The sequence below is a fragment of the Pelobates fuscus genome, chromosome 2 (assembly GCF_036172605.1).
Source record: "Pelobates fuscus isolate aPelFus1 chromosome 2, aPelFus1.pri, whole genome shotgun sequence".
Classification (NCBI taxonomy): Eukaryota; Metazoa; Chordata; class Amphibia; order Anura; family Pelobatidae; genus Pelobates; species Pelobates fuscus.
The window spans coordinates 396,183,953-396,328,131 of record NC_086318.1 but is presented as its reverse complement, the minus strand read 5'-3'; the positions used below and the strand labels follow the sequence as shown (position 1 = coordinate 396,328,131).

Genomic DNA, 144,179 nt, shown 5'->3' with positions numbered 1-144,179 from the left:
CCTCCCCCAAATTAATACACTGCCCCCCCATCCCCAATTTAATACACTGGGCACCTCCGTCTCCCAAATTAATAGACTGCCCCCACCCTAAAATTAATACACTTCCCACTCCCTCCCCCCATTTAATACACTGCCCCCTCCATCCCTCAAATTAATACACCGTGCCCCTTCCACAATTTATTACACTAAAAAGTAAGTCCCTCTTCCCCTACCTTAAGTTGAGTCGCCCATTCTCCAATTCCAGCCCTGCTCTTCTCTGCTCAAGCAGGCCAGGCGCTCCTCTGGCACTGTGGACAGGAGGGAAGGGAGAGTGGCTGGCCTGCGGGGGGAAGACAAGAATCAGACAGGAAATATGTTTCCTGTCTTGCAGCTGGTCGCAGCCACAACACAAAGTGGCCGCAAGGCAAATATATCCATTATGGGCAGCAAGTTTGACATGCTTGGTGTAGGGGTTTATAAAAACACCCCTCTCTGTCTCAGAGATTTTACCTTTTAGCTGAAGACAGCAAGAATAGTTAGTATAGAACTCACCTAAGATATTTTGCCTTGACATGGCAGGTGAGCTTACACTTAAATGGCCATTGAAGTGATACTACAAAACCTACATTTATTTAAATGTACATAGGGATTTGGGAGGGTGCGCAAGTAACTCGTCCTGTTTGATACTATGCAGCAGGGGAAGATGCTTTGTTTCATGGTATACAGTAGGGGGCGATGCTGTCCTGTTTGATCGCATGGAGCAGGGGAAGATGATTTGTTTCATGGTATACAGCAGGGGGCAATAATAACATGCAGTAGGGGAAGATGCTCATGGAATACAGCAGGGGGCAATGCTCTGCTGTTTGATGGTATGGTATGCAGGGGATACAATGCAAGCATATCCAGCATTTGGGATTTGTTTTCAGTTTATGGCTTATAGTTATATATAAATACCCTCAATTTAAAGAAAACAACCTGTAGGAAGACTCCCAAATGTTATTATTGGAATATTATACAAATAATTGATTTATGCCAGATAAATGGACCTTAAAGGATACACTAACTTGTATTCCTGACCCTATAGTGTTACAACCACTATCTAGCCCCCTTGGCCTCCCTAAAGATAGTAAAATCTTACTGTATTCAAGTCTGAAGCTGCTGCCTCTGCCTGTGAACTTACTCTGACCTCTGACATCATCAGAAGTGGTGGCCTGATCCAATCACAATGCATGCCCATAGGATTGGCTGAGACTGACAAGGAGGCAGATCAGGGGTAGAGCCAGCAGAATTCAGATACAGCCCTGGCCAATCAGCATCTCTTCATAGAGATGAATTGAATCAATGAATCTCTATGAGGAAAGTTAAGTGTCTGCATGCAGAGGGAGGAGATACTGAATGTTTGGATCCATTTTAGGCAGCCATGACCCAGGAAGGATTTCTAACCGCTATCTAGGAGTGGCCAGTGAAGTTATCACTAGGCTGTAATGTAAACACTGCATTTTCTCTGAAAAGACAGTGTTTACAGCAAAAAGCCTGAAGGTAATGATTCTACTCACCAGAACAAATTCAATAAGCTGTAGTTGTTCTGGTGACTATAGTGTCCCTTTAAAGTAATCAATCTGTGCTGTAACAATTCTGTCCTGGTGTGTCCTGAAAAAATATCTTTGTCAAATCTGTTTATAAGGTTATTGTCGCTTAATTGACTAATGTCCTGGAACTACATACTGCTTTTTATACCTACAAAATAAAGGGGGGTGGGAATCAACGTTGAAATACAAGTTAGTAGGGGTAACCAATGTATGTACAGCCTGTATACACAGTAGTGGGGGCAGAGAATATAAAGAACCACCCCTTCCAAGGGGAAGGAAGGGGTGGTTCTTTATATTCTCTGCCCCCACTACTGTGTATACAGGCTGTACATACATTGGTTACCCCTACTAACTTGCATTTCAATGTTTTCAAAACCCTTTTTGTTAGCCAATAATGGTATTGCTTATACAATTTATTTTATTCTCATGTAATAAATCATTTTAAACATTTCTCAGCTGGTTAGAGTAGCTGTAACATCATTGCCTTAGAACCAGAAAATTCAGGTTTAAAACCTGGTGAGAACACCTCACTAGTAAGTGTCCCTAGGCAAGAAATCTATCAATATACATATACATACACCTACCTCAAATCCTCATGGATTGAAAGATTGTTTTGAAGAGGGCCTTCTTTACCTCTAAATATCTCCTTTCTACTATTGTAATGCAATGCAGACTATGTTGGTGCTATAAGTAAATGCTAATAATAATGATGCCAGAACATAAAATAATGAGAGAACAAGCAGACCCCTGCCACACTAGGACATTCTACCAATCAGGAGTTGGGTTTTTTCATATAATTGAAAAGTCCCTGTCCAGCAGGATTGTGCAGCCTTACACACAAATGTAGCACAACTTTAACCAAGATGGACAGAAAATTCTAAAGTTAGCAAAATGTATTATTAACCTTAAAGTGACCAGGGGAAAGTTTTTGCAGAAGCAGAATAGGCCCCTGTATCACCAGAGCAAATTGCTCATCGAATGAAACATGACAAATTACACATCCACTGAAATCTTTACAGTTGCATCTATTCAGAACTAATATGACCTGCGATATTTGAAAAGATAGGATGGGGGTGTTTTTTGTCCCATTAACTGCTAGCAGTTTCAATTGCTGTTAGTAAAGGTTAAAAACGACAGATCTGCTTTTAACATTTAAAAACAAAGGTAGTTTAACCCCTTAAGGACCAAACTTCTGGAATAAAAGGGAATCATGACATGTCATGTGTCCTTAAGGGGTTAATGACAGATCAAATGAGCTACTGGCATTACCCTACTTAAGGTATATATATTACATTTTAAATTATAAAAATTACTCTGTCACAGCAAGGAAACAAAAAGTACTCAATATAAACATATAAAAAATGAACAGAGACTGAAGAGCTGCCAGAGGTCACAAGACATATTGTGAAGGGAATGAAAAATTATGGGGGGGGGGGGGGGGAGATAAACAATATGTGTTTATGTGGCTGGAACATTAGGCAATGCAGGCTGCACTGTAAGCTGTTTTTTTCTGTGTGTCTGTACATTATAGTACCATTTGCCCAGTGCTTATGCCATGGCATCAGAAAGATGTACAGCAATCTTACGGGTCTACCACATTCCAGTCAACTGCAAGTTATATTTTGCCATCTGGAGCCATGTATAGTCAGTGTGCACCATGCGGAGGACAGCATTAGGCAGTACCAGTGCCTGGAGAGCAGTTTGTGGTTGGCCACCACTATCCTTCGGAGCAGAAACAATTGTAAGTCTAATCTTGGATTCCGCACCACATGCTTAGAACATTTCACTAAATGAGTCAAGTAGAGGGTTTGGCACGGGAATAACAGACTGCTGTTAGGGAAAGCAACGCTATAGTTTAAAGAGCCTGGTTCAATATTTGTTCTACAAGTTTGTTTACATTGCAACAATGTATTTTATTCCATATTGTTTAGTCAAGATTTATTTACAGGCCTACACACCGAAAAAAGTGTAGCTTTAAATATTATGTACAATCATTTGTTTCTCGAACGTTTAGCGCATTCCTAATATCTGTCGGCTTTTCAGCTGATAATTTTTCTCCATTTCACTCAAAGCTTTTGCACGCATGTTGGCTGCCTGCAGTCTTTTTTTCAGTTCCGTACATTTCTCTTGTGGTAAACCATATTTGTCCATGTTGCGATTTTCTTTACTTTGGGTGCCAAAGTGAACCTTCTTACTGCGAGTTGAAGAGGAATCCAGATATCCATCTGCAACATAGGAGAAGGGTATGAGAGTTTTAACAACTCTTCAACTGACTCTTCAGTGTTATTGAAGAGAGGGACAGTATATCTAATACAGTAGTGTTTTTTTTTTGTTTTTTTACAGAAAACAATGTATTTCAAAACAGCTTTTATATAAAGCTGGAGGTGATAACCAACCCGCTTAGAATATTTTCTCTAACTTGTGCTAACAGCTACAAAACCAATCGATTTAGCAAACCAACGTGCATACGTGATCTTTAACATGGAATAGCTGCATAATGTAGCTCGGCCACAGCAAATTAATAAAAAGGTTTGTAACCATGTTAAAACTGATCAGTGGGATACATTAGCTTGCAGGTGTACAGATTTAAAATGACACACAGTATACCTATTGTTACACTTACAGCACAAAACTGTGTTCATAGAAAGACTACCAAACACAGCTTCAAGTAACTGATAAGGGAGACCTGCCAGTAACATGTACAACCTGCATTGTAGAATACAAAGCATGCAACATGTGGTGAGAGGCAGGGCTCACCACAACTTGCCTCTATCCTGGTGAAAGAGGCAGGGGCCTTTCTTTTTTTCTAATTATTAAGTTAGAGTATGGTCAAGCTTGGTTTCTAAACCAAAAACTGTAGGGAATTAAAAGCAAAACGTGGGTATAGCAGTATGTGAAAATATTTTCAAATCTGTTATGTTGGCAAAAGTCTTCATGTAAAGTCTTACTTTCCATTTTGTAACATGCTCCCACAAGGCAGATCTGCACCATTTGTGCAGCCGATTAGGCATGCCATTCTTTTAAGCTTTATATGTTTTGCATTATTATGATATGAACTGCTAAATAGTCAGTGTTCTCTACATGTAGGGGCTATTTAAAATCATGGCAATTAGCTGCTGGTTTAATTAAGAAAATAATTAGGTGCCCCTCCTGTGTAACCTGATTGATACAGTAGGTCAGTGTAGAAACACTGGTGTCCACTTAGCCTACCTGAGCGGTCAGGAAAGTCGTAATAATAATAATAACAATAATAAAATGAGAATTTCATCTTACACAAAACAACTTCAAAATAAAATATGGAAGAAGGGGAGCCTACATCTAGATGTATACTTTTTATTATTAACTAGCCATGAGATAAAAAATTAAAATAAACTTTATTTAAAACAGAAAAAGTAAAGTGCAATATTTAAAATATCAAGTTTTAAAGACTATAAATAATGTTCTTTGAGAACAACACTAATAATTATTCCAGTCATTTAACGGCTCCAGGGGCTTCCTTCTGGGTCTCATACCTATGCCACTGTCAAAAGCAGGTGGATACCACTGCTCTTTCATCACATTGAAATTCTTCATCAGGTTTTCTGCCCTAAAAGAAAAATGGACAAGAGGACATAATTTAAACATCACAGCAAAGTTAGGGGGACCAATCCCTTGTCAGCTCCTCATCTACATGATGAGGGGAAGAATAGAGACATTTTCTTGTACTGCTCCTTCTTGTAACCGTCATCCTGACTAAAGGATATGGGCTGTATCAGCAATTTAACATACACTCTGCACAGCTGGTAAGGAATGGCAAATGTTTACAGAGCTTTAAACTGTCATTGCAGGCATCCTCAGAGGCAGTGAGGGGAGCGTCCGTGGCACACAAACCAGGACTTAATTTCCACTTGTCATTTGTTAGTGTGCAAGTGGAAATTTTAAATCCATGTTCTATACTGCCATACAGAAAAACACAGAAATCTCAGTAGTTATAAGAATTGAATGAATAGTTGGGAATGTTTGTGTCAGGTTGTAGCAGTCTCATTGGCTAGTACTGCACCTATAAAAGGCTTGTTATAAATATTAGAACTTCCCTCACAGGCACTTGAATTGGATATTTGTTCAGGAAACCCATTTCAAAGACATTATTCCCCCCACCTTTAATGTAATGTAGGTTGGAAACAAACGAACACTACCTTGCCAGCTTGTCCTCCGCAAGTCTTTCACGCACACACAGCTCTCGCTCCCTCTCTAGGGGAAAGAAAGTCACAATGAATCATCAGTTGTGGAAAGATTAGCCCTGCCTATATTCTTTAAAGTGCCAACGGTCCTAACTCACGCTCTAGAAGTTCTTCCCGCTCTTTCAATGCCTTTTCTCTTGCTTGCAATTGCTGCTCTTTTAATCGAAGTTCTGAGTGGACAGGGTCTGGATGAACAGAGCACTCTGCTTCTGCAGATCTCCGGGCTCCTTTATCAGATATTTTATTCTGTTCTTCTGTTACCCACTCCGTTAATAGAGAATGCTGCAAAATGTCTTCTATTGAAGGTCTCAGGAAGTCCTAAGATGGAAAAAAAATTAAAAATCACATGGTTCTCCATTAATTGTTAATTAACTACAGTAATTTATTATTTAATTAATATTTCTCTCTGAGGGCTTATAATTTAAAGTCCTAGGCTACAAGGCAAGCTTTAAAAGTTACTTGCCTTTGCAAGCTATGGTATGCTCACCAGGGTCAAATTCTCATTTGCCAATGGCTACTGGAAAATGTGACAAAGATAGATTTATATATTAGGTTATTAAGTTGATTCACTAAAAAGTGAGATTTTTTCCAGTTCAGCTACTTTGTCCTTAAATTTGAAATTCATGACAGTTCTCACTTTTGTAAATAACCCTGTCTGTATTTATACTTGGGGAAATACAGAAACACCTGAATTTAGGATTATTCTCTAGGTAACAACAAAGGATCTAACCGATTAAACCCAACTGTTTAAGAAATGATATATACACACACTATCATGTGGGAAAGGAAAATGTTCAAGACACAAGGCAATAAAAGCAGGGAGGGGTCCTACCTTAAGATTTAACATTTTTGTAATTAATTTATTCAGTTCTTCTGAATAGCGATAAGGAATCCGTCGAAATTTCCCTTCTCGTATCTTTTCTGCCAGATCCCTCTGATTGTAAGCTGTAAATGGCGGCCTCAACATGAAAATAAAAACTACAGTTACAATCCATACTTGTGTCCGATCCCATCTTTAGGTAAAAGTCCTAGATCTTACTTACGAGAGAGCACACAGCTCATACAGAAGACATCCCAACGACCAGATATCAGACTTTTCATTATAGGACATTCTATTCATCTGCTCCTGCAAGATTGGAGTGAAAGACAACATCAGACAGTTCTAGGGGCGCCAATTTACAGAATGTGTGTAAAGTACAATAGGCACAATCCTGCTTAAGTGCAGTGATGTTCACACATGACACAGAATCCTAGACAACAGGAAATGATCGAAGAGAAAAGGCTTAATTTGTCACAAAAACTGTGGATTACACGTTTACAAGGATCAAAAGATTTAATCTATACATTGGACTTTGAGAAGTCCCAACCAATTGCATGAACAGATAAAGATACTTATCCAGAAATTGGTCCCCTCAGCAACTTAGAGTTCTGGAAAGTGTAGTTGTACACCCAGCTGCATCATCCCCAGGTGACAGGTTTTTGGATGACTGCATTACCTGGAAGCACTTTATCTACAGCTACATACTTGTTGCCTTTACCAATATGCTGACAGCATAATAATGATGATTAAAGAAATAAAGTATCCAAATTAGCAACACAAACATGAGCATAAACTTGGCCAGGAAGATCAAAAAAAATGAAAATACATTTTAAAAAAAGGGTAAACGTCTATGGCAAGGATTCAGGAAATGTATAATGAGTTCCAACCAATATTCTAAATTAAGCTAGCATACTTAACACTGGCTGAACCAAACATACTTTAATGAGGAAGCAATGGACAGAAAGAAAAATGAATACATATAAAAACACAATGGGTATGAACCAAAACCATGTTTAGTGGGTGGGGTTCCAGTCCCTTTAATAGGGCGTTTTAATTTCTCCAATGCACCAGAAGCTCAGTTGTACAAAAAGTTTTAAACTATAGCTGTATCCTTGCAGTTTAAAGCAATATGTGTGGCTGTACACTTTGAGCAACATGCATGGAGGGGTGTTCATGCACAGCACTACTAAGAAAAGCTAAGCAGGTTTAAAACTCCCATACATTCGAGGATTTTTTTGATACAGCCAGGTATACATTAAATTTGAAAGGTTGACTTAGCACTTTTTCAAATTTACAGGTCAGACTAAAGAGAACTTAACCATGGAGTACTTACAGGGGACATGTAATAAGGAGTTCCTACAAATGTTTTTGCAAAGCTGGTGTCATGATTTAATATTCTGGCCAAGCCAAAATCTCCAACTTTAACATTCTTTTTGGCATCAAGAAATATGTTGGCAGGTTTGAGATCGCGGTGTAGAACGATGTGACCTCCATCAGTTCTTCTGTGACAATCCTTCAGGGCTAAAGCAAGCTGAGCAAACACACGAAGAATAAAATCTTCCTCTAAATATTGCCTAAAAAAAAACAAAAACAGAATTAATCATATTTCATACCTTTTATGACGTAGCCATGCATGTAGTAGAACATTTGATTAACTCATACACAAGGTAACAGTATGCTTGACATTTTTTCTTAAATCAAATTTCTCAAGTTTTGCTACAAAAACAACGTCCCTCTACAAATTTGCAGTGTCCATCTTTGTATACATAAACTCATACAAATATGATCCCGCATTAGCAGGAGTTTAATGCTTCTTGTTCTGATGACACCCTCCTGCTAAGAGCTGTGCAGACCACAACTAGCTTCCGTTTAAGAAATTATGGAGGAAGGTGTGTCATCACCAAAATAGGGAGTGATAAGAGCAACAAAATTGTTCCACTTCGTGGTTTGCTCTCATAGAGAAATACTGGATGCACTTCCAAAGTCAGAAGACTTTGAATCTGTTTTAAAGGGAAACTCCAGTGCCAGAAAAACGATCCGTTTTTCTGGCACTGGAGGGACCCTCTCCCTCCCACCCCCCAATCCCCGGTTACTGAAGGGGTGAAAACCCCTTCAGTCGTCACTTACCTGGGACAGCGGCAATGTCCCTCGTCGCTGTCTCCGCATCCGCGATGCTCCTCCCAGTGATTGCGTCGGCCGGTGGGCGAGACTGATCTCGCCCGCCGGCGAGACCTAATGCGCATGCGCGGAAATGCCGCACATGCGCATTACGTCTCCCCATAGGAAAGCATTGAAAAATCATTTCAATGCTTTCCTATAGGGTTTTGAGCGACGCTGGAGGTCCTCACACAGCGTGAGGACGTCCAGCGACGCTCTAGCACAGGTTTCCTGTGCTAGAACCCAGGAAGTGACCTCTAGTGGCTGTCTAGTAGACAGCCACTAGAGGTGGAGTTAACCCTGCAATGTAATTATTGCAGTTTATAGAAAACTGCAATAATTACAGTTGCAGGGTTAAGAGTAGTGGGAGTTGGCACCCAGACCACTCCAATGAGCAGAAGTGGTCTGGGTGCCTAGAGTGTCCCTTTAAGCCCTGTGTCAGCAAGCAATTACCTTATCTTCTAGTCCAAAGCTCCTACTGGCAGTTGCTTAAGAGTAAAGTAAAGGCATGGGAAATGCAAAAAAAAGTACATTTCTTAAGAGCAGCTGGCCGAAGTGCTTGAGGGGTTACAGGCATGTTTGCTTATTTTATAAAAGAGCAGATTCAAGAGAAATCCTAAATTATATAAACCTCTAAATTATATAAATCCCCACTCTCAGTGTAGTGTGTCTAGAGGGAAGCCAATTGTATCTTTGCAGCAGGAATAATTGTACATCTAGGACTGCTATGACAAGAGTGTGCAGAAGAAACAAAATTGGCATTTCATGCTAGTGGGAAAGAGAGATTTTTAGGCACACAATGCATATACAGGAAAATCCATTTTCATAAAGCAAGTTTTGCCTTACTTAGGGACAACGCAAAAACATCAAGCGTTTCAGACAAAAGTACTGCTCATTTGATGCATACCTATCCTTTGTGCATTTTGCAATAAGGGTAGCCAGGTCCCCACCCTCACAATACTCCATCACAATATATAGAGTAGTGTTTGTTCGATCAATGATGCGGTCATAGTAGCGGACAATATTGGGGTGCTTCAGTTCCCTCAAAAGGTTTACTTCAGAAACTAGCATTTGCTTTTCAGCCTCTGTCATGGTTCCATAGTCTAGCTCCTTCCATACCAGCACCTGAAAGAGGATAAATAAAAATGAGGACATCCAGATTTCATTGCCCATTTTAGACATCCTAAAAACGGAAGAGGTCATTCTTAGCTCCCTTCTTGGACCCAGTAAAACATGCAAAGAAACTAGTCTAAATCAGTGGTGGCAGTCACATCCACAAGGCACTAGCAATCCCCATTTTTCAGTATCCCATTGTAATAGAATTGTGAAAGATCTGCCTTGACTACTGGCTTCAGATGGCATAAATTATTGCATAAAACAAAGCCTTAGGATTATGTATAACAGAATTTAGGAAAAGAAAGCATGTTCTGCATTTCATACAGAATCTGCTATGAGGTTTTACCTGGTCAAAATCACAAAGACAAATTGAGAAACGCAAAAACAAAGACATGAGTTAAGATCTCAATGGGAAGATTTAGGAGTATTTTTCTATATGGTATGCTGCCAGCCATTAGCTGTTGTAATCTAGGGAGGAGATACAGGTCTATTTAGCATTGGGAATAGAGGGACATTAGCAAGGGAATTGCAGGAACATGCAGACTTATTTGGACCTAAAATGTGCAGTTCTTATTTTCCTTTGTCACTTTTCTACAACTATCATGTTTGGCAGAAAAAAAACCTTGGTGTTAAAAGGTGGCCGAGCATGATGTGAATCAGGGCACAACAGTCAACTTGCTATGCTAAATGCTGGAAAATGTTGCATTATATGAATGACAGATTCCATGGATTCTAGTGCCTTTCTTCACATGGACAATATCAAGCTAGTTAATACCCAAACATTGTACAGGTTCCCTCAGAGTGCTTGTTATTTCATTTTAGTGTTAATAAGAACCAGCATGCCTCAGAAACCTAGAAGGTGTATACTTTATTTCCCTGGGTAAATAGCCTGAAGGCCTCAAATACCCACTTGATGTACACTTTATTTATAGGGATTAATAAATTGAAGACCTCAGATACCCACATGGTGTACACTTTATTTTACAGGGGGTAATATCATGATGGCCTCAGATATCCACATGGTGCTCACTTTATTTCACAGAGGGCAATAGAGCCTGAAGGTCTCAGATATCAACACAGTGTACACCAAGCAGGTCAAACTTACGGCATGTTCGGCCCACTTGCCCTGGGGCCACTTTGTGTTGTGGCTGCGACCAGCCGCAAGACAGGTCTGATTCTTGTCTTGTGGGAAAATACAACAGCATGTACTAAATTGGGGAGGGGGCAGTGTATTAGAGTGAGGGGAGGCAGAGTATTAAATTAGAGTGCGGAGAGGATGGTCGGTTTATTCAATTAGAGTGGAGGGGCAGTGTATTAAATTAAGGGGCAGTGTATTAGAATGGGAGGAGAAGGCAATGTACTGGATTTGGGGGCAATGTATTAAAACGGGGGGCTGAACACTCCCCATGGAAATGCGGATTAGCCAACAGCCTCCCAATGACCTCAACCAAAGTGAAGAACACACTCAGTGTACTTCAAAAATCAACAAGATAACGTAATGTGTTTTTTTTTTTACAGCTGTTCAACAGCATACATGCACCATTTCAGACCCATTACAAAACTTTTCTTAATATGTCGAGGTATTTGGACTGAAACATTGGTATATGCAAATGCACGTGTCCTTAAAATAAATTAGCTATTTTTTGGCAACTTTTTTTTTTATACTGTACTTTTCTAAATAAAGCTACATTCCATAAACTTGAACCTTGTTTATTTGGCCCGTGTTAGCCTTTGAGTTTGACATGCTTGGTGTACAGTGTGCACCACTTTATTTCCTATCGGGTAATAACCTGAAGGGCTCAGATACCCACATATTGTAATGGCTATAGGTTTTAGCCAAGGTGACAAGGTAAAAGGAATACCCACCGTGCTGTAGGGACTACAACTCCCATGATGCTCTAACCGCTCACAAAGCATTAAGGGGCACGTACCACTGCCACGGCATTGAGTCTACCTTTGTCCCCCTGCTGTTTACAGTGTCCAGGAAGCAGAGGCAAAGCTGTCACAGAACTACATCTCCCATGATGCTATCACAGCCTTACACCTGGCAAAGCATCACGGTAGTTGTAGTTCTAGCCATGTACCTTCTGACCAGCCTTGCCCTGGGGTTACCCGCACACTGCAGGCCCTCTCAGCATCGCCGTCTGGCCAAATGTACTGCCAGCAGACATCGCCAGCGGTAATAAAGCCCCGAGCCGCTCACCTTCCCGTCCGACCTCCTGCGGATCTTCTGGCATTTCCCATAGGAGCCCGAGCCAATGGTGAACAGCACCTCGTAATCCTCCACGCGGGACGGCATCTCGGCTTCCGATAACCGGGTCTGACAGCGGACACCGAGCCGCAAACTGTCACCTCACGGCGGACACCGAGCCGCAAACTGTCACCTCACGGCGGACACCGAGCCGCAAACTGTCACCTCACGGCGGACACCGAGCCGCAAACTGTCACCTCACGGCGCCTGCAGACCGTGCGTTTCAAACTCCGAGCTTCCTAACCACTCTGTCACCCGATTGGCTGCGTGCGCTCGGCTTCCCGCTAGCCGATTGGCTGTCTCCCTACAGGTCCGCGCTCTGTGATTGGCCGCTGAGATCTAAACAAGCTGTAGCCACGCGACAGTCCCAACCGCTGCCTCTACGTCACCGCCGGAGGAGGGAGGCGTGAGTCGGCTTGACTTGTTGCCAGGTAACGGATGCCGCGCCAGGAAAGCGCGGGCATTTGAAAGAGAGCGTGTGGCCAGCTGCTCAGTGACAACTGCCGCCAGGCCCAGGCGGCTCCTGCTCCATAGACAGCTGGCTGCCTATTATAGGCCCCTGGCTTACTGTATAACAGCACCTGTCCTAAAACACATAACAACAGACTATTCACCACAGTGAGGGTCTCCAATCAATTCAATATAAACATTAGCATGATTATTCACTAAAGTGACAATTCAAGGAGAATTTAAGGTGAAAATAGTTGAATTGGAAACATTCTCCAAGTCAGCTCTCAGTTTGGCTACTCTGGCCTTAGTTTGAAATAAACTGGATAACCCTGCTTATTTATCTAAATGTAAATGTACTCATTAGGCTCCATGTACAATAATTTTGTGTTTGCCAAAAAAAAAATTATAGCAGAGACTCCTAGAGGGCTATTAACTAAAGTGGGAATTGAAAGAGAATTTAAAAGTAGCCAAATTAAAAGCATCGCTGATTTAGAGGATTTTTTCATTTTGGCTTTTTTGACCTTAAATTTGAAATTTATTGTGAATTCTCACGTCACGTTAGTGAATATCCCTATATGCTTGGTTTTACTGTAAAAACTACAAAAAAAAACTAATTTCTTATAAATAATAATAATAAAAAAAAAACTTGGAATCATCAGGACCCCTGTTAAAGAACTATTTGGACCTTTCCTGTTATCTGTCCTCCACTATTTCTAGGGTTAGGGTTAGAAAAATAATTGAGTGACACTAAAGGATTTAAAACAGTTAGAATTCCAAATAAAATTAGGTTTGGAAAACCTATTTAGCTTCACTCATTTATTATTCTAGCCCTAGAAATAGTAGAAATAGTGGAAGGCAGATAACAGGAAAGGTCCAATTACTTTAGGCACCATCGGTGATTTGAAGTGGTTATGGTGCCTTGAGTCTGCATGTGCAGCATTTCAGGAAGAAACTTATGACATCCTTGAACTGTCCACAATCAGTGTAATAGAAGCACGAGCAGTGCACAGATTAGTCTCAGGAGTGATCTGCGCATGGACAGCAGTGAGTAGGGACAATGCACACACAGCAGACTGATACACTTAGTTTTGGCAGTGGCCTGCCCCTCACTGTTGCCTACCCAGCCACCCCAGGTCCATACTTCCCATTGGTGGGATGCAGTAGGAGTCTGGTGATATTGTCCATATCAGATTTGTGCAGAAAGCCATTTCCGCTGTGTCGAACAAATCAAATTACTGTGAATCTTCGTTTTAAATCGTTTCTCCAGGATTTACCTGTGGAGTCGAATATTGTACGAATATGCATTAGTTTGACACATTCGAAATGGTTTAGTGCACAAGTTTAGTCCACACGGATGGGGGTTTAAATTTAATTGATTTGGAAGTACATAGGTTGCCCTATGACAAGCACAAGGATCTTCATCTTCCCTTCGGGCGCCTTCCAGTAATAAGCCATAGAATGGCTTGTTTCATATAATGTAATCACTAATTAACCCAAAACCTAACTTTATAGCCGGCAAGGCATTGCTAGGGGGGCTGATACTGTCTGGATCTTCAAGTAGTCTCCGGAATAGCCACTGGTCTCATTTTAACACTGCTTAATTGTTAGCTCCAAGTCTCATGAAAAATCTACAGAAATTCTGAAGAATTCCAAAATTCCACCCAAAAAACAGCTAAATGAAACAAGGATACTAAGAGCGAGAAAATAGCTAATTTTGGGTTGGGATGTTACAATTTGTTTGTGTAGTTTAGTGATTAAAATGTTTTGTTGTTTCTGATTTATATTTATATTTAGTACACAAGAAGTCAATGATCCTGCTTCTCAGGCTGTTCCGATAAGAGTCTCTATTGTAGGCTTTGACATGTAAATTTACTGTGAAGGCAGTTATTCATTGCTAGCTAAATGTGAAATGTTAATACTATGGGTGTGGAAACAAAGTATACAGTCTGGCAGACCAGTCAAACTCTTGCTGTCTAGTAAAACTGGGATTAGGAGTGATTTCTTTCTGGTGCAATACGCCTTGGGAAAGCAGTCCTGAAAGATACTTTGTAAGGGGAACAATCACTCTTACGAAAATTACACCATTAAATAAAACATTGAAATCACTATAATTTCTGTTCATCGTTTTTTTCATGTGGGACACTATAGGCACCCAGCCCACTACATCTCATTGAAGTGGTCTGAGTGCAGTGTCCCATCACCATTGACCCTGAGCATGTAATTATTGCAGTTTATAATAAATGGCCAGTCCGGGCCTGCCCTTAATAATTATTTCAGTTTCTGATATATTCTGATGTGGTGTGTCTAGGTCTGCATGAACAAAGTGATTTAACTGCCAAATGGTAGAGAATTGAGCTGTTAGGCTGCACCTTATGATCTATACCCCAAAACCACTCAATTAAGCAAAATTTAGTTTGATGCATTTAGTTAGAAAAATAATACAAAGCCATCATCCACACAATGGCCATATTGCTTACAGACCAAATTAATCTGATCATTACTTTTATAGAGTTACACTTTAATACTCCCTCCATGCTCCCGCTCACCATGCCGCAAGTGGGGGTATGTCTGCTAAACAATGAAAAGTCTAGAGATTGGGAAACTATTGCTGCCTAGTCACTAGTTAGTCCCTCGTGCCCCTGCATGTTAGTATCAGGTAGCGGTTTTAATTTTAAGAACTGGGATGGACGCTTCACTCTTTATTCCCCATGCTTCCACTGTGGGGCTAATATAATAAAATAAAGTTGGAGGATATCTTGTCCCCATTGCCCTCAAATTGGTGCTCTAACTAAATACAGTGGGGGAGGGGACAAAGTGTCCCCCCTCTTTTCACCACCTGTGACCAGCAGGCATGGGCTCTAATTAAAATGAAGGGGGGGAGGGTAGATTTAGTGTCCTCCAAGCCCCCACCTCTAGTTTATTAATAGACCCCATACCCACAGATCACAGTCTGTGGGTATGGGCTCTATTAATACACTAGAGGAAACCTAATGTCCACCACAGCCTCCACCCATGGGCAACGGGTGGGGGCTCTAGTATTGATAATATGGAGACCGAGTGTCATCCCCAGTCCTTATCCATAAATGGGGGATGAGGGCTCTAATATTGCGTTTTCCTCCCAGCTCCCACCGAAGGGCGGCTGTGGGTGCTCTAATAAAACAATAAAAATACAAGAGGTGGAGTAGACAGGCTATTGCCATTCCCCCCCAAAAACTTTTCCCCTAAGCCCCTAGCCACCCCCACTCACCCTAATCAGCAGTGTAACTAAAATAGTAAGGGCCCTGATGCAATAATTTTTTTAAGGCCCTATCCCCTATCGCAAGCGTGGCTAAAAGGTAGATCCCCATCAGTTTTAAACCTCCCACAATGTTTTGACAGCTGGAGATCTACCTTTTCCCCCATTGTTGCAGGGATGAATTTAGCACTGAGCAGTGTTTGTGTCAGAATGTAAGCATGTTTTTCTATGAAGAATGCGCATGTCTGAATGTAGGCGTTTGTTTGTAGTGTTGGCATTTGAATGCAGTTATGTGTTTTTATGTACTATTGCCATTTGAAATAAGAGGCATACTTTTGCGTAGTGGTTGCTTTTGAATGCGGGTTATGTGGTGTTGACGTTTGAATGCAGATGTGTGTTTGTGTGTGGAGTTGGTGTTTGAATGCTAAGATGTGCCACACACACCGATACACATTCACACATATAAACACACACTGACACTGATGCAGATACACCCTGAAACACATGCAGATATCCAGACTAACAGATACACACACTGATACATATGCAGACAGTGGCATACCTACCAAGGTCGTATGGTGCGCCTCGTGATCGGGCCTGTCACTCCAGGGGACCCAATTGCAGCTGCGACCCCTGCGACAGTGGTCCGCCGGCATACGTTCAGGGCTGCGCTGCTACTCTCCTGCCGATGTATGTAGCATGGTCGAGCAGTCTGACAATCTGAGAGAGCATTTCCTGTCAGACAGGTAGCGTGGCGAGCAGGTACAGGAAGGTAGGGGGGAGTGACATGTGCAGCGGCTAGAGGGGTGAGAATGGGACACATGGAGTGGCTGGGGGGGAGGGTAAATAAGACACATGGAGGGACTTTGGGGGGGAAATGAGACACATACAGGGGCTTTGGGGGGAGGAAATGAGACATGGAGGGCTTGGGGGGAATGCTACACATTGTTGGGCTTTGGGGGGAGGAAATTATACACATGGAGGGGGTGGGAGGTGAATGAGACATATGTAGGGCTGAAGGGGAAAGGAATGAGACACATGGAGGGACGGAGGGGATGAAACACATGGGGGGCAGGGCAAACATAGGCCTGGTGGAGGTTATGGATAGGCTGCAGCAGATGTGTGCTTTTCCTCATTGCACTCAGCTTATTAAAACTGTTGGTGTGTACAGCCTAGAACCTTCTTAAATGTATAGGGGCAGCCATGACATCATGTTATACACTTGTAACCGCTGGCGGTTCCCTTATTTACCACTATAATGTCTTAAAGCATAGAACTTAGTAGGGCTAACCATACAGATATCTTAGCCATAATTTTATATAGTTAGTAAGAGATCCTCTATTTACATATATAAATAATTGAGAATACAATATAAAATAAGGATTGTCTTGGAAGCAATAGATTTTGTCTTTTAGATATTTATTATATAAAAATATAAATATAGACATATCAAATCCATTATAGAAGAGTTTATAAGATGAAATTAAATGCTTGCAAATATCATTAATAGGTTAACATACCCTTCTGAACATGTCATCATGTCAGCCTCTCAGTCATTTTAAGATGGAGCAGCGTCTGTCTCCAAGTCTCTCCTCTGTGTGTTAACATTTAAAATTACACCTATTTATACCTTAAGTGTCGTCATTTTAGAGTCACCATAGTTCATATATGAAAAAGTAACTTGTCTACTTTAAATCAATTTAGGACCTCCCTTGATTTGGCAAACATACAAGGCCATACCTAAAGGGTGCATACGTCATGGAAATTTTCCTGACTTAGTTCAAGATGGCATCTTAAAGTCTGAATAGCTTATCTGTTGTTTATACTAAGACGTAAGTGCACAGTCGTGGGAGATTCCCGGATTTGGGGAAGTTCCATTAACTTGGGGTTACCACAGTATATTGTGTACTGAAAGAGTCGTAGTATAGCCTTGAAGCTTGTTTATGCATTATTGTAATTCGTCTGGGACAAAATGGCGCAAACATATTATGCACTGAGGTTATTGCTTAAAGAAACATCTATGAAAAACAATATGTTCCATTTCTAACACCGTGTCAATTTGCAATATCTCTTAAAGACAAAGTACACAATTTAAGAAATAACTTGTAATATTTGCATTTGCCCATAACACCCTCTCCATTAAACTGTGGGCATTGTAGACAATTTCTTCCTTAAATTAGTGAACCAAAGTTCTCCAACAGTCTAGGTTTTTTTTGTGCTCCCAGCATCTTTGATCATTGTTGTAACAGTAAAACATTCGTAGTGTGATCTTTGCCTGTAAAGGTGGTTGATTAAAATGAGCAAAGCTTTTGTCTAGGAAAGAATTGAAAAGAACACCAAGTTCCAGAGTAAGATATTCTTGGATGGATCCAGATACGAATTGTAATCCAATGTTAAAAGTAGTAATTGTATTTGTAATCCAAAGTCTGTAAAGGCCTGTAGAAGTTTACATTCCTTAGATACATTGCTGGAGGTTGTGTTTGTAGAATACCCGGGTATTTGTTGTAGAGTATAGGTTGTAGGGTCCAGCTTCCCAATATTTGGCTAGAATTGGTTGCAGATATTGAATCAGCATCATCTGTTATCACCGTGGTGATGGCGTTGGTATTTGTCTTTGTCTTTTGTCTTTGCTTTTTATTTAGTTTTTTTCCATGAAATATTTTTACACCATTTATGATGTGTATAGATTGGATACTCTCCGATATTCTTTTATGGAATAAATTAATTGACAGCATTTCCAAGACATTGTCTTAAGTGACATGGATCCCATTATAGTAAATGTTATGTTGATACAGCAATCGAAGTGGATTCTCAAGAACACCTATTTTTGCTGTATTGGAAGCTTTGTAACATCTCAGTGATAGACATCTCAATGACATCAGGTGCTGTTGTACTAAAAATGTTAACAGGTAAAATCTGTGGAAAAATCTTTACATTTGTTATACTTTGTATAATAATGATAGATGAAATAGTAACATAGTTAATCTTTCTAGTGTTTTGTATTAAAGATAAAAACCCTTGTATATGATTTAGATATATAAGGATAATTTGAAGCAGCAAAGTATTTACCGCCTTTGTTCACAATGGTATGTAAAATTACATTCTCTTTAAATGATTAAAAATACTATTTTATTCAAAATCTCTCAATATATTTAGAATAGTTGCTAATTGGAAATATGACATTATTCATCTTTCTTTGTCCTGTTAGGGAGAAGATAACTTATTCCCTAAGTTACGGTTAGATAATATAATAACTTCAGTTATTAGTGGCTTAAAATACCAGAAACACCCAAAAATTGAATTAAAAAACTTTTTTTTTTTTTTTACCAAGATCTGACAGCCATTGTGGAAAGTTACGTTCGTGAGATTGGATGCTTAACAATGTGAATCTTAATTGTTTAAGTATATTTTTCAGTGGCTGTTGGGTGTAACTTAAGATGATTTGGATTTTTTATTATTTCTAAAAGTGAGTTAAGAAAGCACTCAGATACAATATTGAAGGTATTTATATTATAACTCTACCTTTGTATAGGTGGCGTTATGTACCTTTAACCATCACAAACCAAATAACATTTTCTTGGTATTTGAAAAAACGATAAAATAATTGATTACGTGTATTTTAATATTTATACAAGTGGTATGGATGTTGAATTTATATCTTTGACATCTTTTCACCAGTTTGCAATAGGTGACCTAAATGATCAATTTCCAAAATCATCATGTATATCACCTGGACGGGTTAATCCATAATACTCTTTGACTTTCCATTGACTGGCCTTAGCTTTGGCAGACTGAATATGTTTATTATTGTAAATATAGGTTTGTGATAAATTAAGTAAAGTTTCTGCCTGTCTTTCAGTTAAATTTTAACTGTTGAAGTACTTCACTTATATTAATTATACCACTCTGCAAACTTAAACGAATATCGAGTAGTTTCTGATTTAATAAGAACAGTTCACATTTTCTTCTAAAGTTTTTGCATTAAAACTTTAACTAATAACGTTAAACGTTATTGCAGTTGTTATTGTAATCATATTATCTTTAACTATCATGATTGCACTATTCATCTGGGTAATCAGCTGTTATACTCTTACATGTATGTCTAATATATTTGTTTGTAGGCCAGACTGCAGCTGCATATGGCATTTTAGCAATAATCTTCAATTGCGTTTCAGATATTCACAAAGTCTATCCACCTTTGTAATTAACACATTATGTGTTTATTTTATACCATTAATTATAGTATCTGTATTATATTACACATTGTCACTGACACATTTCTGATACAGGGAAAACATAGCATGATTGCTTTAGTAATTATAATTTTTTCTGTCCATGCACCACATTCCTGGAAGTCCAGAATATAGCGAAAATCCTTTGTCGTTTGATTCTATGGAGCCATTTAACGTTTTGATTGGTATAGTTATACCAAAAGAGCAAGGAGTACATCGGTAGATCACATCTGCAACAGAACCATTACAGATTCCTTGTTGTATCAATGTATCCGTGTTTTTGTTTACAGGAGTTCCTTGCTTTGCAGGTATGTACATAATATGTAGAGTTTAAGAAAACTGCAAATCGTGCTTTAGTACAAGTGTCCCATGATGTCAGGTTTCTGAAAGATTTTGCTGGCCTTTTATTTTCCATTCTCTTGGCAGGGCATCTGCTCTTAGTAGGCCTGTGTTGTTATTATTTATTAATTGCATCAAGGTTTCTTTCGTTAATTGATATGTTTCTGCCGAATTCAAATTCATATGCCACCAAATGTCATAATAAAGTTCATTGTTGCAGAATATTGTTCCAGGATGGTTTTTCACTCCAGTAGGAAATCTATATTCCTCTTCTTCTGCCCCTTCATATTAACCACTTTTTCTGAGTTGTCGGCAACAATCTGCGTCTTGTACTGTGAGGCGCTTTGATAGTCAATTAGGCTTTCTCAGTACCATGTTCCATCTTGAGAAACAGCTGGGTGTTGACAATTATCAGCCTTCATTTCTTTTTCCGGTCATCTTCTGTCTGGATAATAGCAATGTCCAGAATTAGCATAGCACTTCTTTTTTTAGCAAAAGAAGACTGTTTGATAAACTATATGGCAAAGTATTTTCTTAATCACCTTCATAGGTGCATCCAAAGTCTTTCACAAGCATCTGTCTCGTCTTTTTCTGTTTTCAGCATGCTTTGCCATCATCGTTGAGTCCATTATCAAAAATCTTAGAAAATATGTGTCCATACGCAACTATGTGAGTATTACCAACAATCAAACTATCTGACCCCTGATCAATCGGGCTTTCGCCAGAATCACTCCACTACAACTGCCCTCTTAAAAGTTTGCAATGACATCCAAACTGGCATGGAACAAGGAGACCTAACTGGAGCTATTTTCCTTGATTTTGCTAAGGCCTTTGACACAGTAGACCACGACATTCTACTGCACAAACTCAAAAACTCAGGTATTGGTCATCATTCGCTAAACTGGTTTCGATCGTATGTATCGGAACGCTCGCAATATGTGTCCATTTCTGACAGCGACTCCCTCCCTCTCCCAGTCACGTGTGGTGTTCCCCAAGGTTCCATTCTCGGCCCCCTACTATTTTCATTATTTATAAATGATCTGCCTAATGTCTGCAAATCCTCAAATGTACACATGTACGCAGATGACACTGTAATCTATGCGAGCAATTCCGATCTACCGCAGCTTGAGGCTGTGCTCCAAGACCAGTTTACAGAGGTAGAAAAGTGGATCGCAAAAAACTGTTCCTGAACACTGACAAAACTGTCACAATGATCTTTGGAACAGTACCTAAATTACACAAATTACACAATTCTCACCTATCCATCAAAACAATTTCAAATGGCACACTGACCGCAGTCCACTCTTTCAAATACTTGGGTATGATGTTAGACCCCAATCTATCTTTTGGCCTGCACATAGAAAAGCTTGCATCTAAACTTTATCCAAAACTAGGTGCCCTGTACAGAAACAAATCATGCCTAAGCCCTTCAGTAAAGGAAAAGATTGTACAGCAAATGCTGATGCCAATCATTGATTATGGGGATGTAGTATATGCATCTGCATCGCAATCCCACATTAATAAACTCAACACATTGTATAACTCGTTCTGCTGATTTGTGCTACAATGTAATTACAGGACCCACCATTATGACATGCTAAAAGAACTAAACTGGCTGTCACTGGAGTCCAGACGCACCCTTCATCTTTCCAGCCTTGTGTTTAAGAGTTTTTCTGGGAAACTCCCACCCTACCTGAACGCAATGCTTTCCCCGGCTGTTCCCACTTCCTACAACCTCCGATCCAGTACCAACACTTTACTTAGTCTACCTCAATATAAAAAGAAAGCAACCCGATCCTCCTTCTCCTACAGAGCACCGCATTTGTGGAACGACCTCCCGCACAAATTAAAATCTTCCCTAAGCTTAAAGTCCTTTAAGAGATCCTTCTCTACATACCTCAAAACAGAATGTACCTGTCATGGTTGATTATATATTTCCTACCTGTTCTATGTTAAATGTTGTATATATTGTATATTAATTTTGTATTTTATTGTACACTAACTGTAACAATGCAATGATTTGTGGACCCAGGACATACTTGAAAACGAGAGAAATCTCAATGTATCTTTCCTGGTAAAATATTTTATAAATAATAATTATTAGGATTTGAAATAGTCCAATCACATCTTTCTCATGTATAATCGGTTTTCGGAATGATCTCAATAGGTTCCTTGTGAAATACCAGTGTATTCATTTCACTGTGCGCTGTGTCTCTCCTTTTCAGATGGTTCTTGGAGGTAGTCCTCACGATCAAAGAACTTGTATAGTGTGCAGTCCAATTCAGTTCAGGTGCTTCCTGCTTGTTAACATAATCCCAATGCAGTTTTAAAACGACAGCTAGGGTTGATGTTATGATAATGCTGCAGATTGTAAGAAGGAGACACCATAACCAATTTTCTAGCATCCTTTTGCTTCCATCTTTGCATTTCTTTCTTACTGTATAAGATAATTCAGGTTCAGTCTCTGTTTTCTCCAGAGTCTTTCTTATAATGATGTTGATGATTCATTTTTCATACATTCCATGTTAACTGTGAATGTATCACGCCTGTCTGTTCATCCTTCTCCTTCACATTTGCAGGTTCAGATGTCAGATCATGATTCAGTCTCTTATGTGGCTATGATTCTGGTGGCTGTGTTCTGGTGGCATTTCTGTCGTCCTCTGTTTGTTATTTTTGTCATCTTTAACAGCATCCATTGTATCAGTCAGTGGTTCTGTGAACGTCCTGGAAGTATTTAGCAGGTTGTAAATTTTAAAACTTACTATTCTCTGTTGGCTCTGATTGTTCTCTGTAGTAAAAGTTCTCTGAGTCACCCTCCCCAGGACAAGCTGGCCAACAGTAAGAAAAAATTGGTGGTGCATGGTGAGGTGGGCTGGAAAAAAAATTCCCTAAATTTCTTTAATAGAACCAAAAGTTCTAAGCTCTCCCTGGTGCAGAAATATGTTTGTCAGTAAAAAACATGTAACATTTCATATGGTGTCTCACCATTTGTATCATCAGGTATGTTGTGAATGCTCATCTGTACCATAGGAATAAATAGATACCACTGTGTGGGGCAAGCAACTAGTAACTTGGTTAATAATCATTTAACCTCAGCATTTTCCCAGACCACAACCCCACTACTTTGGGGGTGGTTGGGGCACAGAAATCCCAAAGTAACCCAAATGTGGTTGCCCAGTTTTAGGTTTCCTTTGCAGTAACTGCAGCTGCAGGACCACCATCCAAATGGATGGTCCTGGGATTATCAAATGCATACTAAGGAAGTGAGACTAGAAAACGTGGCATCAGAGGTTGCACTTCGCACAGGATATATCCAAGTAAACCTGGTACATGCATCAACACATACAAAAACATATTTATAACCATGAGATGTTGGCAAACTTCCAATGTATAGTAATTCAAAAAGTACGTTAGATATTAATATTTCAATAAACAGTACATCAGTAATGTGACAATAAGCAAATGCTTATGATTACTAAACACATGAATTACAGTATTTCCCATATTGGACCACCAATATTCCTTTTCAGGAGTCAGAAGTACATTACCTCTCTCTATAAGAGCTTGTCCTAGCCATGAAAAAGCTTTTAGGGCAAGTCTATATTTCCTCTATAGGAAGAACAACCAACATATTACCTTCAATGGTTATTATGTAATTAACCCCTCTAAACAATAGAAGTATTTATGTGGATACCAGGTGGATAAGGTCTGGATATCCTTGCAAGCGTAAACTCTGCATCATGACTGAGAGATAGGGTATGCTTTTGTGATCCAGTGACCACAGACACATTGCATCAAAGTGCCTGTTAACGGCCAACTATATGAGGAGAGGGCCCATGCTTTGTTATAAGCATGTCCATACACGTATTACAATGCCAGGCTTTCAATTTGTTACCACAAAGCAAAATGCAGTTGTGGATATAAACACACGACGTATCGTAAGAAAAACTGTTTGAACACCAGACTGAGATTCGAGATCAGTGAACAGTGGACCAAAATAGATAAATGAAATCTTATCAATTAATATACTTTCTTTAAATTACTTTATCCTCTGTATTAACTATGAAATATTAAAGTTAAAACAATAAAATTTAAAAGCCAACTTTTAGTGTGGATAGGAATTACAAGGCCGTTCATAATGTGAGATAAAGAACAGCTTTTTTAAAATCCAAATAGTCTGTGAACACAAAATGACCTTGTGCTGAAAACTCACTTGCAGGGGAAAAGAAAAACAAAACCTTTTTTCTTTTCTTTAGTAAATTAATTAATTAATTAAACGTAGTTAGAACCTCCCTCAAAGTCCCTTCATGGTCGCCAATTGTAACCGCTGGCGGTTCCCTTATTTACCACTATAATGTCTTAAAGCATAGAACTTAGTAGGGCTAACCATACAGATATCTTAGCCATAATTTTATATAGTTAGTAAGAGATCCTCTATTTACATATATAAATAATTGAGAATACAATATAAAATAAGGATTGTCTTGGAAGCAATAGATTTTGTCTTTTAGATATTTATTATATAAAAATATAAATATAGACATATTAAATCCATTATAGAAGCGTTTATAAGATGAAATTAAATGCTTGCAAATATCATTAATAGGTTAACATACCCTTCTGAACATGTCATCATGTCAGCATCTCAGTCATTTTAAGATGGAGCAGCGTCTGTCTCCAAGTCTCTCCTCTGTGTGTTAACATTTAAAAGTACACCTATTTATACCTTAAGTGTCGTCATTTTAGAGTCACCATAGTTCATATATGAAAAAGTAACTTGTCTACTTTAAATCAATTTAGGACCTCCCTTGATTTGGCAAACATACAAGGCCATACCTAAAGGGTGCATACGTCATGGAAATTTTCCTGACTTAGTTCAAGATAGCATCTTAAAGTCTGAATAGCTTATCTGTTGTTTATACTAAGACGTAAGTGCACAGCCGTGGGAGATTCCCGGATTTGGGGAAGTTCCATTAACTTGGGGTTACCACAGTATATTGTGTACTGAAAGAGTCGTAGTATAGCCTTGAAGCTTGTTTATGCATTATTGTAATTCGTCTGGGACAAAATGGCGCAAACATATTATGCACTGAGGTTATTGCTTAAAGAAACATCTATGAAAAACAATATGTTCCATTTCTAACACTGTGTCAATTTGCAATATCTCTTAAAGACAAAGTACACAGTTTAAGAAATACAACATTTCATTCTAAAACTTGTAATATTTGCATTTGCCCATAACACACTTCTGCATTAGGGATCGGCATTCCACTCCCAGAGAAAAGATGTTAAAATAAAGGGTGACCTGCTGTATGGTAGGAGTGGTGGAAGAGGGGCAATGCAGGCTGAATCAGTGACCCCCAGCCTAAGCCCATGTGACAAGCTGATAATGGCAGCTTACCTGGCGGTAAAGTCGATTACATACTAACCTTGCAGCCTGCTCGGCTTACTCTTTCAGGACACTCCTCTGTTATTTGTTTTTGTACGTGTGAGAGGAGATGTATGTGAGATGCTGTGTATGTGGATAAGAGATAAAACTGTATGTGTCAGTATTATGCACATGAAGAACAATGAGTCAATGTCTTTGTGCGTTGTTGTGTTAGGGAGATTGAATGATTGTGTGTGCATTTTATTTATTTGAACATTATTTGCCAGTAGTATAGAACTATGATTAGAGAGGCATAGGTAACGACTGGTCCCCGTGTGCTTCATGCCCTTTAAATTTTAGGTCAGGCCCCCATTCCCTAGAGCACGAGAGTAGTTTTATATAGTGGTCATGGCACCCCTGCTCACCCCAAAATAGTATTATCCAATTTCACAAGAGCTTTGAGAAAACAATATTTATTTTCAGGCTGTGCAAGACTACTTATCCATTTAATACATGACCAATTTCTACTGTCACCAGCAATACCCACTATTAGTACACCCCAATGGCAGTTCTCTCCCACCTGCAGTATTTTGAAGGTGTATAGTTGGTATATTTGATGTCTGGGGGTGGGGGGCGTGTAGATAATATTAACCAATGTGTGGGAAGTGGGAATCCTTGATACCTGACATAGTATTGCAGTAAGCGTATGGAGAATTCATTTTCTTGTGACAGTAGTACTTTTATTTCGTTGAGCATCTTGATGTCAGAACACCAAATATATTTAGGGCTGAAAACTAACATCTACATCCAAAGATGAAGAGATGGACATTGGGAACACATAACAGTAGTTGTCCCTGAAAGCTTTGTTAGCAACAAGGTTTGTTTCAGGATTCTTTATCTATCAATGGATATTCTGCCTGACTTCTTTAGAGTTCTGTGTTAATACAGCGACATGATAACTTTGTGAGGTTGACATGTGGAAAATATCCTCTCCAGGCTGGGTGATATCAAAAGAAGGACCCAGGCATTGTCTGGAACCATTTTTGGTTCATTTCGTTCACATTTGTTATTTTTTTTTTTAATTCCTGGTCATTCTAAATTCATAAATGAGCTATTTGGACAGAAATGAAAAATTTGGAGCCAAAACAAAATTCAGACGCCATTACTCCCATGGATCATGGATATCCAATTAGGGAGCTGTTTAGCAAATAGTAATCTATATATGGATACCAAATTAAGGAGCTGTCTTTAAGTATATACCAAATTAGGAAACAATCTAATAAATAGCTGCCTGAAGAAAAAAAAAAAAATCTAAATCAGGGTGTTTTCTTTTCTTAAAATTTGACCTTTCCGCTGTTTAGTAGATAGCTTCCTCATTTAGTATCCTTATGTGGGGTTGCCATATTGAAGGGTAACAATTAGGAAGCGGTTGTGTCTAGTACATAGCGTTCTTATTTGGTATCCTTAAAATGCCAATCCCACATAAGAATGGCATATCTGAGCAGGGCCCACGTCAGCCTATTTTTATTGTAACGTTTTGTATTTGTCTCCTTTATTGTTAAATCCCCCCTTTTATAATATTGTAAAGCGCTGCGGAATATGTGGGCACTATATAAATGCCAAAAATAAATAAATATTAAGGAGCTTCCTACTAAACAGATGAAAAGGCCAATATTAAGAAAATGGCTTTTCTTAATTTTGATCTTGGGACGTCAGGGAACCCATCCCTCCCTGACAAGAAAGTAGTGATTTCACTTATGTCTCTGGCTGGCAAGTTGTGTTGCGCCCGTTTTCCTTATAGGTGACATTTGTTGAAATACCCTTCATGACATTCCAAAGGATCTTACGTTGTCTGTGGCTGGAAATATACCAGTCAGACCAGGATAACCCCCATTGGCAATCAGGTACGTCTGCTGGTGTGAATGACTGTTTCCCCTACGGTAAAAGGATCTCTTCAATCAAAAAGCAGAAATACCAAGAAAGTATTTCAAAATTCCTGTAGATGGCAGCGTTGTTATCTATTCAATCCCAATCACTGGAGAGCTCTCATTTACAAGTTCCATTTGTTTTCCTTAACATTATAAAGAAATCAGATATGCAGAGGTGTAGCAAGGGCACGAGGTGTTTGGAAACACGGTTATTATCTGTACTCCGCATTCCCCCAGCCATAATTCTATTCTATAATAATTTCAAATAAAAGGTATGCATGCATATACATGATATCTCTCCCTAACAAAAACAACGCAAACAGATTTGTTGCTATACAAATATATACGGTAATACCCACATTCTCATCTTATTTCCATAGTATCTCTCTTTCATTGGGGGATACTCTGTCAGGCAGTTGGACCCACAGCTGGATATATAAAATTATAGACAAAATGTAATTAATAATTACACAAAACACTTCATTCAGTTAGCTTACAGTAACATAAAAAAAAATATATATATATATATATATATATACATACATACATACATACACACATATATATTTTTTTATTTAACTGTAAGCTAACTGAATAAAATGTTTTGTACACACACACACACACACAAACACAAACACTCTCTCTCTCTCTCTCTCTCTCTCTCTCTCTCAAAACACTTGCACTCCAACATTTTAAAGTGTGGGGTTCCCGGTGCCAGGTCACATAATGAATAAATACATTCCAAAATAATACCAGCTCTCCAAGGGGTTTAATTCTTCCTTCTTTTATTCAAGAATCCCAGACTGGAAGAAAGAAGGATAAAAGCCTCGGAGGGCCGATATTATTTTGGAATTTGTATATATATATATTCTGTTCTGCTTTAATGCGTATTACAATATCCATGTACACCTTAATTATAAAGAACACTACTTTTTATTTAATTAGAGAATTAGAGGATATTATCCAGATATAGAAATTATTTTGTATTTATACAGTTCTATGTAAGCTGCCAGTTTGATTTCATTTCATTACAATCCTGGCAGAGTTATTGAACTCTGGAATCTAAGTGACATATTGTATTGTAAAAACAGCCAACTTGTCACTATAATTGAGCTATAATAGACTAATAGAAAAGGTGTAGTTGGTGTCGGACAATTAAGTGGGCAGCAACATACATCCACAAGCGTCCTAAATTGAGTATAAGCTCAAAAACAGAAAAGTATGTGTGCTCCTGAAATTCAGATGTATATTTATTAGTAAAAAACTCATAAATCTATAAATCAAGCGGAGCTATAATTGAGCTGAAAAACTAATTTCTACAAATTAGCTATGTTTTACTCTTGACATTCACAGTTCAACATTAATGAACAACCTCAGTACGTTAGAGCGTCTTTGTAATGACTGCTAAAGGAAGTCTCAATACTACTGTTTATACCGGTCCCTAAATATATTTAAATTTATATATGGAACGTATACGGCACAGATTGTGATAAATGAGAACGACTACACAGAATGCAAATGTATCCTACATAGTCAAAGAACATACACACAATGCAAAACAGGTGGAGTTATTTTAAGTATTTAAACAAAACAGCAAACCATTGTAACATAAAGGAAGAAGAAAGTTCAATGCACGGCATTGTCGGTGTAAGGTGTAGGGTAGATTCCTGGGAACAATGCACATAAAATAGAATAATGGCTGTAAGATGACCAAGATGTAAAAAATAAAGGAAAAATAGGCAGGAAATCAGCCAGTAATTCCTTCAGGGCCAGATAAACACAGCATACCACCTCTAGGAGACATAATGTAATATTTTTAGGTTTGGTATATTTATTGGGAAATAAGCAGTTGACACTATAGTGGTGCTCCAGTCAACTAAATTATTATTATTATTACTGGTATTTAAATAACACTTTATAATATTATCAGAGAGGGAGATTTAACAATAAATGAGAATTACAAAAACTTACAGGAACAAGAGGTTGAAGACCTGCAACGTGTCACTGCTTTCCTTTCTTCCATCTCTGATTGGATGTCCTCCCGCTTTTTTAAACTAAAACTCTCTAAAACTGAACTCCTTGTCTTTCCTCCTACCAATACTGATCCTCCTCTCTCGCTCTCCCTTCAAGTTGGTGGTACCCACATCAGCCCATCCTTGCAAGCACGCTGTCTTGGCGTTAAACTTGACTCTGGCCTCACCTTTGAGCCTCACATCCAGTCTATTACCAAATCCTGAAAATAGGTAAAGTACCAGCGCTGATATGTAGATCTAAAATTCAATACAGTTATACAAAAGAATCCCACTAATATTCAGCTGCTATGCCACCCCAATCTTATCTTTCAAGAATGCAGTAAAACCAGTGTATGGGTGAAGCGCTATATAAATGGGTAACCAAAGTGGAAAATACCAGGTGATGGAAACCAGAAAGATCAAACAATACCTTCTGTGTTATCAATTTCACAACAACTTTTAACAGGGTTTTTCCTAAAAATATAAACAGAAAAATCCAAACATAGTGCAAACTGTAATGTAAAATGTGTGATATAAAATTTTCCAAAAATTGCCCACTCACACTTTCAGGCGCTAGAGGGGTATAGCTCAATAGAAACACTTTCAGAGTCCGTAGAGGCGACTCTTATCCCTTCTTTTGTCGCTTTCTTTCTTGTATTCTGGAAAGTATAAGGGAGAATACCTCTGGTGCAATAACGTAAATGCACTTTTATATTAGTAAAGGGAAAAAGGGTACTTACAGACCCAGAGCCATCCGTATCGGCTCTGATCCAATAGCATATGTGGATTAAGGACCACACTCCTTCTTTAAGAATAGCAGGAAAATGCCCAAAGTGTGTATCAAAAATGTAAACTTTATTGACTATATAATAATGTAAGTACAAAAAAAATATAAAAATATATATATAAAAACACACTATTAGGCATAAAAAGTCCAGTAATATAAGAGTCCTTTGCTCACACAGTCTCCAGAACGCGTTTCGCCGTGACGGCTTCCTCAGCTGGATGTGCAAAAAGTCTGTTCCTTTCTTGTACTGGCTCCTGCTATTTGTACCCCCCCAGGGGTGAGAATGATTGTTTTTCGTCTTGTGTTTTCGCGGGCTATCACCATAGTAACGGTGACGCCCTGCGTCTCAAGACTCTTTTCCTATTCATTTCCGGGTATTGCCGTCGGTCCGTCACTTCCGGTTTTGCGATAGCAAGCCGTTACGTCATATCCGTGCGTTCCAGCTTGCGGTTCAGCTTCCTTATCGCTTATTTAACCGGCATAATCACGGACCGAGAGAGAGGGGAGAACACGTCATTTACTACCCAATCTACTTCATACAATGCTATTAAATTCTACAAACATTTGTACCCAATCTGCTTTATATAATGCTATTAAATTCTACCGATATTTGTAACACTCTTATTCAATTTCTTTTCCTATTTTCTTCTGTGTGTGGTAGTAATGCATAGATAGAAACCTTTTTTATAATCCAAATTAATATTTTAAACTTCTTTGTGTGAAGGGAACTGTAACATAGTATGATTATATATATTTTAAGATCCCAACTAGTATCTTTCTATTTCATAAAGTGCACTCTCAAAAATGTTTTATATATAAAGAATATTGCAATACACTCCCTTCAGTTGAGGCTTGAAATAATGCATATATCTATAATCTTATTACATTATAATAAACGGAAAGCTTAAAACAATACATATATCTATAATCTTATTGCATAATAAAAAAAAAAGGAAAGCTTAAAACATATTGAATATCACATACTATAAAATACCTTATATAAAGAGAAAGGAAAAAAGGGATAAAAGATTATAGGAAGACAGTGACTAAAAAAATCCTATTTTAAAAAATGGCACATTTCGAAGTCTGCATTAAGTCCATTGGGGATCAAAGTATCTAATTTGAAAATCCATTCCATTTAATTCCACCTTAAAAACATAGCGCACGGGGGGGCGGGGCCTGACTGCAGAAGGGAGCAGACGTGTGCTGCTGAAGCTCCAGCGGCCACGCACAAAGCAACCTAAAATTCGCTAAACGGAACCTGTGACCCGACCCACTTTGGCCACTAAACGACTCAGGACACTGAGACCGTCAGAATGACACCTCTCCCGAGGCTGTATGCCAAAGTCCCGAATATCCAGCTGTTGCGGCCTACTCACGAGGCGGACACGGGGGAGGCGGCCGCTCTCCCGTCGTCTCAAAGCGTGGACAAGATCAGTTCCAGCTCCCGTTCCCCCCCTATGGACCGGAGGGGGTTATCCCGGTCCCCACCAATACAGCAAGTAAAGCGACACTGACTGTAGCGGACTACCCGGACTGGGGCCCTGGACGGGCTAGACCCAGCAAGATGGCGGAGGCTGTATCCCAGCCTACATTCACGCTGACCCAGCCGACCAACCTGGACCGGATATTCCAGAACTTCTGGGCCCGACTCCTAACCGGGTCCCCCCCTGCAAATGGAGAGGAGATGAAGGAGGTGAGGAGAAGGGGAAGGAGTGGGCTGATCCCGGGTAAAGCTTGCCCCTCAACACCCACTGCACCCACTAAATACCCACCTGGGCCGGAGGTCCCACGGAGACATCCTCCACAGCTTCAGCCACCACGCCGGAAGCCCGCCTGCCGCCAGCGGCGGCGAAACACCAGGGCCACCCACGGCGCCCACCAGGGGAAAGACCCGGCTCACATAGATGTCCGAGTCTGTGGCAAGAAGAAGCCGACCCCACAAGAGGCCTGGGGCTGGGGAAAAGCCTTCCCTTCCTCACGATCACTCAGCACCGACCAAACGTCGAGAGTTGCTATACACGGAACACCCTCCACTCCAAGAGCAGCAATATACCGACTTGGTGACCCACCTCAACGACTCCCATCACGCCCAGGAAGCCATCGCATCAAATTGCCATCCAGAGGACCCTCAACGGGTACTGTCTGCACTCCAACAGAGGGCATCGGCTAACAGGGACAATACCACAAGCGCCCAACGTTCCGGTAACATGCAACCACCGCAGCTCTGCAACCGGACAATCTTGGGGTCTAACATTAATCGGACTTAACTATATGCTTAGGCAATAATTTTCCATACTCTAACAATGTTTGCGCACTGTCTAGCTACTGATAACACTGTATTGGGGTTAACACACCGCGTCTCCTGACCACAGCGACTCCCTCCAATGCAAACCTTATAGTATGAAACCATTTCCCCACTCCATATGCCATGTTATCATACTGCTATTGTGCTTTAAGCCTCGGTCCAAAACCTGTGTAAAATGCTTGTCAATCTTACTCACTATTATTAAGCGTATGATCTCTAGCCCTAGCCTATGGGACTTACTCATAGCTGTGTTTTAAAGCTTCATAGCCAGTTCATTAAGCTATATGTTGAACGTTACGAGCTGAATTACTATATAATAACTACTTACTCCTAATTTGAATAGCATGTTTCTATGTATAAACCCGTGACCTCTTAATCTGAATAGCATGTTTACTATATTTAAACTCGTGACCTATCCTCTGGTATCTAAATATATATATACAATTGTGCATTGTTCCTATGTACCCCATTGTAACCTATGTTTCGAATTGTGCAAGTGGACTGCCTTTGGGGCACCACATGCCTGTATGTTATCTTAATATGCACTGCAAAAAAAATAAAAAATAAAAAAATAAAAAACATAGCGCACATCTGCCCCTTTCCTATGCAAAATGCTACTAAGGAGCTTGTCCATACTCCAGTAATTTCTCGCATGGATTATTGTAACTCTTTCCTAACTGGTCTTCCCAAAAGCCGTATTGCCCAGCTACAGTCTTTAATGAATGCTGCCGCCAGACTGATTTTCCTCTACTGTCGCTCATCTCACACCTCTCCCTTCTGTCAGTCTTTACGTTGGCCTCCGGTATCCTATTGGGGTCAATTCAAGGTACTAATCCGCACCTATAAAGCACTGACCAATTTTAGCCCCTCCTATATGTCTTCACTGATCCGTAGGTATGCCCCTTCTCAGTCTCTCCGCTCTGCCCGTGACCACCTCCTGTCCGCTGCTCGCTCCCATATTGCCAACTCACGCTTGCAGGACTTCTCACGGGTGGCTCCTTTCCTTTGGAATAACCCCTATCCGCTAAAGTGCAGCATTTTGTTATCTCCTCCAGCTCTGCTTCACTCCACCTTATTTGATTGCTACCTCCTGTCCTGCTGTGTTTTATGCCCCACCTCCTATAGACTGTAAGTTTGTTTAAGCAGGGCCCTGGGAGAAGACTGGGGAGAAGAGGTATACCTGGGTGCAGGGCCGGCATTAGGGGTGTGGGAGCTGTGCGGTCGCCCTGGGCGCCATCCATGGTGTATTTAAGATTTGTGCTGCCCTAGGCAGGACGGTGCTCGGGCACCCCCACCCCTTCCTGTCAAGGCTGCACTTTGACTGACAGACGCTCACTCACTGACAGACGCATGCACTCATTGACAGACACACACTCTCATATACACTGACAAACAATGAAGGACACACACTGACACACACACACACACACACATTTCCCCCAACACTCACAACTTACGGACCTGCCTGGGCGTTTGGGGGCGGCTTTTTTTTCCACCCCCTGGAAAGTGCAGCCAAAGGCAGATGCCTTGTTTGCCTCGCGATAGAGACGTCCCTGCTGTTAATTATTAAAGGCTTGGAGGGCGGGGCCGGACCGCCGAGCTGGAAGGTTGCAAACAAAAGCAGCTCCTGCAAACTAACATTTCTTAACCCTCCAAAACCATGTTTTTTCGTGGAAAATCAGTCCGACAACATGGGTCTTCGGAGCAAATGGGTCACTGGACCCAGGGAGAGGCTGGCTCTCCGAGCTATAGTCCCCTGGGGGAGAGGACTTCGTATCCCAAGATGAGGCCTTCTCAGGCAGTGAGTGGAGCGGACAGCCGCCGCCCTGCTATCCTGCCCAGCAGCACCCGACCGGAGGCCCAGATCGGCGTGGATCTGGCCCCGTTCCCCCCCTCTGGGCCAGCAGGGGTGATCCCGGTCCCGACCCAGTGCCCACGACAACAACAGGCCAACCAGGACCCGACAGCTTCACCATCGCGAACTGTGGACTAAATACACCAACTAAGATGGCGGGCGCTACGCGCGCCGAAAGCACAGAGAGGGCCTGCAAAAAAACGCCGCTCTAAACACTAAGCGCTTACAAGCACAAGCCTGCCAGTTACCCACTGCACCCAGAGGCAGACCAACACGAAGGCAACACAAATAGTACCTTCTGGGATGCACTTCGAGACTCTGCCCCAGATCCATGGCAGGCCCGAAACAAGCAGAAGACACGAGGGCACAGCAAACTAGTACCCACATCGTTTGGAACCACAAGGCTGCACTTTGCACCACGATGGGAGACGTGGCAAAGCATACAGACTGCAGGGCAGCCGCCCCACTACACTGTCAACACTCCATCAGCGATATACACGGACCCTAGGGACTTCCCCTATCTCAGCAGAGTGTGGCATGGTGGGACAGAGATAACTGATCTCCAGGATGCTGGGCTCCACGGGACAATACTACACCCTTAACACGGCAACCGTGGCAACATGTACGAATCAAAGCCAACGTGAACTAACTTAAATTACTAAAGTAACGTATGTGAGCATAATATCATTGCCTAGTCCAGGTCACGGGGTTCCCAGCAATGTGGGGGGGGGCTCTCTCTTACTAGCTACTTATATACTACTACCACCCCTAACTTGAGGTCTAACTCGCCACAGAGACACACGCCACCTAGTTAAATCTGTGCACTTAGATCCTGGGCTGGCTACCTTATAAGGCGCAATACCAGCGTCCTGTAATCCACTGGGTATGTTGTAAGATACTAAGCATTATCTTGAATTCATCAAAATTGTGTAATGCCAGAACATCATTGTTAATCTTCTTATTTAAACATGTGCACATAACCCCACTATACCTGATAACCTTCATGTCGATACATTGAAGTGCACACGGTCTATTGTTGAACCAAGCTTGTTATAAATATAAAAATGTGCAAATTTCCATGCCACTACCTAACTCTTGTGAACCTTGCGACACGCTGTTGTGGCGTATGTGATAACATGTAACCACCTGCACAGTAAAAATAAAGATTAAAAAAAATATATATATATATTAAAAGGCTTCCCGTTACTCATCCTGCACTGTACACAGAGAGGGGGTTTCATATTGTATGCATAACATCAATGTGATATCACAGTCCTTACAGGACAGAGTCTAGAGGAAGTTGGTTTTATATAGACCAAACGTAGTCCAGAACTACTGAGACTTCTCTCATTATTCTCATCAATATTTTTTGTTCCATGTTCAATTTAATTCCAGGACTGGGTACATTGTATATTATGCCAAAGAAAATAAGACCACAAAATCCAGTATAAAAGAAGTGCAATCAGAATACACATAGGATACTGAAATGTCTAATGTGCAAGTATTCAATATTAAAGGATAATGTATAGCATTGCTTGTATAAACAATTTTTCATTTCAGAAGTACTTAAAGCACGCTGCATGCATAAATTAACTGGAATTGCAACTATATATAACTGGACATATAGTCATTGATAAAAACCATTTCCCATGCGTTATTAAACTGGACATGCAGGCACAATAATTTTGTACTGTGTGTAAATAATCGGTTCTTAAAGGGATACAATACTCCCCAAAACAACTTTAGCTTAATGAAGCAGTTCTTTGGTATAGATCATGCCTCTGAAATCTCATTTTTTAATTCTCTGCCATTTAGGAGTTATATTACTTTGTTTATAGAGCCAATGTAACACCTCCCTCCATGTAATGTGTACAGCCTTCCTAAACACTTCCTGCAAAGAATCATCTAATATTCACACTTCCTTTAATGCATAATATGTTTTAAATAAATTCTTATCTTCTGCTCTGTTAATCATTGCTAGACCTTGCAGTAGTCTCCTGTGTGTGATTAGAGTTAAATTTACAGAGCATTAGATAAAAACTTCTAAAGCAAGTTAACATCTGATTGAAAATGAAATATTTTTTTCATGCAGGCTGTGAGAGTCTCTTTTCCTTTTTATGGCAGGGACCTAAAGTACATACATGAAATAACCTTGGGGATCAGGTCTTCAATTTTAAAATAATCTATTTGCCCTATTAGTGTACTATAATATATTTAATTCTACAAAACACATTTATTAAATTGTTTGTGGTGTGTTAGGGATCATAAGGGATAAACGCAAATAGTGTAAGGACTCAATTGTGGATCCTTTCCCAGAGATTGTGTGCATTTCTTTGTGTAGCATCTGTAACATGTACATGTTTGTGTGTAGTGTGTATGTGAATGTGTTGAGTACATGCTTATTTCCATATTTACTTTTTGTTCTGATAAATGCATGTTTTAAAAAATATATATTTTGCGGAAGTCCCTTTCATGTGTGTCTCCCCTCCTACCTGGAGTTGTGGGTAGGAGTCAGAATGCATTTCCTTTTTACAGATCTTTTCTGAAAATAGTAATTCTGGCTGCAGGTGCAATGCCTTAAGTCATGGTCCAGCACCTCTACTCGCATGGGAGCCTTGCTCGCAACTTAATTGAGAGGAAAACACACTCAATCCCACTTGGAAGAACTACAGCACAGTGTTAATTTTGTCGACTAAAACTAGACTAAAACTAAAACAATTCAGATGACTAAAATACGACTAAAACTAAATTGAAATTTGCCGCCAAAATTAACACGGCTACAACATTAATTGTAAGTTAATGTTGTAAAAATTGTGAAAAAATAGGCCTGTCAAACTATGATTACCAGTTTACAACAATCCACTTAACAGTGGGGAAAAAAAACCAGACATTTGCTTCTGTAAAGATTCGAGTTTACGAACAGCTAGTGCTGTATCTGCTTTTTATTTATATGCATTATCCATTGTGTACTAGCCAGCATTTTGTTAATTTTCAGTTGTTAAGTGGGCCAATGGAAGAATCAGGGGACCATATCTAGGTATGATTCTGCTCCTAAGCTAATCTCTATTCCAAAGGCAATATTATAAAGATACAGGACTGAAAATGAGAACAGCAACATGAAAGAGTCCGTGGCACCCACGCAACTTTGGAGATAAAATGTACTATATGCTTGTGTTACTATATGATCACCGCTGTCTTCAGGTTAATATTTACTGGAATTGGGACTTTGAACACAAACATGACAGACTATTACGGAGAAACATCCATTGGGACACCAACTATGTGATGCCATTTAATCCTTTAAGTATTAGGCCCTTTTAGCGTTGCCTTTGGTGTAATGGAACAGAGGTGTTGTATTTGTGCTATGTGGGGTTTTCTTCCTCCTAAGATTTGAAGATATTTTACATGCATGCCATGTTCAATGCAGGGAATATTACCAGGGGTATATTTGTGTGAAGTGAAAGGGTGAAAGCAGGGCTATATCTATGTTGTGAAATGTCTGTGTGTGTGCGAATGCAGGAGTGTCACTATCTTTATGGTGTGTCAGTGAGAGTGGGTGCGAATGCAGGGTCTGTGTGGAGCGTCAGATACACCCTGTATTCTCACTCATACCCACTAACTTAGCTGTTTTAACCTACTTGTTGAAACTCACTTTGAATTCCCGGCAATTCTCACTTAAATGGGACACTCTAGACCAGGCATAGGCTAGACCAGGCATAGTCAACCTTCGGCACTGCAGATATTTTGGACTACACCTCCCCTGATGCTTTGACAGCATTATGTGTGTAAGAGCATTATGGGGGATGTAGTCCAGAACTGGAGTGCCGAAGGTTGCCTATCCCTGCTCTGGACCCTTAAAGCATGCTGGGAAGCTTTATGCGTAAAGAGTGTTTCCTCTTTTTTCATTTTGCAAAAAGTGCAGATTGCACTAGAAATGTATAAATTTACCCTGTTACACCCTCCTGGCTTTCAAGCAGACAATAGGTAATTTTACTGCCTGGTTTGGTTAACTCAGTGGAGCTAAATTAAAGATCCCAGAGCATCTGCCTTGCAAGACTTCTCATTGAGATGCATTGAGAAGGAAGTGTGTGATTGGACAGCCCAAAAAGTCTGGGCATGGTTAGAAGGGGAGGGTTAAATAACACAGCAGAAAATAGAAATGCAGGTTTTGCAAGTAGCTTTTGGATTTACCCCAATGATAAAATGCATAATTAAATGTATGCAAGTTTTCATTTGAGGTAAATCTACTAAACATTGATTTTTCTTTTTAAATTTATTTTGTATTTGGGCAGTGGAGTGCCCCCTCTTAGTGAATAATCCTGGATCCTGGAATAATCCTGGATTTTCTAATTCAACATTGTCCTTCTAGTCTTGATATAATATTCTGAGAAGAAATTGAGAAATGTAGTCAACTTTTCCAAGCATATATAGCTTATGAACATCAAGCCCTTCGCCATTTAAATAGAGGAGCATTTTTATATATACACTGATACTGAAATGCACTATACAATTCATTCTTTAAAGGAGCACTATATGGCCAGGAACACAAACATGTATTCCTAACCCTATAGGGTTAAAACCATCTAGCCACCCTGGTCCCCTCATGCCTCCCTAAATATAGTAAATCTTACTTGTATTCAAGCCTGAAGCTACTGGATTTGTCACTGTTTCCTTTTGACCTGCCTACTGCCATCATCAGAAGTGGTGACCTGATCCAATCACAATGCTTCCCCATAGGATTGGCTGAGACTGACAAAGAGGCAGATCAGGGGCAGAGCCAGCACAATTCAAACACAGCCCTGGCCAATCAGCATCTCTTCATAGAGATGAATTGAATCAATTAATCTCTATGAGGAAAGTTCAGTGTCTGCATGCAGAGGGAGGAGATACTGAATGTTTGGATGCATTTTAGGCAGCCATGACCCAGGAAGGATCTCTAACAGCCATCTAAGGAGTGGCCAGTGAAGTTATCACTAAGCTGTAATGTAAACACTGCATTTTCTCTGAAAAGACAGTGTTTACAGCAAAAAAAGGTAATGATTCTACTCACCAGAACAAATTCAATAAGCTGTAGTTCTGGTGACTATAGTGTCCCTTTAAGCATCGTTAGTCTGACTTTTTAGATTGAATACATTGTATTTATTTTATTAGCTCAAATCTTTACTTGGTTTCTGCATCCAGGTTAGCTGAGGACTGATTTGCACAGAATGTAGTTTTAATGTCTTTATTCTGATAGGCCCTTTTTTCGATAATTAAGTGCATTGTATGTTTTGTGCTAATTAACAAATACATCAATCTATATAAATAAGGTATCGGACTCCTGTCAATTACTAATAAAAGTATAACATTCCTATACAAGCACAGGATGTCATCTGTCCTTGAAAACCATCGTTGTCCCCACCTTCACCCAACCCCGATGGGTTAACCATTGCTTTAATCAGCATTGCAATTCTCATTCTTTCAAGAAATAAGTCTTTGTCTCCCCTCCAGCAATAGATGATTAGACGTACATGTATATCTTCGACGCACTGAACTTAATTGGCAGAATATCAGCTCCAGCTCATTTTCACAACAGAGATTTTAATTAACGTAAGGAGTTAATAAAATGCCACCTACAGTCTAGCACAGTCGAAATTCCCGGATTTCCTTGCAAGCTTACAGACTGGATAACAGCTTTCTAAACATATTTCTCCAGTTTAAAGAAATACTAAATAAATCAATTGCAGGATGCTTGAAAAAAAAAAATATATAAAAACCAAATTTTTTTTTTTAAACGAAGTGGTCTTTTAGTTATCTTTTCGTTATTCACAATAAAGCCATAGTGATTTAGGATCACTTAATTCACAAGTTAGAGCCATTTCTAAGTCACGTCTTTCAAGAAGTCTGTCTATAGCTAAATCTCTAACCTGCATATGTTGGACTTTTTGACACCGGTTAAGGATGCCATAAAACTTGCATAGAATAACTAAGACGCCAAATATATACAGGGTTATAATTGATTTGAGTAAGAAAATTATCCAGACCAATTTGGCATTTTCCTAGGACACTACTTGAATACACCAACAGGTACTTCCTAAGAAGCTACAGTCTCCCTCTCCTGGCTCCCAAAATGAACAATAAAGGATAGTTCAATTTAAAGGGACACTATAGACACCCAGACCACTTAATCTCACTGTCTCTGTACCCTTAACCCTGCAATGTAGAACGTTTGTTTCAGAGAAACTGCCAATTTCTATTGAAGCATGCACTTTATTTAAAGAAATGAAGAAAAAAAAATAAAAAATACACTTTTCATACATAAAGCAATTCAGAATGGTAAAGTGCTTTACGGTCCAAAGTGTCATCACCGAATTACATCGAACCTTCTCTTTTCCTTTATTTCAAGAATGGTCTTTGTAATTAAAACTTGCTTACAGTTTAGTTAGAGGGAAACTGGGAGAGTAAAAATTAATATTGGCAGATAATGCTTTCTTTACCCTCTGAATGTCCGTTCTATACAAAAAGGTATGTACGAAGGACTTTATGGGCCAATTTTCATGTTGCTATGCAAAATTAAGGTCTATACCTACATTGAACAAAATTATAAATGCAGGCGGAGCTTGACGGCCATGCGGAGAAGTCGCATGAAACCGGTGCTCCTGCAAAGAGGCAAACTCTAAGCCATCCGGACAGCAATTAAAACAAGCCACACGGGCAACACACTTGCCCACTCCACCGAAAACACGGCTGGACCAGTTTGGGAAAGCTTGGAGCCTCCGGACGCACTACCTGAGGCAGGTCCGACTTGCGGCCTAGCAGTTGATGCGGGGCGGAGGACGCGGCCGGTCATCCAGCCCCGAAGTCCTGCTGACGCAGACCTCTCCCCCCCCCTTTTGGACCGATGGGGGTTACCACGGTCCACCATGGCACCCACACCAGCCTGTTACCACACAAGCGGGCCCGTGAGGAGACGGGAGCGGGAGAATATCACAACGCTCCACACACCCAAGATGGCGGCAACCCACACCACATTACCTCCTACCAACAAGCTGTCCCACACACCAGAGCAACGGGCGGCTCTACACAGCGGCGGAGCAGTGGATGCAGAAGAGGTCAGTGGCAATCCACAAACGGCAACAAACAGTAAAGGGGGCCCCGCGACGAGCGACAGAGAGAAGCCTTACCAACCCCCTCCAGCACTAAGCGCCTGCACACAGACAGCAGCGACAGCTAAAAGACGGAGAAGCACTGACCTCGACTCAGGACCGCAAGTCTCCACCACAAGAGAGGGAGGATGAGTGGCATGGACTGATCCAGGGACTAAGGGCACTATAAGAATGCTTAAAGCCCCTTACCCATTCTACCACATTTCACTCCCAGCTCTACCCCTCCACGTGGATTCCTGGGACATACCAAACCATAAGCCCTAGACTAAACAAACCCAAGGCAAAACATCCTAGTTTAAATTGTATGACCAGATAGATTATTGTGATGTATCCAGGTTAGCCAGTCATATCATTTAATTACTCAGCCCATATCTTGAATAGCAGTCAGACCTGACTAGATAGCAACCACCTCTCCTATTAATATAATCTTAGTCGATCATAAGCATTATCTAGTTATCACAACAACAACAAAAAGTGCAGCCTTATAATTCACGTAATGTCTAATCTAAAACTGTTATGCATTTAGTGTCCTCACTTGTTTTCTTTTCTTTACTTTTACTCTAACAATATAATCGTCTACTTAAGCTGGTTAAAATTATTATAAAAAATGTGCGAATTCTCATGCCACTACCTAACGTGTGTTAATCCTGCAATACGCTGTTGTGGCGTCAATACGCTGTGTTGATATCTTGTACACACCTGCACAACAAAAATAAAGAATAAAAAAAAAATGTATGAATGACACAAACGGCGAAAATATGCCGAACTAAATCTGTACCATTATGCATACTCCCTCGTTTTCTTCTGTACACCAACCCCAACAAAAAAATTCAAAATAAAGAATTTATAAATAAAAATAATAATACACAAAAAAAAAAAAAAATTATAAATGCAACACTTGTTTTTGCCCCCATTTTTCATGAGCTGAACTCAATTCCTAGAAGCTGAAGACATCCCAGTTCTTGCATGGCCAGCATACTCACCGGACAGGTCACGCATTGAGCATGTTTGGGATGCCCTGGATCGGCGTATACAACAGTGTGTTCCAGGTCCTGCTAATATCCAGCAACTTCGCACAGCCATTGAAGAGGAGTGGACCAACATTCCACAGGCCACAATCAACAACCTGATCAACTCTATGCGAAGGAGATGTGTTGCACTGCGTGAGGCAAATGGTGGTCACACCAGATTTTGACTAGTTTTCAGACCCCTAATACAGTAAAACTGCACATTTTAGAGTGGACTTCTATTGTGTCCAGCCTAAGGCACACCTGTGCTATAATCATGCTGTCTAATCAGCATCTAGATATGCCACACCTGTGAGGTGGATGGATTATCTCGGCAAAGGAGAAGTGCTCACTAACACAGATTTAGACAGATTTGTGAACACTATTTGAGAGAAATAGGCCTTTTGTGTACATAGAAAAAGTCTTATATCTTTGAGGCCAGCTCATGAAAAACAAAAGTGTTGCGTTTATAATTTTGTTCAGTGTATATACGATTTTGGTAGGAAAGGGGATACAAAAATAACTTGGCACCATTTTAACTAAAAATTGTCTTTGAACATTTGACAACGCACTTGGGTCAAAAATTGGGCATTTCTGAGCAAAGCGCATGAAGAGATCATAGATACACACACAAAGTGATTATATCTAAAAGAAAAAATGAACAGTACATAGTGTAATATTGTCATAAAGTGAATAAATTAACCTATCATAGCATGTAAACTGATCTAATTTCACGTCCTAATACAATACCTTTATGTTTGTATGTGAAATTACTTTTGAGTTTTTGTTGTTCAAACTCCACCACAAAAACCACAATGACACAAATAAAGTAAAACGTCCATAAGTCCTGAGAGGTAACAATTTATTGATTTCTATCAGATCAGAATGAAGATATGATCGTACCTGCTCACACAGCTAACTTTTCCCCATCAAGCAAGAAACAGATGTCCTTTAAAAATAACATTTTTGTTGTTCCAAGAAGAATGAGCAGTTTACAAACAAGCCGGAATTAAAAAACAATGGCTTATTTAAAAAAAAAAAAAATTTTTTTTTTTTTTTACACATTTGAAGAGGGCTGGCCAAAACTGGAGGGGAACTTAAAATATAAAGTCCGACAACTTGATTTTTACTTAATTTTTAATTGACAATTAACTAATGGTCAAATTGAAATTTATCAGCAACTTCCCGAAGTTGACAAAGATATGCGATTATCACCCCCTACCTAATATTGAAGGAATTAATTTACACGTTAAAAACAAATTAAACATTTAAAAAAAAAAAAAAACAATTTAAAATCCCCAAATGAAAAAAACTAAACAATTGTTGACTGGTAGCTCTTAAAGACGTTTTGTAGCACTTTGTACAAAATGTGGAAAATAGCATTAGTCAAGTTGTTTCACTAGTGTAATATGATTTCTGATAAAATGGTGCCTGAATCACATTGCGTAGTATGTAACTAGAGCCTTGATTTAATATTCTTAATTACACATTTCAAATAATCACAATTTTAGAATAGGTTTTTCGAAATAAATTTTTTTTTGACAGAAATCACCATTAAAGTCTGTGGTGATTTTTGTGGATAAATCATTTGAAGAGTTTTTCTAACACATTGTGACCATGTGAAAAAAAATTATCCAAAAATATTAAAATCTAGGCCAATGATTCACCATTCCAGTCTGCTAACGTCTGATACTGCATCAGGTAGAAAAGTTTTACCACTGCTATAAAAAAAAAAAACTGCATGGGATTGTGGTCACTTTGTTCAAAGATCAGGTTATAATATAGACAATGGAACTAATACAATTTGAGCCAAGTTACATCCAAACTACTATTGTTTGTTCTTTAAGTTCCCCAGACATTTTTATAAAGCATTTAGCGTGGACATCTCAATTTGCTTCAACTTTTTAAATTCCTACTTGGTTCTATCGCGTTACCCCTCATGCAAACAAAAAGGAAATTATTATTAGAAACTTTAATATGACAACGAATTCAGGCATTTTGTGTAGAATGTTGTGCATCGTGTATGTATGTGGACTTTGTTGTAATGACATAGCAGCACGAGAACAGAACAGGTGGGTAGGAATATATGTAGACATTGTGAATTGGAAATGTAACCCATCATAGCAGAGGATATATATTAAAAACAAAAAAATTGGATGGTTCTGTATAGTGAATGTCATGTAAAAATTAAATGAGAGCACTTTAAAGGACAGTTTGATCTCTACATTGTGCTGTCCAATCTGCTAACAATTGCATAGATCTAAAGGAACAAATACCCCCTACAAAACAAACCAAAAACAAACTCTATTAAGCTGCTGTGTAAAACAGAGTATACTGCATACCATGATGACAAATTAAAGGGACACTATAGGCACCCAGAACACTTCATCTCATTGAGGGGATCTGGGAGCAGTGTCCCTGTCCCAATTAGTCCTACAATATAAAACATTGCCGTTTTAGAGAAACTGCAATGTTTACCAGACAGCCACTAGAGGCGCTTCTGTGAGTTTACCGGACTCTAGATCGCTCTGCATGATGTAATCCAGGACCAGTAAAATCCCCATAGGAAAGAATTGAGTCAATGCTCTCGTATGGGGATGTCCTTGTGCGCTCATGGCGCACGCCTCACATGGGCATTATGTGTCTCCCCTCCCCCCCCCCCACGTCGCATAATGTCAGGAGGGGCAGAGCGCCAGTATTGTGCGAGTAAATACAAGTGTGGTTTTTTTTTGTTAACCTCTTTAAATGCTAAAATGGGCTTAAGGGAGAGGAGTACCCGAAGACACTATAGTGTTAGGAATACAACTTTGTATCTATCACTATAGAATGCCTTTAACGGTTCCCTATAGGGATGGGATCCCTGGCAAATTATAATGTACTACATATACCTGCAGATTGGTACCATATAACATTTTAGGTCAGGTAACCTTGACATTAGTGACATTTATCACGATAGTCCACTCACCTTTCAACCATACATTTGCTAATATATATATATTTATTTTTTTATGTACCGTATATACTCTAGTATAATCCGACCCGAATATAAGCCGAGGCCCCTAATTTTACCCAAAAAAAATGGGAAAACTTATTGACTCGAGTATAAGACTAGGGTGAGAAATCCAGCAGCTACTGGTAAATCTCCAACTAAAATTAGATCCTAAAAAAAATATATTAATTGAATATTTATTTACAGTGTGTGTGTGTATGAGTGCAGTGTGTGTATGAATGCAGTGTGTGTGTGTGTGTGTGTGTGTGTGATGCAGTGTGTATGAATGCAGTGTTTGAGTGTGTGATGCAGAGCCTTGGTGGGGGTGGGCATTTTTATTATTTTTGTATTATTTTATTTTAATAGTTTTTTTGTTATATTAATTTTTTTAAATTATTATTTAATTATTTATTATTATTATTAATATTTTTATAATTGTTTTTGTCCCCCCTCCCTGCTTGATACATGGCAGGGAGGGGGGGTCTCACTCCCTGGTGGTCCAGTGGCATTGGCAGTTCAGTGGAGGGGGGCTGGCAGGAAGCACTTACCTCTCCTGCAGCTCCCTTCTCCTCCGCGCCGGTCCGTGCAGCTCCTCTGTAAGTCTCGCGAGAGCCGCACTATGACCCCGCGGCTCTCGCGAGACTTACACTGAGAGCTGACAGAGGTGCTGAAAGGACCGCCGCGGAGGAGAAGGGAGCTGACAGGAGCTGCAGGAGAGGTAAGCGCTCTCTGCCAGCCCCCAGTCTGTATTATGGCAATGTAAATTGCCATAATACAGACACTGACTCGAGTATAAGCCGAGTTGGGGTTTTTCAGCACAAAAAATGTGCTGAAAAACTCGGCTTATACTCGAGTATATACGGTATTTATATATTTTTTTTTTTGATGTGTCCACTTGTCTTTGAGAAATTCAACGACCGGATTTAAATAGCAAAAATATAACTACTGGAAATTTAAAAATCGAAAATTAAATTCTAAACGATCTACACACAATCTAATATCCACTCAAGTGAAGGAACAAACTGCAAAAATAATGGCAATGTATAAGTTTTAAATATTTAAACTGGCAGTAAACAAAGATACCTCCAGGCATGTCCTAGTTTCCCTGGAGGAAACAAATGATTTTATTAATTACCAAGAAACTAACCATCTCATGTGTCTTCTGTCAAAGTCACAGAGAAGAGCCAATATTAATACAAATAGTAACTAAAGGGAACCTTCGGGCTGGAGACGACCCATTTTAAAAGCATTAATATATGCAATAACTTAAAAATAATATGGATTGATTGAGGAATAGATAGATGGATAGGCAGACACCCATGAAACTCCAGTATTGGCTGTAAGTTTGCTATGGCTATGTGGACTTAACTAGTATGTTATGGACACAGCAGTGGTTTCAGTGAGATATCCGCTTTTAAAAGGACACTCAACTGCCCAAATACAAAATAAATACAAACCACTGTTTAGTAGATATATTCGCAATGAAAACATGCATGTATTTAATTACGCATTTTTTACATAGGGCGTACCTAAAACCAATCTGCGAAACCTGATCTATTGTCTGCAGCTTTAGCAAGCCCTCCCCTTCTAACCCCGCCCAGACTTTGTGTCTGTCCAATCATACACTTGTCAATGCATCTCAATGAAGTATTTGCAAGGCAGACGTATATCTGCCTTGCAAATACTTTCAGGTGTAAGATATTTGGCACTTCAGGTTGAGAGTTAATTGGTCTATTAACATACCTATTGATCTGGGGTTGCCTCCTTTACCTGACTCTACTATACGGATTAATGTTTACAAGCAAACCGCTTAGATTATAGGCTTAAGATTACCTCTAAATTAAGAGGAATGTGCATTGTGATTCATATACTATTTCAGGGTTGCCCCTACTACTAGTAGCACCTGACTATATCAGATGCACTCAATCTACAGGTAGACCTCTTTTACTCTCTCTATTGTCTCCAATACCTAGAGGAGTGATTTCCTCCTCCATAATCTAGATAATTTTTGTATCGTCTGGATTTTGATAACCTATTGACACCAGGCAATAAACCGGTTTAATTGCCCCTAAGTTTTCCCGTATATATTTGCACTATACTATTTAGACTCCATCTACGACCTAGACCCCTAGAGGGTAGCACTGTCTTTCCTGGTCTTTTACTGTCTTTTGTTGTCTTTATGTATTTCTATATTAAAGATTTTTTATTTATTTATTATTTTTTTTTTTTCTGATACGTAATAAACCATGGTAATTGAGCTATATACTCCTCTGCATGGGCACACCTCTGGTTAATGTGTGTTGGAAGTTGAATTTGTTCTCCCTTCCAGCAACCTTTGACAATTGGGGATCTTCTGCTCTGGGCAATTGCTGGCTCGAGTTTAGCTCCAATGAGCTAAGCAAACCAGGAAGTAACTGGATCTGTTGTCAGTTTGACAACCAGGGGGTTTAATGTTAATTTATGAAAAGTGTCAGTTTCTATTGAAATCTGCACTTTTTGTAGAATGATGAAAGAGGACACTCTTCACACAAAGCATTTCAGCAAGGTAAAGTGGTTTAGGGGTCTGGATTGTCCCTTCAACTGAATAAAACCAACCACTGAACTTCAACACCCAGAAACTTTAATATTGTATCATAAACATATTTTTTGGAGCAAAAAAATTAGAATCAAGTGAAAGAGGAAAACAAACATAAAACCAGTATATTTACATCTTATACGGACAATTCACTTAGCACAACCACTAAAGCGCGTTACAGGTCTTAAAAGGACAACTGTCACCTCAAAACTATTTTTAATATAACAATTCTTTCAAGATAAGAATTTTTTTTTTTTTTTACTGACTCCTCCCTACCTTTAGTATATGATATAAGCATACCACTATATACATGCACCTTGGGTAAGACAGAGTTTGAAACCAGCAGGATCTATGGTACAGAAGCAGTTAAGGATTGTCTGATTATATGATCTCATCATATACTAAGCGTAGGTAAGAGGTTCTCATTTTTGAAATATACTTAAAGGGAAACTAAAGTGCCAGAAAAACAAACCTGTTTTCCTGGTACTATAGCTTCCCCCTACCTAGTACCCCCCTCAATGCTTTCCTTTGGGGATTGGGGGGACACTGCACGTACTCCCAAAATGCACCAATAGTTTCCTAACATAGAAACATAGAATGTGACGGCAGATGAGAACCGTTCGGCCCATCTAGTCTGCCCAATTTTCTAAATACTTTCATTAGTCCCTGGCCTTATCTTATAGTTAGGATAGCCTTATGCCTATCCCACGCATGCTTAAACTCCTTTACTTTGTTAACCTGTACCACTTCAGCTGGAAGGCTATTCCATGCATCCACTACCCTCTCAGTAAAGTAATACTTCCTGATATTTTTAAACCTTTGTCCCTCTAATTTAAGACTATGTCCTCTTGTTGTGGTAGTTTTTCCTTTTAAATATAGTCTCCTCCTTTACTGTGTTGATTCCCTTTATGTATTTAAATGTTTCTATCATATCCCCCCTGTCTCGTCTTTCCTCCAAGCTATACATGTTAAGATCCTTTAACCTTTCCTGGTAAGTTTTATCCTGCAATCCATGAACCAGTTTAGTAGCCCTTCTCTGAACGCTCTCTAAAGTATCAATATCCTTCGGAAGATACGGTCTCCAGTACTGCGTACAATACTCCAAGTGAGGTCTCACCAGTGTTCTGTACAATGGCATGAGCACTTCCCTCTTTCTACTGCCAATACCTCTCCCTATACAACCAAGCATTCTGCTAGCATTTCCTGCTGCTCTATTACATTGCCTGCCTACCTTTAAGTCCTCAGAAATAATCACCCCTAAATCCCTTTCCTCAGATGTTGAGGCTAGGAGTCTATCAAATATTCTGTACTCTGCCCTTGGGTTTTTACGTCCAAGATGCATTATCTTGCACTTATCCACATTAAATGTCAGTTGACATGGTAGTCCCTCTAGGAACTGTCTGGTAGAGGTGGAGTTAACCCTGCAAGGTAATTATTGCAGTTTTATAAAAACTGCAATAAATACCTTTGCAAGAGTAAGGGTCTTGGGACACTGCACCCAGACCACTTCAATGAGCTGATGTGGTCTGGGTGCCTGTAGGGTCTCTTTAATAATAATAAAAAAAAAAAAATCTCTTTTCAAAACCAGATTAAAGTTTTTTGTTTTTTTTTAATTATTAAAGAGACCCTACAGGCACCCAGACCACATCAGCTCATTGAAGGAAAAAAAAAACGAAAATAGGTATGGACAGTGTATACTATATCTATATTGTATTATGTATAATATCTATATTACCCAATTGTCCTGATATTTATCCTTTAAAATCAAACCCAAAACGAAGACCCATAGGAAGGCGTTAAAAAAAACCAAAAAAAAAAAACCTCAATAATATAAAAAAGGTGCTTAGTAAGAGAACAAATCATATTAAAATAGGTTTTAGATTACCGCTATCCTTTAAGGCTTTACGGTCCCCCTTTCACCAGGAGTATTCAATTCAGCATGCAAACCCTCCTTAAACTTGAGGCAATGAGATTTCCTCAATATGATTTAGCATTATCTGCCCCTATGTTAATACTTCATGCTCACACCATGCCATAGATTGCAAGTGAACCCCTAGAGCAGTGAAACTGGGTAAAGCATCACAGCATCCAATATCCCATGGGCAAGGGGCTCCCCCAGTATAGTGTACAATGGGCTCTAGTGTTGCTAGAAGTGTCCATTTAAAAATGTGTAAAATTTGCTCTCAACTGGCCATATGGAAATCTGTATTAGGTTAGATTGTGTAAACTATAATCAGTAAATCTATGCTAAATGTAGTTATATTGAAATGTAAAGAAACATGGTACAGGTAAAGTGGTAATCTTTATATCGGGGACGCTTATAATTAATGGATACTGCCGACACCCACACACCTTTGTCGCAATCTGGAAGTTAGATTACAGTTATGCTGGGCGGTTTTTATTTTGACTTTTGTATACAACTAATGTTGCTCAATAAGCCCACCACGTTCGCAGCATTTTCATTTAGGTTTCAACAATACAGCGGTTTTATCCTGACGAGCTTGCTGCACAGTAAGAATTCAATGGGGGTTCAGTTATCGGCTTTCTACAGCAAGTTGATCGATCCCAAAAGTCACTTAATTCATAAAGAAAAGAAAAAACTAAACAAAAAACAACAACAATTATGAACTAAGTTGTGTGAGAGAGAGTGAGAGAGTGTGAGAGAGAGTGTGAGAGAGAGTGTGAGAGAGAGTGTGAGAGAGAGAGAGAGAGAGAGAGAGAGAGAGATGTTCGTTATTTTATGAATGAAACCAATTGCATGCTATACAGCTTGCGAGATATAGATAATAACCGAGGTTTATACAATACACTTGGCACTCATAGCTAGCTATGGGAGCAAGAGGATCAGCTGGCATACTTCCTGGTCTGGTAAGATCCCGCTACAGAAACTGTAAATTGCATCAAACACAGAACTTTTTTTTTTTTTTTTTTTAATTAAAAAAAAACAAAAAAAAAACCTTAACTTTAGTCTGTAACCTTCTGAAATCTAGTTTAAAAAAAAAAGAAAAATGAATAAAAGTATAGAAAAAAAAAAAGAATTGTAGTTTGCTTAATCACCTCATAAATCACAGATGACATCTTAGTTAAATTTACATAGATTCGCTTTTAGACTTCAGAAAAGGCCAATGTGGTCAGTTGTTCTATTTTTGTCCTATGACTTCAATTTCACTTGTCATGAGATAATAGGCTATATTAATGTATGGGTTCAATCCTTCAAATGCTGTACAGCAATACATTCAAGAAGGCCAACATTTGTTTTAATAATGAGATTTGCTTTTGTCCCTGCTAAATCATCAAAATGATTTCTTTATTAACGTGATATTATAAACCTGTTACTATAAAAATTTTCCTGTTAAAATATGCGAAATATTTAATATTGTCAAAGATTTCAACATTTTAATTGAACTGTTTTTATTTTTTTTTGTAAATTAAAATTTTGCCCTGGCAACTCTTTTTTCAACTGAAAGGAACACGACAGTCACCAAAACAACTTTAGCTTAATAAAGCACTTTTGCGGTATAGGTCATGCCTCTGAAATCTCACTGCTCAATTCTCTGCCATTTAGGAGTTAAATCACTTTGTTTATGCAGTCCTAGTCACACCTCCCTGCATGTGACTTACACAGCCTTCCTAAACACTTCCTGGAAAGTCATCTAATGTTTACACTTCACTTATTGCAAATGATGTTTAATTTAGAACTTCTCTTGCTCTGTTAATAGCTTTACAACAATGAGTTAGCGCACACAATTGGTAATAACTCAAATTGAGAGAGCAAGATGTAAATAGAACTTATTAAAAAATTGCATCCAGCAGAAAATCTAAAAAATGTCCCAGTGTGTATATGATCTTTTGACATGTCCAAGTTCTTACAGTATACACTGAAATAACCTTCTTCTAGATCCTCCAGCACTCCAAAGGTTACAACATGGGTGGATAACCAATAAAGTGTGTAGTTCTCCCTCACCGATCGGTGTACAACCAGGAAGTGCGCCCATAGGGTCACGTGACGTGCATAGCGTGAGACGTGGTTGCTTAGTAATCTGTGTATACAGTGAGTTGTGAACCCAGACTCACTGAAATCATGCTGAAACAAAAATGAGTGAACCTCTGCCGTACAGTTCCGACCCGGAAGTGATTACGTTCTATTTACATCTTGTTCTCTCAATTTGAGCTTTATTACCAATTGTGTGCGCTAACTCATTGTTGTAAAGATTAATTCTGAGCTTTTATACTTAGGGGGGAAATAGAGGACAGCAGCACAGGTTATATATTAATCGAAGAGTTAAAAGCTATTATATATATTTCTTAAAGGGAGAGGGCCTCAAATCAAGATATTATTCTGTTAATAGCTTGCTACGCCCCTACATGAGCCTTCTTTATGTAATTACAGTTTAATTTACAGAGCAGGAGATAAAAACTTTTAAAGTAAGTTCCATCTGATTGTGAATGAGACAGCCTGCATGAAAAAAATGGTTTCATTTTCAGTCAGGGAAGGTGTGGTTAGTGCTGCATGGACAGTAACAAAGGTGATTTAACTCCTAAATTGCAGATAATTGATCAGTGAGACTGCAGGCGCATAATGGATATACTAAAACTACTTCATTAAGCCAAGTCGTTTTGGTGACAATAGTGTCCCTTTAAGAATTTACCATAGGAAAATGTAGAGCCCACTTTGTCTTATAATATCTTTGGACTGCGTTGGATTTTCATTGGAATAACAGTCTTTAGGAGCATTTAAAAAAATAAATAAAAAAAGCTGAACTGTGTTTTTTATTGCAGGTAAAAGAGCAGCTTTAAGTAATTAGCCGTCAGGGGCAATGCTTATAGTATCAGTCTAAATTACCTGGTAGAGAATTCACATTATGAGAACATCAGCCGTGACCGCTGGCACATCAGAATGGTGTCTAATAAGGTAAACACTGCTCCTGACGGAGGAGGACTTAAAGGACCCCTATATTGCCCCTCCCGCCGGGCTCTAGGGGGTGGAAGGGGTTAAACTTACCTCTTTCTCCAGCGCTGGGCGGAGAGCTCTCCTCCGCCTTCTCGGATGAATGCGCATGCGCGGCAAGAGCCACGCGCGCAGCCAGCCAGTAACATAGGAAAGCATTCACAATGCTTTCCTATGGACGCTGGAGTCTTCTCACTGATTTTCACAGTGAAAAGCGCGGAAGCGCCTCTAGCGGCTGTCAATGAGACAGCCACTAGAGGCTGGATTAACCCATAGGTAAACATAGTTTCTCTGAAACAGCTATGTTTATAGAAAAAAGGATTAACCCTAGCTGGACCAGGCACCCAGATCACTTCATTAAGCTGAAGTGGTCTGCGTGCCTAGAGTGGTCCTTTAAGGCCATTGCTAAGGTAAGGGACACCGTAACGGTTCAGTTTTGCTCTAAGAATAAGGTAAGGCCTAAACCAGAAAAGTCAGAATAGACAAGAGAATTGCATACTTTAGAACAAAAAAGCTCTGTTGGAACAAGAGTGGACATGGAGAGGTTTTCTAGTTCTATTTGGCATAAATTCTATAGGCAATAGATACCAAAAAAAAACCAACATTAAGCTGTGGAGATACTGGTTCCTGTAGCGTTCCTTTAATGAATATTTATTTTCAAAGCTTAATTTTAAAATGGTCTCATTTCTACTACAGTTAGATACCGGTGCTCTGGTGTGAAATCAATACAAAGTACTTTGAGGGCCCTATTGATTCTATATAAAATGACTCATGGTAGACCATAATGACCAACCACTCACTCCTGGGATCGAGTGCATTCCTCATTTTGAAGGCTTGCTTTGGGCAAGGAAGTGGCTTTCAGGCCCCCCCCATGTATACATACAGGATATATGACGTGGAACCTCTCCGTAGGACATACATTAAATGTAAGCTTTTTTTTTTTAATAGGGTTGAATTTCTGTAACACCAGCCTGTGGTTTAATTATCTGAATTTCAGATGTTACCTCTGGGGTCTAGTGGCATATTTATTTTGTGCATTACATTTTAATTGTGGGATTTGTTTTTCCTGTTCATTTGTCAGATCGCCATGAATAGTTATCCCTACAACATACTCATGGGGAAATAAATATTTTCTTTGTTTTCTAATCCTATACTTCCTAACAAGTTTAGTTTTCTAACTTCAGGCTTCACAACAATTGTGTATTGTATATGTAACAGCAAAGGTCGGCATGACTAGGCTCATGCACGTTCTATTTGCCAGGTAAACTCACCCACTTCTAGGATGAGGGTAGGGAGAGGGTGTAACCTGGTCCAAGAGGGAGTCCTGGAAACAAAATAGCAGTACTAATCATGAATATGGACTGCACTAATAAAAAAAAAAAAAAAAAAATATATATATATATATATATATATATAAAAAAAAAAAAAAAACGAAAATAGGTATGGACAGTGTATACTACATCTATATTGTATTATGTATGATATCTATATTACCCAATTGTCCTGATATTTATCCTTTAAAATCAAACCCAAAACGAAGACCCATAGGAAGAAAACAAAAAACAAAAAAAAACCTCAATAATATAAAAAAGGTGCTTAGTAAGAGAACAAATCATAATGCAGGAAGGATACAATAGTTTTATGATTTTTATATTGCAGAAGAAGTAAATAGACACACATTCAAACACAGAGAATTCTAATGGGTAGTTTATATTTTGCTGTAAAAAAACAAAACAAAAAAAAAAAACGTTGTGATAGCTTTCCTCACCTACCACCATCCATATATTCCAACAAGTCTGGTATGTTAACAGGGTTTCAGGGCAGTAATTACATATATACCAACAAATTACTTAAATTAGCACATCAGAAAGAATTTCCCATTAAAAAGTTTCAAGTTGTTTTTTTTTTTCAAAATAAAATCCAGTTGTGACCAGCCCTTTACAAACATTACAGTCGCTACATTATTTACACATTCATTCAAATCCACACAACATGCACAAAACATGACACTAGTAAAAAGCCCCAAATAAACAAAATGGCCGTAGTTAGGTTGTCATATAAATAAATACAGCTTTACAATATCATGTCTAAAAGAAACATTTAATAACACTCATCAATTTCATCAGCTAGATTCTAAACAAAATAGAAAAATTAAACAGACACCGTCAACAAATGACTGTTCTCATATGGGAAATATAACACACAAAGCTGTGAATAAAAAAAACAAAACATGTAAAATAAAGTGTGTAATTTGTAATCATGATATACGATATTGTTCAACATAAAAAAGTAGTTTCAAAATTCCTAGTGCATAAAATGGGGGGGGGGGGGGGGAGGAGGAGGGGAAGAATGCAAATTAAAAAAAAACTATTTATGAAATTAACTTAACCCCTTAAGGACCAAACTTCTGGATTAAAAGGGAATCATGACATGTCAGGTGTCCTTAAGGGGTTAAAAGGGGATGGTTTTGACAATTAATTCTGGCACATTAAGCAATGCATTTTAGCAGTGGATAGTGATATCATTTCAAACATTTCAAAAAGATTTCTAACTTAGACATATTTAAGTAGCTTTGGTCCCAAGTGTTGTATTTTTTACACCAATCATGTTTTCTAGGTACAATTCAAAATGATTAAGAAAGTAAAACAAAAAACAAAAACAGAGACAAAAAAATAAAAAGCCAATACAATAAATATTTCAGTTTTAAATTTTGGAAGAAATTAGATATTCTACTTAACTTATCGTCAGTGCAAACTTTAAAATGGCATACAAATAATATATAATGTACAATTTTAGAATGACAATGACAGGCATAGCCTGCATAAATATTTAAAGCAACCATTCATTTGGACAAATAACATCAATTTGTCCTCCCCCTCCCCCCTCCCATCACATGAGAATCTAGATCCAAACTTCTTAAAAGAAACAGCTATGTTTAAAAAAAAATTTTTTTTTTTTAAAATCCAAGTTATGTTCTCCATTCCAAAATGTCAAATGGATCCTTTTTAAAGGACCACTCTAGTGCCAGGAAAACACATACTCGTTTTCCTGGCACTAGAGTGCCCTGAGGGTGCCCCCACCCTCAGGGACCCACTCCCGCCGGGCTCTGGGGGGAGGAAGGGGTTAAACTTACCTCTTTCTCCAGCGCCGGGCGGGGAGCTCTACTCCTCCTCCTCTTCTTCCTCGCGACGTCATCGGCTGAATGCGCATGCGCGGCAGGAGCCGCGCTCGCATTCAGCCGGTCGCATAGGAAAGCATTCATAATGCTTTCCTATGGACGCTTGCGTGCTCTCACTGTGATTTTCACAGTGAGAAGCACGCAAGCGCCTCTAGCGGCTGTCAGTGAGACAGCCACTAGAGGCTCTGGAGGCTGGCTTAACCCTCAGAATAAACATAGCAGTTTCTCTGAAACTGCTATGTTTATAAAAAAAAGGGTAAAAGCTAGCTGGACCTGGCACCCAGACCACTTCATTAAGCTGAAGTGGTCTGGGTGCCTAGAGTGGTCCTTTAACCAGACATATCGGGACTACCACAACTTTCCTTAGAGTGAAATACAATCATTCTATTAAATCCAGTCTTTACAAGAAATAAAATAAAGTTTCTCTGGCATTAGGTTCATCTAAAATATATCCCCTTTTACAAGCTGGTTACACTGCAGTGAAACCTTTCATATTTAAAGAAATCTTAGATGGTCTTAAGTGTTACTTTCTAGAAACTATTTTCATCCACATCCTGTCTATATAGAAATTGTTACAGTAGAGTTCAATTCTAAAAAAAGTACATACATTACAGTCCTACCGGTGTTAGAGGGATTGTGATTGCATTTAGGAAGCGGAGTCGGATTAACCATGAAGTTTTCGTCTGGGGCCTAGGGTTTAGACAGGGGACGTGGATCTACGAATTTGCTTGATCCTTTCAGGTAAACAAGTCTGCTTAGGACCATGTGAGCTTTTATACCTTCTCTGTTAGGAAGGAAGAGTTGCTACAGTAAGTTGTTTGTTGTAGACATTTTTCTTGAACCCAATGAGCATACAGTAATGTCTTTGCCATCCCTTGGGGACCTACTTAAGTAGCATAGGTACCCAGTTTTAGGTCTCAACCTAGGTGTTAAGAAGCTCTACTGGAGGAGGTCATGATGAAAGCACCACAGTCAAAGGAATAATGAATTCAACAGGACCCAAAGTGGTCACCTGTGAGAAGACTGCAAGTCTAACTTTAACTCTGGTTTTCCCATGAATGGGAGAAAGTTTTGAATTTCGAGTTTAGCTTTTTTTCTTTTAAACAAATTTACATGTCCCTTTCAAATAGATATTCAATTATCGATTGATCTTTTGAGGTTCCAGGCATTTTATTCCAAAAGGGTAGAAATAGAATTCCCTTATATCTCAAGAACATGCAACAGCTTTCCAAAATAAAGCTCTTTGGATGTTGCAGCTTCATTACAAAAATTGTAAAATAAACAATGGCACCCCTAGATCAAAAAAATGCACCCAGAATTTCAAAACCATTCATATGCATTAGGTAAAACAAGTATATAATAAGTGTGAGTATTTCAGCAATGTCACAAGGTGAATCTGGAAAATGTAGATATATTTGATCAAAATAATGTGTGTGCTTGTGTGTGTGTATAAACAGATTGACTCACTTAATCTATTTAGCAGCTACGGTGCATCTTTAATATTACTTTAATAGTAGTGAGTACAACTGGACTTTTATTAGTGAAGAAACAAAAAAATAAAAATAAATTAAAGAAAACCACAAGAGTCTGATTTTTGGCTCTACAGCAGCTATTGCACAGTGACTATCTGCACTGGTAACAGCTGGCAGACAATTCTGAGAAATTCAATCCAACAGTTGTATAATCACGTTTTGGATACCCTAGTCGGACAGTATAAATTATAATCCAAATGATCCCTGAATGAACTGGACGTTTAAGACTACGGTAAAACTGACAGCAAATTCCTGAACCGTCAGTCTAAGCAGTTACATTACATGGAACACCTAAAGAAATCTTAAAGATGTGTCTCATTGTGCAGTGGAGGAAGTTTGTGTGTGTGTGTGCGAGATCAAATGCCGAGGCATACAATAAGGATTGAGTTATACCAGTAGTAGCAAGTCGGTTGTTACGTGCAGAAACTGATCAACGGGGTAGGAGTTAAAAAGAGGGCATATTGAAAGAGTATAAAAAAGGGAGAGGTGGGTGGTTTCCAAAAAACGTAGGCTGAACATCAGCAGGAATCTGGGAAGAGGGAGTACATACAGGCTGGCAACAAATTCTCTCCCACAATTCCAGGCATACTGCTTTAAAATTGATGTGTGGGATCAACTGCTGGGGCATACAATAAAGATGGAGTTATACCAGTAGAAGCAAGTCGGTTGTGATGTGCCACACATATACATACACTTTTCTGCAACTCAAAATGAAATATATTAAACTTTAAAGAAACATTCCTTTTTGACTGATTTTGATGCAAACACCATCCAATAAAGTGGTCTACGGGTCCCCCCAAACTAAAAATTCAGGTGTCCCATTAGAATTCAAGACTTCTTTTTATCCAAATATTCTTCTACAATGTCAACAGTTTAGAAAAATCAGATCAAGAATATTTTATACTAGTAGACACCCAACAAATCCATGGCGTTCAACCCTACCAACACAATTGGTTGTAGGGATGAGAACCATATCATATATGAAGTAGCATCTAAAGCTGGTTATCTGCTTTACAAGGGTGACATGAATCGAACAGACATTTGGCATGGTGTTGATAAAAACGGATGTGCCAAACCACTTCTTTTGGATAGTTAACCCTTTGAGATGTAGGACAACAGCTAACAAAAGGTCTTTGAACATGTAATGGTTTGCCTTATTGATGTATTTTTCCGTATTTTATCATGTATATTTACACACACTATACAATGACATTTTGTCACTGCTGTCTTTTCCAGCTACAAGCTAGATATGAGATCTGATTTCCCACCTCAAATGCAGAAGTAAATAAACTGAAGTTAATGAGTCATTTATTGATCCCTGCAAGTCTGCGACCAACACAGATCAATGTAAGAAGAGTGAATATAACATTCTGTTTTAGAGAGGGGAGCCCTGCAGAAACGCTAGTTTGGTACGTCAAAATAAGCAGTACAGGACTCATGACTTGTACAACACCATATATTATTTATTCATTATTTTAAAGGAAGTCAAAAATAATAAATTGACTGGGGGATGTCTTTTTTTAATATATATAAAAACTGTATATATATTGTGTGTGTATATATAATTAGAATATACCAAAAAAAAGTAGTTTTTTTTTAGTTTGATGTATTTATACAATGTATTTAAGTTCAAACGGCCAAAAATATATTCAATTCAAATTAACCTCCACATAACGTTTATAGGACAAGTTTACCTTCAGGTAGGCTTAGATACAATCTATACAGCGAGCTGGCAAAGTCAACCGCATTTATACACTTGAAGACAGCACCCTCAACTCCTGATAAGATATGCTGGTCTGGATGCGGTGGTTGGGCCCGGTCAGACATTTACCGCACCCCGTAATTCCAAGCGTACAGGTGTTAGATGTAAGATTACTGTGAAGGGAATGTGGTTGCGCGTTCATGCACGAATGCTACGTTTTGATGTAGTCTTTACAGCTTTGCTGATGGAATAGTGGTAAAGCCCAGGAAAGTACCACGTTTGGCTAACACACCGTATAGATTAAATCAAATTCTCTTTAAAAGGGACACCAAGATGTGTTAGGCATGACAGATGCACTTTACAAGAAAGAAAAAAAAAAAAAAGATATATTAAACAGAAATCTATATAGCAGTGAGAACACAATTGAACAGTTATATTTTAAACTTTAGGTGGCGTTACTCTAAATTTAAACCACCATAGTCACATTAATTTTGAGTAAGTTGTGCATTTAATATTTTAATTACAAGCTGCTTATTTTAAAGTCATTTTCTCATGGTGTTAAAATATTGTTTTTTGTTTTTTTTAAATACAGAGTGGAGATAGATGGAGAACTTAATTTACAACATAGTACAAAATATTATATTTTAAACAAAACCATTTCTGACTACAGGGCCAAGTTTGCCTGTAGGTTAGAGTCATATTGCTCAGTGTTCCAATAACTAGAAGTAACAAGTTGATTATTGTCAATAGGTTTTATGGATTGAGAAATATTCTTTAGAGTGTTTTGGCTCAATAAAACCCATGTTTCAGCATCCTTCATTAAAAACCCCTCACACCAGAAAAGAGCATATTTAAAGTTTTCCCGACTACACTGAGCAGGGCACCATGAGATTATGAAGGAGATAAGATTATAGTGATATGAACTAAACAATTAGAATGCTCCAAATGACAGATGTGCTAGCAGTTCACCCGTAGCCCTTTCAAATGAAGAATAATTTAAAAATAAATTTATGGTAGAATAAATGCATTTCATATACTTCTGATGTACATTTTCATCTCTAGATTATATGCAGTTCGTGTGACAAGTTATGTGGGGGATTGCGAGTGTGTTGCTAATGTGCTGAACGGATGTGAGTGGAACTGGACATAATATCTATATTTACATGCATCTTTTTAATTAGATGGCATTTTTTTTTTATAGAGCTTTAAATGAATACTCCAAGCACCATAACCACTGCCAGCTGAAGTGTTTATGGTGCCAGGAGTGCCATGGAACCCTCCCAGAATAAGCAGAGAAACGGTTTAAAGGGACACTCCACACGCCTAAAGCATTTTAGCCTGCTGTGTGAAGAGTGTGTCCCCTTTCATTTTACAAATAGAGCAGATTTCAGTTGGAGTTGGCCCATTTATAAATTAGCCAGGTTACACCCTCTGGCTTTCAACCAGACAACCGCTCCTGTTACTTCCTTGTTGTTTAGCTCAGTGCAACAAAGCTTAAAAGCAACTGCCTTGCAATAACGTCTCACTGAACTGCATTGGAAAGTCTGTGATTGGACAGCCACAGAAAGTCTGGGCAGGTTAGAAGGGGAGGGCATGCAATGGCGGCAGACGAGATCCGCAGCTTTTGCAAAGTTTTTTTTAGATATACCCCCCAGTTAAAAATAACTAGATAATTAAATGTTTTCATTGGTAGCATAACTACTAAAAAAAAAAATTTTTTTTTTTTTTTTTTTTAAGGTTTGCATTTTAGCGTACCTTTAGGGATGGTTTGACAACTTGCACCTGGGTCCCCAAGTCAACATGTCTGCCCTGAGCCAAGGACAGTGGAACTATCAGTTTTGTCCTTGCAGGAGCCTGCAGAAGTGTACGGGCAAAAATCACGTGTGGCCGTTGGGAACCAGCTAAGCAGTCACAATGATTGTAAATTGTCTGACTACTTACTTTTGGAGAGTGTCACAACAGTCCTGGCAATCACAATAGAAAGCTGTAGTTATGATGTTTGGAGTGGTCTTTTAACTTCCAAAACTAGATGTACCAGTGGTGTTAACACACCTCACATAACCCAACAATTGTAGTTTACATACAGTGTAAATCAGGTTGACCTCAGTCAACATCTTATTTAAAGGAAGACATACATCACACGTAGTAATAAAGTACAAGAAAGATCATTGACATTTCGGACCTTAAGCAAAGAGTGGAGATTTAAGAGTAATAATACATTTTGTTGAATGATGTTTTAATTTAGTATAAAAGTGGGTTACATTTTTGTAAAACACTCATTTGACTTGCCACATAAATAAAGATGTTTGTATGTTTGTAATTTTACATATTAAAGCAAACGGTTATGATAATGCAAGCTGCGTATCATGTTCGGTAACACAAGTTGGAAAACATAGAATTTAGCTGAAGAATTAATTGCCCTCTTATGCATAAATAAAATGGGTCGTATCTCGATTACATGTTTAAAAGAAAAACACAATCCGATTTAAAATGAACCTACTTGCCGATGGTATTTTATTACAACCCCACAAGGAACAAATATTACACTTTGTAGTCATCGTAATATTGTCCCCAAGAATATTTTACTGGCATGGATTATTTCGTTTTGGGGGCTCAATTGATTGACATGTGTTACACGATTCAATCACTCTTTCAGAAAAAGATCTTTAAAGAACATTTTGTTATGATGGCTATAAACTGTAACAGGGACTTAAGGGGTTAAGCAAGATTTTGTTGTCAGACAGCTTGACTGCTAATTAGTGAGATCTTGGCCAATTCTTTCTAGAGTTTGAAAATGTGATCTCATTCATGGGCTGATCTTATGGAATTGAAAACTCGTCATGAGACCAGTGACTCAACAACAATAGATATGGCGACTACTTTTGGCCCTGGAAGTCATATGTTTTTATAAAAAAACGAAAACATCTTATTTTTATTATCAATAGAATCTGTAACAAATTATCTGTGCCTAGATATTTCTATTTAACGGCAAATTACTTTTAGCAGTGTTTTGTAATGACATTATCATTTAGTATTCTTCGTTTCATGTACCGGTATTTCATATTATATATAAAAATAGTAATCAAAGCTGGTTTCATTGATAATGGAACTGAATCAAACGTTGTAACACTGAAACTCTTGCAAACAAATGTCTGCCAATAAGAAAAAACTAAACTAAATTAAGATTTTCCCTTTTGTCATTATATGACTTGTATTAAAGAAGGGAACAAAAATTAAAGACAATCATTTGCATTTCTTTGAAGGGGATCGCCTCAAACTAAACGTATAGCTTTCTAAATTCAACTGATGAGAATTCTAGGTTTGGAATACATCACCCCCCAAGCGTTACAACTTGGCTTTCTATTTTGGAATGGCTTATAGTTCTACCACTGATTTGGAAGGCCAACGTAAAACCAAAGCTTGATGCAGGTTGCCAATTATTTCTCAAAGCAGTGATGGCCTATTAGAAGCTCTGTCACTGGATGCATAAAAATGGACCACCGGTGCCGAAACTTGGAAGGAAAAAAATGGTGGTAAGACCTCTGAGAGGTACAAGAACCATAGGGTTTGGTGCATCGTGTGCCAATTTCTATATGGAATGCCACATCAAAAAGAAATTTAAAATCATTTTCTTACATTCTTTTTGAGTCATTTTCTGGGCTTAAACATTAAGAAGAGTTGTCTTTTAGCATGAGAAACTTTTATGGTAAATAACTTGTAGTTCTGGCTTTAGACAGATAAGGCTGGAAAAAATGTTAACTGTTTTGGAGGTCTGCTGTGGCCTCAATTTATTATAAAGCAGATTGGGCAATTTGCAAGGGTAACTGCTTTTTTTTTATTATTTAGAAGTGCCATGGAATTTGGACAGATTAGCTGCACATGTGTTTGTTTCCTATATCTTACAGCAACCAATGACAAAGTCTTAAATTTCAGGCACATTTGCTTTCAGGCATGGGCCTATTTCTCTATGGGCAACGTGGGAACTTAAATTTAGGTCCTGCTGACTGTGCAGTCACTACATACTGGCACCAACCGTATATAGGAAGAAAAACAAAACAAAAAAATCTTTCCTTTTCAAAATGGGCTTTAGCTTAGACTCCAACAGACCAAGGCTGGTTTTCAGAATACCCTATATGCTTGTATTATAATGCTGCTAAAGAGTCAATAGCAGGATACAGATTTTTATGAAAAACAGAACTTGTGTCCTAAAACCTAGTGCAATCTGTGGCCTTTACAAACCCAGTTGGCTTTTCACTTATATGTTGCATTCTACAGCAAAGTAATGACGGAGGGAAAAAAAGAACTTGACATGCATGAGCAGATTCACCTCGTTTAGTGGATTTACTGGTTTTTGACACCATACAGGCAGCTTTCCTGTCACTTCACTCGTCACACTGAATGAAATGGTTACACGAGAACATAAATGGAAGGAGGCGGCTAAGCAGAGACTTCCTCATTGTCATGATATCATACACGCAGCAGTTTGAAAACAGAGTTCCAGATCTATGGCCAACGCATTTCACGGACACCCAGAAGTTCAAACATTTTAGCACTTGTTTCAAACAAACCAACCACAGTATTTTAAACTACATATTAAAAAGTGCAATTACAGGAGAAAAACAAAAAAACACAAAAAAAAATTAAATTCTATAAAAATGAAATTAAAAAACAAAAAAACACTACATTATTAAAATTCATATACAAAATGCTGCATGTTAACAAAACAAAAACAAACAAAAAAGTCTTCACAGGCGAGTAGACATTTATCCTCAGGAGGGATGAAACTTGTTTTAGTAAACTAGGTGCTTTGTGGTAAACATAAATTAAGGATGGCCTTTCTTTCCTTACTGGTCTATCACATAAGACCTTGTACTGCCTTACAAGGACATCTGGAGGCATCCAGCAAAATCTCTGTGCCTATTCTAAGGAATCTCAATGGACTCTTCATTATACTTTGTAGTTTTGATGGTACCAACGAATGGAAAAATATGGCAATGCCTTCAACAGCCTGGTTATTTGAGAGGTAAAGTGGGGAAACTCACATCCTTCATTGGAATGACTGATCATAGTACTCACATCCACTGTAGGGTTGACTGAACTCCCAGCCACTGTCAGGTTAAATGTAGAACTCACAATCTCGGTGAGGATTGATTGATAGAAGACCACTGTTGCCATATGCAAGTACTACTTACTGAACATGATGATAGGCTGTGTCTTTTCGGCATTGTTAATGTTAACAGAAAGACGCATTCACTCTTGACTGATGACTTTAACCCTGAAAACACATCATCAGGTAGGCGAACCCCTACGCCATTTTCTGTTCCTAAAAATACACTAGCAGGTTACGGACACTGATCCATATTTTTCTTGAATTTAAAACAGACCCAACACAGGTCCAAAAAAAAAAAAAAAAAAAAGCAAAAAGAAAAGTTGATTGAGTCCACTATTTGTCTCGACTGTGGCATATTCACATTCACACAGATAACATGATGCCCTCTTGTGAGAGCATACAACTCCCTACATACGAGTCCTCGTATCTCGTCCAGTTTTTAAAACAGGCATTGATAAAAATAGTGAAGAATGCAGTACCACATGTAGCCGGACAAGAACGCCAGCAACTGTATTAGAAAGAGCCATGAGTTGTTAAGGGTCATCTCCTTTGAGACAGCTTTTTTTTGGCCTGGCAGGGGTGGAAAAGTTCCTGAAAAAGAACAAACCGGTATTAGGTATTTGTAAAACAGGGCAATGTTTTTCCAGAATGGACTTTACATTTAAAGTCTGCGTAGAAGCAAAAATACATTGTGTTCACATGAATACACACATTTAAACTGCAACTCTTACGTGCAGTCCAATATAAAATTATACAAGCATCATAACTGTAGCTATATACTTGACTGGGAAGAACTCGCTATATACTTGACTGGGAATAAAATGTTAAACACAAATAAGGGGTTAACTTTAATGTGGAGTGTCCTTTTGAAATCGCAAATATGATATGAGGGACTATCCAAGAGGTCTAGTGCACCCTTTAAAAATCTAGACAAAAAGGGAATGTTTGGTTATGATGGCAGGGGTAGGCAACGTTATGGGCATCAACCCGGTTTTGCCAGCCTTATGGGAGATCTAGTCCACAACATGTGGAGTTCCGACGGTTGGCTACCTCCGCCAAATGTTTTCTAATATTGAAAGTGTAATTTAGTGTATTTACCAACCAATATTTCATTTAAAAAAAAACAAAAAAAAACGCCCAGCTACAAACTAATACAGAAAGTGTAAAATGTAAAGCCTTTGAGGTTTTTTTTTTTTAAATATTCCTATGCTCTTTACCTGTTTCATAAAAATGTGACAAAAGCGTTTCTTTTTCAACAAACCGCTGGTATAACCAATCTGTCAGAGCCTCTGTCTCCATCGGAACATCTTTGATAGGATAGATTCTGTATGGAGAAATAGATCAAATCACTGGAGAAAGAGCTTCATATAATAAGACTTAATAGGAATCACTAGCAGACAATAAAAACCAATTGTACACATTGAAGCCTATACTCAATTGCCAATCTTACCTTAGGCTGGGTTTATTAGGCTTACCTTACTGCTGATAAGAGTCAAACATTCACAGTACTTTACTGGTACCCGATCAGTACAATTCCAATATGTGAAAGCAGTGGTTCTGAAGCCTCCTGAACAACATGTTCACCCACAAACTATGTACCAACATTTGTAGACATGTTCGGTAATACAGGGCATTTAGTCCCTATCAAGCACTTGTTACAAAATACTACATGGCATTCAATGCAAACTGTTTGCAGACTTTATGAACTGGACACATTAAAGCAGCAGTCTCAAACTATTTAATTGGAGGCACTGGCCAAGTTGTCTTCTCCCATGGAAATCTCAGATCCGTACTTCCCAAGTCAACAGCCCAACGCGCAGATTCATACTTCCCAAGCACACACCCATACACGCAGATCTTTACTTCCAGACACTCCCAAGCAGCGAGCGCATACACAGATCCGTACATCCCAAGCACACACAGAGCTTTACTCCCAATTTTTGAAAGGTGTCCACTGACTGACCAGACAGCCTGGTAATCTGTGTATATAGAGAACAGAGGAGTATAGCCGATAATCTACAGAAAGAAAAATACAATAGTATAATACTGTAAATGAGCGATAAGACTGCGCCAATATCAATAGAACTCACAAGATGTAGAAAGTACGATCGCCTTGGGGTGCTTCCCCTTAGATGTATGGGGGGTATATACAGAACTCCCTCCCAGCTGGTTGGTGTAGTAGCCACAATATGGAAGTCCGGACTCAGGAAGTGATCTACATCTACATCTTGTGAGTTATATTGATATTGGCGCAGTCTTATTGCGCATTTACAGTATTAGACTATTGTATTGTTTCTCTTTCTGAAGATTATCAGCTATACTCCTCTGCTATCTATAAGGGAAAAGGTCTGGAACGTCACAAGAGGAAGCGGTCATATCTCTGCGACAAGTTATTTATTTTGTACCATTTATTTCGAGAGGTGTGGGCTTATACACACTTTGTGGTTTTGCTGCTACAGCCTGGTAATCTAGCTGCTGGTCTTTATCCCCATCTAGGCCCATAAAGTCTTTATGGAGATGGACACGGTCAGCAGGCCTGTTTGAGTAACCTGCATTTTGGAGACTGAAAGTAGGCAAATCCACAGAATTCTATATACAATAATTAAGGAGACATGCCCACATAGCTCCATATACAGAATTTAAATAGGCAGACCCAAACATACAATATACAATATTTACTAAGCCTCATTTTCATCCTCTTCAGCGTAAAAAAAATATATAAAAAAAATAACATGTTATTTTCTTGGCAGTGACTTACAATCATAGTAATGATTAGTACATAGTGCTGCTTTATCATGTGATTGAGCTTCAGAGACAAAATGCTCAGTCAATTAGATCATCAGCAAGCTTACTGCCAGGTGAAGGTCACTAAACAAGATATCAACCCACCTGCCAAAATGCCATTAACACTTATTTTAAAACAGAGCTTTGTTTTTATTTTTTTTGATAAGTGCAATGCAATCCTGTGAACCTCTAATGTGGAGCTCCTGCAGTTCATGGACTATCTAAAAACAGGATTTACCCTCTCTGCTGCCCCAATGGCAGTTTACTCAATGCACCCCATCACATATGAAGCGTGGTATCGGATTGGATGGATGAGACTAGTTTGGCGTGCGTGATTGGATGGATGCGACTAGTTTGGCGTGCGTGATTGGATAGAAGAGACATTTGTATGATAATTATGACTAGGTGGGTGGCTAGATCAGAGGTAGGCAACCTACGGCACTAGTGCCATGCACGGCACTCAAGGCTGCTAGAGACAAATAAGCTCTGGCCTATCAGGAGTCCCAGTAAAACTTCAGATATCTGCTAATCCGAAAAGGTGGTGAAGGACAATCCTCAATTTATGCATTGCAGCACGTAGAGGAAGTGATCTCAGATCACTTCCTCCCAGCACTTGTGAATAGGAATCCACACAGTAGTAGAGCAGCACGCAGTTGCTGTTGCAGCTCCTGTCTTTGACATGTACCTGGCCGGTCTGGACCCCACTGGAACCCAGGGAAGCCACCCAGACTGCTAGATATACACAGGAATGCAGAATCCTGCATTCCTGTGTAATCCCTCATACAAATAGTACGGACAGCCCACACACAAACATACTCATAATCTGCACAACACCACTAACAATCCACATACATGCACACAACCCCACATGCAGTCTCTCACATGCAATACCTCAAACAGCCCCCACACATACTACCAAGCACACAATGTGACATATCCATTCACACAATTCCACAAGCAGCCCCCATACACAACTCACATTCAAAAGTATCATACACAATACCATAAACTACTCATGAACATATACAATATAATAGCTAATATACGCAGGGCCGTCTTTAACGTGGGGCAAACTGGGCAGCTGCACCGTGAGCCCCGCTGGCCTCAACTATTTCTAACCCCCGGCCGGTAATCCGCACACTAAGGAGGCCCACCGGGTGGCCCGTGCACAAAAGGCCACCCGGTGGGCTTCTGTCAGCAGGGGCCCGGTGGCGCACTGAGGCGCTTTAACAGCGCAAGCGGGCCCCTTGCTTTTTGGCAACAGGCTGGGAGGAAGTGACGTCCGTGCATCACTTCCTCCCACAAAGAGAGGAGCGTGCGGGAAAGAAGAGTAGGCAGAGTGGAGGGGGGCTGGCCGAGAGATCCAGACCCCAACTCCCAACACCTTCAGCAGGAAAGGTAGGAAACTGGAGGGTGGGTTTAAAAGTGTAATTTTTGTGTGTGTCAGTATATATGTCTGTGTCAGTATGTCTGTCAGTGTGTGTGTTAGTATGTCTGTGTGTGTCGGAATATCTGATTGTGTCACTAGGTCAGGTGTGTGTGTCACCATGTCTGTGTCAGTATGTCTGTCTGTGTGTGTGTCAGTATATCTGTGTATGTGTCAGTATGTTTGTGTGTCAGTATGTCTGTGTGTGTGTGTGTGTGTGTGTTAGTATGTCTGTGTGTGTGTGTCAGTAAGTCTGTGTCAGTATATCTGTGTGTGTGTGTCAGTATGTCAGTATGTCTGTGTGTGTGTTTCAGTGTGTATATATCTCTGTGTGCGTGTATATGTGCATACATCTCAGCATTCACACACTAACACTACACACAAATACACCCCTACATTCAAATTTCAACACTACGTACAAACACATGTCTGTGTTACACACCAAAAGTATATGTAAATACACCCCTGCATTCAAAAACCAACACTACACAAATACATGCTTGCAGTCACGCCAACACCACATACAAACATATTTCATACAAAAACCTGTTTACATTCAAACACACAAAAAACGCTTAGTGCTAAGACTTGGAAACATGGGTAAATGGTAGAGCCCCAGCTGTCAATGCATTACTGGAGTTGCACGACAGATGGGGATCTACCTTTTAATCACTCGTGCAACAGGGAGACCCAAAAAAATTCTTGCACCTCTCTACTTTAGGTCCGCCACTGCGTTGAGGTGGAGGACGTGATTGCACGCCTGGGGAGGGGGGACAGGGTCCAGGGGGCCCCAAACAAATGCTTTGCCCAGGGTCCAGTCAATATTAAAGACGGCCCTGCATATACGCACAAATACAACGATACAAAGCAATTACAGTAAAAATAACACAAGCAGGATACGGCAGCATACACACCTCATTTAAAAAAAAAAATAGGACCGGCACGCTACGGGACATCACAATCCTATATCGGCACAGTGCTGCTAAAAGGTTGCCTACCCCTGGGCTAGATGGTGATAAGTGCAAGGTGGGTGGGAGTAGGTGACATATGTGGTCAAGTGTGTAAATGTGACCGGGTGAGTGGGTATGACTGGGTGCTTAGGGGAATATGATCAGTTATGGAGTATGTGGCTGGTTGGGTGGCTGAATGGCAATATATATGTAAAAGCAGATTTGTGTAGACTGTTAGTAAGTGCATGTTAATAATGGGTGTATTTCCATAGAGTGGTAATGTGTGAATTTAGTGGTGTGTTTTTAATAGAGTGCCAATGTGTGCATGCAGGAGGATATTTTTGTGACTTTTAGTGTCCAGGTATAGATATTGAGTGTGCATGTATAGGTGTGTGTGTGTGTGCGCAAGGGTTCCAATTCTCATCTGCTCCATTTTATCGCTGTCCACAACCCCCTAAAAATTTCTCTCTTCCCATAGCCATTTCTTTCTCCAATTGTTATTCTTTTTGTTCTCCCTTCATTCTCCCATCCCTCATGTGTTTCCTTTTTCTTTATCCATTAAAATACCTCCTCTTCTGTCCCCCTGCCCATGCAATTCACACTAGATCACACAGGGTTATGACACAGACGTCATCTCCACGAGCATTCCTAGAATTCCTTTGGCTACTGGGTGAAAGTCAGGACCTGCTGCTGTGGGTCCCATGCAAATTGGGGAAATAAAGTGCTATCCCCCCCTTGTCCGAGCACTCCTACTTTACCACCACCAATCCAGAGTTTGAGTAGTACCTTCCCACTCCCATGTGCCACACTTAGGCCACGGCCTCCGCAGCCTTATGGGAAATCAGGCTCTGTCTAACTCCTATCATATAAATTAATGACAGTGGTTGCTTGTTATTTACATCAGCTAGTGAGTGAGTGGATCAATTGCTAAAAGCAAAAAGACAGCAATAAACTGTGAGATACCAAAGACAATATGTAATAAAAAGCAGTTGCCAGGTAAGGTGTTCATGAATAATGTGCTTTTATAAACAATGCATCTTTCCAGGGATTTGTTTTTGGTTTTACACCTTCACAACCTCTTCAAAAATACTTATAACACTTATAATACCAGATCCGCATGTTGTGTGAAATAAAAAAAACAAATCCATCATTGCATAGTGTAAACCCAAGGAGAGCGTGGTTTATTATTATTAGTTTAACGATAAACGAAGGGAATACAAAATGTTTTAGATGCCACATCTTTGCACAGTAACATTCACAGCTGGTAAACTGATATATTCTACTAGATCTTGAAAATTGCAGAATCACCTTAAAAACCTGTAGACTGAGACCGTAAACCTTAGCTGAATAAGAACCAAAGCCCCCCGTCCGGTATGACAGCAAGCTCTACGGTATGAACAGCAGACATTTCAGATTTGTAGAGAAGTGTTTTGCTACCTTTTATGGAGAAGTAAAAGGTCCACAAAATAATAATTTTTAAGTACCATGGCCTCAAATTCCAAATGTAATGTGCAGACCCCGTTATTTATATACTGGAGAACAAGCCTGATTAAAAGGTAGTAAAGAAGATTTTTAAAATAAACATGACCATGTGAATATTGTGTATTGTATAAACACTGTATGTAGGGAGGATGTATGAACTATTAATCTGAAGTATAAAAGTCACAGAACTAAATTAGCCACAACAGTTACACACAGTGGAAACAGACACACTGATTTGACACACACTCACTTATTTGAAAACACACTGACAGACAAAATAAAATAAAAAATAATGTAAGTCCACCCACCCAGTCTACCTTTGGACCCCAGGGTCCAGTGTGGCTGCTGTCATCTTCACGCTCTTCCAGCCCTGCTCCCTTGCATTCTGTTTAGTGATGTCGGGCCGAAGTGACATAAGCTGGCTTCACCGCAGGGCACGCGAGGGAGCAGTGCTGTAAGAGCACAGACTTCAACCATCCCTCGCCACACACCTTCATTCCTCACTCAGGACACAGCACATTCAGACTGAATAGGCACCTGCCGTCTGAGTAAGCAGGTGCCTACTCTGCGTTAGCGCACAGCCAGCTCCTGGCGTACCGCTTCTTGTTGTGAGGGTGCGCGTACCACAGGTTGAAAACCTGTGCTGTAAAATACACAATGCACTATTATTTGTTGCAGGCTAAAAAATAGAAACCTTAAACTGTACCCAACATCTAGGAGGAGCAATAGAACAAAGGACAATTTAGAGATTTCATGCAATGTTATGTAAAAATGGGACAATATGTGGCCCCTAATTTACACTTGCAATTCCATAATTATATAATAGCAATTTCCAGTTAATGGTGATTGGGCAAAAGTATGATGGCACCTACGAGACATTATTGAAAATGCAGAGGGTTGGCATCCTAATTGTTCCATTCATGTAAATAAAAGATAAGGAATTGGCTGGAGAGGCTTAGAAAATTCATGAAGGTTTAAAAGTGGACTTTTTTTTTTTTTTTTTAACATGGCATTTACTAAATGGCCTTAATAATGCATTAACTACATTATATATAAACCTTTAAGATTTTACACATATGTGCCTTAGGCATACAATAAAAAGAAAGGCAGCGGTGTGCAATTTTCTCTCACATACAATGTCTAGTGTAATACTGTGTAATATGCACCGTCTGACAAAGTGGATGACGTGGGAACTGTGTGCAAACAGGAAGCAAACTAGGTAAATCTAAAAATCTGTTCGTTTTCAGCCAATTTAGATAGGACAATGTAAACACTGCATTTTGCCACAAAGGGAGTTCTTCAACCATGCAGTTTGTGAATGGAAGGTGTGCTTTAAAGGGAAATTAATCAGAAAAATCAATAAACTTTGCTGTAGTCGCTTGAGGGCATAAAGTGTTCCTTTTCCTGCACAAGGCAAAACAAACATTTGGCTTAAAACAAGCCTCTATTGGCCATCAAGACAGAGTGCTATTGGAGCCGCGTCCTACTTACAATTTTCAATGTTTTAATGATTTTTTTCAATGTCTTTTCCATTAATCAGAAGGGACGGTTCCCATTTAATTCTATTTAAAAATGACATTTACACTATCTGGTGGGGAAATAAATAGATCACTGTAACTTGTGATAAAAAGTGATTAATCCATTTTTGGATTAATATTGGGCATAAAATGGGCAATTTAAACCTATTACAATAAAGTGAGCTCATATGCAAAGAAGTTATGTTCTACTTTTTTAGTTCATTTTACTACATAGATAGAAGATCTGCAAAAATAAATAAAATATGCTTGAATGTATAATTTCTCTAATACGTTTATTTTAATAGTTACTTTTGTTAACATTAATAAGAATTAATAGGACTGATGAGATAGGATGTCAAATATAACACTGCTTAGGATGACAGAGACATTGTTCCCACTGGCTAGGACATCAATTCACCAGCAATAAGAACCAAGACTCCTTTTTCCTGGTGGTACCATATTCCAGGAAGGGGAGGCATGCAATCATAACACAACAAAAACACAGAAAAGTATGGATGTAGGTCTCTTACCTGTAATATACATGTGTGACTGTAGGTTGTTTGTAGCCTAGAATCCATGTCTGGATGTCCATTGGATCCGCGTTTGGATAGCCAATCGTAGTATCTATGACCCACTGCAAACCTTTGGGCTTTCGATCTTAATCAAAGAAAAAACCAAAACTAAATATTTATAAAATACTGTAATTCAGGTTTTTGATTTACTTCTATCGATTTTATAGGATTCATCCATTTTTTTTTTTACGGTGTATAATGTAATTTATATCGTTTTAGGCATTACTGGAAATTGAACACACAAAAAGTGTTTGGTCCATGCAACGATTGGCGCTCTACTCGTAAGAGTAACAAAATACAGTTTTACGGTCTGAATAGGCAAACAAATATCCAGACTCAAAGACTTAAGACAGTATATACACATTTACTACCTCATAATTAGCAAAGTACTCAAAGCCTTTGTATAATATTTCTCTTTAATGAGAAACTCACACTTCAGGGACTAGAACTAAACGTTAGTATAAAAGCAGATAATGATTCAATGGTTATGGCTACACTATGCAACGGTTTACCTTCTGCCCCAGGTCTGATTTGTCATCTACACAGCAATGGCATTACAAGTCTGCCTGGGGCGGGGCGGGGCACGGCACGGCACTAGTACAATGCCAGCACACAGTGACCTACTCCCCTCTGACAATAAGTAGGTAGCTCGTCCCATATCACCTAGTACAGGGGTAGGCAACATTCATCACTCCAGTTATTGTGAACTACATCCCACTACAACTTCTGGAGTGCCAAAGGCCCGTGTCTGACCTAGGCAATGGCTGACTGTGAGTTGTCCTGGGACCATTACATGAAAAGCCTAGGCAGGATCCACACAGTGTGTGGATATATTAATGTTCTTGTGCGTGAAACAAAGCCTCCTGTGAGGATCTCCTTTGAATCCCTTTCTTCCGTATTCCACTTCCTTCTTCCAATTTCTGTCTAACAAAGGAACAATGAAAAATAAAAAAAATAAAATATATATATATATATATATATATACACACACACACACACACACACACACACACCTCCTTTACTTAAAGTATTGAAACATAAAATCTTGAAAGTAGAAACAAGACACTGCAATAAGCTCAAATACTTAACATGCTGACCCAAAACAACAACAAAAAATAAAACAGATCTTCCTGATACCTGCTTTTACTAACCATTAACAGTAAACAGAACAACATGGGTACGTGATCCCACAGGGAGTGTACGCCATTGGGATGGCCAGTGTCTCCTCTGTTGTGGCTCAAAGATAATGATTGCTTGCAATACTGTGCAGTAGATGCAGCCTGTAACCAGTTTTTCTAGTTGTATAGCCAACAGATAGTGGTGTCTCCAAGATTCATACTTAGGAGGCACATATAAAACGTGTGTGTATACACACACACACACACACACACACACCTCGACAATCCTTCGGGTACTGGGGAGGTCATGAGATTAGAGGCATCTCTCTTGGAGCTCAAACACTTACACAGACTGAACCCCCCCCTGAATTTTATAATATATATATATACACACACACACACACTATTTTTTCTAAATTTAATTGTTCCAATTGATTGCAATTCAGATCCGGACGAAAAAATCTCAAAATGATCAATAATTTGTTCTACCATCTGTTCGGGAATAGGGGCATCAATGTCACTTAGGTGGAATTTTTGTGAAAAAGGCTAAAAGGGTGGAAAAGGAGAATAGATCATTAATATAATTAATAGAACCAACGGACCAGTAATTTATATCCAAATTAGGCATTTTTCATTTTAAAGCGGATAAAGGAGTTGCCCTACACCAAGTTACCCTTTGTAAAGGGTATTCCAAGCTTTGATGGAAGTCTTGGTTGATAGATACATATCGGTCATCCCTTTGCACAGAGATGGTAGCAGACAGAAAATATCTTTAATTGAATAAGGTGAAGCTTGCTTCCTTCTCAAGCTAAAGAGGGCGATCACTAGCCAAGTTAAATTTTAAAGCCATCGCAGCATTGGTATAATAGAATTGAGTAAAGTCAAGCAAGCCTACGCCCCCACAGTTATTACGTTTTTGTAATATGGTAATTTAATTCTGGCAGGTTTTTTGTTCCAGAGAAGAGACGAGAGGGATTGAAAGTGGGATGGCTCTAAGACAATATAAAATGTATGGAAGGAGAGTCATTTTGGTCAAATTGACCCTACCTAACCAAAACAATTCAAAACCTCACCACCTCTCTAGAGATTGTTCCTAAGATCAGATCAGACCATCCCCAAAATATAAGAATGCATCTTGGACAGTTTCTTGCATAGGTTTATGCCCAAATAAGAAATATAGGAGTCTCTACAATCAAAGTTGAACCTACTCTTGAAAATATTTATTTCGTACCAAGGTATGAAAGGAAAAAAAAAAGGAAGCACTTGAGTTTTGGCAGTATTTATTTTATAGAATTAGATTTCGCCAACTTCTTGCAAGATCGACAAGAGATAACACGAGGTCGTCTGCAAATTAGCCCATTTTATGTTCCTTGTCCCAATATACACAATACCTTCGATATTTGCTCTGTTATGAATCAATTCAGCCAAGGGCTCCATTGCCAGCACAAACAGGAGTGGCGACAACGGACCCCCCTGTCTCGTCCCATTAAACAGTGAGAAGTTTTCAGAGATATAACCAGTAGCAGATACTCTAGCAGTTGGTTGGCAATATAACGTGAATACAGCCCCAATAAAGGGTTCTGGGATGTGAAAGCTGGACAAAAAAAACTTCCCTAAGGTATCCCCAATGTATTCTATCGAATGTCTTCTCCGCTTTCAAAGAAAGGAGCAAAGAAGGTGTGCAAGACTTCCAAATAAGATAGCTCAAATTAATGAAACATCTAGTACCATCTGGAGCCTGACGGTTCATGACAAAACCGACCTTATATCTATCAATAAGAAACGGTAGAATCTTATTAAGACGGTTAACTTAAATTTTTTAGTAAATCTTTCAATCATTATTTATTAGTGAGAGCGGGCAAAAGTTAGAGCACACATTTGGTGTCTTGCCTGGCTAATGTAACTATTTGCGCACACAAAGCCTCCCTTGGCATTCTCCCTGTATTCCAATAATAATTAAATAAACGAGGTGTAAGAATACTAGAGAAGGACCTTTAATACGCCATAGTGAAACCATCAGGTCCTGGAGCTTTACCTAATAGAATTATGGCTCTAGTATCCATAATTTATTTGGAGGTAATGGGGGAATTTAGAGTTTCCAATCTTTCATTCGGCATTTTCTTGAAAGGAACCTTATCCAGAAAAGAGCATATCGAATCAGATGTGGGTTAAATAAAATAAAAAAAAACTTTGAAGGAGTCTTCCAGCAAGTTACATTTTTACCACTCTCCAAAAGCAGCAGTAAGTTAGGAGCTTGCCAAGATCGTTGCTGGTTTCATCAGGAGGGGAATCCCCATATCTTTTCCATGAAACATTTTCAAAGCTTGTTTCGAGCTACTTAAAAGTGTTGAACAAGTAGCCAAAATCGAAAACAGTCATCCTAGGACATTAATATTTAATCGTGACAGCTGGATGTGGTTTAATTTTGGCTCGGTGTTCTTCATTAAACAAACAGACAATAGAAACCCAAATATTTATATGGAAGCAACATTAAAACCTTTCCAGGACAAGAGTATGTGTTCAGTGAACATACCCGTCTAATTAGAATCTACTTCAGCAATAGCGATTACAGTGAAGGTTTGGGGATGCTGGTACAAACTGCAGTTATTACTGTATGAATGACGGGTGTACGTCACTTCATACACACTTCATAATTATTCCCAGTAATGACAGTCACCAACAACCAAACATCTATGCTCCTTAATGTTCCTTTATACCTCCCATACAAAACTTTCTATTCTAAGAAAATGGCTCACCTCCACATCTAAGCCCTGTATTACATAATCATAGGCAAGAGATAATAGCACCAGTAAATCTGGGATTTTCTACTCATTGTCTCACCGAGCCAGCAAACGGGAGCATTTCAGCTTGTAAATAGCAATGTTCCAAGTCTGACAAATGCACAAGAGGGTTAAAGCTTTGACAAGTAACTGGTTGATGGTTAGAGGTCAGTTGTAAACCCTTAAGTGTAACTGGGGGCATTTGATCTCCAGGATTTTATGAGGAAAAATAAATAGCCTTGTAGCTCATGGGCCAAGACAAGAAACATTCCTCTGAACACAGAGCGCAGTTACAAATATTAGATTGTATTAATAGTCAGGCAACAGCATTAGAATTTGAGTTTCAATGCAAGCGTAAGCAGCTTTTGGTCATCACATGGTATCTTGCAAAAGGCATCCTGCATGTACTATGAAGGTATGCCACATAACATTCCGCACACAGGCCTTTGATTATTTTCAATGTCAAGGGGCCACAAGGCGTAACGTTCTGAAGCGCTAAAGTGCCTAGAGTCGCCCTTAGGAGTTAAACATTCCAAACATTCGAGACATAGAACAGTCCTACATGGCATTTACATTGTGTTGAGGACAGCAAACAGTAATCCAAGATGCAATAAAGTTTAAATACAGACGTCAATAAATCTTTTGTTTTGTGAAAACCTGCTATTTGGCAGCCTGCCGTTCTTTCCATACTGGTCAAGACGGCAAAACACTGCTGCATTATACATTAGAGGGGGATCTGGCTCTCACACACAAAGATTTAACACCAAAGCCAAAAGCAGCCTTGTGCATTTTAGATTCAATGTTAAATGGCTCACACTCTGCACTTCCTGATTTTTAAACTTATTCAACTTGTATTCGGGCCAGATGGGGGGGTAGGGGGGTGCACGTGCACGTGCACAGACACACACAGACGAATCATAGCAGAAAGTTAAAGATAAATATATATAGGTTTTTACCTCTTAATACCATATCACCACTTGAAACTGTTCCATTTTCTTGCTGTGCTAGCAAAGTATTCAAGATAATTTGCGTAGCCCCCAGTCTAGGTAGGGTAACATGCGTAAGAAATGGCAAGTTATTTTTCTTGGCATAGGTCTGGCTTGTTTCCCTTCTTTTCCTGAGAAAGCCACCTTCTGGAAACAAAATGATCCACTTACGATCCCGACTTCTGTAGTACTTTTCCAAATGTTCTTTTAAGAACACAAGTTGTTGGTCTCGATAGGCTTTACCCTGCAATCAGAACCAAAGATTAAAAATATAACTACGCATGTTTGACTAAAAAAAAAAAAAAAAAAAAAAACACCTTAAACTTAAAATCTCAAACTTTAAGAGTAAACAACAAAACAAGGATAAACAAGGGGTTAAACACTTACCTTTCTCCAGCGCCGGGCGGGGAGCTTTCCTCCCCCTCTCCTCCTTCCTCGCGACATCGGCTGAATGCACATGCGCGGCAGGAGCCACGCGCGCATTCAGCCGTCGCATAGGAAAGCATTTACAATGCTTTCCTATGGACGCTGGCATCTTCTCACTGTGATTTTCACAGGGAGAAGCACGCAAGCGCCTCTAGCGGCTGTCAATGAGACAGCCACTAGAGGCTCTGAAGGCTGGGTAAACCCTCAGTATAAACATAGCAGTTTCTCTGAAACTGCTAGGTTTATTTAAAAAAAAAAAAAAAGGGGTTAATCCTAGAGGGACCAGGCACCAAGACCACTTCATTGACCCCTTAATGACACATGACGGAAATATTCCGTCACGATCCCATTTTATTCCAGAAGTTGTGTCCTTAAGGGGTTAAGCTGAAGTGGTCTGGATGCCTAGAGTGGTCCTTTAAGGGCGCATGTGGAATAATCTCGTTCTCATTCAATACCTTGGGCTCCCCTCTGTCACTGGGACCAGAATCGGTGGGCCCAGACTGAACAATGCTATATTTGCAGCACTCAAAGTGAGCACTGCATACATGCGTTTAAATGGGGTTTTAAATCCCAACTGCTACAATGCAGTTTGAGCAGTGTAAGGTCCCAGCTCACACCACGTAGTCTCAGTTATCAATTGATACCTGGGTCCCCCCTCTGTCAGACAGAGCCACAATCTATTGAGAACATCACGTTTAGCCATGGAGATTCTCTATGAGCTGCTTGCTTCAAGGAGACCCCCCCCCCCCCTGAGACTGTAAATGGTCTCCATGGCACAATGCCATTTAGAGTGGTGCTGGGATATATAGATATAGATATCCGTGACATATTGAAAACAGTCAGTAGATGGCAGCAACATACCACTTTCTACTGTTTTAGCTTAGAATTCCCTTTGGTAATGTCATTACTGATATTAGCAGAAGAAAATCCTAGGTATTGGGATTAAATTGGATTTGAGAATAGATTTAGGATTACGTGTGTCCACATTTGCATACGGCATGCACTTATAAAGTAATTTAAATATGCATGCTACTACAATGCTCCAAAATGTACCCTAGATCCATCTTCAATTTGCCACTGCACTGGGCAGGTCGTAAATTCAGCCTTGCATTTTCACAAAATTTGCAGAGGGTTTGAAAAGGGGGGTCATTATATACTCAGAAGCTATAGCTGTGCACAATTTAGTGATTTGTATTACAGTAGCACACGTTAAATTTACAAGATACACTGCTAAATTGCAATGTACACACACACAAAAAAAAAACTATAAACTGAAATAAATTGGTGATAAAATGACTGTTTTAGAAGACTCTAGATGGTGGTTTTAACACTATAGGGTCATGAATACATCTGTTGCTGACCCTATATTGCCCCTTTAAGGAACAAAGCAATTTTGGCATTTTTGTGCTGTGTGCGGGTTCAACAGCAATTTCCAGCTCTCTCATTTATTGCACCAACACATAGTATATTTCACTTTTTTAAAGGACAAAAATGACTAATTTGATGTGACAAAACAAGCAAACTGAAGCTGCTTTGTTTAGTGTTTAAACCAGAGCAACCATCTACATATGGGGAAAACACTGCACGTGTGTGATATCTCTTGCACGTTTCAGGAATGAAGAGAGATTACCGTATATACTCGAGTATTAGCCGACCCGAATATAAGCCGAGGCCCCTAATTTTATTCCAAAAAACTGGGAAAACTTATTGACTCGAGTATAAGACTAGGGTGGGAAATGCAGCAGCTACTGGTAAATTTCTAAATAAAATTAGATCCTAAAAAAAATATATTAATTGAATATTTATTTACAGTGTGTGTATAATGAATGCAGCGTGTGCGTATGTGTGTGTATAATGAATGCAGCGTGTGCGTATGTGTGTGTGTATGAGTGCAGCGTGTGTGTATGAGTGCAGCGTGTGTGTATGAGTGCAGCGTGTGTGTATGAGTGCAGCGTGTGTGTATGAGTGCAGCGTGTGTGTATGAGTGCAGCGTGTGTGTATGAGTGCAGCGTGTGTGTATGAGTGCAGCGTGTGTGTATGAGTGCAGCGTGTGTGTATGAGTGCAGCGTGTGTGTATGAGTGCAGCGTGTGTGTATGAGTGCAGCGTGTGTGTATGAGTGCAGCGTGTGTGTATGAGTGCAGCGTGTGTGTATGAGTGCAGCGTGTGTGTATGAGTGCAGCGTGTGTGTATGAGTGCAGCGTGTGTGTATGAGTGCAGCGTGTGTGTATGAGTGCAGCGTGTGTGTATGAGTGCAGCGTGTGTGTATGAGTGCAGCGTGTGTGTATGAGTGCAGTGTGTGTGTGCATGAATGCAGTGTGTGTGTGTATGAATGCAGTGTGTGCAGGGCCGGTGCAAGGATATTTGCCGCCGTAGGCAAAAAAAATTTTGCCGCCCCCCCCCATATGTCCTGACTTCCCCTCCTCCTCCCTCAGTGGTCCTTACCTCCCCACCCCCGTGTTCCTTCACCCCCCCCCCCCCCCAGTGGTCCTTACTCACCCCCCCCCAGTGGTCCTTACTCACCCCTCCCCTAGTGGTCCTTACTCACCCCTCCCCTAGTGGTCCTTACCCTCCCCTCCCCTAGTGGTCCTTACCCTCCCCTCCCATAGTGGTCCTTATCCCACCCCCTCCCTCTCATAGTGGTCCTTATCCCCCTTCTCCCTCCCATAGTGTTCCTTATCCCCCCCCATCCCTCCCATAGTGGTCCATATACCCCCCCATCCCTCCCATAGTGGTCCATATACCCCCCCCCTCCCTCCCATAGTGGTCCTTATACCCCCCCCTCCCTCCCATAGTGGTCCTTATACCCCCCCCTCCCTCCCATAGTGGTCCTTATACCCCCCTCCCTCCCATAGTGGTCCTTATACCCCCCTCCCTCCCATAGTGGTCCTTATACCCCCCTCCCTCCCATAGTGGTCCTTAACCCACCCCCTCCCTCCCTAGTGGTCCTTAACCCACCCCCTCCCTCCCTAGTGGTCCTTATACCCCCCCCCCCTCCCATAGTGGTCCTTATACCCCCCCCCTCCCATAGTGGTCCTTATACCCCCCCCCCCCTCCCATAGTGGTCCTTATACCCTTTTTTTTGTTATTATTAATTTTTTTTTATTATTATTTTTTTATTATTATTTATTTTATTTATATATATTTTTTTTTTTCGTCCCCCCTCCCTGCTTGATATATGGCAGGGAGGGGGGCTCTCCTTCCCTGGTGGTCCAGTGGCAGTTCAGTGGGGGGGAGAGGGGGGCTGGCAGAGCTGTAACTTACCTGTTCTGCAGCTCCTGTCAGCTCTCTCCTCCTCTGCGCCGTCCGTTCTGCTCTTCTGTCAGCTTACACTGTAAGTCTCGCGAGAGCCGCGGCTCTCGCGAGATTTACACTGGGAGCTGACCGAGGTGCTGACCGGACGGCGCAGAGGAGGAGAGAGCTGACAGGAGCTGCAGAACAGGTAAGTTACAGCTCTGCCAGCCCCCCTCTCCCCCCAGTCTGTATTATGGCAATGCAAATTGCCATAATACAGACCTTGACTCGAGTATAAGCCGAGTTGGGGTTTTTCAGCCCAAAAAATGGGCTGAAAAACTCGGCTTATACTCGAGTATATACGGTAACTCTAGGAAAAATGACGACTTAGAAAAGTAACATAATATACGGTATATTGTTTACACACACATACACAAATTAAAAAGTGCTGAAAGCGTGCACAACATTTACAGATCTACTTCCTCATCGCTGGATTTGTTTATTTGACCCATCATTCTACAAGTTTCACAGACACTCGGGTGTTTATATCTGACCAAATGTGTAATACTATGCAAGTCAATGAAGGTTTACGGAGGCTTCTGGTGTGGACTACTGAGGCTCTGAAATCTTGTGTACCGTTTTGTCGATGTTGCGATTTACCTTATCTAGTACATGTATCTACGGTTTACTTGCTTGATGATATTGGATCTACAGGAAACGAAAGCACTTCTCAAAAAATATCTAAAATATATCATCTGTAGTGTTTAGTATTACAAGACTTTTTTGTGAAAAATTAACCCTTAACATTTTTGGGGGTTTTCAAGAAATCACATTTTATCTACAAAGAAAGTGATCAAGTATTCCTTTGTCTAAACATACAGTTTTATAGAACCACGCATGAAAAGATTTAAGAAGAAAAAATATATATATATTCTTACCTGTCGGATGAAAAAATCCCCATGTACCAAGGATACCACACCAAAATTTGTGTACTTAAATATATGGTCCATTAACCACATCATTTGTCGAACAACCTGTAAGAGAATGAATATTATTACAGAAAGGAATGTACAAGCGACCAAGACATACCGAAAACAAGATAAATCAAATAATTGACAGTCACCCTATATAAAACATGGGGAAGATTAACATTTTAAAACACGCACTGGAGTGTGTTCAGGGACACCTTTTGCCTAGAAACTTATTCCTCCTCTCACTAGGGGAAATGGCTATTATCTTGTGTGCTATACAAACATTTTACTAGTCTTACAGGTTTATTCACTAAAAAAGTCCTAACAGCCTCACACGGGACAAAATGATCAGGATTGCAATTTAACAAGGTCTTGATTTTACAATCCAGTCTTCCAATGAGACTTAAAGGACCACTGTAGGCACCCAGACCACTTCAGCTTAAAGTGGTCCTTTAATTTGGTTCAGATTTTAGATGGACTGAACGTTTGCCAGACAGGTGAGAACCAGACCCAAATAGTTCAAATCCAGACAGACTTGTAAATAAATAAATGAAAATAAGTCCCATTTCCCCGCATTGCAGGATTTTAAAGAATTTGTTGTTTGACGGTCAACTTTCCACTGAAGCCTATGGAGCACAGTGCCAACCAGGATGCAACTGGTTTTATTAATGCAAAAACATGAATGTATAATTTCACACATTACTTCAGGAATGCATCCCCCTAAGCTAGGAAGGGATTTTTGCAATCTGCGCACCTGACCTTGAAAACCATGTGTAGCAAGAAACGGACAGGTGCCAACGCTCCTGGATTAATCCGAGCTCAAGCTGCAAACTCTGGGGATTGGAAGCAAACGCATGAACTTTATCTTCATTAATTTTTTAAAAATTGTTTAGTAGAATATATTTATATCGCCTCCCCAAAAAAAAAAATCAATGATCAACTCCAACCTGGAAAGTGTCTGTTTCCGTGGGCAGTAGACGGATCATGTGGCGGTCAGCGGATTATGTTGGCCGTGGCCTGTTTGAAGATATTTTATTTCACTGATAAATTTTACTTTATCAATATTTTTAAAGTAACAGGACGCGGTTAGCGAAGATTCTAGATTAAGTAGTGCTCCCCTAATTATGTTAAGTCTAGTATATTCAGCTCTAATGCGCATCCATAAACCACGTGTGCACTATTCATAAAAAGAAGCAGCTAGGTGTAATCTGTAACGAATTGCAATAGGATGGTCAATTGCTATATATTGAATACCATTTCTTCCGCCACTTGATAAGTTACCCCACTTTTTAAACTTGGACATTTTCATCCAATTAGAATTGCACATTGGGCTCTCTGTTACAGCAGTCTATAAGAAGTACTCTGTAATAAGATTAAATAATTCATGAATTGGGATCTTAGAGGTTCCCACAGCTCCTGTATAAATTAAAGGGTGCTCTGTCTGCCCGAGGGGGATACAGCAGTCATGTGTGGAACAGGGAGGGACAAATATTTGTTGAATGCAGGTGCCCAGGAGACTTAAAATCGTTTATAGTTTTTGTTTAATTAAAAATGTTTTTAAGTTTGATGCTGGCATTATCATTCCTGAAATACCTAGCACCTGGGTTAGCGCAGAGGGCTGCACATCGTCTGAGCTCTTGTTTCGAATCGCACAATCTGCCTGATATCGGACTCCCAGCCAGTTGCTGTTGCCCTACAAAGCTACATACAGCCATATGTGAAACCGGGGGAAGTCCCTGTGACCTAGCGTACTTACCTGCTTGACTCTTCCGCGGAGACCACACTGCAGCCTACCACCGCTGCCGGGCGGGTGAAACGGCCGATAACCTAGCTACAACAAATAAGGTCTACCACTCTCCTCGTTACACCCCCCCCCCCCCACTGAAGGACTCTCGCTATTCAGCATCAAGCAAGGGGCCAATATGGGACCCACGCGGCACATTCAACATGGCCGCCATTCCAGCCGCCACTCCGCAACCATCACCAGGCTTGACGACACAGGACTGGCTCACCGCATTCAATCAGAGATTTGACGACATCTGCCAGAAATTCTGGAGCCGGATCCACAACCGAGCTCAGAGGCAACCCTCTCATGCAAAACAACGATCCCACAACAACTCCGTGGGAAGCATACCTCTCACCCAAACTGGAGATTATGAAGGGACACAGCTCGCTTGTACCTACACCTCCTGTGATGCAGATGAGGGATGCTGAGGGCCTCCACGCCTGCTCTTCTTCCGAGCCGGGGGCTCAAATGGAGGTATCCCCCCCACCCCCCCACTGCCGTCCATATACCCATTAGGTCATCCGACACCCAGAGAACTCATGGGCCCATCATCCTGATGAAGGGACTAATGGACACCAGGCATGGGCACCCACAAAGGTCTTGGGCCGAAGACATGGAAGACGGAGACCTCGCACACCCTTACCCAGCCGATGAGAGATAGCACAAGACCCCCACAAACCCGGTATGCAGACGGATTTGGGGAACACAAGAGCGCCCTACCAAACGTGGCGCGGACTACCACAAAGCCAGAGGGGACTGCCACACACAGGGATCGGCTGATAGCCAGGCTACTCCTGCTGGAAGCCGAGTTGAGCAACTGAACTTGAGCGATATCTTTAGTCATCACCTGAGATGTTCACTATTCTCATTATGTTTTAGTTAGGCCTGTTGTCTATTTTCTTTTCTTTTATGCAACCGTAAGATATTTTGCCTATTCGACATATGCCTGACCGAGCTCCCAGATGGAGCTTATAGCATGCAGATGCTGACGCCACGCCGTTTCGTTAGCCTCAGTGGATTAATCAATCTCTCTCTTTGCCGCATCCTTACCCGTACTTATCCATTAACACCTGCACCTAGAGAGGGTACCTCATATACTGTTAGTAAATCTCCTACTTAATCTTGCACGCAGACATGTACTACTTTACTTAAACATTTGATTCAGTTAAGCATGTTACCTTATTATTTTATCATATGTCAGTAAACCAATCTGTATTTACATCTGCATTTGTACCCTTCCCTGACACATAAGACTAAAGCTCAGAAAAGCATAACTCAGCATACATACGACTTATAAGCAATGGTTTAGCTTGAGTTTAACATAAAAAATTTAAAAAGAGGCATCAATATCCTGAAAATGTACTGCACTAACAATACCGATGTATCAACCCCTTGATGTAACTAACTCATACATTTCCCATACTACTTCTTCTGTACCCCATCTTATATGCCTTAAATAAAAGAAAGATTGACAAAAAGCCTTGGCACAGAGTGTGGACTGGGCTCATTTACAGTTACTTGGCCTAATCGTTGCCATTATCTTGGTCAACAGGCTGACCGGTAGCAAAGCAGGACTTTCAATGGTCACAGCACTGCCAGATGTTATTGCAAAGTTGCTATGGTGAAAATGGGATGGTAGAGAAAAAAACAAACAAATGATGGCAGATCATGCAGCCAATATCAGGACTGCCTTGCAAGGTCAGAGACTGCTGTCCAGTATTGGCCAAATGATAAAAGGTTTTCCTGCACAGTGTTAAACATTTGCATTACACGTGTATCAGAACAATAAGGTCATATAAAGCAATAATAATCCCATTGCTCAGTCTCTAATGCAACTCGCTTCAGAATATGCAATGCTAAGTGTATCATTAGAGTCATTAAACGATAAATGAATATTTCATTGTTAACTCCAACACTCCCCTTTCTACAAAATACTCGACATGTGTTCTCGGAGAGGCAGGATCTTTGTGTTGCAAACTGCGGTTACCATGTCTACATTGCAAAATAAACATTCCGTCAGTAGTAAAATTGTAAAAGCAGAAGTTGGGGCAACTGTCAATTAAACAAAGCAGAGGAAGTGGATCTGTGCCAGAGCAATGCTAGTGAATGGGATAATTAGAAGGTAGAGGATTCCCCCTGACAGACAGCATACCATGCCTTTGTCTTGAAGGCACATCATAAGTGTGCAGACGTCGCCTGTCGCTTGGTGGTTCACCAGCATCACCGCTTCGTCTTCTGTAATCGTTTGTATGTTGTCGCCCCATTCAACAACTGGAATCACAAGAAAAGGCAAAACGTTACCGCTTGGCTTTAGAATAGGCCTGCAATGTGTTCAAATGGCTACATGAACAAAGTGATCCTGCACAATTTATGTCAAAATAGCCAAGTTGGGAAATAAAACCAAAAACAAACACACACACACACACACACACACACACACAAAAAACCATGAGCCAATTTGAAAAAAAACAAAACAAAACCAACAAAAAAAAAAACCAACACCAACCTTTGCTATTTTGGTCTAAAACTGAAAGTCATTTTGCCTGCTCTCCATAAATCCCCATTTAGTGAACAGACCTCATAAAGAAAGCAGCTAAACATACAGATTAAAACATGTCAAGCAGCTTTAAAGAACACTTAAAAACTATTAACGAAATACATTTGGGAAGAGACTGCATTCCATTTGTCTGCTGATAAATCATGCATGATCGTGGTTATTTCACCAGAGCTAGCCTTTCTAGCAATACATGCGTGTACATTGTACAGATAATGAAATGGGGAGGGGGGCAATCCCTTAATGCAGTGCAGTTTTTGACAGTGACCTAAATTACACGACCTTCCATTCTATAATTGTAACATGCTATACTTAATATCATATAAACCTTTGACAGACCATTCCCAGTGGGATTTCTTTGCACTAAGGGAGACAGAGCTACAGTGCAGTTGCCTGGATCTGAAAGTATGATGTGGGGACCCATTTAAATGGAATAGAATAGTCCTGATCAGGTAGCCTGAACATTAACACATTGTTTTTGTTTTGTTTCTCCCCCACCCTCCCTTTCTGCCTCAGGTGTATTTAGGTTAAAAATAAATACATTTTAAAAAAGTGTGAGCTAAAGAGCTAAATCAAATATCCGGCATAAGTTCTGTTTAATATTTTACGGCACCTCGAAAGTTTGTGTTTATTTCAAGCAGAAAGTCCCTTCTCCTTCTGTTACCACCTAAATCTCCTTACAGAATCAGGTCTTTGGAATTTATTTTTTTTTTTTTTTTTTTTTTAAACCACAAATCTGAAGAACGCAACTATCGATAATGAAATGACTGTTTGGATGTAACATTTCTCCAGATAGCACTCAGCACACACGTAATCCCAATACTAAAAAAGGAATACAGAAAAAGGAATTCCAAAATGGAATACAAAAAACGTAGATCTGGATTAATTTTTATTTTAGAGATTTTTAATGACTACTTCAATTATATTCTCTATTTCCATAATGACAAGCTTTACGAATAAACCCTGCACAAGGTCATTCACTAAAAACTCAGAACTGTAGCAAATTACAAGCGGGACGGCAGCATTTAGGGTAAAGTAATCAAACTGGGACTACAGTTTAGTTGGAGAATTTTTCCAGATCAGCGATTTTAAACTGCGCACCCATTATGATAAAAACTTTCAAGATCCATTTTTCTCAGCACTTCCAGCATTCGCACACAGAACATATAACAAGTAGGCAGATATTCTGTGTGTGATCAGTTACCAAGGAAACATGATATACAGCTATTTCAAGAGAGATATAGGGGGCAGTTCAAAAGTTTATTTTACAGGATGATTGAGATACTATTGTCTAATAACAGTTCGTTCACCATATCATTTCAAAAACATGCACAATGCTATACTTAAGTAATTAAATCAAAATCTATTAATATGTCCTTTTTATATGCAGCCATTTACACGCTGCTCTATAAAATGTAGCTGGCAAGCAGCCACCAACTAAATGAAAGGAAAACACCAAACACTATAACCACTACAGCCGCCACAGTGATTGCGATACCATGAGTGCCCTGGTACTCTCCCAGTGTAAACAATAAAAACATTTGTCCCACCCCGAACAGAAGAATTCACTAATAGCTACCATGTTTCCTCGAAGATAAGACTGGGTCTCATTCATTTTCCCCCTGTAAAGCAGGGAGGAGGAGATCTTATTTATTTCGGGGAAAAACGACGTGCTAGAAAGCAGGTCTTTGCTCAGGGGAATTCCCCCGAACATAGACCAGCTCACTAGGGAATGGAATCCTGCAAATCTATGTTCAGGGAAAGTACTCGCTACTAAAATATCGCAAATCTATGTTCGGGTAAAGTACCCCGAACATAGATTAGTTGACTCGCGAATGAAATCTTGCGTATCTATGTTCAGGGAAACTTCCCCAAACATAGATTAGCGAACAACCAAGGAAGGCATAGGCAACCTTCAGCACGCCAGATGTTTTGTACTACACCTCCCATGATGCTTTATGTTTGTAAGAGCGTTATGGGGGGTGTAGTCCACAACATCTGGAGTGCCGAATGTTGCCAATCCCTGGACTAGGGCTTACTTTCGGGGTAGGGCTTATATTAAGAGCAGCCCCCGAAAACAAGCTGGGGCTTATTTTCGGGGGATGTCTTATTTCCGTGGAAACACGGTATTACGCTAGGCGGACATTGTACATAACATTACCTTTTATGCTAGTCATGAAAACTTAGTTACATAGTATGTGAATCTATTACTGAAATAATCACTACACTAAAAATGTACATATTTTTGGGTGTCAAGAATAGCTGGTAGGAGCTGATAACATCCCTTTGAAAGACACTTCCTCTGTTGCGGTCAGTTTGTCAGTCTCACTAGCAGAATACATCCTTTAACAAATCTTTAATCTCAAACAACCAGTTGCAGTTAGGAGGTATTACGATCTCCAGAGAGTGGCCATAGAGAGACACACATGCTCCGGTCTCATAAAACCTCTCGCTTGCAGCATCTATTAGCAAACATTAAGTTAGCGGTGTCATGAACCACCTTTGATAATGGTCATTAGACAGGAGAACGCACTAGTAACTGGCTCCCTTTCTTCACATAAGCTGGTTTAGTCGTGATCAAAGCAAAGCATTTATTAAAAATGGTTTCTCACAGTAGGAGTAAGGAGGGTATAAGAATTGAGGGCAGCACTAACATTTATTTTAATAATAATAATTATATATATATATATATATATATATATATATATATATATATATATATATTTTTTTAACATTTTTAATGTCCACTTGTCCAACGGACTGAGGTGGTAATCTAATCTACTTGCCCCTCATGACAAGCTACCAAACAACTCAATTATAAAAATGGAGGACCCTGCATAGATCCCTGGGCACAGTGTCTCCCTGTCATGTCTCTGTTCCCTACTGTAGTGTGATGCGTGCGCTGGCTTTATGTAGTAAGTGTGCATGCTGGCTGTGTGTACTGTACAGTAGGTGTGTGTTTGTGTGTGGTGGTACTTTATGTTTTGCCCCCCTCCTGCCTGGCAAATTAAACTTCCTGCCTGGCGCCCAGAACTCCATGTCCCAGGTAACAATATTAAATATCTCAATATATATCTACATATAACAATAGGACCAGGTACCATGAGAAGACATCCCTATAGTTTATACTTGTTTCCATGGTGACTACTTCATGCTTCGAACTTTAAAAAGAGGGGAGATTTGTAAAATGGTCCATAACAATGTCTATGTGCAAGTTTGTACTAAATAAACCTCACATAGAGGTTCATGAATGCTCACTAAATGTTAGACATATGCAGCTTAGCGTTAGTCAACAGTTAACATGAATGAGAATCACAGCCTCTACACAGATTACACAATCTTCTATAAACAAACTGCTTGAAACTCAATGGGTGTGTCCTATATCAATGAATATTGCAAGAGTTGACCGGAATCCATTCGTTTTGACATAGCTCACTTCCTTTCACCCTCCGTACCTCTAATTACTCATCAACAAATACCCACAGGCTGAGAAGTGAGAAAAGATTTTTTTTTTTTTTTTTTATTCTTTATTTTTGCACACGATAGGTAAGGCAAGAATTGTACAACTTGGAGGCTTGCGCAGAAGCCAATACACAAAAAATCAGTCTTGTAAACAGAGTAATTGACAGTAGCCGACATCACAAGCCACTTTATGAATTCTATACAACTCGCCCCCCATCGAGGATTTTGTGTTTCTTTAAAATTCTATGCTTAACACGATAGGCATAGCAAGAGCAATACAACTGTGAGGCTTGCGCAGAAGCCAAAATGCAAAAGATGTGAGAAAAGATTTCTACCATAGACTTTTTAAATAGAGACCCAGACACATAACTGTGTGCAGATATTCAACCCAGGGTAAAAAAAAATAAAAAAAAAAAATTCACCCAAGTTCCATGAAGGACCTGAAAACGTTTAAATAAACCTGTCAGAATGTCACATAGTATGTCAAGTTATTAAATCTCTCACAAACCCCACCATAAAGTGCACAACACAAAACACACCCTTGTTATAGGAGCAATCAATCATCAATACATATAACCAGTGATCGATTAAAGAGGCTTTACCAGCATGGCTATGCCCAAGAAACCAATTCATTTAGTTTAATGAAGCAGTTTTGGTGTATAGACCATGTCCCTGCAGTCACTTTGCTCATTTTTGATATTTAGGAGTTAAATCACTTTGTTTATACAGCCATATTATTATTATCATCATCATCACCATTTATATAGCGCCAACAGATTCCGTAGCGCTTTACAATATTATAAGAGGGGGGATTTAACTATAAATAGGACAATTACAAGAAAGCTTACAGGAACAATAGGTTGCAGAGGACCCTGCTCAAACGAGCCTACAGTCTATAGCCCTAGCCACGCCCCTCTGCATGTGACTATTACAGCCTTTCAAAACACTTCCTGTAAAGAGAGATGTAATGTTTATACTTTATTTATTGCAGTCTGTTTGATTTAGAATTGTGTATCTCCTGCTCTGTTAATAGCCTGTTAGAGGCTGCAGGAGCCTCATGTATGTGATTAAAGTTCAATTTACAGAGCAAGAAAAAGAAAAAAAACGCTAAAGCAAGTTAACATCTGAAAATAAACCCATCAGTCACAACCAGTAAAGGTATGGCTAGGGCTGCATGGAAAGAACCAAGTGATTTAACTCCTTCAGGATTTCAGTCATGGAGGAGGACACGATGATCTTGGCCTCGGAGGCGGGCCAGCACATGCGAGACCAGCACTGCAATAGAGAAAAGGTAAGCAAATACTTTTTAACTCCATTCTGAGGGGGCTGGTCACCTACGTAGATAATCAAGTACTAGGGTTTAGAAATACATGTTTATATGTCTAAAAACTATAGTGTTCCTTTAATTGCGCGTTTTGGAACAATTAGACTTTGTTGCAGCAGACTTAATCAACATCCCCAACTGGGATCACCGGAGAATCCCAGGAATTTCTAAGTCAATGATTTTACAATTTAGCGTGTTCTCTGCAAGAAAGCAGGTCTCCTTAACCTGACAAGACTGCCTCATCAGCTCTTCTTTGTAGGTTTCCCAAGGCAATACACAAGTGCGTGCCAGGCAAGAAGTTTTAATGTGAAGAATCAGCATTCCGCCTCCTACAGTCAGAGACACAGATGTGAGCTCTACAAATAAATGATTGAATCTGGAACTTCCAGCATCACATCCCATGGCAGCACCAAACCGTGTTTAACCATGTCCTGACCACGACTACATTGCACTTCCAAACCTCCCTCTTATTATTTATATAGCGCCATCAGATTCCATAGCGCTGTACAATGGGTGGACTAACAGACATGTAATTGTAGCCAGACAACTGTACGTACAGTAACAGAGAGGTGGAGGGCCCTGCTCAATGAGCTTACATTCTAGAGGGAGTGGGGTATAGTGACACAAAGGGTATACTCACTATGGCAAGAGTGAGAAGACATTGAGTCCCCCATAGTTCTTAATTAGAACATTAGAATTCCATAACAATTTCTGCTGATTGAGGTTATGGGGCAGTAGTGGCCATGCACGTGTCTTACCTTAAGAGTTTAAAAAACATTTTGCAATTGTTTATCCCTTAATTTAGAAAACCCAGCACACCAACCCCAGGCTTTCTTCTTCTACGCATCTGTAGTATGAGAAAGGTTTAACCGGACAGACCGTGGTAGGCTGAGAGCATCAGCTGTCACAGATTGCCCATTGGGAGGATTTTTCTCTCAAACGCAAGTTATTATGAGGGTGGGAGTGTTCCTTTAAGGGACTGCCTTTGTCCTCCTCAGACTTCCCACAACATGTCAAAAGCAGTGTCTGCATTCAATTCAAAGTCTCCCGGTCACTGATGATCACAACACAAACTTGGAACCCTTTCAACATTAGGGCTGTGAAAGGGCGATCTTTAACTCCTTGTATGCCGAGCATGTGTCTCTTTCGTAGTTTAAAAAGGGAGCGTTAAAGGTAAACCATGACCATGCATGGAACACAGTCATATAGTTGCACCCTGGCACACGTGATTACTGTAGCTTAGCTTTTACCCACAGTAACGGTTATAAATGGTGATTAAATTCCTGGATGGCAGCTTCCACACTGAAATTCCCTCGAAATACATTCACTTCTGTAGCTTTAACTTTGGATTATTGTTAAAATGGGTTTTAGGAGGAAAAATGCCAGGTGACATTGTCTCTTTACTCCTGTATTTTTAGTTATTTAAATTTGTATTTAGAAATGATGGACATATTACTACCACTGTACTAAGTGTACAAAACATACAAGTAAATAGTGAAATGACGAAAGAGATATGGTAGATTCTAAACGCAGAGTTTTCCGCTCTGGCTGCAAATGGTAGTAATGTCATTAAAGATTATTTATTAATGTTTTTATTTAAGCTGACAAGCACATTCCTTTAACCTGATTTATACAAGGAGGAGGATTTATTTTACTTGTCTCTAATAGCAGGGCCTTGTCTTGGCTCTTTAATGTCTGAGCTACCCCCCCAGTACATATTCTGCAATACTGTATGAAACAGAATTTCAGGAAGTCGGGTTTCCTCAAGCACACTACCAGAAAGTCAGCCCTACAGCCAAAAAGACATGGCCATCAGCCAAAGCAGATGACAGACTCATTAGAGGCACTAGTATCAAGCATGGAATAGCAGTTCTATAAACCGAGCAACTGTATTAGCAAATAAAAAGGAAACTAAATAGAATATAAGCATAACAAAGATAAAACCGCTAAACTGCTCATACCCATTTATCAGAAACTTCAAACAAATCATAAAATAGAATGGTAAATGTGAGGGGTTTCTCCCATTTCATATATTTCCCCATGTAAGGGGCCAGGGCTGACACTGACCCCTTTCTTGCTCTCCTCTATCTTTAAATCAGATGATTCTGACAAGTTAACGTGTGACTTCGTATACAGTAGTAATTTCAGCTCAGTTATTGGCTCAATAGATGCCAAAAAGGAGGTACCCCACAATTTAAAAAAAAAAAAAAAAACAACCTGTTTTGCAATCACATGAACCACAAAAAGAACTATGTACTTCAATCAAGGATCAAAGCAGCACTAGGGAAGGTCTACTATAGCCAGCAAGTAAATATGTAAAACTCCTAGGGAAGGAATTAAAACAGAAACTTCAAACAACTAAAATTGCTGATCTTCTGGACAAACATAGCCAAAATATGGTCAACACACAAAAAACTATCAGTGAACTAGCAGCCTTCTATGAGACCCGTACACCGCACATCCAGACAATACCGCTATACGTGACTTCATTTTGGATATATTCCGAGATAGATTCCGCCCAGACCAACAGACTTCACTAGACAATCCAATCGCCGAGAAGGAAGAAAAAGAAGCAGTGATGTCCCCAACTCCCAACAAAGCCGCAGGACCAAAAGCGTTTACCAACATGTATTACAGTTTATTGGGTCCTGTATAAACTCTCCTGGATTGGGAGAATCCACTCCATCAAAATCTCCATGCGGCCACAAATCTTATAGTTCTTCCACACACTTACAATACCAGTTCCCACCACAGTCCTTGCTAAATTCCAAACATTGATCAATGCCCACATTTGGAGGGTGTGGGGGGGACGCCTCTGAGGATATCCCTCCCATCAACATGCTTACTCCTAAAAAAAAAGAGAATTTTAAGTATACTCAATGTAAAAAAATATTATATTGCATCTTCCATGGCTCAAACATGGTCTTTGCAGCACGTAACAGTCCATGTGAGGCACCCTTCTTAAAATTCATACTTCCATCCATTCAACATACCACAGCTCCTATAGACCCAAAACAAACCACAGCCAACTAACATGCAGACAAGATACACATTTCCCATATGGCAGAATAATGTTCTGCCACTCATAAGGTACTTCCATCCTTTCAGTTTGGCACTCCTGTACTCCTTAAAAGATTTTTACTCTAGATCTTCCCCCAACAGCATGGGAAAACGCAAGAATGACAAGTGCATTATCAATACAGAAAGAAAAGAAGGGGAGCTGTCAAGGATAGGGGTTTAGTGTAACACCCTCATCCCGTACCTAACCCACAAAAAATAAATAAAAAGAATTCACTATTCCTTTTAGGTTTTAGTTTTTGCTTCTGGAAGATCACACTAGGCTCTGTCGCAACCAGTGCTGTATATACTTCCATGAGGGCTTAAACACATAAAGGGGGAGATTGCTATCTCTTCAGTTAGTTCTCGTACTGCCAATCCATACCCGTTTGGAACTAGTGTGGTATGCTTTATTATTAACTACCTATTATTGAGCATCTCATTCAGGGCTGTTCACCCCATCAAATTATTAAGAAAGAAAAGGGAAAAAGTCATACAAGTGATAATATACAAGATTAAAAATAAAAAAAAAAAAGCCTATACATATAAGCTCTCAGAATTATTATAGATCATACATACACATCTAGCTCTCTGTATATATCTAAATACCTATTTCAACGTGTAAGCACTCAAGACTTAATATTGGTCAAAAGTGACCAACTTTATTTAAGAAGCCAGCATATTAAAGCCATTTCTAAATGAGACTATATATATATATATATATATATATATATATATATATATATATATATATATATATATATATATATATATATATATATATATATATATATATATATATACACACACACACATATATACACACACACACACACACACATATATATATACACATACATACATATTCATAACAGCCCCGCAAAAATACCAGATAAAGTAATTTGCAAGCACTATATTTATCCAAAACACCATAAACCCTGTACATGGGGATACTATTGTACTCGCAAGACAACCCTGGACACAAATATGAGTGTTTTAGAAAAGTAAACCTATAATGACAATATCATCAGAAAAGTGTGTTTTTTTGTGTGTGAGAAATGCATTTTTTGGGGGACTAGGTTTTGTGACTAACTGGCTATTTAAAAAAACTGGAGATACCTAATTTTGAATACCCTGGGTTGTCTTCTTTTGCAAATGGTATGCCAAGCTGGGGGTAATATTTCAGTGTGTAAAAAACTGAAATGGGCAAGCTCTTCATTTGACCCTGTAACGTTCCAAAACACCATTAAACCTGAATGTGGGGAACATTGTACTCGTGGGACACCACAGCATACAAATGTGTATTTTATATCAGTAAAAGTCAACAGCATTATAACATTTACAGATAAAATGCCATGTTTAAGCCTTTCTTTGTAGGTTTTAGAACACCATAATCTTCATAGTCTCCAAAACTGGCCAGATTATTCCAGATGAGGTTGTCACTCTAAGTGCATGATTTAGGTCCCTCCAGGGATGCATAAATAGGTAAACCTTGATTAGGTGATAAAATATCCAACACACATGCACAAAATATATCCTGCCACCAAATCCCTAAGAACCATTTAAAGAAAAAAAAGCTTGGAGGCAATCGTTTTTAAATATTAGCCATTTGGCCAAGGAATTTTCACCTTGTTACAGGATTGTATGTTTTGAAAAAGACACACCTTTCTTTTAGTGCTACTTTCACAATCCCTAATGACAATATCTACGAGGACCTTTCCTACCTGTGAATTCTGGCACTATAGACTGCACTCTAACTGTCCATTCCTGTACAAAGTCTAGGTCATTATAGGACAGCCAGTTTAGGAACAGGTATGGTTAGTTGTGTTATCCACTGAATATTCTCAGCACCAGTAGCCCTAAACTCGTTAGTTTCACCCGCATGCAGCACTAAAAGCTTATATAAAGCAGCACTTTGGCGGGCTAAACCTCTTTCCTCAGCTTACTGGAACAAGCATCCCATCCACCCAACCGTCTGTTGTAGACTAAGGAGTAAAGTCGCCTCCAATTTGGTGAGTGGACAGATGCGCAGTGAAAACAATCTAGCTCTCAGGGTACATTGTATTAGTTTCAGCTTGGTGTTAAAGTTTTTGAAAAGTTTATTCGTTCAATACTAGTCATGGTTTCATTGGTGAATGGGTATGTGCAATGCCTCTCAAACCCTTTCAATAAAATGCTACAGCCATTATATCCATTGCCAGTCTCTCTGTGTACGTCTATTTCATTTATGTTACTGCTGTAATAAGTTCTATATATGCAATATCCATTTAATGGACATACACGAATAAGGACAATGAACAAATCTAATGAGTCCTAGGCTTAACATTGTTAATTGATCTCTCATCAAAACAACACCCAACTCTCCCTTCCATTTAACCACCTCTGATAGTTCGGCTTTTCTCTGGGATCTGTCTGACAAACCAGGCTTATTCTCTCTTTGGCATACCCAATTATAGGTCTAGTCTGCCTATGTTTACTTTCAACAATTCCCTGTCCGCTTCCAAGTGAGTCAGCTTTTATTTTCTATGTGCTAGTTATTTATATTGTAGAATATCAGTTATATCATTACAGCGCTGGTGTTATGTCAGAAGTCGCAGACACACAACGATTACCACCCTGCTTTTTAAAATTGTCTACCTTCTACAGTATGAACGCCAACAGCTGGACTACATCTCCCAGAAACCTTTGCTGTGCAGCACATAAAGCAATATGTTTTGGGAAAAAAAAAAAAAATATTACAGGTTAAGAATGATGGACAGAAAGAATGAGCTTCAAGACAAAAAACTAATAATTAAAAAAAACAAAAAAACAACACAGACTGAAAACCTGTATGGCATAACGGCCGCCTATCATGCACATCCCACAGCCTTATCTGAGATTTTTATACCTGAATGTACACCAATGGTAAAAAGAACACACTCTTTAGAATATGAACTGCTCAACCAAATCAACTTAAAAAATAAATAAAAAAATAAATAAATCAAGATAAGGAGAAAAACAAAAAACACCACAACAAATCTAGTTAAAGCAGCTGTCACTTCTTGAACATTACATAAAGATAACATCTTTCTGAAATACTCATCTACAGAATATGAACTGCATTGAAATTCCAAAACAATCAAAAGATATCATCTAATAAAAATGTGACTAATTTATGTTATGATGGAGCCCACGGTTAATTAAAGGCAGAGCTTGTGGCAATAGCTTGCCAATTCCCAGAGCCGTCTCTAGCTGCAGCTGTAGGAAACCGGTATTTTCTTGAGCATTGTGCTAGCTGGTCTATGGAGGATTTCAAGGTCTGGCAAGACTGTCCATAGACCCCAGTGAGGTAATGGCACATATGCAAGGAGTACAGCAGTGAAGCGGGCTCCGGGGGGATGGAAGATGGCAGCAACCGTCATAGAGGCTTCATGTAAGATTATCAACCATAAGCTTCTCCCCTTACGGCTACACATAAAGCGAGCAAAATATGCACCTCCGTAAGGAACCGTCATGTTAAAGCAGGTTTAGCGAGCACCTGTTTTCATTTCTGAGTCACATACAATGAGCCTAAAGGAACACAAACATAAGGAATGCAAATATATATTCCATGGCCCCACCTTGGAAAATTAAATAAAGTACGTTTTCTTTAGTGTCCTGGAAATAATGATCTCAACCTTTAGATCGATGCACCTCTATGGGGAGAATTTGGCGTCTTTAAGGAAAGTGTAAAGATCTGAAATGTCGGTCCTGCAAAGATTGCAAGACAGGACCAGAAGAGGTCTCTTGTAGATGTCTGAGTGACTGCCTCTAGAGAAGGCTTTAGACACAAATACAAACACAGCCTTTTATCAGAAAAGACAGTGTTTACAATTGTCATACTGGAGGGACACTATTTAAACAGCAGAAATCTACAGCTTAAGGTGTTCCTTGAAAAGGTTTAAAATTCCAATTCCTATACCACTAACCAGGCCTTAAAAGTTACTGAAAACCTGGACAGTCGTTGGGACACTGAACAGGGATTCATTTCCACTTGCCAAAGCTAGTTTCAAGTGGACATTTGGAGTCATGGTTTAGGGTGCAACCTGAGATGTTCAAAGTAAAATTATATGTGGTGGAAGTCAATGACAATCTGGGCTAGAATAGATTTGGTTTGGATTGTAACGCAGTGCAACTGTGTGCCTTGCTAGGGGGACTAAGTTAGTTAACGCTCTCCGATCAGTAACAGCATAGCAGATAACAGTGTACATATTGGAACCGGGCATTAAACTTCAATACACACACACACAATTAGCCAACAGGAATGAAATCGTAAGTGAAGTTTGTTGTTAACTCATGCAGTTGTATTGGTGCTCTTTCTAAAGATAAAATAATTGTGCTTTAGATTAAACAAATAATTCACAAACGGAGAATACCGCACTCACACTTAGGAATCCAGGTGCTTATCAGGTCCAGGGTTGGCAAACCCCAGTTTAGTAGATAAAATAAATTATGTCCAGACACTCAGGATTGCTACAGGAAGGCAGGTTTATTGGAACAAAACGTGCAACGTTTCGGCAGACACAGAGGCCTTATCAAGCTTGGACCGAATTTATTTTATTTAGATGAAACAAATGTCTGTAATGACAAACCTAGCATAAAAGAGAAAGAATACTTACTGCCAAGTCTCATGCTAACAGTCAGTTAGGGAGGAGGTTTCTTGGAAAGGCAATTCTTAGATGAGAGATTAATCTCAATAAAATAAACAAACACATACACACAGACCACCAGCACCCAGCTGCTTTGCGGTCTGTAAACTACAGAGAGACCCAAAACTATTTATACCAGTCCGTTATAACTCACAGAACACAATCACAATATATGTTAATGGATACAGTATGTGCATAAACTAGTCATCAAAAATGCATTTTACTAGCAGGAGAGATATGGTGGCTGGTATATAAAATTACTGTGCAATTTACCAAAAAAAAAAAAAAAGGCACGCCAAGTACCATAACTACAGGACACTGTAGTAGTTATGGTGCAAAGAGTGCCTTGTTGTGCTCCCCTCCCCTAAACAATCAAACTGTTTGCTAAAAGTCTGAATTCTTACCTAGGGTTTGCCAGGTTCCGCCAGCCTCTTTGAAGCCCAGAAAACCCAACGGAAGCTACTGGCAGGAGCTACCAACTCTCAACACTGGTTGCAAAAAGGCAGTGACTGACGCCCTGGAGGACTCTTATAAGAAGCCAAATATTTAATAGTTGCAACTATAAACACTATTTTTTTTATTATTATTTTTTTTTTTTTTATTTATCATTTTTATTCAGTTAATTACAACATTGGCAATCTTGTGCATTGTGCACAGCTTTTGAAAAGCAACATTTAGTGTGATCTTGTGGGAAGGGATGGTGGAAGAAAGGGTTGCAGCATAGGTGCCGGTAACATATCGAGCCATTGTTGGTCTGCTGCTTCAAATGGAGAGGACTGGGTATCTATGTTTTGGGTACCACGAGCTGAGTCATGGACTAAAAACAACATTTTAACCAAGTTAGGTATGAAATAAAAAGAAATCTTTACTGCATACATTACAAAGTATGTTTAGGGTAGCACAACCAGCATGCTACACCAAACACAGTCTAGTTACAGAGTATGGAATGAATGTGCAGCCCAGAGACAGGGATGGGTTTATCACAACTATCACAGGTTAATCAGCTGCCCAACAACACCTGTGATAGGTGTGATTACCCTGGCACTACAAAAATAATATTTTTTTTGTACCCACTCTGTAGATTAAAGGACCACTCTAGGCACCCAGACCACTTCAGCTTAATGAAGTGGTCTGGGTGCCAGGTCCAGCTAGGGTTAACCCATTTTTTTTTTTATAAACATAGCAGTTTCAGAGAAACTGCTATGTTTATAAATGGGTTAAGCCTTGCCCCAAATCCTCTAGTGGCTGTCTCATTGACGCATTCAGCCGACGGGGCGGAACGGAGGAGGATCGGAGGCAGAGAGCTCCCCGCCCAGCGCTGGAAAAAGGTAAGTTTTACCCCTTTTCCCCTTTCCAGAGCCGAGCGGGATGGGGACCCTGAGGGTGGGGGCACCCTCAGGGCACTATAGTGCCAGGAAAACGAGTGTTTTCCTGGCACTATAGTGGTCCTTTAAGCAGCTGCGATGCCAGGATGTGACGTGGAGAGACGTCATGGGGTCTTCAATAATAAAGGAGCTGGTCATCTGTAATAAATCTGTTTGGTAACTTGGCAAACAGAACTTAAGAATGGGCACGGTTACTGGATCCCTTGGTACCATATATTTAAATAAGCTTTTTAATAGACCATATATTTTTTTATAGAAGTTAGCTTCTGCACCACTCCATGGGGAAAGTGACATCACATCAGGAATATTAAATACATGCATTTGATAGCACAATCTATTCTTTACATTACATTTCCAAACTCCTATTAGACACACTGACATTTTATATATGGATGAGGAAGGTGTAAAGTAGCCGTAAGTTTTAAAAAATTGTGTGTATTTGGGAATATAATAATTATAGGGCATTATTTTTAGTGTATTCAGAATTATAAAAAAATAAAAATAAAAAAAACAGAACAGCACAACTGTTGGGACATGAGACAAGTTAAAAAAAAACACCACGTAAAAAAAAATCCAAGTAATTTAGTCGCTACCATGGTGGAGACGTAACAAGAATAATTTTTCTTATATAGTTTTGGTAAACCAAGCCCCTGACTTATTGTAGAGGAACACTTCACCCATAAAGCACTTCAGCTTGGTAAAGTACGTAACGTGTCTGGAATCTGTAATTTTATTGACAGTTAATAGAAATTAGCACTATAATTAGGGGCAGAGACACCTCTGTGGCTCTGAGACAGCCAGCGAGGTTTGGTTTTCTCTATTCTGTAAGCTCCACTGGATTTTTACCCCTATTCTGCTAGCTCAAATGGAGACAGAGAGACATTATATTTACACACACACATATATATATATATATATACACACACACATACACACAATTTTTTAATGATTCTTTATTTCTTTATTGCAATATTAGATTCACAGGCCGTACATGTCAGTAGGAGGGAATAAAACATGTAGTACAAAACCGCTATGGAGACATAGGGCATAAAAAAGTATTTTTTTTAATAGACAAGCAGGCCAATGCTATGTGGAACTCCGCTAGGGTCTGGGTCTTAATGAATAAAGCAAGCATGTGCCCTTTGGCTTGTACATCTATGAGTTGTATATTTAATGCACTCCCCTAGTACCCTACTGTTGTGTAGAGGACATGTAAGAAAGGGATGTAAAATGGAAGACTAGTGTTAACAGCAGTTTGCACTAGTAGAACGCCTAAATTCTCTATCAGAGCACTAGTAGAACGCCTAAAATCAGAGCACTAGTAGAGTGTGCGTGAGGTGTGTTCGATTCGTTAAACAAATGGATCGGGTCGACCCTAACCTATGGGGGTGGAGTGTTCCTATATTTAGGGACGGTGAAGTAACCAAGAAAACCTTGAAACTTGCGTGACATTAGCTTTACATTTTATAGAAAGACATTGTGGCAATGCTAAGCTTGCCTGATAACAACAAACTGATAGCAGTAAACACAGACTTTTCTTTGCATCAACCTTAGCATTACAAGTACAATTGGTGAGCGTAATTGTAATAGATAAGTGTATATCAAAGTTAAATATTATTTTGAGATTGCATTAAGAGGAAAAAAATATATATATTCTTTTTAAAAGAAACAAAACGTTATAGTCCGATTTTCACTCACCCTCTCATCTATTGCAAAAGAAGATGAAGCACTGGCCCAGGTGGCTTGGTTTGGCCTACCCACTGCTGCGGTCATGGAGGGAGGCTGCAGTACCAGAGCCTCTTCCAAACCCCATAAATGAAGCTTCATTGTACGCCATTTAGCATCAGTGGCTTACATGTTAAGAACACACAATGTTATAGCCTACAGTGCAAACCACAGACCACGGTAAAGGCGCGACACTTACCACACTACATGGGGCTGTGCTCACAGCACTGTAAGACCAGAAAGAGCTTGGTGAAATGGGATTTTCCTACAGTAGTAGAGGCTGAATGGACATCAACTAGTACTGACCATGGGTGGAAAGGGTGAGACAGCAAATATTGGGGCAATGGGGGGGAAAAAGGACAAACTGGCTTGCACAGGGAGGTCCATCAGTGGGGAATGTATAGTCATGCAGGGGTTAATAAACAATCCTCTTTCTACCTACTTTACCCCCAAATACTATCCAACATTATGCCAGATTAAAGGACCACTCTAGTGCCAGGAAAACATACTCGTTTTCCTGGCACTAGAGTGCCCCGAGGGTGCCCCCACCCTCAGGCACCCCCTCCCGCCCGGCTCTGGAAAGGGGAAAGTCTTTAAAACTTACCTTTTTCCAGCGGTGGGCGGAGAGCTCTCCTCCTCCGATCCTCCTCTTCTCCTCCCCGTCGGCTGAATGCGCACGCGCGGCAAGAGCTGCGCGCGCATTCAGCCGGTCACATAGGAAAGCATTCATAATGCTTTCCTATGGACGCTTGCGTGCTCTCACTGTGATTTTCACAGTGAGAATCACGCAAGCGCCTCTAGCGGCTGTCAGTGAGACAGCCACTAGAGGAAATAGGGGAAGGCTTAACCCATTCACAAACATAGCAGTTTCTCTGAAACTGCTATGTTTATGAAAAAATGGGTTAACCCTAGAAGGACCTGGCACCCAGACCACTTCATTAAGCTGAAGTGGTCTGGGTGCCTAGAGTGGTCCTTTAACTTCTGCCACCACCTACCGTGTTTCCCCGAAAATAGGACCTACCCCGAAAATAAGCCCTAGCCGAATTTTCGGGGTGGGCTGCAATATAAGCCCTACCCCGAAAATAATACCTAGGCATTTTACCTTTGGCGGGACTTCCTTCTTCTATGAGGAGGGGGAGGAGCGTTGCGGGCCGCGGCATCGCGCAGCGTGATGACGACGTGCGCAGCGCCGTCAGTCTGCCTTCACGGATCTTCAGCGGAAGGATCCATTCCGGGCGGTGAGGCACCTAGTGGTCGGACTCTTTGAACTGTGAGTAGATACCGGTATTTTATGGTAACAAAAATAAATAAAAATGAGACAGCGCTAGGTAACTAAAAAGCAGCAACCTATTAAAAGGGGATCCCTCAAACCCTTTAGAGCTAGATAAGTAAAAAATAATAAAAAGGCTGCGCTTACGATAAAAGCAGACACAGTGTAAAGTCCAAAGGGAGGAAAAAGTCCAACTGGTGTGTCCTTACAGGAGGTCTTTGCTGGTGGTGTCCTCTACCAATGTAGTAGTTCCTCTCATATGAAAGACAAAAGGGAAGAGATGGACAACCAATAGTGTAGTTTGCACAATACTGATGTGGATAGAAATAATAATAATAGTTGAGAACTCACATTTACCAGAGCTACTGTCCTAGCTCTGGAATAAAGCGCATACAGCGGTATAATCCCCGCTTATGGGATTTAAATGGGTTCCTCTCTGTGTTCTTGGTGTCCAATTCTCAAAAAGATAAAAAGAAACATCCGATAGTGCTCACTGTTTGGCAAAGTGAATAAAATAATAAAAGGGTATACTCACAAACCAAGAGCAGACCGACTGCTCTGTGTAGACAGCTTTGGTGGATTGATCCCCACCTAGGATTTCTTTAAAATGCAGGAAACTTCCAGGGTTTTTATCAAGGTGTAATAAAACCAATAAAGATTAAAAAGCCAGGGTAAAATAATTAAGTTTCTATAAAAAAGATATTTTGGCACAAACAAATGTCCAAAAAATACTTTAATATATTATAAAAACACAAATATAAATATCCATAACGCGTTTCGTCAGAGACTTTTTCAAATGGATTAACAGAAATTACCTGGCTAATAGATGTTATATAGGAGCATAACTGGTTTAAATTTGGCGCCAAAAATTGGTCTGACCAATCAGAAATAAGAACATATTAAAAAGCTTTAAAACGTGTGTTTAAAATAATCATATGTAGTTTATAATAGTATAACTTATTCCTGATATTTCTGAAGAAAAACGAGGGCAGGAAAGTATAGATTTAATCCTTTAAAGATAGTCATGTGACAAGGTACTTCCGCATTTTCGGAAGTTTTAGCCGCAATGTCTTATGGGAGTTGTAGTTAAAAAAATATTTTTTTTTTTTTTTTTTTTTTTTTCCCAAAACGGAAGTTAAACCGAACTGACTCATGGGAAATGTAGTTATAATCCCAGAGTCAGTAAAAACTGGCCAATAATAATTGCTTAAGGGAGTTAAACACTGCAGTTAAAAACTGGATGAATGATAAGAGATATTAAAGGAAATAGGGACTTAAATAATTAATTGGATAAAAACAAATAGTTTTTAAAATAAGAGCAAGTTATTTTGCAGTAAAATGGAAGTTAGGAAACAGCTTAAAATTATAAGTCTATATGGAAAACATTAAGAACATATACATTTAAAGGTACAGGCATAGTTAAACATACAAAATCATAAAAAGTTGTGTAAATCAAAATCTGCATTAAGACCATGGGGTATAAGAGTCTGAAGATTATACACCCATTCCATCTCTGTTTTTCCAAGCAGCTTTTTTATATCACCTCCACGCCAGGAGGTGGAACATTTTTTTATACCAATGCATTTTAGTAGGCGTGGGTCTTTATTGTGCATAATGAAATGTTTGGATACTGTATGATTTAAGTATCCATTTTTTATATTCCTGCAATGTTCGCTCAGTCTTATCTTCAGGCACCTTGTGGTCATCCCCACATATTGGAGGCCACATGGGCACTCAAGCAGGTAAATCACATTTTTTGTGTTGCAGCAAATAAAATCATAAATACTATACACTTTTTTTGTCCGATTCGACATAAAATTTGTGACTTTGGATGGAATAAAATTATCTGTAGTTTTACACACAATGCATTGTTTACATTTATAGAAACCTTTCGTCTGGGGAAAAAAGGATAGATTTCTGGGAGGAGATTTTTTAGTAAAATTTGTAGTTAAAATAGATTTAAAATTAGGTGCTCCTCTGAAAACAATATTTGGATGATTGGGTATGATGGGATTAAGTATTTCATCGTGTTTCAGTATATGCCAGTGTTTTCTTATTATTTTTTTGACATCATTATTTTTGTTATTAAAATTAAAAATAATTGGGAGTGCTATTGGTTCGATATTTTCTTTATTTTTGTACGTCAGAAGTTCTTTTCGTTCTTTTTGTTTAACTGTATTAATTGTAGTATTTAGATCTGACTCTAAATATTTTTTTTCCATAAATTTACTTTTTAAAAAATCTGCTTGCTCATTAAAATCAGTGAGTTCAGAACAGTTTCTACGAAGGCGTAAAAACTGACTTTTAGGGGCACTCTCGAGCCAAGGCTTATAATGGCAGCTTGATCTGTCTATAGCCGTATTTACACATACTTTTTTGAAGAACGTTTTTGTTTGAAGTTGTCCCTTGTTAATAAAAATATTGAGATCTAAAAAATTAATGGATTTATTGCTAAATTCATGTGTAAGAATAATACCCCTATCGTTATTGTTTAAATGATTAATAAAATCAATAAGATGGTGCTCTGGTCCATCCCAAATAAAAAAGAGGTCGTCTATGTATCTGAAGTAAGAGACTAGGTTTGCCCGCCATTGGTGGTTGCCCCAAATGGCTATAGATTCCCAGTCAGCCATAAACAAATTGGCATAACTGGGGGCAAACCTAGTCCCCATAGCAGTACCTCTCTTTTGTAAGTAAAATGAATCTAAAAACCAAAAGTAATTATTTTTTAAAATAATATTGATACCTTCTATTATAAAATCTATTTGAGTGTCAGGAATCCTAGCTTCATTAGTTAAAATTTCTTTTATAGCTCGACAACCAATGTCATGAGGAATAATGGTATACAAAGACTGTACATCACAAGTGACTAATATAAAACTGGTTTTCCAAGTAAAATCATTTAAAAATTTTAAAAGCGACATAGAGTCTTTTAAATAAGATTTCATGAGTTTAACCGAAGGCTGGAGAAGGATATCAATATATTGGGAAAGGTTACATAAAAGTGAACCAATCCCTGAAACGATTGGTCTACCTGGGGGGTGTTGTTCATTCTTGTGAATTTTGGGAAGAAAATAAATAACAGGGGTGATCGGAAATTCTATATTTAAAAAGTTAAATTCATGTTTATTTAAAATTTCTGAATTTAAACCTTTATTTAAAAAATTAAGTAAAATAGTTTTAATATTTTTGGTAGGATCTGTTAAAAGTTGTTCATATACATTTTTGTCTTTCAATTGTCTATGGGCTTCATCGATATACATCTTACTGGACTGGATAACTACTCCACCGCCTTTGTCGGCTGATTTAATGACGATATCTCTGTCTTTTTGGAGTTCTTTAATTGCCTGTCTTTCGGCATGTGTAAGATTATTAGTGTCATATTTTTTTTTTTTTTTTTTTTTTTTTTTAATTCTTTATTTTATTTGTGCATGGTTTGACAGTGAGCATGCAGAGCCACGATAGCTGCTGCAAGCAGTTTCATATCACATAACGTGGCAGATTAAACAGCACAGTTTTTTTTTTTTTTTCAACATAAAGTTAACAAGCTATCAGACTATTATAATTTATGATAAACAAGCTAAGCAAAATGTGGACATAGTAAAGTCGTTCTCGCTTGGTGTTACATTGTGATATTATACTTTGCTTTACATGTAAAAGAAAATGTTTATGGCTGAAGCGGCATTGCCATTGGGCATTCTACCTAAGCAAAGCTATGTGTAGACAAGCGTGTATACCGTGCTTTGAAACTTAATATTACTTATAGTGTGCCCACATCTAGCATGCTGCATTACATTCTCTGCCAACAGCACTAGTGGAGCCTCTGTGAGCAAGCCAAATTTTGCATACATAAGGTATATGTGAGTGATGGTTATAGACAGTTTAACATGCGAGTTATACATATGTTATATATGAGGTGACAGTAGTGGGTCAAAGAATGTATGTAAGTAAACAAAACAATGGACAATAACAATCCGCCTGTCTCCAGTGCCTCAGTGGTTAAAATACAGCTTGGAGTTTGCATAACATATTCCCCCCTGTTGATGTATATAATTATAAAATATTCTGGACGTCAGATAGAAGTCACTTATGTTAAAGCAGGAACTTGGCAGGCGTTGAAGCTGAAGGCGCCAGGCAGGCACCGTGTCACAGGCGAAGTCCCATGTACCCTTTCTCTGATGCCGTGCAGGGGCAGAGCAAGGTTTCCCGGTTGATAAGCTCTTATAATACTGGCAGTATACGTGGGTTCCGTGTGTGTTACTAATAAAAATTGCTGACTGAAGGGCTGTGCCGTCAAGGCTGGTGCTCTGCTTGCTCCGTCTGTCTGTGTCTACACCTCGGCGGTGTCACCTGAGGGACACACAGTTGAGGCTGCTCCAGGTATAAGCTTGTCCGCTCTTTTACCGCTTTGTCCAAGGTCATGTGCATGAATTTTCCTTCTTATGTACGAGAGTCCGCCATATAAGGAAGCTGTATGCAGGCTTTCAGAGAAATAAGCTCAGGTCTGGCGGCCATCTTGTTGTGTGCCTCTAGCTCACATGACGGCATGGCATAGTCTCCAAGTGCTGTTGTGAGGAGAGGACCGGGATATCCCCCCCGGTCCAGAGGGGGGGGGATCAGGACCGGGACCGCGATGGCTCAGTTACACTGTTGGGCTCCGTGGGGCAGGATAGTGGAGCGGCGGCCGTCCACTCCACTCACCGCCAGGTAGGTCCCGCTTGATACGGCGGAGATCTCCCCCCCGAGGGACTAAAGCTCCAAGAGCTAGCCTCTCCTCGGCTCCGGTGGCCCGCAATCACCGAAGGTCGCAGTTATGGGCCATGTAAGTGGTCAAAAGTCCCGGTTTTCAGGCTTAATTTTGCTTGGTATGCAGGAGCAGATCTTTCCTGCGACCGTTAGGCTCGGTGGCCCGGCCCCGCCCCCGTGTCATATTTTTTATATTTAATTTTTTCTAAATCTTTGTGAACAAGTTTCTCGAATAAAACCAAAGGAGCCGATTTAAAATGAGAAGGATAAAACTTAGATTTTGTTCTGAGATGTGTATTTAAAAAAGGACTTTTGTCTGTCTTTGGAAGGGGAGGTGAGACGGGTGGGGTTGGTAGATTAGATTCTTTGTCATTTTTACTTATAAAGAATCTTTTTAGTGTAGCCTTTCTCACAAATTTACTTACATCAAGGAAGGCTTGAAATGAATTAAAAGATGAGGTAGGGGCAAATTTAAGGCCTTTACTTAAAACGGACAATTGTGCAGCTGATAAAACTTTTTGAGAAAGATTAAAGATGCCATTATGGGAATTGGTGACAGGTATTATTGTCTTTCCAATCTTTCTCTTTTGCTCCCGTCTTCCACTTCGTCTTCCTCTAGGCTTAGAAGGAAGTTATGCCAATTTGTTTATGGCTGACTGGGAATCTATAGCCATTTGAGGCAACCACCAATGGCGGGCAAACCTAGTCTCTTACTTCAGATACATAGACGACCTCTTTTTTATTTGGGATGGACCAGAGCACCATCTTATTGATTTTATTAATCATTTAAACAATAACGATAGGGGTATTATTCTTACACATGAATTTAGCAATAAATCCATTAATTTTTTAGATCTCAATATTTTTATTAACAAGGGACAACTTCAAACAAAAACGTTCTTCAAAAAAGTATGTGTAAATACGGCTATAGACAGATCAAGCTGCCATTATAAGCCTTGGCTCGAGAGTGCCCCTAAAAGTCAGTTTTTACGCCTTCGTAGAAACTGTTCTGAACTCACTGATTTTAATGAGCAAGCAGATTTTTTAAAAAGTAAATTTATGGAAAAAAAATATTTAGAGTCAGATCTAAATACTACAATTAATACAGTTAAACAAAAAGAACGAAAAGAACTTCTGACGTACAAAAATAAAGAAAATATCGAACCAATAGCACTCCCAATTATTTTTAATTTTAATAACAAAAATAATGATGTCAAAAAAATAATAAGAAAACACTGGCATATACTGAAACACGATGAAATACTTAATCCCATCATACCCAATCATCCAAATATTGTTTTCAGAGGAGCACCTAATTTTAAATCTATTTTAACTACAAATTTTACTAAAAAATCTCCTCCCAGAAATCTATCCTTTTTTCCCCAGACGAAAGGTTTCTATAAATGTAAACAATGCATTGTGTGTAAAACTACAGATAATTTTATTCCATCCAAAGTCACAAATTTTATGTCGAATCGGACAAAAAAAGTGTATAGTATTTATGATTTTATTTGCTGCAACACAAAAAATGTGATTTACCTGCTTGAGTGCCCATGTGGCCTCCAATATGTGGGGATGACCACAAGGTGCCTGAAGATAAGACTGAGCGAACATTGCAGGAATATAAAAAATGGATACTTAAATCATACAGTATCCAAACATTTCATTATGCACAATAAAGACCCACGCCTACTAAAATGCATTGGTATAAAAAAATGTTCCACCTCCTGGCGTGGAGGTGATATAAAAAAGCTGCTTGGAAAAACAGAGATGGAATGGGTGTATAATCTTCAGACTCTTATACCCCATGGTCTTAATGCAGATTTTGATTTACACAACTTTTTATGATTTTGTATGTTTAACTATGCCTGTACCTTTAAATGTATATGTTCTTAATGTTTTCCATATAGACTTATAATTTTAAGCTGTTTCCTAACTTCCATTTTACTGCAAAATAACTTGCTCTTATTTTAAAAACTATTTGTTTTTATCCAATTAATTATTTAAGTCCCTATTTCCTTTAATATCTCTTATCATTCATCCAGTTTTTAACTGCAGTGTTTAACTCCCTTAAGCAATTATTATTGGCCAGTTTTTACTGACTCTGGGATTATAACTACATTTCCCATGAGTCAGTTCGGTTTAACTTCCGTTTTGGGAAAAAAAAAAAAAAAAAAAAAAAAATATTTTTTTAACTACAACTCCCATAAGACATTGCGGCTAAAACTTCCGAAAATGCGGAAGTACCTTGTCACATGACTATCTTTAAAGGATTAAATCTATACTTTCCTGCCCTCGTTTTTCTTCAGAAATATCAGGAATAAGTTATACTATTATAAACTACATATGATTATTTTAAACACACGTTTTAAAGCTTTTTAATATGTTCTTATTTCTGATTGGTCAGACCAATTTTTGGCGCCAAATTTAAACCAGTTATGCTCCTATATAACATCTATTAGCCAGGTAATTTCTGTTAATCCATTTGAAAAAGTCTCTGACGAAACGCGTTATGGATATTTATATTTGTGTTTTTATAATATATTAAAGTATTTTTTGGACATTTGTTTGTGCCAAAATATCTTTTTTATAGAAACTTAATTATTTTACCCTGGCTTTTTAATCTTTATTGGTTTTATTACACCTTGATAAAAACCCTGGAAGTTTCCTGCATTTTAAAGAAATCCTAGGTGGGGATCAATCCACCAAAGCTGTCTACACAGAGCAGTCGGTCTGCTCTTGGTTTGTGAGTATACCCTTTTATTATTTTATTCACTTTGCCAAACAGTGAGCACTATCGGATGTTTCTTTTTATCTTTTTGAGAATTGGACACCAAGAACACAGAGAGGAACCCATTTAAATCCCATAAGCGGGGATTATACCGCTGTATGCGCTTTATTCCAGAGCTAGGACAGTAGCTCTGGTAAATGTGAGTTCTCAACTATTATTATTATTTCTATCCACATCAGTATTGTGCAAACTACACTATTGGTTGTCCATCTCTTCCCTTTTGTCTTTCATATGAGAGGAACTACTACATTGGTAGAGGACACCACCAGCAAAGACCTCCTGTAAGGACACACCAGTTGGACTTTTTCCTCCCTTTGGACTTTACACTGTGTCTGCTTTTATCGTAAGCGCAGCCTTTTTATTATTTTTTACCGGTATTTTATGTCTGGGACTTAATTAATTAAAGGGGGGGGGTGAATTAATTAAAGGGGGGGGTGAATTAATTTAAAGGGGGGGTGAATTAATTTAAAGGGGGGGTGAATTAATTAAAGGGGGGGTGAATTAATTAAAGGGGGGGTGAATTAATTAAAGGGGGGGTGAATTAATTAAAGGGGTGGTGGATTAATTAAAGGGGTGGTGGATTAATTAAAGGGGTGGTGGATTAATTAAAGGGGGGTGGATTAATTAAAGGGGGGGTGGATTAATTAAAGGGGGGTGGATTAATTAAAGGGGGGGTGGATTAATTAGAGGGGGGGTGGATTAATTAGAGGGGGGGTGGATTAATTAGAGGGGGGGTGGATTAATTAGAGGGGTGGTGGATTAATTAGAGGGGGTGGATTTATTAAAGGGGGGTGGATTAATTAGAGGGGGTGGATTAATTAAAGGGGGGGTTCAATGTACATACCGGTACCGTAAATAAATAAGCCCTACCCTGAAAATAAGCCCTAGTGTGTTTTGTGTGACTAAAATTAATATAAGACCCGGTCTTATTTTCGGAGAAACACGGTAAGAACTTTTGACAAGGGTTTCCTGTGCAACCGAATGATGTTCCAGTTATCCTTAAAGGCCAATTCAGCAAATTCCCTTATAGAATTAACAGTCAGGTCAACCATGTGAATTCAGATAGAGCCCTGAGACAGAATTAGATTATTTGCCTTTTCCTTAGTAAAATATTAATAAAATAAATGTTACACAGTGCCGAAATTACATAAAACAGAAAGGACATCTAAAAAAAACACAACAGACCAATGCACATATCAGTTCTTACTACAAAATGGGACTTAAAACACAGAGCCTACAGTTGTGCAAATATCACGGAGAATCTTACAGCAGGCCAGTGAGATGTTGATCAAATAATGTCTAAAAGAAGTTCAAGGGGGGCGGGGCCTGACCTCTGAGCAGAGCAGCCGCACGTTATCACAGCTCCTGCTCCCGGGGGCGGTTTTTACCCACTTACCGACCGAAACAAGCTCCCATTGACCCAAAGCCTGCTACCGGGAACCAAGGGACAGTATAAGCTACCCACTCATGCCAAACACGACAAATTTCTAGCCGGCTCCTACCACGCGGCCTTTGCGGCCTACAAGCCTGGCCAGCGCGGGAGAGGCGGCCGCTCTCCTGCCGCTGCAACCAACGAAGACTCTCGGAAAGGGCACCCGTCCCCCCCCTCAGACCGGTGGGGGTTATCCCGGTCCACACGGAGACAAACAAACTCACCACACAAACTTGCTCGGTTTAAGCAGCACCCATGCGGTACAAGATGGCAGCCAACAACTCAGTCACTCAGCGGGGTGAGGGGGTTCTCGCCCCTGACTGGGAGACTCGGTTCCTGAAGAAATTTGACGACATCTGCCAGCAGTTTTGGAGGAGAGTGGAGGCGCGGAGTCGGCAATCGACCATACCGGCTCCCAAGACGCAACCGACAGGCAGAGCTCTGGAGCAGCGCCCTACTCCCAAACGGAGGACAAAGCGGCCCCGAGCATCAGTCTGTAGACCGCATAAGCGGAGGATACACCGCCGCCCCAAAACGAAAAGCCGGCGGATCCCTCCAAGAACAGCACATCATACCAGCATGATCCAGGGTGGAGAGGGTGAGAGAGCATGGAACAATCAAAGGCCCACTGGGTCTGGCGGCAACACCCCTCCCAACTGCCTTACACTACCACACTTAGGGGCAGATATGCTTCCCCCTGAAGGTATCGGCTAAAGCAGATGCTGACAGACAGCAGGAACTCCATGGACCTAATGGTCTCACGGGACAATACCCTGCCGGCACTACACTCTGGGTCGGACTCTGACTCCAACTCCTATGACTATCGCTCAGTGGCCAACACACAGAGTATTGGTTACTCCTTGGCCCCCACAGAGGTGTCTCACACAGAGTCAAACTATATTAATCTATGTTTTAATCTGTATCTTGCTACTCCCAAAGCTGCTATTGAGACTCAGAGACACAGTCGCAGTATAGTCAGATATTCTATTTCAGCCTGTTTATAATTGCTATCTCACCTAGTTGATTAATGGCAAAGCAAAGTTTCATGCATTATGTTTTATGTTTAGTCACTCATGATAAGGACAGCTAGGATAGCTGGTATAAAAATTATCACTAGCTAAACGACTCCACGCACTGCCACTCTGCACCTATGCAGATATAGCTAAATGATATGCATTTACGTTACTTGACTTGTTTATAGCGTGATTATAGCACCGTTCTAACGTACTTATAATTCCAATCTGTGTTTAAAGCAAATGTTTAAGCTTGATTTAAAACTAAAATATGTGTCACACACACTCTAAAGCGAGAGACAACCTGTCACACACACACTAAAGCGAGAGACAACCTGTCACACACACACTAAAGCGAGAGACAACCTGTCACACACACTCTAAAGCGAGAGACAACCTGTCACACACACACTAAAGCGAGAGACAACCTGTCACACACACACTAAAGTGAGAGACAACCTGTCACACACACACTAAAGCGAGAGACAACCTGTCACACACACACTAAAGCGAGAGATAACCTGTCACACACACTCTAAAGCGAGAGATAATCTGTCACACACACACTAAAGCGAGAGACAACCTGTCACACACACACTAAAGCGAGAGATACCCTGTCACACACACACTAAAGCGAGAGATACCCTGTCACACACACACTAAAGCGAGAGATAAAGACCAACACCCAACATGTTCACCACAGACAAGAAAGCTAAAATTTTCTTTTATATGTTTCGTCTATACCTTCTTTCAACATAATCAAAAATTGTGCTGTCTATTCATATGCCACGTTTTGACTGTTATGCCTGTTATTGCTTACGACTGCTGTCGTGGCTGAGTAAGCTTATTGTTAAAACTTGCACAACAAAAAATAAAGAATTTAAAATAAAAGAAGTTCAATTAGATACCAGACTATTTCCAGCAAAGCCGGCCCGTTCTGACCAGTCTATGATACCTAGTTTAATTGCGGTTACAGATGTGGACCTATTTCTTTGATTCAGACATGGAGTTACTCTAAGATCCTTCTCTGTGAGGGACCCAATAATGTATTGCAGAGTTCAAGCTGCGGCATAGCAGTGGGTCTCTATGGAGGTGTCATACAGAAACAGCAATGCTCTGGGATCAGAATGGTTTCCCTTCTTACCAGAACAATCAAAACTAAAAAAAAAAAAAAAAAAAAACTAGGCTACTACGGGCGGTTGAAATAAATTTCATGAAACAAATTTTCCGGATGTGAAAAGACCTAGACAAATAGTCTTTCCTTTAGAAAGTAATGATGGTTTGTACAATAACCAGACTAGTCAATATTGGCTGATAACATCTGATTATGTTCTGTTCTTTTTGCAACAACCACCAAGGAATAAATGAATGCATTGTGTACACACACACACACACACACGTTCCCAGATTTACATGGGTTTCTATGCAATAAACTGGTCACCTTCAAGAAAATGCTGAATTGAGGCGCTATCACGATGCTTCATTTTTCACAATATTGAGTAATTGAGGAAACTTTATTGAATTTTTATAAAATAACACCATCTTAAAGGGTTTCCATCGCTTCTCTGGAAATTACAAACATTGAAATGCACTTTAACCTTTTGCACAAGATGGAATAGTGAGGATCGAGCACAACTGACATCACATTCCAATGCAGTGTGTCTGGTTTTGCGCTTCTACATTTACTACATGTCCAATGACAACGAAAGGCGGAGTTTGTAACAATGGGAAGGCTGCCAATGTATCTGTAGTCACATTCAATGACCCTTCATTCCCAAACAATGACTGACCACTCTTACACCAACCAGTGCATTCACAAAAAAAAATAAAAAAAATAAAAAATACACCAATGTAAAAAAAAAAAAAAAAAAACATCTCTGCCTTTCCACACACACTGACACCTCACATTGTGGACAAACAATAACAAAATGCTGAACGCACAGGTTTGTGGTGGCAAGTTTTTATATTTGGCTACAAGGTTAACCATCAATAAATACCATAAGAGGCAAACAGAAGACTGAGGGCTACCGACTTCAAATCATCCTCGGGCATTAAAATACATAATTATCAAAGGTTTTTCTATACTCTCCTTGATGGATTTAAAAAAGAAAAAAAAAAAAAGAAAGAAAAAGCTATGCACATTGAAAATTGTAGAATACTTAAATATCGGTTTTATTGTTCTGTCTGCTAGGTTTTAATCCCCAGTCTATGTGGTTGGAGTTTTAATGTGTAAATAAAGATACATAGTTTGGGAAAACCAGCAATATAGTAAATGTCTTGCCTTTAACTACTAAAATCAAAATGTAATGTCGTCAGGGTCTTCTATAATAGGATAAAAAATATATAATAAGTGAATAGTTTTTAGTGCTTGGGCAATGCAGTAAAGTGTAATTTTCCTCTTAAAAGGGGGGGGGGGGGAAACTCTTGCTTTCTGTAGAAATAACACATTTATAAGTCTTTCTTTCCTATTTTCTTTAGAGTGCGACTGATGAATGATGAATGTGTAATCATACGTGCCAGTATTCATCAGTAAGGACTGATGTGTTGGAAACTCGTCAAAGAAAAAATAAAATAAAAAAAAATATTCCATTTCGGCTTCATAATTCTGGAGTTAGAATTAAATTAATGTCACGGCGCAAAAAGGTACGCAAGTTTAATTTGAAAATATTAAAGGATCTGGAAGCCATGTGCGCCATCATGAATTTGATCTTTCTCTAGCTCTCTATGAAAAGTACCATAGGGGTTAAATGAAATGCCTTTGCAATTAAAATATAAAATAGAGCAGAGCACAGGGCTCCTGTCTGATTCATAAGACGCTTGTTCGTTAAAGAGGCACTCTCCACTGCCCATAAAGAATTATTAAAAAAAAAAAAAACACTATTTAGTAGATATATCCACAATGAACACATGCATGCACTGTCACCCCCCACACATTGTAAAAGGAGTATCTAAAAATTCCAACATAATCAAGAGATATACGGAGACAAAGTAGGGACTACATTGACTCAGTATTTTTCCTCCCTCCAAACTTTGACACTGAGCGCCCACGAGGGACAGGTTTAAGTAAGTAGGCAATGTCACCGTCTGGGGTCTTTGCAAATTAAAGTCCCCAGACTGTTACAGTGCTTCTTTAAATATGCTTGATATTTTTAAATTACCTTCAACTTGCACCACATAGTGTGGGGAAATGGAGGCTTCCATTGGGCAAGCTCTCAGAGATAAATGCACTCAGATTATTAGGAAAGGAAAGAAATAGGCAGCGACTTTAATATTGCATCAGACTGTTGAAACAGGCCAAAGTAACAAATAGTGTACATTAAATACAAAACAACTGCAAATATTATTACTATTGTTTTGCCACAGGCTGTGGTGAGCACACATATCTATAAACTGAAGAGAACAAGATATACTCACACTCAGATTTAAACAAGTGCTGATGGAGGAGATCTCAGTCCCCTGTTGTTTAAAGGGACACCTAAATATTTACATGTTTGTATTGCTAACACTAGTGTTTCATTCATGAAGAGCAGTTACTTCTACAGAAGTGACAGATCCTCATTACCTCACCCCAGTAAACACTACTGAAACACAGACAGGGGCACAGTGCAACAAAAGGACTGAAAAATAAACAAACTTAAAAAAAGTAAAGGTTTCTAGAGCTGTATCTCAGTTTTCCAAAATCCCCTTTTCAGTAGTTTGACGGAATACTAGGCTCTCCTGGTACCCACAGCTGTCCCCCACCTGCAGTGTCTATGGTACTTACAGAAACTTTATGTAAAATATTACAGAGAAACTGCTGGTTATAATAAATCTTAAGTGACCCTCCACCATTCTCCAAGAAAGTTAATTGTAACCGGAAAGGACATTTAGGGCCATTCTGGGGCTGAGAAGGATTTAAAAAATAAATACATTTTTAACCCGATTTGTAAAATTAGAAAGTGCTTCAAACTGGTTATTTTGCATCAACGGCAAAAAACAGATAATGAGAAAGGCTTAAGTCTTTTTCAGCCTATATAATCATGTAACAAGTAAACTTTGAAGAAACACTAATGTTAGGAATACACAATTGTATTCCTAGCACTATAGTAACCGTCACCCTGCACCCTCCCTCCCAAAATTGAAAGGGTTAAAAATATTCACTTATCTGTTTCCAGGATCCGTCTCCTCCTTCAGTGACGTGTGCATGCGCCACAAGTATATTAGAGCTTCCCCATAATAAAGCATTAAATCAATGCTTTCCCATTGAGATTTTTAAAGAAGCTAGACATTCTCATGCACCACATGAGAACCATCAACATCATTTAATGGAGTTTGACTCTGCCGCTAGAGGCACTTTCTATATTTTCAGTCTTCCAGAAAATGTAAACATTGCAGTTTCTCTGAAACTAATGTTTTACACTGCAGGGTTATGGGGACATGGACACTGCACCCAGACCACGTCAATGAGATTAAGCTGTCTGGGTGCCTATAATGTCTTTTTAAATGGGAGCAGCCACTTCTATAGAAAATACACTTTTTAATAAAACTTTGAAAATCACCGATAACTTCCATTCATTTTTTCTTTCATGAGATGATCGGTAAAAATATATTCAATATTTAGCAAATGGCATATTGAAGACAAGAAATAAGAATATAGATTTGTTTCTCCTTTTTTCTGTTTGGCTTTCTCTACGCTGACTGCCAAGCACAAAAGGACAGAACGAAGATGGTGTGGATTTCTACATCAGACTATTTTTCACATTTCACAAAAACATGTTTGATAAAAGTACTGAGATAATTAAACATTAAAAATCCAGGGGGGGGAAATAAAACACACGTTTTCCTTTATGTTTTCTGCATGATTCACTACATAAAATAGCAATTCCATACGAAGCTCAATTAAGAAAACCGTTTATAAAAAAATACTTTTTAGGCAATTTGTTTCGACATTCCAAAAATGAATCAATTGCATAAATCTACCCTCAATCCAGAAACTGGGATTCATCGGCATGACAGGTCAAGGAAGAGTCAACTAGAGCGAATAACAGAACCCGAGATTACGTGTAAAGGAAGGGCAGAGCATGACTCAAATACGGACATGCAAAATATTACATCACAAGCCACATTGATTTGGAAAAAAAAAACTTCAATCCTTTTCTCAAAAAAAAATTAAGAAATAACGCATCAATAACAGATTTACTGTCAGCTTTAATAGCTCACAAAGATAAATGTATATATTAATTTGCATTAGGAGCGGTTATAATAAAATCAGATTTCTATCCTTCATCCCAGTGATGCAAGTGTATCAGAGGGCCACAAGAGTTACACTACTATAATATCCATAGTCTAGTCCCGCTGTGATCCTGTCCCTCTGATTAGCGACCGACCAGCACAATCCTCTCAAATCATTCATTGCCAGAATATCAGGGACTCAGAAAGGAGAATATCACTGATAGCAAACTGAGGAACCACCTGTAGAAGGGTTCTCCTGCAATTTCCTATTTCTAGGGGCTAGGTAATATCCTAGGTCAGGCATAGGCAACCTTCGGCACTGCAGATGTTTTGGACTACATCTCCCATGATGCTTTGCCAGAAAAATGTGTGTAAGAGCATTATGGGGGATGTAGTCCACAACAATCGGGAGTGCCGAAGGTTGCCTATCCCTGTCCTAGGTCATGTTTACCAAGAACACCTCAACAGGGCTAGGCAATATCCTAATGACAACAAGCAGGAACATGAATGAAAGAACAAGAAGTTCTGTAAATTTAAACTAGCAAAATGTGGCACAAGAAAACCCAAGTTTAATAGTTTAAATTGAGCTTAAAGTGACACAGTGGGCACCATTACTGCTTCACCTCACTGAAGTGGTTGATGTTGAATGGAAAGACTGCACCGTGGGACTCCAGGCACTATGAAGGGTTGCTCTAATCATCATAATCACTACAGCCCACTATAGTAGTTCTGAAGAGGGCCCAGTTTCCCAGTAATGGGAAAACCGATGCTAAACCTGGGTCAATGCCTTCATCATCGTTGGCTGAGCATGTCAGCTGACTGCTTTCAACAAATGAATGCGATTCTGTGTAATGAAAGTTGCACAGAATTGACATTTGCCAGCCCTCCATAATGTTGCTGCAGTTGGAGTTACACCTGCGGCAGCAGAGGGGTTAAACTCCACATATGCAGCATTTCATATCGATCATTTTTAAAAATTTTCATGCATAACACCAGCAACCCATTCCCAGTGAACCACCATTACCAGCTCACAGGCAGCCATTAATATGTCAATATATGTCTGATGGGGGATTGTAATTTACCACGAACACTGGGATGTTATTTAAAGGGGCAGGCCAAGGAACCACACACATTCGGTACCATGTTCAGCACGGCGCTCTGCTTTGTACATAAAAATATACTTCTGTAAATGACATGAGTTTTCTAGAGTTACAGGAAGTGTATTTTAGGGGTTAAATTTCTACAAAGGATCTGTGCTCAGAAACACATTCATCAGGCCTATGAAGCAATGCTTATGAGGCAAGGTCGGGTTGCTATGGAAAGTTTAGATCACTTCCTCTTTGGGAGAGCTCGCCGAGCAGCTAATGAACTGGCAGCAAATACAGGAACTTTGAATAGTTTGAATTACTCTATAATACATATAGCCGTGAGGATCATTTTTAGCAAGGTGATTGTTGCAATTGGCTTGCACATGGCCTGAAAGTACTAAACTGCCGCTGTTGGAATGCCTATAGCAACATGCACATAATCCACGGCAACCGCAGGTTTTAGCGATATCTTTATGGCTGTGTAACATTGTTTTTTTGCATTGAACGCTTTCCAGAGATCTTCGGTTTGTTATGGGGCTCCAAATCCTTTGAACAACATCTTTCTGCAATTCAAAAGGTGCAGATTAGGTTTAAATTACTAGTCCGTAACGCTCTACATTTAAAGGACCACTCTAGGCACCCAGACCACTTCAGCTTAATGAAGTGGTCTGGGTGCCAGGTCCAGCTAGGGTTAACTAATTGTTTTATAAACATAGCAGTTTCAGAGAAACTGCTATGTTTATCAATTAGTTAAGCCTTCCCCTATTTCCTCTAGTGGCTGTCTCACTGACAGCCGCTAGAGGCGCTTGCGTGATTCTCACTGTGAAAATCACAGTGAGAGCACGCAAGCGTCCATAGGAAAGCATTATGAATGCTTTCCTATGTGACCGGCTGAATGCGCGCGCAGCTCTTGCCGCGCGTGCGCATTCAGCCGACGGGGAGGAACGGAGGAGGCTCGGAGGCAGAGAGCTCCCCGCCCAGCGCTGGAAAAAGGTAAGTTTTACCCCTTTTCCCCTTTCCAGAGCCGGGCGGGAGTGGGTCCCTGAGGGTGGGGGCACCCTCAGTGCACTCTAGTGCCAGGAAAACGAGTATGCTTTCCTGGCACTAGAGTGGTCCTTTAAATATCACGATTTAAATGTAAAGACTCATTCTTGCCGGTTGTTAGAATTGTTAATATTTGCCACCAGATGAACTTTTCCCATTCAGAATAACAACTTTTCAGGATAGTTTAACAGTTAGACAAGATTCGGCGCATTCACGCACTCATCACCAACATCCAAGCTCACTAAATGGGGTATCCTGGAGTAGTGGCAGGCTTATGCAATGTATTAAACCATGACAAAATCCCCATTATTTTTGCCAAAGTCAGGTGCTTTTAATTAAACCACTACATTTTGTGAGTTTTGAAGTTGGTGTCCAGTGAGTGCGCGCTGGATTGTGCGTGTGTTACATAAATTTGCCACAACAGCTACCTTATAGTTTAAAAGTTCTAATAGAACTAATTTAGTATAGTGTGTGTGTATACACACACAAACACACACACACATTAATATATATATATATATATATATATATACATATATATACATACACACACACACACAAACACACACATTAATATATATACATATATACACACACACACACACACACACACACACACACACACATATATATATATATATATATATATACACACACACACACACACACACACTTATTTTTTTAATATAGATTTTTAATTCCTTTGGATAGTTTTTTTTTTTTTTTTTTTTTAAATGATCAAAATCTGCTGAAAATAAAAATTAAATAATTTTAAAAGCTTTTCTAGCAGTTTGTGATCATTTGAAAATTGTACATAGAAAGAATAAAGACTGTGTTGGAATTTCACTAAAATGCCAACACAATCAAAATAAATAATTAAGACAATGTGGGACTACTTTATGTCTTTTCTCCTCCGCTTGACAAAAGGTGAAGTTACCGCTGCCAAGCCCATAACCATCATTAGACATTAGGGTTTTGCTCATGCGCAAGAATAGTACAGCACTGATGACCGCTTCCGCCAGAAGACGCACTAGAAGCTGAAGTGGATCCCTTGGTGGCCACGAAGAAGTGGTTCAAGTAAAAGCTACCTTTCCCTATGCCCCTGGACCACTGCACTGGAAGCAGAGTAGAAGGTAACAGACATTGAGTTATTTTACTTAAAATCGAAAACTAGCTTCAGATAGATTTTTTTTCCTCCAATGTATGTAAGGTGGATATTGCATGTGCAAATACTTTAAAGGGGCAGTCTACAAACCACAAACACAACAACTCTAAGCCATACACCCATATTCTGTCTAACAGATTAGGAGTGCTTTGACAAAAACTGGGGATCTGCCCAACACAAAAAAAAACTCAGCGATAATGCAGATCAACTCAAGCTTAAATCAGTTGACGCTATATTGCCGCCAAAGCTATCAGACTGTAGCAGGAGGATGGAGGGAGGGGGGACATCCCCCCGAGACTAATGGCACCATACTCATTACAAGAAGCTGAAGAGGTTATGATGCTTAGACTAATCCTTTAAAATTTCCCTTGGCGCACAACACAATTCATTTACGCCGCTCTATGCAATCAAAAGTGATAACACTGTTTATTGCAGTATTGCACTGTCAGCATATGTACATAAACTGCCCATGTGCTTGCAATGAGTGCATCTTCTGATACAACGCACTCACAAAAGTCCCCAAAGAAAGCCAAAACTACCAACCGGGGTTGCTGCATCTCATGCCGAGGGAATTTGCCAGCATTTTATATTAGGACTGATCCAATCCTTACCTAATGTGCTGGATCAGTCATATATTAAAAAATTTTAAAAAATTAAAAAAATAAAGTATAAGTACTCTCTAATTGCACAAGGGAACAACATTTTTTTTTTTTTTTTTAAAGACCTGAGTTTGAGACTAACTGTAGGCCATGTTGAGTTTCCCCCCCCCCAACAATGCCTAGCACACAGCAGGTCATTGATCATTGTGAGCACACTGCAGAACACAAGGCAGACAGGCAGATTATTAATAAAAAATAAATAAATAAAAAAAATTAAAAATAAAAACATTACGCAATAGAGTACCATTGTTAGTACAGTGCTAACTGCATGGAGTTCATGTTAGTCTTTTATTAAAGGACCACTCTAGTGCCAGGAAAACATACTCGTTTTCCTGGCACTAGAGTGCCCTGAGGGTGCCCCCACCCTCAGGGACCCCCTCCCGCCCGGCTCTGGAAAGGGGAAAGGGGTTAAATCTTACCTTTTTCCAGCGCTGGGCGGAGAGCTCTCCTCCTCCGATCCGCCTCTTCTCCTCCCTGTCGGCTGAATGCGCACGCGCGGCAAGAGCTGCGCGCGCATTCAGCCGGTCACATAGGAAAGCATTCATAATGCTTTCCTATGGACGCTGGCGTGCTCTCACTGTGAAAATCACAGTGAGAAGCACGCAAGCGCCTCTAGCGGCTGTCAATGAGACAGCCACTAGAGGACATAGGGGGAAGGCTTAACCCATTCATAAACATAGCAGTTTCTCTGAAACTGCTATGTTTATGAAAAAATGGGTTAACCCTAGAAGGACCTGGCACCCAGACCACCTCATTAAGCTGAAGTGGTCTGGGTGCCTAGAGTGGTCCTTTAAGCAATCCAGGAGTTTGTTCTTATACATAACCTTGCAAAATAGTTTTTTGGAATGGTATTGAATGCAGCAAAACAATAACCACACATACTGATTGGTGTTCATTTTTATCACGACAATGACTCTCTCCCTCAGGGCAGGCTATTTAATGGCAGGCCAACAATGCCATTGCCACAAAGTGCACGCTCATGCAACACAGCAGGTGTACTGACAGGAGCGTGAAACTAAAGAAAACGTTTACCAGAGCGTTGTAGAGGAAGATAAGTAATAAACCCAACAACAAGCAATTAATATGTTCACCTACGACCCCGTGCTAGATTTATGAAGAGGAAAAAATAAAAATAGAGCCAAATATTAAACAGAACACAAACCGTAAACAATTTAACAAACTACATACAAAAAGGGGGAGGATTTTCAAAATTTCAAGCAGCCCTGTCACAGCAATATAATAGGATTGTCTAAAGACACAATCCTTATGAAATAGGTATATTGACCGTGTATGAACATGATCAAAAGTAGAGACTACTCTGTCTTACATAAAAGTTTGAAGTCGGCAATACACTTTACAAAAGGCGATGATTTTGGAAACAGGCAACTCCTCACATCACCAAAGCGGATGTAAAGGGGATCCTGCGGTCTTACAGGGTCTTCCATAGATCTCTGTGCTGAACACTCGCGCATGTTAAGAGCAGAGCAGTGATGCAGGCACATGGCAGAAGGTGCACCAGGAGCTGAAGATGGTGGCAAAATACATAGACTGCTAAAAGTGACAGACACTTTAACTCTTATTTCTCATTGTTACATAGTGTTTTCTTGCAGACTTTAGAAGAAAAAAAAAAAAAATATAACAAAACAAAAATTAAAGGAACACTATAGGGCCAGGAACACCATCTAGCCCCTCTGTCCCCCACCCTCAATGCTTTCACATAGGATTGTCTGAGACGGTCATGGAGACAGATCAGGGGCAGAGCCAGTACAAGTCAAACACAGTTCTGACCAATCAGCACTACGCACTGTGCAGCACTGCCCCAGAAAGCTCTTCTAGCAGCCATCTGAGGAGTGGCCAGTGAAGTTATCACTAGGCTGTAATGTAAACATTGCATTTTCTCTGAAAAGATAGACCGTGTTTACTCCAAAAAGCCTGAAGGGAATGATTCTACTGATCAGAACAAATAAAATAAGCTGTAACTGGTCTGGGGACTATAGTGTCAAGGCTCTCAAAATAATTATAGCTTACGGAGACAATAGCAGACCAAGTGTACACTACATATTGCCCATAAAGATAGATCATACACCACAAAAAACAGTTTTTTTCCCATATCATTATGGAAAAACTTGGCAGTTTTGTACATAGTCCTGACCACAATCTCACTGAACATGTTTGGAATGAATTGGAAAGTCAACAACAACCCAGTCTAACCAACCCATGTCTGGCCTCACTGAAGTTCTAAAGCAAATAACCGCAGCTCTCTTTGTTGCACTTTGTTTTACATTCTAGGTCTAGCACCTAAACAGGGAATTATTACACCTTAAAAAAGGACTGCAAACGTGATAAAAGTGGCTTTGTATGGAATGATTGGTCAAAATGGCTATAACTCTAAGACAGCCCCTAGAGGGGTCAATACTTCATTTTAGCTGTCTGATATCAGCTTTGTCTAACTTTAACCCCTTAAGGACCAAACTTCTGGAATAAAAGGGAATCATGACATGTCACACATGTCATGTGTCCTTAAGGGGTTAAGCTGTCTCCGCTCCCACATAGAGCAACAGCGGTATGAACCTTTCTCGGGGATAAACTATTGCACAGGAGTTTATTTGATAAGAGCCTCTTTTTCGTTAGAGTGGATCTACCTGTAGCTTTTTATATATTTTTAACATTTTAATACACCATCTATTTAAAATAAATAAATAATAAATAAACAAACAGGAGGTTGGTTTGACCTCATTATTTCTTTTTTGGTTAACAATCAGGTTTCCACATACTTTTGCCCTGTCCTGTATTAAAGGGACCCAGACCACTTTTCTCATTAATGTGTTCTGTGTGCACTGCCATATTTCTCTTAACCCTGCAATATAAAACATTGCACTTGTAGAGAAACAACAATGTCCTGCATGAGGACATTCGGAGTCTTCAAATCCCCCATACTAAAGCATTGATTAAATGCTTTCCTATTGAGAAGGCCTAGCACGTGCACTGCGCATCAGATTTCCCCTCGGCACCAACAGAGGAGGCAGTAACGGAACAGCACAGATGTAAGGTGAGTGAATTCAAGGGTTAAAGGGACGATATGGAGTCAGGAATAACCAATGCATCACTAAGAGTAATGCTGAGCGTGGAGAGGTTTTACACCAATGCTGTACACTGTGCGGCACTGATACAGGAAGCCCCTCTAGTGGCAGTCTGAGTGACTGCCAGTAGAGGTGTTCCTAGGCAACAATGTAAACGCTGCCTTTTCTGTAAAAAGGCAGCATTCAGAGTAGTCAGCCTGCAAGGACAGGCTATAGACACCAGGACCACTACATAAAGCTGTAGTGGTTCTTGTGACTATAGGGTCCCTTTAATTTAAGTACAGCTTTGCATTCCAGATACAAAAGTGTTCCTTTAACCCCTTAAGGACCAAACATCTGGAATAAAAAGGGAATCACGACATGTCACGTGTCCATAAGGGGTTAAACAATAAATAGACCTGCTACATCAGGCTCCTCATTGCTTCTAAATAAATTAGATTAAAAAAAAAAATGAATAAACATTTAAAATTAAAATTAAAAAAAAAAGAAAAAAGAAAAGAAAAAAGGGGTGGGGGACATTTTTTTGGTAAAGTGCAATTCAAGGTTACTGAACTGGCTCACTAGATAGAGACTAGAATATCACAATACGTTCTAAAGTCACAAAAACAGTGCATAGAGCATACTGATTAAATTAGGGAATCATTTTCACACTCAGAGTGCAATGTCTTAAAAGTTAGTAACTGTATGTATTCCACTAACAGCACAAGCTATGGGATGGTATTTGGTAATGTACATGTTCCAGATACTAACTGACCGACATCTTGTAACTACATTATTACATATAGATACAGATGGATAAACTCATTAATATCATGACATCCTTTACATGTCACCCGTCAAGACTGGGATAATCAACTGAATGCTCCCATATAGATCCTGCCCCCAGTAAAGCAAGCTGTAGGGCAGACACATTAGTTGACCTAACCAGGGTTCCAAGTTAAATCAGGTGAGTCTGCATACTTCTCTATATGCCGACCAAAATACTTTCGCCAAGACAAGAAACAGCCACATGCAGACGAGATCCAAACAAGCAAAATGAGTCCCGATCACTAAGGGGCTAAACTACTAAGGAACACAAAAATGAATGCCAAATAATAAATTGATTACATCCCATGAACATAATAAATATACCTTCTATATAATGTAAGAGCTGAACTGCAGCCACATGCAATTATTTTTTTTTTTTAATTACGTGGTTTCAGTCTATATTATCTCATTTTGTTAATTATAAAAGGAAATGTGGTTTAAATTACTATTCAGTTACATGTTAAAGTCTATATAAAATTTGCCATAAACTAATAACTACTAGTCATTTATTTCATAAAGTTTCAATGTGCACTAAATGTAGATTGCATTGCAGAAGAGCAGTCCACAGGATGTAAATAAATGGCAAAATTAAATAAATGGCAAAATTAAAAAAACAAAATTAAAAAATAAATAAATCACAAAACACTTTATTTTGACAAAAAAGTAACAGACTATATAATAATATTAAGACAATATCATATCTCATCTACAATACAGCATTGAATTCACAATAAAACAAACCTGGCTGACTGCACAGCAGCGCTAATTAAAGTGTTCTCTAAGGAAAGGCCTTATCTTGGGAATTTACACACATATGCCCATCAGCTAGAGACTTCCATAAAAAAAAAAAAAAAAAAAAAAAATCAATTTAGGCTGAAAGAGAACAAAACTCCAATTGCACAAGATCTTCCATATAAACACCGCTTCCCCACAATAAATGGAATCCTCACCTAGTTTGGTGACACACGATGCCATCCCCAAATATAAACACATAGTGTATGCAAGGTCTTTCAATCTTCTATCCTGGTTATACAGTTGCTGGCACGGTAATAAACAAAGGAACAGATGGCGTAGTATTCTGTCCACCAGATATATCCTCGTGTGTGGACTCTTTCCTCCTGCGGGGACAAGCACTTGTCCCACAATGTTCAGCGTGGTTTGTAAATTAGTCATGGTGGTAGGAAACTACTTTAAAACACAGCACACTCAAAGATATTTGCACTTTTTTGCTGGTATCCAGCTACATAGCAGCACACGCAACTTCGGCTTTATTCCAATTCTGTGCAAAAATAAGTATTGTCAGCGCACAGTGCGTGACGGCAACCGCGGTCAGCTTTTTTCTTTACAGGCAGCGCTGGGGGTGTAGATAATTTCAAAGACAAGTGGGATACAGTCATCTACTTAAAATGATAAACATAAACTGGACATAGTGCAACACATTGTATATCAATTAGTGCAACACTATTATATAAATTAATTGATATACAATGTGTTGCACTATGTCCTGTTTATTTATTTATTTTTTTAGGTATGCGACTGTATCCCACTTGTCTTTCTTTTAAATTATCTACACCCCCAGCACTGTCAGAGTGGCACTTTGTTGGTGTTTAAAGGGATATTTCTATATATCTTGTTAGCGCTGGGAGTGTACCTGCAAGGGTAAGCTTGATCTCCTCTCCCTCAGCAGAGTGTTCCGCACCTTCTCCACCTCCCTTTAGTGCTCAGTTTTTTTGTATTTTTCCTCCCCTCCATGGCATCTCCAAGCATTAGACTGGACCACGCGAGGGAGGTTGTGACATAGGACGTGGCGTGTTTCTCCCCCTCCTCCCCCTTTATAGGTTTCTGTGGGTTTAATACAGCCCAATTGGGTATTCTACATTTAAAAATCCAGTTATTTATAAAGGGTTGGAGTAACAATAAGAGCAGAACTGTAATGTCAGCACCAAAAAAAAAAAAAAAGATCATGTGCTGAAGTATTCAAAAATATTAAGAACTGTTCTATTAATAAAGGTTCAGGCATTCATGCTGTCTCTCTGGCATGACTAAACACAAGATCAAATAACCTCTGTAATGTACAGTACTAGTAGCATCTCAAGGTGACAGTGACAGCAGGGTGTGTGCAATGGCACTAAATGACCTTTAAAGAGACAGGAGGAAAAAAAAAAAATTACACACACAACCACTGAAGCCAAGCATTATTATGTTATTTATAAAGCGCCGACAAATTCCGCAGCGCTTTACAGTGGGTGGACGAAAAAACACGTAGTTGTAACCAGCATAGCGAGCATGTCTAGTGTACAATTGAAACACAAAAACACAAGACCATACAAATAAAAAGCTAAAACATCAATATCAAAAATCACAAAAAGAAGGCAGAAAGGTTTTTTTTTTTTTTATAAACAGATCGAAACTTTACTCCCCCTCTCCATTTGTTTTTTTTAATGCACTGATAAGTTGTTGTTGAACATAAGGAACATGCAATATCAATATAACATACAAAATCACTCTGCAACTATAGAAGGACCCCAGGTGCGCCACGCTTGGTGAATTATTCAAATATAAAATCTATTAGCGGATCACAAATCTATGGTTGTCCCATGTGGTGAACGCCACCCGTAGCTTGGTCCTGACCTTCTGAAGACAGAGCGGTTCCCACAGTACCAGACTGGACTGCTCGAGTTGCGGGTATTTGTTCCACAGAGGAGATTATCCTGGACTTATTTGTCAACAACCAGAAGTATACTTCAATCTGGTTTCACTGAGCTTTAAAGGTGTAGCTCAGGGAAGTAAGCAGGCTCCCAGGCACCTGGGGTAACCAATGTAAACTCTCCAAGTCTACCAAAGTTGGGATAGTGGGTCCCCCCCTTCTTTGCACTCTTCTAATCATCCCTCTTTTTCTCCTGCTCATTCTTCTCTCTAACTTCCCTCCACATAGCCCATCTTCCAGTCTTCCTTCCACACTTACACAATTTTCAGTAGAAAAATGTCATGTGTTCCAGGCTGATCATGGGACCAAACATGTATGAAACTTTATGAAACTGTGTCTGGATAACACAATAACAGACTTCAACAGCTATTGGGGGATGACACACTCATCAGGCATACCGAGTCACAGGATGTTTCAATATTCTATAATATAAATCTTTCCAATCAAGTATTTACAGACATCTCTGCCAACAGCCAACGAGTGACATGGTTGAGCAGGAGTACTCTTCTACAGGTGGTTCTCCTGCGGTCATAGCAAATACAGTAGTGTAATTATCTCTCTCTCTCTCTCTCTCTCTCTCTCTCTCTCTCCTTGGTTTGTTCGAATTTCAAAGGAATTCCATTGCAGTCTACGAGTTTTTAGATTAATATTCAGTCTTATTTAAAACTCAGTAATGTTTTAAAAACACATCTATTTAAAATGTCAATTTTGTAAGTGACACCTCATTCTTTTAGCAACTACCACCACCACATCCACAGAGAAAAATGGCCAGACCTTCCTGAGATAATTATACCTAAACCTATTATAGAAATTAAGATTTATCTATTGGTATTTATATTAAACTAAACTAAGTAATTCTTCCATAGACCCACACATGCATGACGGAACAAAGAATGAACTATTCTTGAAGGTTGGAAGATGGGGATGCCAATAAAAGTATATTTCTCTTCTATCCCCAAGTACCACTATGTATACTAGCATGTCACCTGGTGGGTCTTTCCAAAAATATGCAGAGACTCCAAGTAACAGTGATCCTTTAAAAAAAAATAAAAAAAATTAATAAATAAATAAATAGATATGTGGTAAACCAATATTTCCACTAAAGTACGCAAACTGTACTAGCTCCAAAATAATGCCACAGGTAATGAAAAAGTGTACAATTTATTGAAAAATAGATAAAAGGAAAAGAAAAAAATTAGCAAAAATGGCAGCAACTAGTAGCCCACCTAATAAGATGTTGCCTCCAATATGTGTACCAAAATCAACTGATATGCACATTCAAGTAGATGGAAATGAAACACCCTGCATTTAAAAATGGGGAGCAGGGAAAGGCAAAAAGCAGCTGTAGATAGCAAATTCTACTAGGTTTTGTGCCTGACTTGGCACTCTCAACTTCTCATGCTCTCAAGGTTTGAGTTAACAACAGAACCCCAACCCTTAATTTTTATATCTGGAAAACCAAAAGGGCTGTGGATATGGAAAGACTATCACCCCCCTCCCCCCCTCAAACACATGTTACAACAAAGTCATACCATAAGATTTGGGGCCCTTGACCTAGATGTAAGTACATAGGTGAGTTCCTACATTTCAAGAGTTCTACTTATTAAGCTAAAAAAAATTGAGCATGGATGCCCCAATTACCTACACTCTCTCTCTCTCTCTCTCTCTCTCTCTCTCTCTCCTTTATCCCTGTATCAGGGCTCGGACACACACACCATTCTTGTGTCGTTCTCCCCTCCTTTTCTTTCTTGACTCATTCTCCCTCCTCTTCCTTTCTTCTGTAATGTAATTTTTGCACATAACCCCACTCACATGCTTCACTCCATCCCTGCCCTTACTCCCCCAACTCTCCATAATGTTAGTATAGAATCAGAAAATAGCATCATCAAGATTTGGTAGCAGAATTTTGAGCACTCCGCATACTGCAATGCTCCTTTTTGACCAAATTCTACTTTTTCCCCAAGGTGGCCTTAAAGGGACACTCCAGGCACCCAGACCACTTCTGCTCATTGGAGTGGTCTGGGTGCCAACTCCCACTACCCTTAACGCTGCTAGTGTAATTATTGCAGTTTTTCATAAACTGCAATAATTACATTGCAGGGTTAACTCCACCTCTAGTGGCTGTCTATTAGACAGCCACTAGAGGTCTCTTCCTGGGTTCTAGCACTGTGCTAGAGCGTCGCTGGACGTCCTCATGCTGTGTGAGGACCTCCAGCGTCGCTCAAAACCCCATAGGAAAGCATTGAATGATTTTTCAATGCTTTCCTATGGGGAGACGTAATGCACATGCGTGGCATTTCCGCGCATGCGCATTAGGTCTCCTCGGCCGGTGGGCGAGATCAGTCTCGCCCACCGGCCAACGCAATCACAAGGAGGAGCGTCGCGGAGGAGGAGACAGCGGCGAGGGACATCGCCGCTGTCCCAGGTAAGTGACTGAAGGGGTTTTCACCCCTTCAGTAACCGGGGATTGGTGGGTGGGAGGGAGAGGGACCCTCCAGTGCCAGAAAAACGGATTGTTTTTCTGGCACTGGAGTTTCCCTTTAATAAATTTCTCCTTTCTTCCCATGGCATAGCCATATCACTTTGACCTAACTTCCAGGTGCAAGATCCGAGTTTTACTTTTTTAGCATTTAGATGACCTGGTACTCCAAGTAAATCCTGCAAGATCCTAAATGTTATAGCACTAGGTCTTATATGCATTGTCCCGCCATTGGGACTTGTGTATTTTTCCCGGTCTACTGATTAGCTTTTTTTTTTTGTCAAATCTTTCATTACTGATGAAAATATTAAAGATTTATAATAATAAAAAAAAAAAGAATATATATATATATATATATATATATATAATATTGACAGAAAAGCTACTGCACATACAAAAAAAAAAAAAAAATGAAATGTACACATACACACAAAAAGTGGTAACCTGGTCTATTACCAATTCACTATTTTAATTGCGTAAATAAAACAATTTTTTTTCCCCATTGCAAAATTGTAAAAAAAAAAAAGACTAAAACTAGTCTAGTGAACTATTTGCACTCATGAACTGTGTATGATAGCTTCAACAATTACAGCCACTTACATGAAACTAGGGCTGTTTATAGCTGTGAATCACGACGCTGTCCTCAGGCCAACACGAGCACTTCAGATTTCAGGAATAATCAATAACTTAACAATCACACAGCTCACATGTGAAACAAAATATAGAGCAGCCATTTTAACAGATGGACAGGACAAGACTTTTTAAAATATAAACAGACAAAAAAAAAAAAAATTTTTTAAAAATGAACAATGGGGTGAGTTCGGAGATTCCCCCTCTGGTATCAGCTACACTGGGGATAATCCAGCAGGGATTGGTTTATATTAAAACCAAATACAAGCTACCAATGCTATGTTCCACATAGAATGTAATGGATCTCTCCATAAACTATTAAAGAGAATAAACAAAAGTCAGCAGGGCTGCAACTAATGGCTACCTAGATAATACAGAATGCAGATACTGATTAGCCAAACCCGATTATACACCACTGGCCAGTTTACAATATATTTAAAACCCTTTCAGTGTTGGGCGGTGGTTTGTAGTGCTTTCAAGAAACAAAATGGTAAAAAAAACAAAAAAAAAGTGCAGTGTAAATTCAAGCAAGACACTTCTCCGGATATGACGATCTAGTATCGGCTTCTATTCATAAGAATGGTGTATTGTCAAAAGCAATTCATCTTTGTAAACTATAAGCTACTTAAAGAGAGAACGTCTTACCTGTATATCCAGCTGTCCATCCCCAAGAAGCCACCATAGCCAGGAGCCATTTAAACATAACTCCTTCAATGTGCCAGAACAGTTTTCTGTCTAGAAACCTTACAGGTTGCAGAACTATTAAATATAATACATAGGACGGGATTGCAACCATGTTATTGAAGACCATAAAAGTAAATCTCACGAGCATTCTCAATAGAAGAAATCCCATTTTTCCCGTGCGGTCCATGGTGATGGCCATCTTCAGCGCACAGAGCTGCGGCAACCCCTGGCAGCAAATAAAAACAAGATAGATCAGGGAAGTACAGGCGGTACCTTAAAACAACTTTCATAGTTTTATTATTTGTGTTATTCAGTAATGAATGATTCACGATTAAAACAGCTGGACCACCAATTTAAATCAATCAGAAAATTCCGGTTTTACTGGGGCTTGCTACGGTCACGCTCACTACTGGTGGCATTTGTGTGTAGGAATACTTTTGTACTATCATGGTTGCTGTAGGCCTACTTGCCTGTTACCATTGTGAACCTCTGGCTTCAAGAAAATTTTGACAATAACTTCTTTAAATAAAGATTGTAAAAAAATAAAAACAAATTATATATATATATATATATATATATATATATATATATATATATATAAAAAGAAAATATCAATTCAGAAGAAAGTTTGTACTAGTGACTATACTTATTGAATAACAGGATATATGCTAAAAAAAAAAACTATGCTTAAGAACACATATTGATGATTTGCTTTCAAAACACAAATGTGAATTAATAGGTACACAGAGACTTGTCCATAGTTAAATTCATAGAAAAGTGGAACAATAGAGATCAAGTAGGATTATTTATAAAAAAAAAAAAAAAAAAAAAAAAAAAAAAAAAATGCATTTCTAAAGTTAAAACTGAGGCATATCTAGGAGAAATGTGGATATTTGGAGCAATTGTTATGGGAATCAATGAAATGTTGTGACCAACTTCTCCAAATTAAGCGTTTGCCCCAATTATCCTTTTATGCGTTCCAAAATGCAAGCCATGAGTTTACTTCATATTACTGCCAGTAAAATTATACACGTACAACACTGCCGTTAGTTTTAGCAAGATTCTCTGTTACAGCGGCCGAGTTCAATCCGTCACAGGACAGCGTTACCCAAACTTGCACAACACAGAGGAATTATTCAAAAATGTATTTATTACAAGCTGAAAAATTACACAATTATTTCCTCACAGCTGCCACAGTAAAACATGTTAGGTTGGCATTGGTGTTGTAAGGACATGGCACAAAGGAGGGGACACTACTAAAAAAAAAAAAAAAATGTATGCATAAAAAAAATAAATGGAAACATAACAATGCCCCTTGCATAATAGAATGCCAATTTGAAATTACATTACAGAGTTGTGGAGATGGAGATGAATGAAGGCATTATTACAGAGGAAACGTATGTCCACCTACAAAATGGTCCAGAAGAAATTATTTCAATTCGCTAGTTTTAAAAGATTTGCATGTATTTCTCTACATTTTATGCCAATAACCTCATGACTCTTGGGTCTACCGAGTACTGAGTAACCGTGACATTTTTCTCTCCTAAAAATGGGCATTTGGAGCACCATAACCAATTCAGCATATTGGGGTGGTTTTGGTGCAAATAGTCTTTGGCCACCATGTCACAGTTTGTTTCAAAGCAGGCATAGACACTATGCAGAAGAATTGGCTGACAAGGGAGAGCAGAAAAGACCACAGTCCTTATGTTTTCCCATGCATAGCAACCACAGCGCATGCATTGGGGTTGCTATGGTAACTCACTAGCAAGTGCTGGCTAGGGAATACAGGGAAGGAGTGACATCCGTTCAGACACCAGCATGCTGGCATCACAAAGGAGGTTTGTCCTGCATGGGGAAGCATCACCATGCATTAAAATGACCACTATAGGCACCCAGACCACTTCAGCTCAATGAAGTGGTCTGGGTGCCAGGTTCCCCTAGTTTTAACCCTGCAGGTGAAAACAGCAGTTTCAGAAAATCTGCTATGTTTACACTGAGGGTTAATCCTGCCTCTAGTGGCTGTCTCACCGACAGCCACGAGAAGCAGCTTCCGCGATTCTCACTGTGAAAATCACAGTGAGAAGACACTAACTTCCACCAGAAAGCATTGAGTAACGCTTTCCTATGGGCGGTTTGAAAACATGCGTGGCTCTTGCCGCGCATGCGCATTCGAGGCTGACGTCGGCAGGAGGAGGAGAGTTCCCCAGCACTGGAGAAAGGTAAGTGGCTGAGGGGGTTTTAACCCCTACAGCCCAGCTGGAGGGGGGCCATAAGGACTACATAGTGCCAGGAAGACTAGTTTGTTTTCCTGGCACTATAGTGGTCCTTTAAATATTAAGAAAGACTGCGGGTGGGGCAGCCATCCACTTCTGTGAAGACATGGTGGTGCTGGAGCGTAGAGAAGGGGGGAGTCATGACAAGTTTCTTTTAAATCAAAAGACACTAAAGTAAACATAACATCATAACATTCTGAACTCACCAACTGATGGCAGCTTGTTAACCATTTCATTGGCATACGAGGATATTTATATAGTGAACCAAGTAGGAGTAATATCTAAAACAAGAAGATGCAAATTCAGGAATAATCCTCCCAAAGGTGCAAGACCTGTGTTGACGTCCAAATCATGATTACCATTAATACGTGTCAAACATTTCCCTAAGTGATAAGAAGGTCCAGAGTCATCACACGGCCCTGAAAACCATCTCCAATCATTCCGAGCTCTCAACAGGAAGAGATAAAAAAAAAAAAAAAAAAAAAAAAAGCACACACACCAGTTTTAACTCACATGGAACAGATTAACTTTGCAAACATTTACTAAAAAGAGATTAATTATACCAAAAGTATACTTTCTTCCCTAATATAGTCAGCTTAGGAAGGATAATAGTTCTCCTGTAAACCTATGGTAAGTGGAACTTGGGAGATAAGAAGACAGAACACCCAAGTAAATTAAAAGGAGTGATATAAGCACCATACACACTAAAGGCTGTACAACAACGAAGCTTCCAAGGAGACAAAAAGGAGAATAGTCGCACAAAATAAATATTCGCCAATGGGACAATGACCCCATTAGGCATATAAAATAGGATTTAAATTTGGAATTTGTGGTTCAATTTTATGTATTCCATAAATAATAAAATGGCAGCCCCAAACATCCTGTATTATGCTTAAAATACACAATTTAAGTGTAGACAATATGCATGTGAGCATACCTCCCAATATTTCAAACTGACCAAGAGGGACACTTTGATTTTAAGTGTGAGAGTGGGGGTGTAACGGTTCTGAGAAAGACTTACTAATAACCTCTACCCCTCTGTTCCTGTGCGTTCATTTGTCTGGTTACAATTACGTGTCTGTTAGTCCACCCATTGTACAGCGCTACAGAATTTGCTGGCGCTATATAAATAAAATAATCTACGCAACTAAAATGTAACTTAGAAAAAGTACACTGTTTCGTATTGCCACGGACTGATTTCTAAGCACTATTATTGTAGTTTAAAGACATCTTATTGTATTATGGCTGTGGAGCTCTGTGATACACTCAGACACAAAGAAAAGAGGGACAGAGATTTGGGCCCAAAATAGGGACTGTCCTTCCTAAATAGAGACACTTGGGAGGTCTGCATCGCTCATACAGACTTTTCCTCCTCTCTCTAAACCACATGAGTCTTTTCTATCGCCCGTCTTACCAAAAAGCAAGTGCTATAGTGCCTTGTGGCAAGCTCTGCTACAGAGAACACAGATTGACCTAGACTTCAAGGACATTAGTGAAATACATGTAGATAAGTACAAATGTCTGGAAATTCACACTTTAACAAGTTACACAATATGAAAGAAATTAAAATATATAAATTCCATTGTACACCTCATTGACAAAGACTAGGAAAATAATCTGGCCTTGCTGTGTATTTATAGGATCTGGTCGGCATTTTGGATCTGGGGTCTTCTTGTGGATAGTTAGACATTTAACAAGTATAGTTTCTCTCTGTGATGGCATTTACGAGGGGGGGGGGAGGACTGAAGGAGACCCTCTGCTATTCAAACGACAATCTTATGTTTCTGCCCATTCTTTGTGCACTATGAACTTTTTTTTGTACATATAAAAGAAAATAAAGCTCAAGATTAGGGTTATCAAATTTAACTTGTGATAACTGCTTATAAGGGCAAGTTGGAACAAAAAGATAAAAAAGTCAACTTAGATTGTAAGCCTATAGACAGGGAACTCATCACCAGTTGCTGTTGACAATAATTGTGTTTGTCAATTACTCACTGTTATACAACCTCATTGGAAAATGTCAGGGGCTGCAGAATGTGTTATCACTACAGAAATAACACCATCATCATGCATAAAAAATACCTGCTTTTTTTTGGTTAATTTTTTTTAGATGGATTCCTTTCACCTTTCCCCTAACACTTGTTCAGAATAGGTTCGCCAGGACATACATACAACAGCTTATGATTTAGAACGGAAGGATAAAGCAGACGGCACAGAAAGCAAGAGGTTCTCAATGCTGTATTGTTTGTCTGTTAATAAATCCTTCTATACTGAGCAGTGCATGTGAACCCACCACTTGCCGAAACTGTACCAGTTTCATCTGACTCCAGCTCACACTCATGGAGGGGATGAAGTCATGAATTAGGTGCACTTATATTTTGGAGGGCTTATTAAAATAACAAAATGAAGAATATACACTAGACTTGTGCGAAAACTGCATTTCAGGTGGGTCGAACAAATCAAATTCCTTTTAATTTCGAGTCGTTCGGGATTTACTTGTTGTCTTATTCAATAAATACAACTCTACAGGTAAATCACAGACTGCTTGATTAGTTTGGGTGTAGACTAAAAAAATGTTTAATTAATTCGACTAAAAAAAAAAAAATTATATATATATTTTTTTTTTTTTTAACGTTACTTGCGCACTATTTCAAATTCCTGTGCATATTTAGTTTTTTAATTCCACTCCAATGACCATTAGACGTAAGCCCACCTGTGTATTTGAATTTACCTATTGTATCACACAGCCACGTAACAGTACGCAGTGTAACTTTTTTCCTTTGGATTTATTGTATGTATTGGGACTGATGTGTACAATGGCCATTGCGGCCATCCGGGAGTAGTGGGAGTCTGAGCGCAGGACTTTATTTTTCTGTATTTGTGTTTAATAAATTCGACCCACCTAAAATGCATTTGTGCAAAAGTCTAATATGCACACACCACTGAAATACCTATAATTTAGGTATAGCCTGAAGGCCCATGAGCAATATTCAAAAATACATCATAAGTATATTTATTCAAGATACACTATTGGCCCATCAATTGCAGTAATCCATGACATCACTGCAAAAGAACTATGGGCCATTGAACTGAAAGATTATACACAAATATTCTGGTAACTAGAGTTTAGATATAGATACTCACGTTAAAAGTGCAAAGGGCAACTGACACATGTACAGCATGCAATCTGTAGATAGCAAGATTAAAATAGATCTGTGTACCCCATGTGTGCCATCAAGAGTAGCTACACTAATTAAAAGCATGTTTTACGACCCTACCTACTGTTCACATGGGAGTGGCAATAATCCATGTCTTGCAAACATCAGCTGTAGAAGAAAACCTGATTGAGAGAAATTTAACTTGCAAAATCCTAAGAGATCCCTGCAGGTGACCTATTCTTCTCAAATGGATGGATCTACTCCATTTTAATGCTTTTGTAAAAAAATTTTTATAGAGAATATATTAAAGACAAAATAAACAAAATAAAAAAAAGAAGATACGGGCTTACATCTCAAGTTCTTGCATTTGCAGCACATTCGTAGGATGTGCAGCTTCTACAGTGAGGTCTCACCAAACCTGGAAATGACTCCTATGCTAAGCTTAGTCAATTAAAATGCTTCTACAGGTACATTCAGGGTTTCTGGCTGAGCGATTGCAGGACTACAACTCCCAGCACAATTGTTAAGCAAAAAAGTTAAACGCAGCAGCAGAGATGTGGATAAGCAAAAAATAAATACATTTTTAAAAAAAAAACCCTCACCCAGCATGACAAGTGTATCCTGGACTAATCTCAGACAACACACACTATTTTAGTGGATGACCCTGTCAGTGAGGGTACTTTCCTTGCATTGCTTCTCTGAAGGACACAAGGCTTCATAGACAATGATGTGTCAACGCCAGGAATACATATAGAAAATGAATGCAATGTGTAAAAATAATTAGAACCATGTGTGAGGTATGCCTCGAGAAACACTGCCCCAAGGAGCTTGCCATCTACTGACAAAGGCATAGAAATTATATTTTAAAGACGCACAGATTTCTCTATAAGGACATAAACCTATGAAGTGTATTGCCCACACTGATCCTCATGGCCTTTAGGACTGTGAATATAGACATTGACCCAGTGAGTGTTCTGGCCATTAGTACTGTGTATTAGAACCCATATCTCTGTATAAGGAGGGCTATGAACATTAGGACTGTGCATAAGGGCCCCCTGTCTCTGTAAAAGGAGGGATATGGACATTAGCACCGTGTATAAGGAGCCATGTCTCTGTAGAAGGAGGGCTATGGCCATTAGTACTGTGTATTAAGACCCATGTCTCTGTTTAGGGACCCATTTCTCTGTATAAGCAAGGCTATGGTCATTAGCACTGTATATAAGGACCCATGTATTTGTATTAGGAAGGCTATGGCCACTAGTACTGTTTATTAGGACCCATGTCTCTGTATTAGGAGGGCTATGCCCATTAGTACTGTGTATTAGGACCCATGTCTCTGTATTAGGAGGGCTATGGCCATTAGTACTATGTATTAGGACCCATGTCTCTGTATTAGGACCAATGTCTCTGTATTAGGAGGACTATGGCCATTAGTACTGTGTATTAGGACCCATGTATCTGTATTAGGAGGGCTATGGCCATTAGTACGGTGTATTAGGACCCATGTCTCTGTATTAGGAGGGCTATGGCCATTAGTACTGTGTATAAGGACCTGTGTCTCTGTATTAGAACCCCTGTCTCTGTATTAGGAGGGCTATGGCCATTAGTACTGTGTATTAGGACCCGTGTCTCTGTATTAGGAGGGCTAAGGCCATTAGTACTGTGTATTAGGACCCCCTGTCTCTGTATTAGGAGGGCTATGGCCATTAGTATTGTGAATTAGGACCCCATGTCTCTGTATTAGGAGGGCTATGGCCATTAGTACTGTGTATTAGGACCCACGTCTCTGTATTAGGAGGGCTATGGCCATTAGTACTGTGTATTAGGACCCACATCTCTGTATTAGGAGGGCTATGGCCATTAGTACTGTGTATTAGGACCCACATCTCTGTATTAGGAGGGCTATGGTCATTAGTACTGTTTATTAGGTCCCCTGTCTCTGTATTGGGACCCCTGTCTCTGTATTAGGAGGGCTATGACCATTAGTACTGTGTATTAGGACCCGTGTCTCTGTATTAGGAGGGCTATGGCCATTAGTTCTCTGTATTAGGACACCATGTCTCTGTATTAGGACACCATGTCTCTGTATTAGGACACCATGTCTCTGTATTAGGACGGCTATGGCCATTAGTATTGTGTATTAGGAACCCTGTCTCTGTATTAGGAGGGCTATGGCCATTAGTACTGTGTATTAGGACCCCCTGTCTCTGTATTGGGGCCCCTGTCTCTGTATTAGGAGGGCTATGGCCATTAGTACTGTGTATTAGGACCCCCTGTCTCTGTATTAGGAGGGCTATGGCCATTAGTACTGTGTATTAGGAGCCCCCTGTCTCTGTATTAGGAGGGCTATGGCCATTAGTACTGTGTATTAGGAGCCCCCTGTCTCTGTATTAGGAGGGCTATGGCCATTAGTACTGTGTATTAGGAGCCCCGTCTCTGTATTAGGAGGGCTATGGCCATTAGTACTGTGTATTAGGAGCCCCCTGTCTCTGTATTAGGAGGGCTATGGCCATTAGTACTGTGTATTAGGACCCCCTGTCTCTGTATTAGGAGGGCTATGGCCATTAGTACTGTGTATTAGGACCCATGTCTCTGTATTTTGAGGGCTATGGCCATTAGTACTGTGTATTAGGACCCATGTCTTTGTATTAGGAGGGCTATGGCCATTAGAACTGTGTATTAGGAGCCCCCTGTCTCTGTATTAGGAGGGCTATGGCCATTAGTACTGTGTATTAGGACCCCCTGTCTCTGTATTAGGAAGGCTATGGCCATTAGTACTGTGTATTAGGACCCATGTCTCTGTATTAGGAGGGCTATGGCCATTAGTACTGTGTATTAGGAGGGCTATGGCCATTACTATGAGAGGATACAGACAGACGGATGCTGGCCGCACTGCGCATGCGCACTCCCCTCTCCATGGACAGGCTCCCATTAGCCGTGTCGCTATTCGGATTGCCCTCCCGGTGCCCGGCCCGGTCCCCCCGCTGTCCGGCTCACCTCGGGTGTCGGTGTGTGACGGTGTCGGTCGGAGGAGCCGGGGCAGGAGACTCTTCCACCTCCTCCACCGCCGCCGCCACCTCCTCCTCCCAGCAGCGCTGACTGAGATCCCCCTCCAGCGCTATTCGCACTATCACAGGCCCGCTCCGCTCATTGGCCGAGCCGGCGGGGGGATCGCCCAATCACAGCCCTCTGACGTCACCGGGGAGCAGGGAGGGGAATGGCGGTGGCTGGACACAGCTATGGAGCGGGGGCGTCCTGCGGGGTCATTCACCTCGAGCATGGAGACACATGGAGAGGGATCGGCCGGGCCGGATGGGGGAGTGCTGGGTGTGAGGGGCAAGCCTTAACATGAGCACTGCGAGGGCTTCCTGCCTCCTACCTCCTCACCATCCATGGCAAAGCGGTTATAGACTGCAGCGACCCAGTGTGTGGGAGTCAGTGGGACCCAGTGTGCGGGAGTCAGTGTGATCCAGTGTGTGGGAGTCAGTGTGACCCAGTGTGTGGGAGTCAGTGGGACCCAGTGTGCGGGAGTCAGTGGGACCCAGTGTGCGGGAGTCAGTGGGACCCAGTGTGCGGGAGTCAGTGGGACCCAGTGTGCGGGAGTCAGTGTGACCCAGTGTCTGGGAGTCAGTGTGATCCAGTGTGCGGGAGTCAGTGGGATCCAGTGTCTGGGAGTCAGTGGGATCCAGTGTGCGGGAGTCAGTGTGATCCAGTGTCTGGGGGTCAGTGTGATCCAGTGTGCGGGAGTCAGTGTGATCCAGTGTGTGGGAGTCAGTGTGACCCAGTGTCTGGGAGTCAGTGTGATCCAGTGTGCGGGAGTCAGTGGGATCCAGTGTCTGGGAGTCAGTGGGATCCAGTGTGCGGGAGTCAGTGTGATCCAGTGTGCGGGAGTCAGTGTGACCCAGTGTGCGGGAGTCAGTGTGACCCAGTGTGCGGGAGTCAGTGTGACCCAGTGTGTGGGAGTCAGTGTGACCCAGTGTGTGGGAGTCAGTGTGATCCAGTGTGCGGGAGTCAGTGTGATCCAGTGTGCGGGAGTCAGTGTGATCCAGTGTGCGGGAGTCAGTGTGATCCAGTGTGCGGGAGTCAGTGTGATCCAGTGTGCGGGAGTCAGTGTGACCCAGTGTGCGGGAGTCAGTGTGACCCAGTGTGCGGGAGTCAGTGTGACCCAGTGTGCGGGAGTCAGTGTGACCCAGTGTGCGGGAGTCAGTGTGACCCAGTGTGTGGGAGTCAGTGTGACCCAGTGTGCGGGAGTCAGTGTGACCCATTGTGCGGGAGTCAGTGTGACCCATTGTGCGGGAGTCAGTGTGACCCAGTGTGCGGGAGTCAGTGTGACCCAGTGTGCGGGAGTCAGTGTGACCCAGTGTGCGGGAGTCAGTGTGACCCAGTGTGCGGGAGTCAGTGTGATCCAGTGTGCGGGAGTCAGTGTGACCCAGTGTCTGGGAGTCAGTGTGACCCAGTGTCTGGGAGTCAGTGTGACCCAGTGTCTGGGAGTCAGTGTGATCCAGTGTGTCTGGGAGTCAGTGTGATCCAGTGTGTCTGGGAGTCAGTGTGACCCAGTGTCTGGGAGTCAGTGTGACCCAGTGTCTGGGAGTCAGTGTGACCCAGTGTCTGGGAGTCAGTGTGACCCAGTGTCTGTGAGAGTCAGTGTGACCCAGTGTCTGTGAGAGTCAGTGTGATCCAGTGGCTGTGAGAGTCAGTGTGATCCAGTGGCTGTGAGAGTCAGTGTGATCCAGTCTGTCTGGGAGTCAGTGTGTGTGGTCCAGTGTGTCTGGGAGTCAGTGTGATCCCGTGTCTGGGAGTCAGTCAGTGTGATCCAGTGTCTGGGAGTCAGTGTGATCCAATGTACGAGAGTCAGTGTGCAGTGATCCAGTGTCTGGGAGTCAGTGTGCAGTGATCCAGTATGTGG

The 144,179-nt window shown here is 39.8% G+C and overlaps 2 protein-coding genes across 2 annotated transcripts; both read right to left on the bottom strand.

Annotated features, from left to right (window-relative positions):
- Window positions 1–2,940: 2,940 nt before the first annotated feature.
- On the bottom strand, window positions 2,941–12,639 carry NEK2 (NIMA related kinase 2). Its single transcript, XM_063441448.1, has 10 exons — window positions 12,330–12,639; window positions 12,085–12,265; window positions 9,673–9,890; window positions 7,942–8,182; window positions 6,832–6,914; window positions 6,621–6,747; window positions 5,887–6,106; window positions 5,744–5,798; window positions 5,081–5,154; window positions 2,941–3,793 (listed from the first exon to the last, which is right to left on the bottom strand). Exons 2-10 carry the CDS (start codon window positions 12,178–12,180, stop codon window positions 3,579–3,581), a joined length of 1,329 nt encoding a protein of 442 aa, XP_063297518.1. The 5' UTR covers window positions 12,181–12,265; window positions 12,330–12,639; the 3' UTR covers window positions 2,941–3,578.
- A 51,768-nt stretch (window positions 12,640–64,407) lies between these two features.
- Window positions 64,408–142,354, bottom strand: LPGAT1 (lysophosphatidylglycerol acyltransferase 1). The gene is made up of 8 exons (XM_063443871.1): window positions 142,271–142,354; window positions 133,804–134,068; window positions 87,015–87,133; window positions 83,044–83,139; window positions 78,418–78,691; window positions 73,522–73,648; window positions 66,050–66,156; window positions 64,408–65,423 (listed from the first exon to the last, which is right to left on the bottom strand). Exons 2-8 carry the CDS (start codon window positions 134,039–134,041, stop codon window positions 65,272–65,274), a joined length of 1,113 nt encoding a protein of 370 aa, XP_063299941.1. The 5' UTR covers window positions 134,042–134,068; window positions 142,271–142,354; the 3' UTR covers window positions 64,408–65,271.
- Between the last annotated feature and the right edge of the window lie 1,825 nt (window positions 142,355–144,179).

Coding starts and splice junctions, on each gene's coding strand:
- NEK2 (XM_063441448.1), bottom strand. CDS start 12,180: ATGCCGTCCCGCGTGGAGGATTACGAGGTGCTGTTCACCATTGGCTCG. Junction 6,748..6,831: donor TATGAGCTGTGTGCTCTCTC/GTAAGTAAGATC, acceptor TTTCATGTTGAG/GCCGCCATTTACAGCTTACA. Junction 3,794..5,080: donor TGCTTTTGACAGTGGCATAG/GTATGAGACCCA, acceptor CCTATGTTGCAG/ATGGATATCTGGATTCCTCT.
- LPGAT1 (XM_063443871.1), bottom strand. CDS start 134,041: ATGGCCATCACCATGGACCGCACGGGAAAAATGGGATTTCTTCTATTG. Junction 87,134..133,803: donor ATGGACAGCTGGATATACAG/GTAAGACGTTCT, acceptor TTGTGATTCCAG/TTGTTGAATGGGGCGACAAC. Junction 65,424..66,049: donor GTCACATTTTTATGAAACAG/GTAAAGAGCATA, acceptor GTTCTTTTTCAG/GAACTTTTCCACCCCTGCCA.